This window comes from Nymphalis io, chromosome 16 (assembly GCF_905147045.1).
Source record: "Nymphalis io chromosome 16, ilAglIoxx1.1, whole genome shotgun sequence".
In the NCBI taxonomy this organism is placed as follows: Eukaryota; Metazoa; Arthropoda; class Insecta; order Lepidoptera; family Nymphalidae; genus Nymphalis; species Nymphalis io.
In genome coordinates, this window is record NC_065903.1 from 6,862,178 (window position 1) to 6,984,337 (window position 122,160).

Sequence of the window (122,160 nt, forward strand, 5' to 3'; positions counted from 1 at the left end):
TATAAAGTAATAACGTGATTAAAGTGGTAGTTTGAAAATGATTTTTTTACAGCGAAGAATATAGTAATATATGTAAGTCACCGTAAAATTATAAGGTTCGCTAGTTTATAAACAAAAAACTATGAACGGAGCATTCAATTTACAATGAAAAGCACAATATGGATATATAGCTTAGAATCTTTTGTGTTAGTTTAGTTAAATGTGTTTATAATTTAATTCAGATTGACCCCGTATATTAAAAACAATATGGGACATCATTAATTTACTATACATATATACTTATAAAAATCTCGCTAAATTTATTATAAACTAAAGTTCTAACAATTATCCTGTAAGATATACATACATATATAGCTAAAATATACGCAGTATTTTTGTCTAATTTATAAAATGTATTTGGTACCGATAAAGCAGTTTCGATTAGTAAAACACGTAGTTCACATTCATTCATTGCAACTACAGAAAATATAATTGTGTTTCTCATATTTCTCTTATTAACAATGTAATTTTTTTTCTTTCTGAATTTACGTTGGGTGTGAAACACTTGACGTCAAAGGAGTGAGCCGTAAATGATTGTGAGTCATAAACAGTCATGTCCTTTAACTAAGTCGTTAAGGTTTATTACAATTCGACGATAAAGCCCAATATTGAATATGAACATTTATCTCATCAAACGATAACGGGAAATCGTAAACATGTTTTGAACATCAAGGTATTTTTGTGAAAGATTCACCCATTAGACCGGCTTTCAGTTGTTCAAACATCAACGAAATCTCTTGTGAGGAGACTTAGTGTGAATTATTGAGCAAGTCAGCAAACTTTCTAAAACAGTAGATGGTTTTTGGTTACTCTAATTTAAAGTCCCAAATCAACCTTAGAGTGTAGTAAAACAAAGAGAAAGGAACGGATTTAGCTCTATTTATCCTTTAAATCGAATAGAGCCGGAATTTAAAAAGTACGCACGCAATATTTTAGGTTCTAATAAAGGAGCAAAGACATCTGAACTCTAATTTATAATGAACTCTATAATATATTTAAATTTGTATTTACTCTTTTTTTTAATTAATAATAATGTCCTCCAGACCGATTTCAGCCACGGCGGCCAATCTCAAGAGAGATTAGCCAACTACGCAGGAGATGTTATAGTACACAAGTGAGTGCGCAAACACAGGTGCAGAGTGCACTCTTCCCTCACTCTCATAATCCGATGGGACGGCAATCCGACGAGACCGCAAAAAATTCAGGCGCAGGACCAACGGCTTTACGTGCTTTCCGAGGCACGGGAGTGTACACACTTCCAGACTCCGTGCTACTACTGAGAAATTTCTGACAGAAAAACCCAATAACTTTTTATGTAGTGATCTTGTGTATTCCCAGTTCGAACCAATAGGCCCGAACTGTGAATACACAAGATCACTTAGTGACAAATACAACACCTACACACCTACCTACTAGGGCGGTGGAACCGAGTCCGAAGGTGACGACGTCCTTTAAAGAAAAATCCAACTTTCACAAATCGATAAATGTTAATTAATGCATTTACTCGCCTCTCACCCGTCCAGTATGGTCAGGCTAAGTTAGGTAGGTTAGGTTAGGTGTGTAGGTGTCCAATTACATAGATAATCATGGGTTCTGGCGAGAGCCCCGAGACGGCTCCGTCGTCGATCAGCGGTATACACATTACGTAGTCAAAGTCACGACTTAGACGAAGTAAGTACAAAGGCTAGGTTACTACTACACCGAACTTTTACTATAGTTTTTTTTTTTTTTTTTTTTTTTTTTTTTTTTTTTTTTTTTTTTTTTTTTTTTTTTTTTTTTTTTTTTTTTTTTTTTTTTATATAGAATAGGAAGGCGGACGAGCATATGGGCCACCTGATGGTAAGTGGTCACCAACGCTCTTAGACATTGGCATTGTAAGAAATGTCAACCATCGCTTACATATCCAATGCGCCACCAACCTTGGGAACTAAGATTTTATGTCCCTTGTGCCTGTAATTACACTGGCTCACTCACCCTTCAAACCGGAACACAACAATACCAAGTACTGCTGTTTTGCGGTAGAATATCTGATGAGTGGGTGGTACCTACCCAGACGAGCTTGCACAAAGCCCTACCACCAGTAAAGTGTTATCATTAAATTTATATATAATTAAGTTATCATTAAATGTTTGCTTATGAATTATTATTTTTTATCTAATATCTCCCAAATTTTTCTATTAATTTGTACTCATACTAATATTCTGAATTTACTTCGAAAGCGCCCAGATTGACAGCTTTATCATTGACTGACGTTGACATATTGAGATATTCATATATCTCAAAAAACCTTCAACATACACTAAAGCCTGTGACCGGCCAATACTATTAATACAATAATATAGAAGTTTTATATCAATCGAAATTGTATGGTCTTAGTGTAGACGAGGAGTAAAGAATCATACAAAACATAACTCTTTATAATAATAATATGATGTTAAGCGCAACTTTCGGAGGGTGAACTTTATAAGCCCATAGATTGTAGGCCGCTGGTGTACAGGCACATAAAGTGAAAACATTACGGTAACACAAAAAAAGCTAAACTTTTTTAAAAGAAGCTAAGTTAGCCCAGTGGCTAGAGCGCATGCGTCCTAATCGATGATTGTGGATTCGAACCCGGGTAAGCACTACTGAATTTTATGTACTTCATTTGTGTTTATAATTCATTTAGTACTTGAGGACGAATGAAAACATTGTGAGGAAACCTGCATGTGTCTAATTTCACTGAAATTTCACCATTAATGGAATAAGCTCCAAACCTTCTCCACAAAAAAGGAGAGGACGCCTTAGCTAAGCAGTGAGACATTCACAGGCTGTTACAACTTAATTAAGATAGACGCTATGGAAACAAACTCATTTCGTTTTTATGCTTATATAGTTATATAAGCATAAAAACATATATATCAGTATCTAGTTAGATACTGTTATAAAGATACTAAAGATACTATCATATTATCATACGATTGTTTTTTTTATTTTAAAGAACCTTTTTTTGATATTCTTAACAAAAATCCACAAAAATGTAAAAACAAATGACTAAACACTGTTCACCTGAGAATGACATAAATAACGCTCTATAAAAAGAACTAAAATATAAAACTGAACTTTGAGATATTGCTCAAATAAAAAAAAAAATCCTATTTAAAATTGAACAATATACATAAACAAACGAATGGATACCACATCTGTCAATTATGAACCAAATACATTCTGGTTTCCAAGCAATTCATCAAATCGTCAATATCGTTCTGTCTGTGCAAGGACAGGCTTTGCAAACTCGCACTAACAAACATAATCATGATTGAGCATTACTTATTCGAATCTTCATGGCTTATTAATAGAAAAAAAAACGACTAGATAGCATTGAAACACGTTAAGAAATTTAAGAAATTAAATATATTTTTGACTTCCAAATTGATATGACTCTTCATACTTTTTCACTTTATATTATATTTTTAAATAAATATTTAAACTATTCTCGTCGAAACCACAAGCGATATCGCCCATATTGATCTAGCTTATGGTGTAGAAAATAAGTTGAACTGATCCTCTCAGTCCCAAACGGCCGAAACTTGTAATGACTATAGACAATGAGGGGCTTACGGGGTCGAACGTAGTCAATGCGAAGGTTTCGAGTGGCAAAAGGAGATTTGTCATAACAATGCCTCAATCCTCAAGACGTTCAATTTGGAATTCAGTGCTTTATACACTTCCCTATTTGGAATCATCTTAAAAACTTTAAATTTATCTTCGACTTCTATTTATATCGCGTCTGATTAATAATACAATTGAATATCTCTGAGATTATCTCATCGTATTCTGATAAACGACTTTATTCAACGAACCACATATTTGATCCATCAAGGTGAATACAAATTACCGGTCCAGTGCAATTTAAGAAAGTTTTGTAGCGCATATAAAACCTTTAAGAAGAATACCCAATTAAGCACTTTTTCGAGTATTTTATGAGGAACATTAAAGAGATTAGTATTTGCTTATCGCGAAAGCTTCCTACGGACCGTCCCACTAACTGCCGCATAAGCGGACTTATTATAGCAGTTTTTTGTGTGTAGAGTTGAGTGGCTATATAATTCATTATGTTTACTTTTTCGTAATTATAAAAAAAATAGCAGTGAAACATAATCCGTAATCAATAAAAAAATCAAAATATTTAATAAAAACATTGTATATTAAATTTAACGTCGACTTATTTTTTTTTTTCATCTCTTTATGAAGATAATCGAGAGAATTATCAAAAAACAAAGAAAAACGAATATTGAATACGCAACAAAGACATTACAAAACAATACTTTGATATACTTTTAATAGTTAATGATCAGACTTCAGGAACATCCTTTCCTGAATGTCTGTTACTCAACGCAAAGCAATGTAATGATTATCAACTCCTCTCCGGATTTTAGTATGTCGAGTGCGGCCACTAAGCTAACATAGCGTCGCGGAATCACATCGCATTAAATAAATACTATCTGTTACTTTTGTTATTTTTATCAATAATATAACGATAACAAATTGATATAAGGTAAATAATGCAACAAAGTTCAAATTATTCATTCTATTTGTTTATTTGATACGTACAATTGAATGAGTCACTATAAATACTGAATTGTTTTCGAAGAATTTAGTGTTATCATAGTAACTCACTACTTATTAATATTTTATATCTGCCTAGTTTTCGTTTGCAGATTCGGCCGCGTGTTTCAGGTGTCAGGTTTAAAAAATGAAACCTTTCTTGGGGTTCAAACTTGCTGCATAACTTTCATCAAAATCAGTTCGGTGGTTTAGCTGTGAAATATTACATTCGCATTAATAATAAGTATCAAAATTATTCACAGTTGCCAGAGAATAAATGATATTATGAAGGTTCTCCTCGGGACGTATCAATCTGTTTGTCACATAGCCCAATGGTTAGAACGCATAATCAGGCCCGGTCAAGCACCATTGCATTTTCATGTGCTTAATTTGTGTTAAAAATGTATTTCATTCTCGACGGCGAAGAGAACATTGTGAGGAATCTTGCATGTCACATGAAAATCTGCCACTACGTATGTATCCACTAACCCGTGTTAGAGCATCGTGGTGGAATAAACGGAGGGGTCACTTTAAGCCAAAAGTGAGACATTTACAGGCTACTTGACTAATTTTAAAATAATTTAACATTTTATATTTTTTAGACATAAATATTTTTTCTATGCTTTTTTGTATAAACTTTTGTAATTTAACCGTCGGAAAAGTAACTAAGTTTCTTAACGTTTCTTCTCGTTACAATCATCAATCCGGACCGGTGGTAACTTTAGATTTAATTTAGTATTGTAAATTTGAAAGTGCCAGAGTTTTAATAAATTGACAGACAGCTGTCATTTATAATTTAATTGTTTGAACTGTTTTTTACTCCATAACCAAAATTAAATTAGTTCTGGCAGGAGGTACCTTTGAAGGAAGAGTAAGATATGCTAATATAACAGCAAAGCTGTAATTAATTTTGTAAGAGTTTTTCTCTTTAGTGCTATAAATTGTAGTATTTCGAGATTGTGAAGCAATTAATAGAGTTATTTATTAGTTTATAAGAAACATTATTGATAAACTGTATAATGTTTATGACATGAAACACACAAATTATATATAAATAACCCAATAAGTTCCTTGGGACATGTTACCTGGAACAATTCGCCCGCAAAGTGGGCTTGACCTATATTTTAAAGGTATTGATCGAACAACTACAAACAAAGGTCTACATGCAACCCTGAAATGAAGTCATTTATCAATTTATCGAGGACATAAATATAACTATAAAATATACCTGTTGCACTGAATTTTACACGAATCGTTCATCGCCTCGGCTGTTCTACCAATACTATATTATATATGTATATATAACATTTCATGAATTTGCATGTGCTGATAATAAATCTCTTGCTCGGCGGTGAAGATAAAGATTGTTAGGAAATCCATCATCCCCCATTGGAGCAGATGGAATAATCTCCAAACCTTCTTCTCATAAAGAGATTTAGGCCCTATCTGAACTTTAGGACAGTTTTTGATATTTTTCTTTTTGATACCAATCCACTTTCATTTGATTAAGAGAATATTTTCATTGTACTGCATTTTAGTAGGTTTTATATAATGTACACAAACAAATCAAATATACCGTGTACATAAATAGCTGCAAATTAATACTAATTAGGTATTAATTACGTCAACTATTAGTGTTCTAGTATAAATTGTAGTATAATAGCCACGTTAAGCTTGTCTATCAGAGTCATTATAATATAAATTACTAGCAATGTTATTGTTAATTCTACGCAGTAATGGAAAATCCACCACACATTTATTTCCAGTTCAAGTTTCCTCCGCGGCGAAGGAGTTTATAACTTTCTACGTTTCATTCAATGTATTTATGTGTTGAATTATAAGTAATACTGTTTTATTATATTGGAAACTGAGTATTATGTAAGTTAACCAATATTATAATATAAACCTATTTCAATCGAGACGATACGGAATTCGTCTTTTCTTCGTTACCTTCATTGACCACCGCAACACCAAATTTACCGGTACATATATAATGGGTACAATACCTGTGACTTATAACATCTCGGGTTTCCTATAGACGTTTCAATTTAATGACGTTCGTCAACCGCAAATTCGAATAAGAGGAAACGTGTGAATAATATTTATCAAGTATTTATTTCCTGTTTCAAAACTATTCGCAACACTGCCATACAGACTATCGAGAGTGTTTCAGTGTGAATCGTGAAGTGAAGTAAATAAATAGTGCTATTCTATGTAAATGAAATGGAAACTGGGACGGAAATTGACACCACAATTCTCACGGATTTAACTACTCTTACTACAGACACAAGCACTTACAATGTTACGGATGTTCCAGAGAGTATTTACAATACATCTTCAAGCCATACCTCGAGTAAAAATGGAATACGAGATAACTCCGGCGTCTTTGAAACTTTTATAATATTGGAAATTGTGATGACAGCTCTAGAGTTATTATTATCAACTGTCGCAGCTCTAAAAATTTCTCGCTGGAGGACAAACTACAGAAATCAAATGTTAATGCAGCTGAGTGTCGCGCGATTTATTAAAAGACTAATATTATTTATACAATTTATGGAAGCTAAGTCTAAACTCGATTCATCAGTGAAAGTTCAAATAACATTAATAAGTTTTACAATTTATATAGATTTTGTAATTATTGTTCTAGTCTGTTTCTTTATAAAGCATATGTACGATAGCTTAATAACAGTAATAGTGAAAATAAGTAAATATACGTTGTATAGTGTGATATGCTGGTCATGGTTGATCCCCATTCCTATTAGTGTCGTCTGGACAGCCATCATTAGCACGAAAGTGCTGGATGAATGGATGTCCACTTTTTTAATTTGTCTCTTATTTAAATGGCCGCTTATTCTTTTAGGAACATTATTGTATTTAACAGTTTTATACAAAGTCTTAACTGATAAAATAAGAAAATTCGCAAGAATTCTTACTATTGTAACATTTCTGCTTTGTTTGGATGTAAACTTTTACCTTTTTTCTAAGGATGTCATATGGTTGTGGTGTTTCAGATCGTTCTCCACTATTCTTATTAATTATATATTAGGTTTTACATTAAACATCCTTGTACTGTGCCTTTATATTACATTAATCACACTAAGTTTTAAGTTCCAGCGTAAATCAAGTAATTCGTTACCAAATTACAGCACAGCCACTGTGATGAAGTGTCAAGTCAGTAACATTTAAGCTCAAAGCTTTATTTTTATTATTTGTTAATTTTTCACTGAAATCTGTTATTAAAGATTTAAATGAACCGATTGTCTTTATTCGTTAAATTAAAATATTAATGCTATATTATAATATATTAAATTTGTAAAATAGAAATCTTGAAAAATAGGAGGCAAATAAATCCAGTTATGAATATGACAACATATTACATAACATATCCAAAATTATTTCTAACCTTACGAGTAAAATTATATAAAAGATATAATTATGCAGAAATTCTATATTTATTTAATGATCAGACAAAGAAACGATGCGGCGCAAGCCCGGACGAGATCAATTCCACAGAAATCCTATTACCGCGTTTCATGCTGCTTTTGAAATGCACCCCCATTGTTTCTCTTCAGCTTATCTATATTTTTATATCCTTAGAATAAAGCTTTTGTTTCCTTTATGTTTAAAAAAAAAACAAAATAGAACACTTTTAAATAATTTCTAGTTTACTTATATAAAAAGTTTTTATGAATACTTTGCTTTTTGCCACTTTTCTTAACTACGACATCCAAAATGAGGTTAATACTAACGTAGTTCTTATTTAAATACAACAAAACGAATATTAGCAATTTGGACATAATCGAATGTTCATATAGTTTAAATATTAAAAGGAAGGTCAAAATTCCTGTAAAAATGCCTAGTTCACTTTCTTAATTTAATTACAATTTTAAACTGTTCTTAATTATACTTATTTTAATAAAACACATAAAAAACAAAAACGATATAAATCGTGAATTGCTGAATAAACTTTTCGAATTCGAGACTTTTTATTTTACTATGCTATAATATATTAACAAGAAAGAGCTATAAATTGTTCGTGACGGCTACTGAAGTTCACATCATCTATCTTTCTTTAGTGAGGACAATCTAACACTAGGCAGTGCCATTACATTATCCCACACATGAGATATTTTAACTTTAAGCGCTTTAAGTCAAAGTCAGTAAGTGAAAATAATGATGGCGATAGTGTTGAACAGTCACTTTATCCACAATTTTTTTATAAAAATATATAAGGCTATTACACCCAAAGAACTTTATATAAAATTAAAAATAAAATTTTGCAGAATGTTATGAGATATATATATATGAGTATGTTTTTTTTATTTTAATAAATATTTCCTTATGCTGTATATGGAAGCCTAAATAAATGTGATATAATTTCATTAGTTTCATAATAATAATATTTAACCAAGCTGAGACGGTGAATAAATGAAAGTATCTGTCTCATTAGGTTTCTGCTATATGATATGTGGTGACCACTCAAACCAATCGTTATATCTGCAAATGGTTCGCAAATTATATTATGTAAGTTGAGATATATTTATACATTTAGGACAGTTTATTATACTAAGTTTTTATAATAATTATATTATATGCTGTGTGAGATAAAATGATAGGTATATGATACTAATAAATTTTATAAAAATACGCCTTTTTTAATTTTTTAGATATGAGAATTTTCTGCGGATGAGAAGAGCCGTGATAAATATACATATAGTGTTACAATTTAGATATAAATAATAATAAAGACTAGTTAGATGGTCACTTTAAATTACGTTATTTAAATAAATTAGTATCATTCGTAATAAAAGATCTCTCTCGTGAAGAAATTGAATTTGTGATAAATTATTTACTGACGTGAAGTCAGTAGATACCTCCAATAAAGAATTTAGTTTAACAGTATAGTGTATTCGTACTTATTTGAAATGGGGACGACGCCTGGCGGGTGATCAGTCTTGCTTGAGGAGTTATTTCATCCTATTCACCCTACAAATATATAGTTAGACGTATTTGTATTATCTGTGTAAAATAAAAATACAAAGAACTAAAATTTTATCTTGTTTAGATATCTGAGGTTTAATTTATAAAACTACGCTGATGGATGGATATACTAGTAATTATTATTATTATATTATTACTCATCAGATATTCTACCGCAAAACAGCAGTACTTGGTATTGTTGTGTTCCGGTTTGAAGGGTGAGTGAGCCAGTGTAGTTACAGGCACAAGAGACATAAAATCTTAGTTCCCAAGGTTGGTGGCGCATTGGATATGTAAGCGTTGGTTGACATTTATTACAATGCCAATGTCTAAGGGCGTTGGTGACCACTTACCATCAGGTGGTCCATATGCTCGTCCGCCTTCCTATTTTATAAAAAAAAAAAAAATAATCAATTCCTGATAATTCAAAAATTTCGTGTCTGATTCTATTTGCTTGAAGCAAATTTCATATACATTACGAAAGCTTGACAAAATTACCGGTAGTACCGGCAAATTCATTTGTACAAACCCGTCTGGGTAATGATACCTTGTATAGATGTGCCCAAGTATGACTGAATAATGAAACCGTGACTGTGAATGAAGTTCATAAAACAAATTAACAAACAAGCAATACACATATTAACGGTTGACATAAACACATGCGCAAACAAGTCTTACATACAGATTTCTAAAAACTTAGTTGAATCAGACATATTTATATAGTACACAGAATCGAACTCTAGGGACCTTAGTCTAGTCTAGTATAATACAAGATTTTCTTTATTATAATGTTTCATTATTAAAAAAAGACACAGGTAAAAATACAATCAATGCAATCATTTGTAAGTAATGGATTTTATTTAATTCTAAGGTCGATGATTAATGTCTCTTTTAATATAATAAAAACTACTCTTTTAACATTTACGTCACGAATAGGAAAAATAGTTACCGTAGTATATTGACTAATTTGTGCGAAATTTACTAAGAAACAATAAAGCATTAATATTTTTGAAAACCTTTGTAAGGTAAAATGCGATAAATAAAGAGATCGCTTTGTTGTTGCTCCATTAGAATCAATTATCAAGGTAAATACGATCGCATTATTTTCTCGTCACAACCAGATTTCACAATATTATCAACTGTAGCGGTAACTGTAGAACTTTCTCTTAAAGAAATGCTTTTATAAAATGTTTATGATGGCTTTTTATATTGAAAACATAGACTTTTATACTGAGAGTAAGAACACATCTAAGGAAAGGTCACCTCTGCTTGTTGAAGCGGGCTTATATAAAGCATCAGCCATTTCAATTTCAAAATAGCATGTCTCTTGTGCATGGAATAGGTATATATGTATATATGCCGTGTCCCATGGCTAATACATAGAAATAGGGACTCTATTATGGTATTATATCCATTATGGAGTTGCTAATTTGGAACAATTACTTAAGAGTTAAGATATAAATGAAGCCAAGACGTCTGCTACCTTGTTTTGTCATTTATCCTACCTGTTTACAAATATAAAATTATTGATGATTCATTTCCGCCCGAGGCTTCGCCCGCTTGTAAGAAGAGAGGAGTAGGTGTTAGGTTAGTCGTTTTCAATATACGCTATTCTTTTTATGCAAAATTTCATGATGATCGGCTTTGTAGAAAAGACGTGAAAGCTAACAAACAACTCACTTGCGCAGATATACTATTAGTACGTCCTATTTTTGAGAGATATTGGATCTCTGTAATATATTTTTATTTTCACCTGACATATGCAAGTTTGATCATGACGTTCTCTTTAAAAAATCAAGCATATGAAAATTTAGTGACGACTGCTGAAGTTTGAACCCGCATTAAAAATTAAATTAGTTTAAATGTACGCGCTTTAATCCCTGGGTCACCTCGGCTCTGGTGTTGATGTGAAATTTTTCTTTCACCTTTCTTTAAACATCTAGAGTTCAGATTACTAAGACGTAAGCAACGCATCCTCAGCTTCCCTTATTTTACAAATCCGTAATGGCGACGGTAACCACCTTACCGTCATCTCTTTCGCGCGTATTTTTCTACCCTAAAAACAATTTGAGGAAGAAAAAATTTTGTCAATCCTTGAATATTTCTAAAAATACGTCTACTTTTAAAAATATGTCTATGTGGGTGTGGATTTGTTTGTATGTATGGCTTTTCTTAAAGGGTTTTATCATTTCATTTCACATAATATCCTTGAAATCTTTACCAATTTCATTCGACGTGTCATTTCAAAATAAAAATCTTATATTCTAAGTTTTCATTAAATGACATCTCGAAAATATTCATCTCTCATTTTCTAAAAATTACTTAATCCCTTAAACTCAAACTTAGACCATAATTATTTGTTATGTTTCGATCAATAAACAAAGTTTGTAGATCTAAGTGACTCACTTAAACTATCTTCCGTTTACAGGGAATGTTAGTATGAGATATAGTTAATTCAATTATTATAAATAAAATACCAAATTTTGGAGCGAAAGGTTTATGGAACAAAATTAAAACTCAAAACATATTTATAACTAATTAAAATTTAATTTAGGATCACAAAATTAGGTTAAATTTAATTTAATGTTAGATTTCGGCCCACAATACCTCGACAGATTCGTTAACACGGTACGGTCGTTAATTAACCGGCAAAGACATCACAAATCTTTGAGCTTCGATATTAAATGCTTAATTAATAATCTTACAATATTCGCAACTGACTTACAATTTACCTCATCGTAATTATTATTTGATGTACAATAAAATTATTCATTAAAACAATATGATACATGGAGTACGAAAGAAACAGCACGGGTTTTGAAAAGGTAACATTTTTATTTACATTAACCGAAACCGTACTATAGACAATTTTAGGGATGGACGGAAAATGTAGCGCGACGGTGGCGCTCGTGCGCGACTAAGCGCAGCTGCACGCGCACCGCTTTACGCGCTTCTCGCGCTCGTGCGGTGCGTCCACGCTGCGCACCGAACGCGGCTGCATGTCTGCAACAAAGTGTCCCACGTCACTAACACAATCACACTTACATGTCACACTATGCATAGAACCTATTAAATATAATAATAATGTCTTCCGGACCGATTTCGGCCGAGAGATTCAGTTTCTTGAGATTAGCCAACTGCGAAGGACATTATAGTAAACAAGTGTGTGCGCAAACACAGGTGCACTCTCTAATCCGATGCCGATGGGACGGCAATCCGACACGACCGGAAAGAGTTTAGGTACAGGACTAGCGGCTTTATGTGCCTTCCAAGGTACGGGAATGTATAAACTTCCAACTTCCAGACTCCGCTACTACTGAGAATTTTCGAAAGATACCCCAATAACTTTTTATTGGCCCGACCTGGGATTTGAACCGAGGCCCTCCGGGTCTGCGGACATCCTGTGACTAGACCAACGAAGCTTTCTAATAATAAATATACTTACCATTCAGCCAGCGAATATCTTAACCAAACAATTAAGCAAAAATTACAATATAAAATACAAAACGATTATCATTTTTATATAAGTAATTATTACACAAATTGCATGCATCGCTTCTTAATAATACCATTTATATGGAAATAACTAAATAAACTCATTAAGGCTCCATTTATTTACATAGCATAAAATTAACAATGTATCTGAAACATATTTTCCAAAGTAAATACTATGGAAACAATTAATAAAAAAAAACATTTGTAGAGTGGTGATTTTTTATATTATCAATATACTCGGAAATCATGATGTTCAGTCGATTTAAATATAGAAGGGGTCTGCGCGAAAAATGTAATATAAAGCTAACACGTGCGTATATACCGAACCCTTGTCTCTGTGTCTCTGTGTCTTATGTATGCAAAATGTATATGTATAATGAGATAAGCATTAACTATGTGTCTAAATAGTAAACACTGATTGATCGCCCATTGGGCCATCAGCTGCTACTGACCAATGACTATTGAGATAAATTAGTTAATTTAACTTTATTCAGTATTTACGAATGTGATGCGAATTTTACGAATATACGATATATAACGTTGCTTTTCACGAAACGACATCACATGATGTCGCAAGGTTTTGTTTCGTTTTGTCACGACATCGTAACGTGTACATGTAGCAGTAGCAGCTCTTAGCAGTTGAACGACTAAAATCCTGTCAAAGAACCCTTTACAAATATTTTTATGAATATTGGGTGTTTTCTACGCAATAATTCGTCAAAGAGATTGAAAATAAATAAATAACTAAGCCCGCTTGGTAGGATGGAAGCTGTTTCACACATAGGCAGCTTTATAATTCAAAGTAAGGTAAAACGTAAGATAAAATAATTAACATTTGGCACACTTCTAAGGAAAGTTGTTCCAAAATAAAGCATTTTCTAAAAGCTGTACTTAACTCCTACACATATACTTCCATACCTACTAAGTAAAACTATATATAATATAGCATTTTATAACATCTGATGCTTATATTATTAAATATTAACAGAATATTCACTTGCATAATTTATTTTTCAGTATTTCAATTCAATCTTCGATATCTTTTTAACGTAAAAATATTATTTTTTAGGTTAATATTCTACAGACTATGTCTATAACCGTAATGTATAGGTATAATATATCTGACTACGAGAATAAAATAGACTTGGATTAAATTAAAACAATAATCATTAGAGATATAATTACGCAATAACTCTATAAATATGTTTTGAAGAGAAAATTATTACGTAACTCATTTATCACATCTGCTTGTGGTTCTTGGCGCTCTGAGTGCGATCGTTAAATGTGAAGTTTATTTAATTACCATCTATGTCGAAAGCCTGCGACCCTCGTTCAATCAGTCAATTAGATCAACTGATAATATTATAAAATAAAATCTCTTATAAAAACTTCTTGTCTAAATTTAATCGAAACAAAATAAAACACTTTTTTATGACCGTCGCTTAAAGTGTCAAATGTTTTTAACACTTTTTTAATATAAAACGATCGCGTCCTGACTATTTCTTTATTATGTTGAAAATTGTAAACAATGACAAGAATCGACAAGAACAACAAGGACCTACTATTTCTATCGTCAGTTCTTTTCAGGTCTGGGTATTTTCTTTTCCTTTCAGGGTTGCTTTTACTTAACAACACGTGAGTGTTATGCTTCTATATTGAATAAATAGGTACATTTGATTTTGAAATTACAAGTCGCTTTAAATATTGCAATAAAAGCGTATAATTTTCAAATAATAATGGAAGCTTTTATAGAATTTGAAATATTAATATAATAAAAATCGAAGAAACTGTATGTCGATACAAAGAATAAGTAAAATTATTAAGCTGTAATGTAATTTATAGAACATTCCAATTTTTATAAAAGTAGAAAGGCAAACGAGCAAATAAGCCACTTGACGGTAAGTGGCCATTTTGCTCACAGACATTCTCGTTGTAAGAAGCATTAGCTATTCATTACTGACAATTTTTATCAAATTATGTTTAAATTGTATATGACTGCGTACCTTTAGTTTTCATATATATTCAATTATAATACATACAGCACACAAACGTACACACTATTAAACTTATCATAAATGTATATTAACATGTGTTATTAACACTATTGGTTCACACTGATAGGTCACGTGATACATTTATGACAGATCTAACGCTGATACCATAAATACCTTATGTTATTAGAATTACCTTCGGACAGAATTTGGCCACAAAAATCATCTCAAAGAACATCTTTGCAGGAGATACTTAAACTGACATGGCCCCCGACTTAAGGTTATTTAATTAACGGTCACTGTGCTGAATTGACGCAAGGAACCGCGTTAACTGTATAAGGTAGTTAATACACTGACGAGCCAGTTGTGGAGAGTACTCACAGTGCGGACGCTGATCGACAGGCATGTCCTGCGGCAGCAACAGCGTGCGAGGCGCGCGTGGCGCCTGTGCCTGCTGCGCCTGCTCCGCTTGCTCCGCTTCAACCTCCGCTGCAGCGAGGCTGTTCACTATGGTCTTAACCTGAAATTTGGATATATATGATATAGTTACTTTTTACATATAGCAAATGATAGCAGATATCTTATTAAAAAAATGATGAACTATAAAATATGCAAATTGACGACAAAAATCTATTTTAAAATTTTACTAATTAATCACGTTAGAATAAATATCATAAAAACTGTTAAGTATCTACACGTGATAAACTCGCTCATCAGACTGTGAATACAATATAACATAACAAGTTTTATGCCAAGGTCAAAATAGTAGTTTGTATTCGTACCTTCGAGTAAGATATTCTTCTTTTATTTTATATCGAAAATAAAATGCTTCCCAGGAGATAGTAAAACAACTATCTCATCTTAACTGTATCTAAAGATCACGTACGAATGTAATACCTTATGTAAAAAACTGTCACAGATGCCGGCCGAGATATGATATTTTGAAAAAAGGATTATTATATATTTTTTCTAATATACAAATAATAATAAATACCTTAAAACCGTCATCGACTTAATATGCAATATATTTTTCCCCGACATCATTGTTAGGAAAATGTTATTCATAATTACAATATTATTATAAGTAGGTCAGTAATGCTCCTGATTAACGTATATAACTTTAAAAAATGAAGTGTGTCGTATTGATGACTTTTTTCACATTTTGATTTAGAATTTTAAAATATTAAAACATTATTGAATAAAAAGTTTATTAAATGAAGTAAGCGATACTTGCTGAAATAGTAATAAAAAAAGTTTCTTTTCCAGAACTCAATACTAAGGTATTTACTTCTGTTCCAGAAAGTATTTTGTTCCTTATAAAATCACAGTGAATGGGCATCGTCAAAAGATGTAATATTTACTAACTTTTACGTTGGCACTACAGAATTTTTCCACTCCAAATTCCCATTTCGTATTGTACTATCGCAACAAATTACGTTAAATCAACCAAAGTAGTAAATTACCTTAGTCCCTGAATAAATACAAAATCAATACGATTCCAATTTTGCCACATTTTTAAGAATACAAACGATTAAAACAATTTTTTTTATATATATAAATAGGCAAAGACACACAGAAAATGAAAACAGTGAACTATCTTTTTCTCTTGTATTTGTTAACCAATTTCCTTTCTTTTGTTTCATGTCATAACATTTAAAAAATAGATCACGTGATCATTTAATAGTTATGATATCAATTAAAATATTACATTAAGAGACGGAAAGATAAGCAGTATAATATCACTTACGAGTACCTCTTGCATATCGTTGTCGATTTGCTGATCGCGACGCTGGCTGGCGACGGCCTCCTGTGCGGTGCGGTGGATCATGTGTAAGTCTTCCGGAGTCAGGTCCCAGGGCAAATTCATTTGAACCGGACTGCCTTCCATTTGCATCTTTTGTACCTGATCATGAATTAATGATTTTGTTTTTTATTAAAGGTTAAACACATATATTAAAAGATTTACATGGTACTTATTTCCATTCGTATTATTAATATGGAGATCTAAGTTAATACTGGACTAAGTTATTAAATTACTAGTTTTACTTATTTTTAAATGTTCGAACAGCAACACAGAGTATTTTTTGTTGTTTGGCACTGGCAATGGAATCAACTAAAGTAGTGACCTATACATAATAACCTTCTTAACAGTATTTCAACCACGGCTGGTAATCACAAGACATATGTAGCTAAATACACAGGAGATATTCACAAATCACATATTTCTCAAGTGAGTGCTTAAATGTTACCTATTCCCTAAATCTCAAAGTCCGATGGGACAGCAATCCAACACCACTTAAGAGTCAGCCTATTTTGCTCACAGATTTTTAACTGTATTTGTATTTAATTTTTTTTTTTTTTGACTTATAAGAAAGACTAGGGAAAAGACTATACGAATTCTGTTTTTGAATTGCTATTATCGATGACTTATTCAAAATTATTTATTTCTATTGATATTTTCTACACGTAGATTTTTTTACTTAACTTAATAAGATATTCTGCTCAAATTTTATCAAAATAGAATGAAAGCTGACGTCGGTATGTAATGGTTAATGAATCAATACTTACTTCAGGCTCCATCTCCTGTGTGGGAGCGGACTGAGGCACAAACTGGTGAAGAACAGCTTGTTGCTACGAACAAAATTAAATTACACATATTTTTAATAATATATCGTGTATTTCAAGTATTATATGTATGCGATACAAAAATAAATAAATGGAATTTGAAACATGATTATACCCTGTTCAACTCAGATAAATGTCCCCCTTCAGAATGAGAAATATAAAATGTTATTACGAATATTTAAGGTCAACGAGCAAACGTTGGAAGCGATCACCTTAACATATAGGCATCATTTATCATTGATATTATTTAAATTAGACACACGTTGCCAAATAAAAGATGTTAAACCCTATTTATTATCGTAATACATGAATTTAATTGAAAGAAAATGAATTATTTATTCTACTTAAAATTTTGCTCTTGAAATTTAATAGTAACTATTTAAGAATTTTTTTTCGATTATCGTTGTCGTGTAATGTGAAGCGACAACGCAGAGAAAGGTGAGCACAGTTTGAATTTTGTCACCCATAATTGAAAAGTGATTTACGTTGCCGATTATATTTTCTCTTTCAGTCTGCGACAAAAGAGTAAATAAAGATTCATTGAATAACAAAAATAATACAATCACAAGCGTGAACAAATGAAAATTAATAGAAAATAACATTATTTGCTGCATTTATCATTATTATCGCTATTTGATGAAATGAATTGCGACAATATTTAATTACACAATTTAAATAAAAAAATACTTCCAACCTACTTATTTGGACAACAAAACCGCAAAAACGCATTACAACAGACGTACTAAAATAATAATAAAAGAAACGTAAAATATTGACCTCATTCATATGTTAATGAGCACAGTTCTTTAACCTCTAGCGGGGAAACGCTTCAGTGGATCCAGCGCAAGTTATTTTACTTATTTGTATAGACAATATACTTACAGATGTTAGAGCTATACCACTGTTTTATTAGTACAGTATATAAACAATGAACATACAGACACATGTATACGTTACATGTGTGTGTATATCTGTGTATGTGTTTGAATGTTGAAACTATTCATTCTAGAAAAATTGAGTACTTAATTTAACGATATTTTGTTTAAATTTTAGTTCAATTATAAGCACAGTGTGCTATTTTGTCTATTAGAGGAAGATATGTAATAAAGATAAAATAATAGTAATTACAGACTAATGCAACGACGTAACGGACTACCAATTTTTTACTTAGTAAAGTTTTTTGACTCCGGGCCAAAGCTATTATTGACAGTCGAATTAAATTCTTACGGTACTCCCAAATCCTGTTTTAAGAGCTAAGTGCTAGAGAGAACATTTAAGTTTTTCTTTTAAAATATTAAACGAGTTCAACCCAAATATGTACTTTTAAGTAAGTTTTAATTTTATGATTTGGTATTGAATATACGAATATTTACAATATTATTCCATCAATTACGGGTAAGATCGTATAGGCCTCGGTGGCAAGCCTATGAAGTAAATAGTAGTTTTTTTTCAATGTATTCTTACTCTGTGTTAAACACACAATAACATAGTTTCAAACACCCATATATATATTACCATTCAAGTTACACCGAATCAAAATTAGCGTTAATCCATGTAATACAAATTACGAGTAATTATTTTATTACATTAATCGTATCAATGAAGGAAAAGACACATACAATGGAAGAATTCTGACATATGTATATTATCAATGAAATAGTTCTGAATTTTTCTATTTAATGAATTCTTTCAGTAAGGACGTCACTCGGCTGTAACTGGACAGTTATTTTACTATTTTTAATGTAGATAGTGAAACCTCAAAACTCTAAACTATTATATTATTTACTAATTTGCATTTCTGTCTGTAAATATTACGTAGCCGCTGCATACTCTTAACTGCTGTATTCCGATACATACTTATTGCAACTCAATGAAGTTTGATAAAATTTTGCATCATTGATCCTATCCAAATTGATCTCATATGAATACACGTGAAAAGTGTATCAAGTACCTCATTCTGGCCCTGGTGTTGTGGCGGTGGGGGAGGTTGGAAAGGTCCCATATTTTCAGGCGCTGGCGGCATGTTGTGTGGGGCAGGGATGGCGATTACTCGCATTTGACGTGGAGCACTCATCTCTTCTTGTTCACGCTATTTTTTTTAACATATTAAATTGATTTAATGTATTCGTTCAAAACATGACAATGAATTAAAATATATTGTCTGGGTTTAAAAATTATGCTAACTTCCTGATATTCGAAGTGTAACAATGAGGAGTTTTTTATAATTATACTGTTGGATTTATATATGAGGGTTAAGTCAATAGATCAAATAAGACAATTTTTTCTAGGCAAGCGCGCTCCATCTTAGACTGTATCTCGCTTTCCATCAGGTGTGATAACAGTCAAGCTCTAGCCTATACATTTAAAAAAAAAAGACTTATAAACAGATACGTAGCCAAAGCTTTGAATATATCAGGATCAATACCGCAACAAAGGTGAAAATTTCGAATTGCTTTTTTTTTAAATACCTCGTTCTGATCTTGAGGTGGTGGTGGAGGTGCGAAGGGTCCCATGTTTTCCGGACGCGGGGGAATATTGTGCGGAGCGGGAATGGCGAACACACGCTGAACATGGATGCGCATCTCTCTAGGGTTCGCCTGTTCCTCGGATGATTCCCAAGGCATCTAAAAGATAAAAACAAACTTTATAGACACAGCAGAAGAAGATTAGTCATGACTAGAAGTTAGCAATTATCACTGCGGTATCAAACGATATCAATATAATTTTTTTTATAACACCTTGCCAACAGTTATTGGAAAACCTAAGTATTTCTACTTATTATACATTACTAACTAAGTTACCGTTGCATTAACAAAACGAAATTCTATTGTTGTTACTCACAATTAATTACACAGCATTTACAACAACAAACAAACTGGTTTTATTTACGATAAATAACGATTGAGTGTGACAAAAATCCTTCAATTAAGCTTCTGCGGTCATTGACATTTTTATTTACATTTAAGATTGAATTAATATTTCAGAAAAAATACGCTGTAAATGATATGAAATTAATAATATTAGTACAATATACTTTTGACCTTCTGCTAACTTAACATTATGTAATATTTATAATAATGTAATATGAAGTTGAAGGTCAATATCTAAATGTTACCTTGCGAAAAAATATAGCTTTATTACTTGGGCCTTACTAACTCCTAACAAAAGCTTTTCGCTGAGATGGAAGAGAAAAAATGAATAAGAATAAATACCGTTAATTTGGAATTGATATATACGAGTGTATTAAAAACAAGATTCCATACAATCAAATTCGACAGCAACAAACAAACATAATTTACCTCTGACATAACAGAATAACATAAGAATGATTTTTTATATAAAAACATTAAATGAAAGGACAAAGAACCTCAGAGGGCAAGTGATTTTATTATGAATAATGCAATCAATGTTGCGCATACACAGAGCGTCACATTACTTACGAGATGAAAAACAAGCTGAAATCAATGACCCCACATCTCCGCGAGGGCACACCGTAACAAAGGCTTGATGAATGTTCATAAAAAATTTAAAAGGAACTCCAAATATTAGAAGAAATACGAAAGTAATTTTGCGTGTTTGTTTTTTATCTTCTCGACTAAATTAAAATACAGATGCAAAAAAGGAGATAAAGAAAAAAAGGATCTAAAAAGTATTTATTAATTTGTCTTTGATTAAATGCCTTCGAAATCTAATTACTATTTTATAACCCAAAGTACTCGTCTCGACGTGGCACAGGAACGATTCAGTTTTAACACCGAGTTATACAAGTATAAACTATCGACCAATTCAAACGCCATGAAAGATCTCAGACATAACCGCACGGCTTGATTGACAAATATCATAATAACGTTAGATTCACACAAAATTTTCATCGATTATATGCCTAAACTATTCTATTGGTAAAAACTGAATAAAAACACTTTCTTAAGGATTTATAATATTGGAAGGGATAGGGTTACAGTAAACATATAAAGGTATAGAGATATGCCTTATATACCGTAACACCGTAACCGTAACAGCCTGTGAATGTCCCACTGCTGGGCTAAAGGCCTCCTCTCCTCGTTTTGAGGAGAAGGTATTGGAGCTTATTCCACCACGCTGCTCCAATTTTTTTTTTTTTTTTTATAGAATAGGAAGGCGGACGAGCATATGGGCCACCTGATGGTAAGTGGTCACCAACGCTCTTAGACATTGGCATTGTAAGAAATGTCAACCATCGCTTACATATCCAATGCGCCACCAACCTTGGGAACTAAGATTTTATGTCCCTTGTGCCTGTAATTACACTGGCTCACTCACCCTTCAAACCGGAACACAACAATATCAAGTATTGCTGTTTTGCGGTAGAATATCTGATGAGTGGGTGGTACCTACCCAGACGAGCTTGCACAAAGCCCTACCACCAGTGCGGGTTGGTGGAATACACATGTGGCAGATTTCAGTGAAATTAGACACATGCAGGTTTCCTCACGATGTTTTCCTTCACCGTATAGCACGAGATGAATTATAATCACAAATTAAGCACATGAAAATTCAGTGGTGCTTGCCCGGGTTTGAACCCATTATCATCGGTTAAGATTCACGCGTTCGTACCACTGGGCCATCTCAGCTCTTGCCTTATATATATATATAAGACGTTATTGTTTAGCGCTGTTTCTGTGCCTTGATACACAGACCTTCCGAATTCTATTATAACGTACCTTAACTCTTATATATATACTCTCTATCTGATGCAATTTTTCATGCATCTTTAATAATCTAGAGATTTGTTAATACCTATTTTATTGGTACCTAAGTTTACCAAAATGTTCATAATTAATATATAATATAACAATATTAACTTAAATAAAAAAATTGTTAATGTAATCTGTTGTCCTATATCCATCTTAAGCTACATAAGCGGATGCATTGCTACGATATGAAATCAAAACTTCGCAAACTTCTTTGATATTGCGCCTCTTATACATATACTTGTATGGAACAAAGCGAATATCATTTCAAGTTTTTGAGTTTTATAGTTGTTTTAAGTAGTGCAGGCTATTTAAAAGTCAGTCAGGACATTACCTTTTATATATGTATATATTTATTAATGGATTTAGGATTATAAGTCCTTTAGATTTATTTAAAACATTTTGATGTTTTGTAATTCTGAATAAAAGTTGGAGCTGTTGTGACTTTGCTTTGTTGGCTGTCTGTCTGTGTGAAGGTCCTTTAACGTCCGTATGTCGTCGTATGTACGTCTCGATGAATGATGTTCAAATATTTAATGAAACCTTTCGCTGCAAGGTATGACTTGGTATTTTTTTTTTCGAGAATACACGATTCGTTCAAAAATCAATAGGTGATCCAATACATTAATATATTAGGTGTACAAATAAGTTCCCGCCGTTTGACAAAAAATGGTTCTACCCGTAAATTTTGGTTGAAATTTTCAAATGTAAATCGTCTTATCGTAAGATTGGACATTCAGCAACACGGTAATTTCATAGTTTTAGCGAATTTGTGTCAGCATTATATACTATTCTTCACGTGAAAATGTCTAGTTTTGAGCCAAATAAGCGTCTTTTTCAGGAATTTTTGATTTACTTCTTTAATTTGAAGAAATCTGCAGCAGAAGCGCATCTTTTGCTTGTAGAAGTAAATGTTAAGTCTGCTTTAAGTATAAGAAGAAGTTGTTGTAAGTGCTTCCAAAAGTTTAAGGACGGTAAGTTTGAGGTCGAAGACAAAGAAGGCAGCAAGTGAACGAAGATAAGGAATTGGAGGCATTATTGGAAGAAAATCGCAAGAAGAACTTGCAGTCACATTAGGAGTGACTCAATAAGCAATTTCAAATCGCTTAAAATCTTTTGGAATAATCCAAAAGCAAGGGAATTGGGTTCCATATGAACTGAAGCTGTTAAGCCTTATCCTGCTTACCAGGCATAAACACAAAGGTTTTTTGCATAGTATAGACACTGATGATGAAAAATAGATCCACTATGATACCCTAAAGATAAGGAAATCCTGGATATCATGAGGAAACGCTGCAAAGTCGACAGTCAAGCCGAATATTCATAGAAAAACTTTTGTTGTGTATTTGGAAGGACCACATTGGTGTCGTGTATTATGAGTTGTTCAAACCGAACAAAATCATCAGGTTCTTTGCTAAACACAATTGACAAGATTGAGCCGAGCCCTGAAGAAAAAACGGCCGCTGTATCAGCAAAAACACGAGAATTTGATTCCGCTATATGACAACACTCGGCCACATGTTACAGAACCGGTGAAAATCTACTTGGAAACCCTTAAATAAGAATTTCTTCTTCACCCGCCATATTCACCAGTCATTGCCACTTCCGAGTAACACTTGTTCTGATCGATGGCGCATGGCTTATCTGAGTAGCACTACACATCATATGAAGATACCAAAAAATCGATCGATTCGTGGAAAGCCTAGAAAGATAAAGCGTTCTTTCGATGCGGTATCCTTACTATATCTACATACTTATATAAGCTAACACATACTTAGATACTTTGAATAAGCTATGAGGTTCCGTTTTTCACGAGAAAAGCCCAATTTTTGATAAAAAACGGCAGAAACTTTTTTGTACACCTATATATATACAAATTTTAATTTTCATTTTTAACAAAACATGAATATATACTATGTCTAGTTTAGTAAAAAACTAATCAAATACCTATATATTTTTGCAGTCATGCAATCTTCTATAATTTATTTAAAAGCAACAATAGAGACTAATATACAACTAACAATACTTTACAAAAATAAGCTAAATTTAGACATCAAACTGTACTTATAACATATGCGATGTAAATACGTCTGTCTGGTCTGCTTTAACGGCTAAATCAACGAACCGATTTTGATGAAATTTGGTATGAAGTAAACTTGAACCTTAAGAAAAGACATAAGCTACTTTTCTACACCTAACACCCGGAAACACACTCCCACGGACCCCAATTCAGGTGAAGTCACGGGCAAAAACTAGTTTACTATAAATCATACGCATCGCCGGTTTTTCAATATAATTTTATTTAAGGATTGATGTAACGAATATATGTGTTCGTCTTGATACGATCTAATTTTAAAATATTAGCATATTATAACCTGAATTATTAATTTACTACTACAAGTACTTCTAATTATATTCATAGTATTCTATTAACATTCGAAACGTGATTAATATGGAACGAAACAAAAACACGGAAGAGGCGTCTTATGTCTCTTCATATTGTCCGCATACACGTATGTCCTTCGATGTATGTACGTTATTACGCATTGTAACATTCTAGCTAAGCACTAATTTCTCAGTAACTGTCTTTGTTATAGTCTTATTTAAATAAAAGCAATATTACCACAATTTCATATCTATACTTCATATACATATTAATCTTCATAGTCCACTTCCTATTGTGATGTATTAGGAAGTATAATATGAAGATCCTCGAGTTGGATTTATACTCACTTCTACAAAGGGCTTATACTGAGTGTCAAGCAAAAGTGGCTCAAACCAGATTTCTCTTTTTTTTATAAACACATATTTTTAACAAACATCTAACTTGTACAGAAAAACAAATTAATTATTATTATTTATTTTAGAATATCTTTAGTTAAAGTAGAAAGTGATTTGTTTGATTTGTTTGTTTGTTAAAATATAAGAATAAAATACGTATAATATTCTCATTACATTCATCATACTATTATTATTATAACTGCTTATTACACAAACAGACAATAATTATAGTTGACATCTGAATTCATCATTGAAAAATAGTGACCATTATAGTCATATTTATTATTACATTACCAATTATAACGATTAATATATCAAATCATGACATAATATATGAAAGATTATAAGTAAATGCATTAAGTTTTCTTGGAAACAAAGAATTTGTTATTCGAATCAATGAATGTACCTAATTAAGAGGAATCGAAACTAGTATTTAAAAATAAAACAAAGTAACAAAATGATAAATTGTAATTGTAGAGTTTGTTTTTATTATAACACACAGCCGACAACGTGTGGTATACACGGGGCTTAACAAGATATTAACGATCATTTAATCTCATGATCAGAACCGGTTTCCACTACAATTTCGTGTACGTACTTAATTAAAATAAATGATACGAGAACTTCGGTTAACAATTTCATAATATAATACTTACGATTTCTAAGGACTTATTATGTAGAACAAAAATCATTCATTTAATAGTATATTCATATGTAATTTTTTTTTTCTTTTATTTAATTTAGATTCGTGTATTGTTTTTTTTTCTTTATCGATGTTACATGATAAAGTTATTATTGTACTTGTCAATGTTTTATTACAAGTAATTATCAAAAGTTATTAAGTTTATTACTGTTAAAAAATAAATTGATTTTTACAAGTATGGTTTGTGCGACAATAACGAAGATATCGATAAAAAAAATATTATATAGATATTTCCTTTTATCAAAATCTCCGTTGTTAAGCATGCAATATTCGTCTTTCATATCATGATAGTACTGTATAAAATAAAATTAAGATCGATTCGATATGCAATAACATGCTTCATATAGAGATTTCAAGAAACAGTTTCAATTAAAAATTATATATTTTTCATAAGCCGCGTTCCTTTGAAGCAAACGCTACAATGTACGGAATCACTATCGATCTTTGCAATCGCTTAAAGCCACTAATAAATAATACGTATTTTAATACTTCATATGGCATTTCATTATCTGATTGATAGCAACTTCTGGAGAACACTGTAGTTATTACAACATAATTAACTCTTAACAATTCAAGCCCATGGTCGGTTTACTAATTTTATAAATCGTTTCTCATGGTTTCAGTTGTCTCGCAATCAGGGTTACATTTAATTTGTAATTGTAAATGTGTTTGTAAGTTAACCTCTAGTTATTATACAGCGCACATATTATACACGTCTTACCGCACTAATAGTCAAATGACTATTTTATAAATAAACCTAAAATTACTACAACACTACATACAATTAAAAATATAGTAACATAACAATGTTAATGTTGTATATAACGATATTGTTATCAGTTCATAGCGATATTAAAAGTATTTAATTAATAATTTAGTCGCTACAAAGTTGTTACCTTGGCTTAAGCTAAGTAACATGTACTTCCGTTGGTTTCCACACATTTCCTATAAGTGCATATGAAACTCAATTAGTGTAATTTTCACGAAATATATATTATATATATTATAAATAAAATACTTTTCATTTGTTGATCATAATTCAGAATTAGACTCGCTTTATAATAACCAATAAACAAACATCTCTATAAAACATAATGTTATCTCATCAGCATATTATTCCCATTATCATAAACTTATATATGTACATATTGATTTAAAAAGTTGCTGGTATATCCACTTTCTTTAACATTTTTCTAAACATGTCTTGTTGTTTATTAAGAAATCTCATAAATTTATACCGAAAAGGAAAGTAATAAAACAAAAGGTGGTTTGTTTTTTACATAAACACAATCGGTAAAATTTTCATTTAATGGTATGTGTTCATGATTTTAAGCAAGATTTATTTTGGAAGGTCAGATCTTGACAGCTCCATCGGCTTCCTGTATTCTGGTTTTCTATGTACATTTTGAAGATGACCTCGTATTTTCAGTTCCGTATGACACGGATTGGCTTCAGCCGTCTGTCTATTCGTTATAGAATTACGTGGTATAAATATTAATGGCGTTTATATTACGAGAGCCGTATCGTCATAACCATTAGGTTATATGTATTTAGAAACAAAGAAGTTCAACCGTATAGAATAGTTCCCAACAAGCTAATGTTTATTAGTAGATGACTATATCCTTGAAAAAGTCGTGTTGTATTCCGTAAAGGCGTAATTTAAGATGGTCATATATACATGCAACAAATTAAACCAAAGCATTCAGCAATAAATGACTACTTCATGTGATAACCTGCAGACAATAGGAAATCGTTCTATAGGTACTTAAGGTAATGATAATTTAATGTCTTATTTTTATATTAGACTTTAGTAATGATTGATTCAAGCAAAAGTATATTATATCCTATTCTATGAAATAGTCTATACCACTAAACTAAATTTTTCGTATCCCGTTTAGCTATTTGTTCATATTCTGACAACGTCCAAAGCTTTACATATATTATTTATTTCTCTTAATTATAAACAATTTCAATTTCTTAATTGTTAATAAAAAGTATACGATTACTCAGGGTTACCCCCAGAATAAATAATTAATAAAACGAATGCAAATCATATATTATAGGAGTTATTAAACTTTTTTAAGTTGATTTAAAAAAATATTATAACATACGTGGGTAGGTACCACCCACTCATCAGATATTTTACCGCAAAACAGCAGTACTTGGTATTGTTGTGCTCCGGTTTAAAGGGTGAGTGAGCCAGTGCCACAAAAGACATAACATCTTAGTTCAAGGTTGGTGGCGCATTAGCAATGTAAGCGATGGCTTACATTTCTTACAATGCCAATGTCTATGGACGTTAGTGACCACTTACCATCAGGTGGTCCATATGCTCGTCACCTTACTATTCTATAAAAACAACACAGTATGACATAAGCATTTTTCCAGATGACTGAAATATTTTTGGTTGTTCTGATTTTGACAAATATGCCTAACATTTTTTGTACCAAGTATATTGAGATATCGAGAAAACAACAAAGATTTAATTGTGTGCAATAAATACTTTTCAAAATGTGATTCAATAAAAATATAAAGTTAAACAATAACCATTTTTACAAGAAAAATGTATAAAACAAAGTGCCTTAACAACTACAAAGTTGTAACAACTAACAGACTGTAGAATAAAAACGAATGTAGTCGCTATTTAAGACTTCGCCGACAACTTGTTTACATTTTAAAACATAAAAATATTATAAAATAATGCCTGTGGTCTAAGTCAGAAAGTTCTAACATAAACTATTATTATTTATTGTTAACTTTAATGAATTTAAATGAGTTTAAAGCCAAATAAACAACTTTGACACCAATTACAATTGACGCGATATCATTGGTCGAGATCTTGAATAATCTTTGAGATTTACTATGGATTCGCAACTGGACGCGGAAGGCGGAGGACAGGGAGCTTTGGCGCACCTTAAGAGAGGCCTATGTTCAGCAGTGGACAATGATTGGCTGTTGATATGCTATGATATTGATATATGGATTCGCAAAAAAATGGCGTTTTCAATGTCGCGAAGATATAATTGGAACTTCGAATCTTAAATTAATGTGGTTAAATAACTAGTTAAGTGGTGTATTATGAATAAAGGTAAATTAATCAAGAACTGTTTATAGTGCCTAATACAGCAGCACAATTAGAAAATTGCATGCAATGTAAATCTACGGTTTATTTAACTTTACTCCGATTGGTATAGGGTATACATTTACTTACAAATTAAATTATATATATTTTTTTATATGTGATATTACGCCAATATAATTTATATTTAATAGATCAAGTTATAATTTGATACAAAAAGTGGCAATGACAAGTACTTAATATTTTAGTTGTGATACTTTGTTTGTTTAATTTTTTATAATTCCCTTATAACAAACTTCTAACAACAAATAATTATTATTAAAAACCAGCCAAGCTAAACGCAGATGTAAAATACGATTTCATAATTACTTAATGTTAATGCGAAATATATTATTACATTATAAGTAATATATATTAAACTGGAGTGAATCGAATATTCTCACATTAATAAATTCATCTTTTTGACAAACAATTTATAAAATAAATAAAAACGATATATCGTAAATAATGCTATACGGCGACGGTAGCCTGAAAGTTATAATTTTTTAATCGATAGCAAAGTGTTCAAGCCTGCCATTAGTAGAATTGTTAACCTTATTATTTATTCCTAATGTGCAAATGCATTTGAAAGAGTACATAAACACCAATAATTATCATAACTCATGACTGCTAATGTTTCAACTTCACATTAGAAGCGGAGTGATATAATCTACGCCAACCGCACCCGGGTGATGGTCGCCTTGTATGTGTAGCATGCATTAAGTAGAACAAGGTTCATGAGCGTTCATAACCTGATACATCACTGCATTTTTTAAAGATGGTTCTAAATATTATTACTTCGAGGTAAATTTACACTGCGCTACTTAGTTATCCGTGGCCTCGCCACGCGCGTTCCATGTTGCATCTCCGATCAATTACCCTACCAAGTTCAAGAACGTCTCGTTTACAAAGAATACAAAAAAATATCTACTCAAATTAGGAACGGCGATCGCTCGCATACTTATATAAAATGTGTTGTGGGCGCGCGCGGCTCAAACACTCGACACACACCGCAACATGTACGCGTATCTCGCGCTCGCTGTTGTGCTAGCAGCGTCCACGTTTGCTGTTCCTACACCGAATCCACGCGATCGTTTGGGCTACGAGAGAGAAATAGACACCAGATACAACCAAGTTCCAAAGCTCCTAGACTATGTACTCAATGAGGAATATTTAAATGCACAGAAGAACAAAGCTAAGCTCGTAACTAAACTAAGACCGGAGGAAGCCGTGGTAGCTGACAATGTTATTTTAGAATCGAACGTAGTAAAGATCATAAAGCCTGTCAGGAAATTAGAAAGCGGTGAGCTCGTGAGACAGAGACGAGGATATAATCTCGAAAACGTGATAGTGCCCGCTAGATACCCTTATCTCCCTGTGGTGCGTTATAACCGTTTCCGCCGATGGGGCTAGTGGCCGCGAGCCGCCGCCGGGCCACTAAATGTCAAGGCTACGTGAAGCTAATCAACAGCGGAACGGGTCGTACCTCGAGCGCATCTCTAGCGCATAAGCATGGCTAGGCGCTTGGACTTTATGGATAATTATATGAAGTGGCTGTGATCGAATGCGCAAGTTATACCGTTAGTGTGACAGCATTTTACAGGCTACGATTGATACACAAGACTATTGTTAGCATAATGTAGTTAAATTTTATATTACCTTAAGATGTGGATTATAGAAATATACATTATTTTTAAATTTACTTTGTTATTTATTAAATTTATCAAATATACAAAATAATCACGGATTTCGTCAATAGTAATTGAATTCTAAAAATAATATATTAGGCTTCAGTGAAGTACGTATTTTAGGTATCCACTGATAACTTCATAGTGTGATTTAGCAAAATACCTTCAATTAATCTTTTAATGTTGTTGGCATGGCCATATTCTTGTTTGATTGTAGCTCTAATTCGTTTCTAAAAGAGGCAATTTTAGGATTATGTTGTACCCTCTTGTGAACTATTCTAACGTATAATCACTCGTTTCTCGAGCTTCATTCTCTCTCGAGGGTTCTTAAATTACAAACGTCGAAAACGAAATCTTTTCATATTGAAATTTTCCGTGGTGTAATTATTTTTAGGAACGCATTATAAATAAAATAAACATTTATTGATTAATTATATTCAACACAACTGAATACATTGCGTGCATCGATTGCTGCTTACTTATTATATCTTGTAATTAAGTAAATTTACGTTAAAATGGGAACAATGAATAGTGTCAAGATATAATACTGATTATTATTGCTTATTTTTGCTTTGTTCTAGAATATCATTTGATATTCTAATGTTTCGAAATTTATAGTATCAAAAAATCAAGCTTTGAGGAATAATAACAAACGCGAACAAAACTCGTTTACACTCGATTGAACAATAATAAGTGTATGAAATGTTATACGTACAAACAAATTTATTACATGTTATGCATGGAAATAGATAGAAACTACACATATTATTGATATTAAAATAACTTGTTCGTAATTGTTTTTATATATTTTCTAAAGATGATGTCATCGATTAAGTGTACGATTACCTTGCTCATTTGACAAATCAAAAATAAAAAACCTGAATTAAGAAAGCTCTCGGGTATATCGCTTGCTTATTTAAAAGTTGCACATTTGTCGTTACACAAATATTTATAAACAGACAATCTCTGCCAATTCCATTTGTTTACTAACAATTCGTCTACTATTTTGATTGAGTTTAGTAGTTTCTGTCGGCATGTTTTTATTCCCAGTAAATTTCAGTCTATTAAAAATACAAGATGAAATTAATAATTTGAATTTAATAAATCAGTTATATAATATTCTGTAACTACGTAATTTCAATTTATTCGTAAATACATATATCAAGTCGATATTTAGACCGGAACATTATTATGCACAATAATAATTATTAATAAATCGCAGTGTACTTAAAACTATATGTTACTTAGTGTTTGAAGTTATTTGGTTGTGGTCTAATATATATAATAAGCAAAAAAAGCTTTTGCATAAGTTGTATGCAACTGTAAGCTTTTATTTTTTCTAAATATTAGATTTTATGAAAACAACGACTCAAAATATTCTTTAACGAATCACGTACTAATTAACAATTTCATAATGAACATTACACATAAATTTCGACATGTTTTTTATTTAATCATGAACTTGCAAAAAAAACTAATATCGCTACGGTTATAAATACCTACCAACAAAAACCAATTGTATTTTTTATTAGATCGATTGTGTTGGTGCCAGAGTTTTTTCAATCACAGCCGTGGTTAAGTGTGTAGCTAAATTATAATTAGCGTGTATCATATTATGTATATATTATATTATACATATAAACAACAGAATTTTAATTTGATTTTTATTACGAAAATACTTTAGTATGTATAGTAAGAATTACTATACATACTAAATATGATAAAATCATATCAATAAACACGTTTGTCTAAATGTCACGATTTACTTATAGATTTTCACAAATAAGCTTTACCAATAAACTGATTCAATATTATTCACGTACTAATTTGTAAGGTTCACTTACCCAGCAAATACAAGTCCAGGCGTGTTAAATTAATTTATAACTTTAAATAATTGTAACAACACAATTCGAGTACCACATCGCCTGTTCAAATTAATAAACGCTAATATTATAATATAATCTAATAAAATTTAATTGAAACAATATCGTTAACAAACACATGGGCCATTAAACATTTTATAAGCGTTTATAATATTGAGGCAATTTTATGGAGTTTTACTATAATAAAAAGAGTAACTATTGAGTTTTTTGCCGGTTCTTTTCATCTCATCCACAGTCTAAACCATGACAATTCAAAAGCCTCATATGAGCTTAATTTAATAAAGAATATTTGCTTTATTAAAATATATGTACTATTTATTTATAGTAATAATTTTATTAATAAGGTAGAAATCTCTAAAATTATTTGCTGTAATCAGTTTAATTTGTGTATAAGTAGACAAGTAAAATGTTTTATCATTACTGAGAACAGACAGCGCTATCCGCGTACCGTAGAACTAGTAAATGGGGCGTTTACCCTCTGCCCTTCAACTTAAATTAGACTCGGGTAACAAGACCTTAGCCTTCGATGAAAACGACAGCGATATTTTAAACATCTCATTTAAAAATATTCTAGCGTTTCATACAATATATACGAGTATTATATATGTAATTTAGCGCACCCTAACATTATGACAGTTGTGATTTAATCATAAGAAATATGAACACTTATTTAGTACATACAAATTAACTCATATAAATCTTCACACATGACAGGCACATTCAAATATGTATATTATATCTGTATAGTATTCAGATTCAAAGGAATAAAGTAGCAAAATTTATGACGGCCAGCGTTACTCCGAGAATATTGTCTCTTTAATATACCTAATGCAATATTTTCCCTCAGGGAAAGGGCTCGTTAACTGAATTAAGCAATCAACTTTAATGAAAACATGACAAATTCATTTATTTATATATTAATATTTATATGATTCTTTTTATGTACGGGAAGTCATTATGAATATTTTTTACGACTTAATTCACACGGCATACATATAACGTGATTCAAAATGCTTGATTACTTTAAAACAGCAGTAAAAATAGATTATTAACAATATATAATCAAAAAAGTTGTTTACTAGTTTTTTTTGTGTTAACAACTGTTATTGTTTGAAATAATAAATTGATGTAAACATGTTGAGTTTTAATTAAGAATTATAATCACTTGATGTATTTTTAAATAAGTTCTTATAAAATGTAATTATTGTTCGATGAAAAAAAAACATCTTTCAACATTACCCACTATGAAATCAATTAATCTTTGAAACTATAATTGAAGAAAGTTGTATTCCAATAGACACTTCACAAACTTAAGATCAAATACAAAGACTAGAAACTTCAAGGTAACTTCATCTTTCACGAAGCCTTAGTTGTTATCTTTATACCTTCAATTTAATCAGTAGAAACGAATCAATATCATTACCTATTGGTATATTTAGGTATATTTGAAATATTGGTGACTTCGGTTACGAGGACTTGAGACCTAGAAAATAGGTTTTTTTTTTGGTATTATTTTTTTAATTATTTGTTATTAATAATATATACATACATTATATCTATATATTTATACAATGTACATATTACGCTTCATGGTTCATTAACGATAACAAAAAAGAGATATATTAAAAATATTATATATTTTAAGCCTTTGCTGCAACTATATTCACATGTAACACACCCAAGACACCAATAACATACACAGTATTGGGAACATGTAAATCTTAACTAAAGATTGTGGATTTCAGCCCTGATAATCGTAATAATCATCGCTGATAACCTGATATAAAAATCTACCAAACCGCATTATGGAATATGAAGCGGAATGGAATTATCTCAAAACCTTCTTCGCCTTAAAAGGAGTCCCCAGGAGTAAAAACCCCTCCATAGCTTTACAGTGCAACATTATCGAGCTGCTTACATAGACTGTACTTATTAAAATACAATACTTATACTATATATATAGATATCTTTCTTTTCTTTCTTTTTCTAAATGCATATGTGGATGGACTAAGGCCAAGACAATGTTTTTCTACTCTGAAACATTTGTTGGTATACGTGATGTAGGATAAAATAATTGAATTTAAGACATCTGTAGCCGATTCATCTTAAAAGATTACGTCTTGCTATCAGAGTTCAGGCTAAAGAATGATCCAATGAATTAACGTTTCCCTAGAGCTGGGAGACTGGTATAAAAGGTCACGTCTACTTCCACTACGGTTCATTGCTCGTAAGACAAATAATTTAAAAAAAATTAAAAGAAAATGTAGTTTTATTTAAATAATATTGTAATTAAAGATTTTGTCATGGATTCAGAACAATTAACAATAATAAATATAATTTTTTAGAGTGTGATTGTTCTGTTCTGACGTCAGGGTTAAGATACTTTAACGGGCCATTACTAAGATATGTAAAAGAAGGTTCATAATAAAGTTATTATTATACGTATATAAAAGTTAGGTATATTTTCACATGAATAAATTATTCATCTTTTGTGATCAGAACAAAGGAAATAAGTGTCACAAACAGTTACTTTAGGAATGAGATGAGCATTTCTGTTGGCCCACTGACACTCACTCATTGTTCCGTACACACTCATTATTTTGTACCGTTAAGCAACAAGTAATGTTAGACATTTAGTCAATGATAATAATCAGCTATCCAGGGCAGACTCGACAATCTGTTCAAACATATTCTTACTTGTATTGAATTTGAGTAGTCAGATCAATAACGGTAACTTTATGACACAGCTTTATTTGAACAATGAAACATATCAGCAGTTAAGCAAAATATTGAAAAAACAGTACTAAAAAATTTAGTAACTAGAAATAGCCTTAAAGGTCAATTTATAATCAAATTTTACTCAAACAAAATCGCAGTTTTTCAGACAACAGTATATGCTATTGTTTTTGTTTGATTAGTGACTTCACAAATGGTAAAGTAAAATACCATAATTTTTATTGTTCTAAGTAAAATTATTTCACAAAATTAATAATTAAAAATCCTTTGATATATACAATACAAAAATGCGCAACATAGGAAACAATAAAAACCAACACTAATTTGTTTTACACGAATACTAAAAGTTTTACGTAATGGGTATAACCACGCAACTAATAATAGTTTTTTTACAATCAAAGAGCAAATATTTATATACCTAAATCAATCAATCAAATATATAGATAGCGACAATTATTTACACAGGTTTTATTTAAAATTATTGTATATATATATATATATTATTTTAAATCAAGCAAAGCAAAAGCTATTATTTTCTGTTTTTTTTTTAATCAAATCTAATCGAGAAAACAACGCAAATTGTTACCTTATCAAAAGCTAAACTATGTCATACATAAACAATAATTAGCCTTTAAGGTATATTATTTAAATTGATACTTGTTAACACAAGTCTTCATAGTTTTGACTTTATAACATTTATGAATAAATTCTATAAAACTTAATGCGATTACAACAAATATAATAGCCAAAGTTCTATTTATATAATGTCCATGTCATTGTTCTCACGTGTTACTTTGATTACTAATGAATGCTTATATGGCAAATGTCAATTTTTTTTTATTTTTCGTTTTATTAATTGAAACAATCTATTCTTTTTATATAAATATTCATATCCTTATATGCGATAAAATTATCGATTATTGACTTATTTTAAATACGTATTTCTCAGTATTTCCAAAAAAAGGAATTAATTGAAATCAAGACATTAAATATTTTCTTTTTAATGTATTCTACATTAACGTAGGTTGCGTCGCAGGAAATCATGATATAATGAAATTAATTAAACAAGCAATCCTTTTATAATAATTTAACAGCTTTATTTTAAAATCTCCAATTAATATTTAATAATGCTTACTTATTTCTTTCTATTTAAGTAAATAATTATAATATAAATTTACTTTTGAAATATTCGAGAAACTTCGAGAACTATCCGCTTTTTTAATTGTATTGTTTTATTTAATTATAATTCATATTTTATCGGATTATGTGTATATAACCCAAGCACCACCACATACAATAAAATAATAACAATAACAATAGCTATTATTACTTAAACATCGATTATACATACATTACCTACATATGGGGTATTTTTTTGTGTTCCATTCCTTGAGAATACAGAATACATGCAACTTGTCCCAAAAACAGAATCAATAACTCCACATCTACATGCGAAGTTCGATGAAAAAAGTCGTACGCTCCAGTGCTTTATTATTATATTAAGCACATAAAAATAAACTAAATCGAATACGAAAAAAAATAAAGCAATACTCGTTGAATTGTTAAGTTTTAAAGTAAAATAAATAATTTGAAAATTTTGATCAAATACTTTAAAAATATAACTTAAAACTGAACTATCGTGAGATTGGATGAACGGAGTTTTTATATTAAGTCCTTGAACTATTATATAACACATCCACTTCAAATAACAAAAACTACGGCCTGAGTTATACTCGTATACAACAATAACATATACACAGCGACAATAGGAAATTATAAAGTAAATAGCCTGCCCAAAAAAAGTTTCAACCACTGAGGCACCTTGGCTCAATATAAATTATAATATATATTTTTTCAATTGGGTATTGTGAAACAAAGCTCTTTCACAGTGATATTGAATTTGACCATGCTGTTTCGCTTTTAAATTTAAACAACCGAATTTATTTAACAATGCAACACATATATATATAATTTTTTTAACTACAATAAACAAATAATGAATGAATGAATAATTTACGATGAAGTTAAGGAGTTAAGGAACAAAAATCTGTTAAACAGATTTTTGCTACAACTTCGACGCTCTTATTTTTTTGCATATATTAAACAAAGGTCTTAACCAAGGATTTTAAGTTCTAATTAAAACTTAGGTGATTCACTTCAAGAAAAACAATATTTCAAAGCTTTTTAGTAATCGTATACTAAATTGTAAGCTGATCTTTTAAAAAATATTATTTTTCACCATTGAAAGAAGCATTAAAATTTTTCGCTGATAATCTTTAAAAATATTCCAAGTACGTTCGTGTCCATTATTACGGAGTAAGGGCCCTGATGGTTGCTTTAAAAAAAGTAGGTGATCGTTGGCCAAAACCGGAAAGTTATTGCATAAGCCCATGTGCATTCAAGCTGCGAAACCAGTAAAGGTGCAATGACCCATCGGGACTGATTTTTGTTAAGTATTTCATGTTACGAAACGAGTAATTATTATTTATTTACCAGTGTTAGATATATCGCACGTTATCCTTTCTAGATAAATACGAAGGCCAATACAATTCACTTAGCTTAGAACTCGGGTTAACATATGATTTCTAGCTAGGTTCAACATTATTAGCCTCGGCCCCACAATTGAAGGGGATTTTCTAATAAGAAAAATAATTCGTCTTCACTCCAATTCCTGCAGAGTGCTTTAATGGCCCTCTTGGTCCTCGTAATTTTAAATTAGAATAATATCTCGCTTTCATCATAGCATTTTTATCAAAAAAAAAATATTCCTTATCAAGGAAATTACTTTCTAATTGACTGATATTTGCCTGTGCGCGTTTTTCTCTAAATGTCTAAAAATACAAAAATACATAATAATTAAACTTGAAGTCATAAAAACCTCATTCCGAAATAAATGAACGCATGCAATTACAAACTCTTAGGGTTTCCCTGTATTTGTTTCGGTTTTCGTAACCTTTGTATAGCGACAATGAAGCATTTTAATTTCTCCCTATATGTAATTATAATTTAATTTGTTCCAAAACTTGGACAAAATTCTTCCAACTGCAGTGGTGCGAGCCAACTATGAATTACGTAAGTAAATTGTCTAGTAACAATAAACTCGTACTACTCGTAAGTATAACAACGGCTAGCCTCTTTAATCGCTGTCCAAAAGTAACAAGTAGCAATAAATAAGCATAAATCTTTACAAAATACAATGGCGCAGGTCAAACCGCAAATTCAAAAATACTGACTGTATCCTTCAGTCACGTGGAAGTTGTACGTGACGGATGAAATTTACAAATAACATGCACATAATATACACAAAGCCGCACCGGAGCATCGTGCCCGGTTTAGGTCTCTGCTCAGCAGTTACTTTATTTTATCTATCTGTATATACCGTTAGAAAATGGTCGCACTTAACTTGACATGATTTTAGCTCACTATACCTTATCCTTGGAAATGAAACGGTTCCCAGAGACTCGATAATGTAAAGATTATTATATTTCAAGCTACTTTTGCAAGGTACGCATTTAGTTATTGTACCCTTAAACTTTCATGATGTATATTTATGAAAACACTATATTGGGGTTTTAACCGCGATCATATATTTTCTATTCTTTTGTCCGAAGTTTAGATCATTACAACTATTATGATTAAGAGCTTACTCTAGGCGGAGACAGTCTGATTATAATGTTAAAATAAATTTTGTAATGTATTTACATACATAAGTATAATTACAAAGTAAAATTATGTACCAAAATATTATTAAATTTATAAATGTTGATATGAATAATGTTTACCTTATACACATACATATTATTTTTTACTCTTGTCGTCATAAATGTGTTTTGAACCGACATGACTAATGACTAGATCAAGATCACGTGGATCATAACCGAAGGTCACATTCAAAATACGAACAACAGAAATTAGTTACTAATGTGCTGAAATCACGGATCACGAAAATTAGGCTCCAAAATCTTATCCTAAATAGGATAGGATGCTTTTCCAGAGATATTTACTGGTGGCTGTCACCGCTGTACTGTTAAGGTCAGATTTCCTTGAATAGCGGCGCCGTCTTTTAGCTATATAGCGTCGAGTGCCTACGCAGAAACCTTGTCTATGGAAACATGATTTGCTTTTGCAGATTTTGTTTTTCAACACCGTAACATTAAATAGCCTTGCCGCTTTTGTTTGACGATACGATATGTAAGTCAGACAACTTTTTATGTTCGTTGTAGCTTCCTCTACATCATACATACACCGCGATCCTAGGAAACCAGCAACCGCACGAGATTTAATTAAGCGTTGCGTAAAAAGCGCTCGCAATGAATAGAATAGAGCGTATAGAGCGTGGACCGATAAAAAAATCCGGCCGTAACAAAGCGCAGCTTTATACAGTAAGTCATTAGGTTTTTTCAAAACGACACTAGTAACGCATTGTAACATTCAAAAGTGTTCGTGCGAACGGTGATAACACTATTATTTTTTAAATATTTTGCTAGTTTCTCTTTTCGAATCTATAAAAATACAAATTATGAAGAAATATCATGGTTATTTAACACGAGAAATTAAGGTATACTTCTCACTAACTACATTTTTATATAAATCTCGTATACAACAATGTTGTTCATTTGTTTAAAATAAAAGGAACAAAATAGCATGAAAGAATAATTTACAAATTTTAGTATAAAGTTAACCAGTAAAATACAACATTTTAACGCAGATTCGTTAGCTTCTAATTTCCCTTCTTTTCAAGAAGCTGAAATAATTGCCAAAAGCTACCCAAAAGTAAATTCTTTTGCGCAACTCTTAAGACTCCCCATTATTGAAATCAGGGCTCTAGAAAACATTTTTCACTTCAAACAAATTATATTACACACGACTGGAAGTTTAAAACACAAAAACACATTAATATTACAGAATAATATATTTATTTATTATTCTATTGTAGTCCAATTTTAAAACTGTACTTAGTATATACCACGATACTGTTGTGCTTAAAATAAACTTAATAATAATGTTTATAAAAAGGTAATTTATGACGAAGTCTTGCGCATTTTAAGATGTAGGTCATTGTAATTTTACTTTTCGTACTCAAATAATTTTACTGTCTAATTATTCTAACCTTGGTTTTTAATAAAATACAAGTTACTTTATTGGCGTAAATATCTTAAGAAATGTAACGATTAAAATCAGAATGAAATGTTGTTTAATGTAATTAAGACGTTTAATAGTAACATAAATATTATTATTAAAAAAAAATTGTAATAACTATTAATTTTGTAATTTAAATAAAACAAAAGTATCGCATGGCCCCATATGGATGTATTAATATTATATTTATTTAAAGAAAAAAAAAAGATTTTTTTATTAATTAAGTACAATAAGGCTTCAAATTCTCCCTAGAAATAAATTATTTGAAATGCACTAATTATGGATTTATTTACTTAAAAAGAGGTGAATAGAAGAATGATTTAAGATTTTGAGGGGTTAGAAATAAATTTTTTTTTTTTAATTTATATATATGTATAAATATTTTCGAAAGGTAGATGAGCAAATGGGGGGTTAATGGTAAGTGGTCGCCTTCGCCTTTACACATATATTGTTGTATGTAATTTTATAAATGTATTATTGAAATGAAAACTTAGATAGATAGACTCGTGGCTTTGCGTCACCAACATGCTAATGTTAATATAATGAAATCGTTGAATGTACAAATTTAAATATCGTCGGAATTAATGAGGATAATAATGATTGAATTTTATGTAAATACTTACAGTATATACAAATAAAAAGTGTATTTAAACAACTACTACTGTTACTGTCATTTATTTAAATTAAACTGTATTAATATTTTATACCGAGATTGCGACATACTGTTTATTTTGATGATTTATACTTTGAACTTTAGCCCACCTTTTGTGCAATGCGTGTTGCACAAATGTTGTGTTGTACAATTAAATATTTAATAATAGTATCACTAACCCAGTAATGTAAAGCTGGTATCATGTGTATGTTCAAAAATATTTATTCATAAAACTCATAGAACTACTATTAAACTCTATCTTATATTTAATACATCAATATTTTGTTTTACATTTAACTTTTTCTATCACAAGTTGTATTTCCAATTTGAAAGTTGGATTAATTCAATTAATTACAAATCGTAAGCTGAGATTGTTTTGAGAGGAAGTGAAACAAGAAACGAAGTAAAAACAAATAAATGGAACAGGGATTAATTGTATACGTTAAATCGAACAGTGCCTGCACGTTGCTAAAAAATAGCAGTAAATGTTTGTAAAATACGTTATCCTACTTTATTATTATTACTTATTATTATTATTTATATTATCCTACTTTTAAAATTGTTATCTCATTATAAAATATATATGTTTATATTTTGTTTTAGCTTAAAAAAAATTTATAATTAAATAATAGGACATTTTTACGAGTAAAGTAAACAGACTGTAAATGACCCATAGCTGGGCTAAGGCCTCCTCTCTTTTTAAAGAGGAGGTATAGAGCTTATTCCACTACACTGCTCCAATGCGACTTGGTCGATACAAATGTATAGGTAGGTAGGTTCTAATCTGACAAATTCTAGTTGTTTTTTGCTTTATGAAAATTCAGTAGTACTTGCCTAGGTTACAACCCGCAATCTTCAGATAGGTTAAGATGTTTTAATCCAGTAGTTAAGTTGCCTCCACAACTGGGTTTTTTAATGTCAATAATATGGTTCGTATAATTTAAACGTACTTAAAAGCTAACTGGGTTGATGATCATCCTTAGTCGTATTTAGTTTTAAATGATGAGTAATGCATTAGGCATTTTTTATTACTGAATATCGAGGGTAAGAATTTTCGAAAAGTTAAAATATAAAATGAAATAATAATATCAGAAATTAATAAATAAATCTTTGACTGGTATGCATATCCTTTTTGAATAATAAATGCAAAAGGTCGAATCAATTTTATATTATTAATTGGCACTGAGAATTAAAAGTGCATATTACGTATCGTATTCTAACACATACTTTCTGTTTATCTATTCATCTTTTTGCCTTATTATTTCTAACGATTACACGTAGCATAATAGAAAAAGTACGAGTTTAATAGCAAAAAATATTTAAGGTAAATAATGCGTTGTATTTATAAAATTATGAATGTACATAAAACATGCATATAATAATATTAAAAAATACTTATCTTCATCATCATTATCATGATCAAAATAACCAGTATCATTCTCATTATTATTCGCTTTAAATTTGACAAAGTGTGTTTTTTTGACCTCTTTTAATAATGCTCGGAAACCTATACAACTAACGGAGGTCACTAAGTGTTCGCAGAACTGATAAGTGATGAATAAGAAAATAATCTTCAAATCGATACCATGACACACAATTAAGAGGCCAAGAGATATGACAGTATGGTACGGAGAGATATGATATGATAGGTAGAAATATGACGTCAATACGATAGCAAGAAACTGCTGGATTTAGAAGATATAACACCGGTCAGCGTCCTAATTATGGGAGTTGTATGTGAAGTAGACGTCAACTGCTGAAATAGATATTGATTGTAAGACTGATCTTTGATCTTTAGAAACACCCCTTAGTTAACTTGCACATGTTATCATCTATATTTCACAGTCTAGTGATCTTTATTTCAGTCCTTAATATTATAATATCTTACAATTTTTATATTAAGCAATGCATGAATTAATATTTATGCATTGCTTAATATAAAAATCTAACTAAAACTTTAGGTATTATCATATCTTTATTCATTTTTTACGACATAAACTCAACGTCATGCTAATAATTATCTTCAGATGTCTTAAAGGACGAACAAAGGATCAAAACAAAAAATACTTAATATATTGCAATCACGAACCAAGTGCTATGCGGTTTGCCTTTATTCGTATATGCCTACTAATATATATCTAAGAATTATTTCGGTATTTCTTTTAAAAAGCATCGTATGATGCCTTATATTTTCCATTGCATAGCGTATAGTTTGTACGCTGACAAAATAAAGGAGGATGCCAGGATTTGTATGAATTCTGGTCCCACTCTCCAATAGCAACGTATAATACATCGTTAGATAGGTAGTTTTAAGCTGAACAAAAGTTACTATAGCACTAAAATCCAAATCTTAGTCCTTTGAGAGTTATGCATTACTAAGCACATCAGTTTAACAATAGCCAAAAATAATATTTTTTCCCCATAACAATGCATTTTGTGAATTAATACTAGCAGTAACTAACTATCTACCGTTATCATCAGAGTTATACGGAACTTTTTTAGATATAAAACACAATGATAAGTTAGTTTTAGTTGCTTTTATTTATTTAATAACGTTTTTATTCATAAAAAATCACACATTTTTATTCATAATTTGCGTCTATTATAACCTCATTTAAAAAAAATAAGGCTGATCCTACAAATCCCTCATGTACCTTCCCGGCCTCCCTTCCCTCCCTCCCGGCGAACCTTAGGTAGTAAAAGATTAACATAATATGTATTACACGTCGTTTAAACTGATACCTAAAAATGTCCAAAAGATAGACGGGGCAAGTAGAAAAACTTTTAATGGAGTCCAAAAAAATCAGTGAATAATAAAAAAAATGAAGGACAGGGCGTAGTCACATACGTGTTACCAGGTAAAGACTAATACGGATTACCTGCGCGAAAAAAGTACTATTTGGCTATTACTTAAACTGCCATGTTTAATAAAGGATAGCTTCGAACGGACTAAGATTTAAAACCAACCATGAGGGTGGAACCAAAATTTGCATCCTTTTTTGTGTTATTTATTCAAATTTATTGAAATGCTTAGCAGCATAAACTAGTCTTTTACTTTTTCCACATCAAATCAAATAATTCTTTATTCAAGTGAGCACTTTTGAATCGCCACGGTACAGTTAAATATAAAATATTATGTACAATCCGCATGCGGCGTGGGGGAATAAGGTCTAAACGTGCTTCACAAAAGGTCTCTGGCCTTTGCCCAGCGGTGAGACATTTACAGACTCTTATTTTACTTTAAATAAAATAAATATAAAATATTTCCTATAATTCCTATATATCATTTATTATTAAAATATTTATAAATATATTAAATAGTTGCAGTTACTCAGTAAATATTGTATCGTATGAATAGCAAAATTGCAAACACTAATTTTATCTAGCTAATTGAAAATAGGACGTATATTTTAATGCAAATATTCAAATACATACAACTCAAATGCCAATATTATGTGTTATTATTTATTTGGACTCGTAATCGTGGTACAAATTTGACGGCCACTACCACGACCACTTTCGGGGTCAGATATCCGGAAACAAACGCAACACAACCATAAAGGATAAATCTTTATTTGAAATTACTCTTTACCACATATTATATAAATTCGTTATTAGTAATATATATATATTCCCAAGAATTTATTCATATAATTATGAAATTAATATAATTTGTTAATATTGTTGCAATAATAAGTTTTATAATATATTATAAGTCAAGGCTTATCCAACCAATAGAGATATAGACCAAGTTATTGTCAAGACAATAACTATATATATCTACCAGGTTATTCGATTGTGCTGTTAAGAATTTCTCAGAAGCACGGAATTTAATATTACACCCCCCTTAACATTGTATCCCAGTGCCGTTGGTCCTGGGCCTGATCTCTCTCCGATCACATCGAATCGCTGTCCCATCGGGTTTAGAGTATAATGGTTTAAAGATTGAACCTGAGTTCGAGTTTCTCAGGAAAACTTTATTTATATTACAATTGTAACATGTGGCTTGCGGACTCACCGGTAGCGGGAAGGGCGCGGGTCGGTGCGGCGCGGCGAAGGGCCTACGCTCGGGGGCGCGCTCGGGGGCGCGCTCGGGGGTGCGCTCGGGCGCCGGGCGCAATGGCAGGCGCACTGGGCCCGACAGCGGGAACGCGAACACTTGCGATTGCGGGTCGGGGAACATTGGCATTGCTCTGCAACAGAATGTTCCGTTAATGTCGAATGATTTTATTATATCCATCCCTTTTGTGTGGCCGGTAGAAGAAAATCTCTGTAAAGCGCAACTCATACATTATCACACAACACCACATATACACTTCTTCTTTTGACTATTCAATTTACTAAGATTAAATAAACTCTGTACACTTATCTTATACAAAGCTTAATACTGTGCAATTCGCAATATACCCATAGATAAAGAAATAGTATTACAAAAATACATAGTGACGACCAATTGTTCAATAAGATTGGTTTCACGCTTAATTGTAAACGAAATAGAATAATATAAGGAAGCCATTTTCTTTCATTATCTTTCATCATCATCATCTCAGATAGATAGATGTAAATATGTTAAGGTCATAGAGATTACTTTACATTAGTTAGAATTTTTCACTGGTTTGCGGAAAACATTTTCAAAGTGAATAATTATGTCTTATAGACTATACAGTATAGATTTATTTAAAAAAAACATAAATTATAACAACACGTATTTAATTGAATTCTAAGAATTGAAACATAACTTAAGTTAACAAAGTAAAACATCGGTATTAACTTAAGTAACTTTTAAACAATCTATTTTACAATGTATTTTATTTATCATATTACACTTCGATTTTATAATTACTATGTCTGTTATCTGAAAGTTTTCTTCGTCAACATTAAATATTTAAGTTACTATAATAATTCAACTAGCAACGATAGTAAATTTGTTTTATTTATTTTTTGTTATAAAGCTTTAGAGTTTCTGATTAGAAACTATTTAATGAAGAACGACATTATTTTAATAATCCAATTAATATTTTTATTTATATATAATCATATCTATAAGCGCGCATTTTTTATGAAGGTAATTATTATGTTAGTTATCTAATTCGCGAAGTATTTACAACACAAGTAATTAAATATAAGTTATCTGATAATTAAACTTTAGTGATTGTCACTTAACATTTTATATTTTTATTTTCTCTTCTTCTTTTTATAGCAGAAAACCATGGATTATTTACTTGGGTATTGTTTAATAAAATTAGAAGTATTTAATTAAACGATACTTATTCTCAATCTCTTATTTTTTGCATTGTAAAGTAGATTTCGCAATATTTCCGAGATGAGCCGAATGCAAAAACAGTGGTATAATAAATTTAACGTACATGTCTGTGTTCTTGGCAATGATTAATGAAAATTTGTTCAGCTATTTGAAGATCTTCAGCCCCTTGAGCTACTAATTGAAGGGTGGTGAACAATTTCTTCGCGTCAAACCGATTCAAAATTTAATATCCTGTGACTTCAACGATGTAACAATAACATTAGCATACCCTGACCTAATGCTCCAAAATCTTCTGGAATCAGCAAGTTTTGTTTTGATAGGCAGATTTTTAAAATTTTACGAGGTTTTTTTGCACATATAATTTTTTTTTGAATTTAAATTTCGTTTTTTTGATTTTCGATTTTTTGCCTAATTCAGCAGTAAATGGTAGTAAAAAGTTTCTTAATTAAAATATCAACTTATCGATTGTTATGATAACAAGATTGTTTAATAATTATCTCTACAAAAACAAGCATACAAATGTTTTATCAACGAGTATTGTCATATTGAATTAATGTATAAATAATATAATAAATAAGATTTTGTAAATATTCGACGGAATATTACAAACACAATAATGAAATATTTACATTTACTAAAATTCTTTAAACATAATTACGCAATATTATGCATCAACATTTTTTGTTTGTAAATGTTTTTTCGCTATAACGAATATACTATATTTGGGTTTACCAAACGCCATTGGATATTTAAACGCATCGAATAGCGTGAATTATTTTTTGGAAAATGGAATTTAGTTAAATATTTATATTAAAATGCTCGCGAGCGAATCAGTGTTTTGAAAACATTTTTTAATTTAAGAGCGAAGTCGGTCGATTTGTAAATTGTCACAGTCTAACCAACAGCGAGGATTGTTGAATCGAAATTGTTAATCTTGTAATCGCCGATAAATTTATTTAAATACTTATGGTAACTTTTCACCAAATATTAGTATGTGAATAAATTTAAAAGTTTTTATTTTGACTAACAAATACTCAAATTATTTATTAGAAAAATTTACCATTTCATTGAATATGCTAACATCATGTACTAACAAACGTATCGTGTGATTTTTGTTTATATTCGTAGTATAATACAATATATACTAAAAAGTTAAAGTACTCTTTCTATCATAAAACATATTTAAAAATATAACATTATATAAATAATTTCCTTTTTTTCTGGTAAAAAAAAACATAATACAGAATAGTTCTTAACTAAAATAAAATTAAAAGACAAAAAGGCGAGAATTTTCGTAAATTTTCATTCCAAATATATAAACTAATTTAAAATAGAAAATCTAAAAGTTTCTCGCCCTTTCTTCTCATGGATATATATTTTAAATAGATATATTGATAGATATAGATTTTGATGTGTTGTATTGAACTGACTGCAAAATCGTAACATCGAACGTGTGTGTAGGAATATAGACTAAAATTCAGTTACCGTTCGTCTCCGCCGTGGCAGATGATGGCGACGCGCTCGGCGGGTGCGGCGCGCGGAGCAAAGGCACCGAGGATGTTGAAAGGGAACTTGTTCTCCAACGGCTCCTCATGGCGCCGCTCCACCACGCAGTTCATGCGACCTCTGCAAGCAATGTACACGCCGATTCATATCTTACTGACCAACTAACCAAAATATTATGTTATCATGATCAACGATGGTCATTGGATAAGGATGACTGTACCATATGGATGACCGTTAAAACATTTAAATTCAAAACTATTGATGTCCTCCACCAGTTATCGGTTTCAGTCACGGCAGCCAGAGAAAGAATTATAAGAACAGAAGAGACTAGCCAACTGCGTAGGGCATATTATAAGTGTGTGCTGAGTGCACAACAAAGGTATGTATTCCATCACTCTCATATTTCGATGGGACGGCAATCGACAAAACAGGAAAGAATTAAGGCACAGGACCCACTTTTTTACCTTCTTTCCAAAGCACGGGAGAGTATTCACTTCCAATTTTCAAATTCTGGGCGGTTACTAAGAATGGTTACTAAGAATCTTCCATAAACCAATAACATTTTGGACTGACCTGAGGTTTGAACCCAGGGCTTCCGGATCTGTGGCTTTATATCTAGCCATTCGCCAACAAGCCATTAAAACAAATAATAGACAGGGCTTATTTCATTTTAATATATAGATAATAACAACAACAGTACAATATGGAAACCTCTCCGCCTGCGGTGTATAAACACAGTACTAAAAGACAAATTATAGCTTCGCTGTGTTCGACTACAATTAGAAATATATTCAAATAACACGGGGACGTATTCTAGTACGTAAAGAGAAAATTTAAACAATAAAAATATTTCGATCCTGAACACCTCAAAACATGGAAATCATCAAAATAGATACATATCTAACTTCATCTAAAACGAATAATAAAAAAATTCTCAAGCCAATATTTATTTTCCGCTATATCTTCTAATCTTATAAGAAGCAAGAATGCGTTAAAAGTATTATAATACAAATACTTTTATTTCTGTATAAATTTACAAAACGTACTGAGCGGACCAACCTATTTTTTTATTCAATGTCTCAAATCTGTTTTCTATTATTGTTGATTATTTCTAAAACCTTGACAACTACACGATCACAATTGCCACACAATAGCTGATCTATAGTTGTTCTTGTCAGACTAACGCGCCTATTGACAATTATTTCGATATTAACATTAAATATTCTTCAAAAAATATAATATCATATATCATATAAATAATTTCAAATTTTTTTAATGTCATTGTCAAACTCTATTATATATTCAATATTAAATGTACAAGTTGTGTGTTGTCACCGCTAAAACAGTCAATAGAATCTAATAAAAAAAGGTAAATTATTAAGTATGAAATTTTATTACACACACAAACACATTTGTAATTAACATATAACTTTAAGTTATCGGGTAAATGTAAGAAGGCAGTAAATGTGATGTCCTTGGTTAATTTTAGATAACAGTACTCACTTTTGATTATTTGCTAAGAAAGCGCCAGCGAGTTCGTCGAGGTCGAACTGTATGGGGAGCTTGAACATGGGCCTGATGAGGTCGTCATCGTCTTCCTCGCCGGAACTGTCTGACTCAGAACTCTCGTCGCTACCAGAGTTCACCGTATCAACCTTAACATCGTCGATTTTCTATAAACAATTAGATAATGCATGTTTTAAAACTATAGTTAGACATTAAAATCCAATTAATTTTACCAAAAACTTAAAAATAACATAACATTTAAGATATAAAATAACATTTTAGAAAGATATGAAACAATTTATGCATAAAAAGAGGTTTTTTTTACTAAATTTTTGTATACATAGTAATGTTTCTTTTAGGAAATCTTTATTTCTTTAATTCATTACTTATGTAGCAATATAATAATAATAATTTATATATATATATATATATATATATATATATTATATGATATAAACTTAAATAAACATCATTCTTGTTAAACAGAGAATCTATGAATAACATCTAAAATAATCGCCGATAAAAATGTAGTCAAATAGAAAATATTGCAACATTATATACATTTGAATTTCAATATTATATTTCATAATAATATATTCAAGATGCATCGATGCATACGGTCTACAATAACGAAACTCACACCGGAATAGTCACTATTCTCAGAGTAGAGAAATCAAATAGGCTTCATGGAAGCGACTCGATTGTGAAAGGTATTATTATTAAGGTTATAGAGAGAATATTCCAGTAACAACTGAAGTAAACATGCAACCAATAGAGCAAAAGGTGAATCGTATGTACTATAAATAACATCAAATTTCTCACTTTGCAACCATTCGTGTAGAATATAATCGCACGACACAATGAACAGCAATTTAGAGATAATGCGGGCCACCGCACTCTCTAAATAATAATAGACTAAATTGCTATCGTGCTCGAAATCGTTTATTGTGATATTTTTATTCTAGAAATTATTAAATTTGTATTTAAATAACTTCAATTATACTTGTAACGCGGAATACAAAATACAATTTCTAGTTTTACTTTTTAAATGATCGTATAATTTGGAGTGTCATACACATTTTTTTGGATTAATAATAATAATATCCTGGGACATTATTTACATACGGCCCTCTGATCCCAAACTAAGCAGAGTTTGTACTATGGAAACCGACAACTAATATACTACATATATTACATTTCTTTTGTAAATACATACTTATATAGATAATTACAACCAGACTCAAACAGACATGTTCATGCACACAAATGTCTGTCCTGGGTGGGAATCGAACCCACAAACTTCGGCGTGAAAGGCAAGTATCTACCAACCATGCCAACCGGTTTTGCAACTACGGTTACTTCTGTTGAATGTTCTAAATAGATAATACTAGCATTGTAAGAAGTGTGTAGCCTGTAAACAAACTGGCTCACTCTTTCTCCTAATCATTACACACAGCCATACTGTGTACATATGATTGCTTAATGCGATAGAATCATTGGTGGTAGCTATCTATCCAGCTGGGCTTGCACAAATACCCACTACCAATAAGCACCTTTAATAATAAAAGTAGAGGGAGTATGCATTTTCTTCTTTATCTCTACTAATTTTAAATCAAATCAAAAAAGTTTTTATTCAAAATGAATAAAAACTTAAGTCAACGCTCACGAAAACAATGGACCGCACGTGTGTAACCTTGATTAATTACTTAAAAGCTGCAGTCCTTAACAAACAACACCTTCAAATATATTTTTAATTTTTAAGGATGAAAATATAATTTATAATTAATTTAATGTTAAATTCATTTAATTTTTAATTCATCATCATTCATTCGTGTACACGTGAAGAAAACACTAATACAAAAAATACGATCAAAAATGTTTTAATTTTTGTAGGCGCTTCGTGAAAACTAAACTAATTAAAGTAAATATTAAGTATTATAAATTAATGAATAGTTTACTAGACATATACAAAAATGATGTTGTTAATTTTTTCACTCCTCACAGTACTTACATTTCTTTCGTGGCATGTATGACAATCCGTTTGTTTTTGTTATTTGAGAGAATGCAATTATGAAATTTATACATTTTATTTTTTTAAAACATTGCTTTCTATCTTTGAAAGAGGAGAAACAAAAATAAAAATATAACTTTGTAAAAATCTCGTATGAAACAAATATCTCGTTCTGTACTGTTTGCCGGCCACAATACTCTCGGACATCCTGCCCGAGACAATGCGCCTGCGCACCATTGTTACATTATGCGTTTGTAAATATTACTGGCAATCGAAAAGATAGCTCATCATTTAATCAAATAGCTGAAATCCTTATGCAAATATCTACTATTTGTAAATGAACTACTGCCACTTAAAAATATACACAATAATTAATGTTAGGATCAACTATACTATCGATATTTAATCAAATTAATCGACGTTTGATATAATGTAATAATTTAAGCCGTATGACTTAAAGTCGATACTTTTACTACGTCACATAATAAATATTCTTCTTCTTTATCGTGACACTCTTGTCAGAGCGGTCGTGGTCGCCATGAAGTATTATAAATTATTAGGCGCAGATGTTATTCGCCTCACGAGCCTGCGCCATATGTCCCTGTCAGTGGTAAGCCTCGTGCATTCATGCAAAGGACCGCCAACAGTTGTTTTTATTTGGTCAGTCCATCGCATGGGCGTCCTTCCACGTGGTCTGATGCCATCCACCTTGCCTTGAATAACAAGGCGCTCAATGGAGTCATTTCCTTGCCGGGAGAACGACAATACCATCTAGTCGATTCCAAACGCCAACCTCGCCTGCCCGTGGTGCCCGAGCTGTGGCGGTATAACCACTAAGACCTGGCTGGGTAACCAGACAGAAGAGGCTTCAACAGCCTGGGGATACAAATAATCTCCAAAAGGTTTGGTGCAGAAGGCAAGGGGAAACCACTGCAACTATCCTTCCCAAGAAAGTCAACATGAAACTACGAACAGAGAGAATAAATATACACTGAATAAATTATTGAATCAATATTTTGATTGTAATTAGGTATATTAAATCAATATTCAATAGGGTTACATTATAGTGAAGAATAATAATTCGAGTCGGTATATTTAAATATGGGTATTTAAATTCCATAATAATAAAAAGATAATACGACGCAGTATATGTATTTTAATTAAATACTTTTTTAATAATAATTTCAAAGCAAGTAATCATATTAAAGTTAAAATTAAAAAAAAACCGGATAATCCACAGCGGTAAAACATCAAGGATTGAATTTCCCGTAGATAATTTTGGGCGGAACTTTTGATTTACGATATTTGAAATTTCGATAAAGTAATTTCCTATGACAGAAATTAATTTTGTGATAATGTTAAGTTATCGCATTGATCATCGTTGTAAAAAATACACAAATTTATAAAACTAGCAAAATAAGGATTACGTTAATATAAACGTTAAGAATTACGTTAATATAAAAAAAAATAGATTAATTACAAGTATTGTTATAAACATCTCATGATTATATAAAAATGAATGCTTATTTTCTTCGAGTTGTATGCATTCGCACTATATTTAATTCGATTCGAATTGAAGCTTTATATAGTTATTGGTTGTTACGTGAAAGTTTCCGGCATAGAACCATCAACATACAATAGGTGACGTGGAAATTGTATCGCATAATTGCTTTACATACCGGGTATTAGCTACTATATAATACATATATTACTATCAACTTAACTAAATCTAAAATAACATGAAATAGTTAAAGAGACATAAAATTTTCTTACTTATTGTAAATGTAAACGACGTGGTAGTTAATTCCTATATCCGCTTTCACGATCAGTGCAATGGTCGAAGCTCAAAGCGAGTGAAAGCGGTCTCGTGACGTCATCACTTGCATAGCCACGCTCCATCGCATGCATTTGTACATTTAACTCATGAATCGAAATTATTGTTAACGAATTTACATAATGTATTACGTAATGACCGCGTCATTTGTATTCTGTCTCAATTAAACATTTGAACACTACCGGCAAGCTCGTTAAGGTAATGAAAACATGAAAAAGGAGAACGTAGTTCAAATGTCGCAACCGGACGACTCTATATATCCATTCAGCCGTGATTTGAGAGCTAAAATGCACTAATGACACTTTCACGTGTGTGCATAATGACTTTGTCTAAGCAATAACGTTTTATCATTAAACGTTGATTGTGAAAATTTAATAGAAATATTTGTTTAAGTTTAATATTAAAGATATTATTACTATACGTGTATAGTGTGTTTGAAAGAGATAAGAATTACAAGAAGTGACTTCTGACTGACTAATTAGCGATTAAATATGAATATGAATAGAGAGAGATGTATGGAAGAGACACTTTACCACTTCAAATGAATTCGAAGTCAATTCATATTATTCGAAAATATAAAAAATATATTATCCGCAATATTATGATAAAAAATAATTAAAATACACTTTCTACATATTTTTAGAAGATTTTGTAAATGTAAATTGCACATATATATTATGAATGAATAATGATTACATACTTAATATTAAGAAAATAAAAGTCTTAAATTATAAATTTATATAGTTTAGTCCAGTTAAGCGGACCCTGGCGTTACTAGGCCGGGAAAAAGCTAGGCAGAAGTAGAAGTCTAGTCCAATGTATGAAGTTTTGTTTTTAAATCCACGAACCACAATTATCAACTAAATTTGTATGAAACACGTCGCAGCGATATTTTATCCTTTTTTATTACTTACTACTAAAAAAGTTAAAGATACACATATCATAAATACATATCCCATCTTCTGATATCCTCAACAAACTAGGATTAATAATAAATTACAAGTTTCACCATAAAAAAACAACATTTATATTATTTGATGTTTTACCTGGAGTTTATCTTCATCTATTTTAGATTCGGCATGGTTGAGAGGATCCTCTTTCAATAAGCTATCGGGAGAGGCAACAACCGGCTTTTGTGGCACAGGCATCGATGACATCTCTGGTACTCCTGGTGGTGCCGCGTGGAGGGCATGGGCGTTAGCAATCGGCAATGGTTCGTCCTAGAAACAAAATGATAACTACCTGTTTTATTTATTATTTGTATATAGACCTACAGTAAACAAAAATGTAGTATATATGTAACTGAATGCGACAAAGTGATTTTCTAATAATTCACGGCTGAATTTTTTTTAGATGTGTCAAATTTACGAAAACCCGCAATTGAAAATTTTTATGAATTTATCTCTAAATAATTCCAAAACAAAAAAACTATATATATATATATGTTATCACCATTTAAATCTATTAAAACTCAAACATATAATAGCATATAATACAAGTAAAACGCAAATCACAGATTATATCAAAAAAATAATTAAACATTAGTCAATTATCTTCGGGCTAGAGAGATAAATAGTAGGCAAACGGCGGAAGTACTTGATTGCTTGTTATTTGCTAGATTATCTAGAAATTATCATAACTACATACATGGATACATGATTTTTATTCATATTACCTCTTTGAAATATCAATAACACTCTTTAGAAGAAAAAAAATGGCAGAGTCATGAATACATTAAAATTACGATGATTTTCAGTTTTATCATTTTTTTGCTGCATTTGTTCATTGTGAGTATTTCAAGCAACATTTACTTATTAAAATTGTACAGAAATGTTTGCACACAAAAGCATATTACATTAAGAACAACACGCAAAAAGTAGTCGACGTTCCACAGCACCGCTCACTTTCAGAAAAGCCATCCAGTACTCATCGCAAAATGGCGGCTATGTACAAAGTACCCGGCCTCTTACGTAAGAACGTTTTAAATATTTCCTTCTAGTATACAAATGCTTTATTAGGCTATTCCGCAATTGTGATATCTTAATATTTTTATACGGACAATTCGAAATCAAAAATAAAAACCATATATATCTTCTACTTCTATAAACAGACATAACCTCACAAACGAATATATTGGAGCTCTTTGTTCAGGCAATTATAGAGTTCTCACTAGGTAATGTATTTAATATTGCGGATTCTGTGCCCGTATAAAACCGTGCATAGAAAAAGTGCAAGGTTAGTTGTTGCAAGCCAACGTATTCAATAGCTGTATAGATACAGTTGACTGTTAATTAATATGTATGCAATTAAATGGCAATTTAAATAAAACTTAGCTTATACAAAAGTAAATCACAGTTACAAAACTACTCATACAACATTTTTGTCGTAAAAATCCCACTAAATGTTGTTTTTCAAATTTAAATTTCAAATTTTTAATTGATTTTGAATTGTTATACTTTCATAAGATTATGACGATTATAATCTTTCGATGATGAATTCAAGGAAGTATAGCGTTTAACAAAACTATAATTTTATGACCAGTAGACGTGACATGTTAATCACAACGGACATCTGTGATTTACACGTGATCAAGTTCACTTTTAAGGACTCTTGTCAACGTTGATTTCACGATTTTATCAAATAAATAAGGAAAAAATATGATAAAATTCAACCTGTAATGTAGAATTTTGTTATATTTCGACGAATTGTATTATGTATAACATATTTTTTATTCTTTTTTTAAATGAATTTGTGAAATTCTCTCTACCTTAATCGAGATGAAAAATTCCTAAGTCGGGCGTGTCATCATAACCATTTGTATTCAAAATACAGTAATGAGATACAATAATAAAAATATTGCTAAATACATAAACCATGATCAATTTTAATGCGAAGAACATTTACACAATAAAAGAATAGTATTTTTTTTCTGCAAATATTTTATTTTTGGTCTGTAATAAATATAATTAGTTATCAATTGACTAAAAGGCCCAGTGGCTAGACCATGTGAATCATAACCGGGTTAAAAATTGCGATTCAAAGCCAGGCAAGCACCACTAAATTTTGATGTTCTTAATTTGTGTTTATAATTCATCGCAAGGAAACCTGCATATGTCGGATAATAATCTTCCAACTACGTCTCCACTAAGCCGCATTGAATTAGCATGGTGGAATATATTTCAAAATTAGAGGAGGCTTTAGTCCAGCAGTGGGATATTAAAAGCTATTGCTACATATTATTGCTACTTTTTTAATTTTTAATTTTGATTTAAGATTAAGCAAATCAGATGTTTTAGAAAAATACTCTTCCTTATTAAATACATACGAGTATAACATTATATAATTTGGTCACCACCACCCATAGACATTAACACTTGAAAAAATATTAAACATCTCTACATAGTCAATGCTTCACCAACTAAGGTTGAAACACGACAATACTACGTATTGTTGTTTAGTAGTATTATATGTGACAACTGAAGACATGAATGGATGAACATTATATGTAGCATTTAAATAAATGTTTATTTTATATCACAATTGAAAATGGTATGATCCCTATATATTGCTTCTAACGATTGTAAAAAATGTGCTTATTTAGTTACATAAAACTTACATTAATTACACGAACCGTCGGAATATGGTGTTATTTTCCTATTTTTAATTATTAATCCCATTTTTTGTCATTTTTATTAAACTTCTCATAAATAATATAAAATATTGTACGCACACAACACAGTATTTGTATACACACAACAATTTTTTTAAACATTCATATAAAAAGTAATTAAACATTGATGCTCATTTCTATAAAATTACAAATTTGTACTTATAACCATCATTAACTGATGTCTTGAGTTGTAAAGATCTATATACATATTTTTAGTATCGTATCTTCCAGAACAATATTTAACTAGAACATTCTTCGTATAGTGTCAATTACTGTTCTTAGAATATTCTACATCAACGGAAGTGACGACAGAAATAAGTCTTTATGTAATCACTAATGCTATTGTGTCATTGTGGAGACGCTTCTGAGTTTTATTTACTTTATCATTACATTATATACTAAATATGAACTAAGATTTTTTGTGCAAAATATATTGTTTTTTGACGGAAGATGACGTCTTGATTATGAAATAATCTGGGAAAACAAATATTACGTTAAAATAAATAAAAAAAAACGATTTAAAGTATTGTCAGTTAATAACGAGCAGCCAAGCGCGCAATGTTCGCGACCGCAACCGATAGAAAACGACGATTACGTCGCCTACAATTGTCGCATTGTACCGACGCCCACAACACTTTTACTGCTTTACGAAATACTTTAAACGTTAACAGTTATTGCCTACGTTGCGTGGTAACGAGGAAGTTGCAACGAATGATAGAATAATAAAATTAATTGTAAATTTCACAATTAAAACTTATATATCACAATTCACACTTCTATGAACAGATAGGTCAATTAAATAGCTCTAATAATGTAATGTTTGTAACACAATATCTATATTACTTCGTGTTATATATTATATGTTTTTAAATATTCTTTAAAGTTTTAGTATTTTAAATAATTATAACATTCAAAATATATGAGTGCGAACGAAATGCAAGTAAAAAACTAAAATCGACAAAATTCTAGAAACTTAAGACCTCAACATGATAATAGAGACGCAAAGGAAATAACTGATGCTGGATTGGATTACTCGAAGGAAATAAATCTCTTGAACGTAATTCGATGCTCGTCCCTTAGTCTTTAGAAGTTATTAAATGAATAAAAAACGTACGCATAATAATTTCTGTTTGATGTATGTAGTTTTAAATTTAAAAAAAATCTATAATTTCATACAGTTGTCATGACGACCAAATAACATTGTATTTGATTATTACTATTCATCTATGAATTGAAGTACGTATACTTTTGTTTGTTGTTTCTTAGCTTCACACAAAGAAACCTCAAGTTTCAAGTAGGGAAATAGTAATAATCATTACTATATACCATTTATATACAGGCATAGAATTCTCGTTGTTCCCTACAATCCAGATAATAAATACTATTTGAGTTTATATTTTAATTTTCTGAAATAACAAATGAAATATCTCATATGATTTTAGAGCCTTGAAGCCTAAAATGTAGTAATTTCAATACAATTTGTGGCACATTATTATTTAAAATTTTGAATTGTATTTTGAAACAAAATAACAATAGTACAGGGACGTGAGAATATTTTGCGTTATTATAAAGCGTGTTTTTTTAGAGATATGTTAATTGTATTTGGTTAGTACTTTAGATAGCTCTTGCTATATAAGCTTTGATAGAGATTTATTAGCTATTTATTTTACTATATAAAAAAAAATGCAAGGCCTCGAAGATATCAAATAACTTAACGAGAGAGACTGTTAGATTTTTCGACCCTTTGTAGGTACTCTAAGTTTAGAGTTATAATTTTAAACATCAAGGAAGAAAATATTTATACAACAGTAGCATTAAAACGTTGTAATAACTATTAACGCATACCAATAAAATAAATAATATAAAAGTAGTTTAAATTATTCGCTTGATTAAAAAATATAAATACTTAAAGCCCTTCACTTCACGTTTTAATTCAATTAGTTTTTGACGCATGATATAATTTAATAAAGTTATTAGCGAAGTCAAAAGACTTATATAATAAAATTAAAAATAATTTATGAAAACACGACTCCGTAACAAAAAAAAACTATAGATATATTCAAATAAAAGTGTTTAATTTACCGCAAAGTAACTTATTAGAAAGTTTAATTTTGCGTGAAAACAAAGTAATTATTTTTTAATTCAGACGTAAATATGTATTATTGCAATCATAATCATAAATTAAACATAAAAGAGGAAAGTGTTATACAACACACAAAATGTTGATGCCTTAAAAAATTACACCTTAATATTTATACGAGGCACTTAAATGGACCATTTTTTGTAAATTATATTTACATAATATACAATAAGTGTACATCGCAAGAAATTCCGTACCTGTGAAACATAGAAATTGTATTTCTTTTTCAATCCCCATATAAAATAATTGGTACACATTTTACTACATCCAGTCGTGAGTGACTCTACATCTATATCTGATAATCTGATTTTGGCCACGGTGACCGATTAAAAGCATTTGCATAAGACATAATATACTACACAAATGTCTGTGTAAATGTAAACGGATGCATTCTCATAGTGAGACAGCAATCTGACACAACCTGGAAGAGATCAGGCGCAGTAGTAACGGCTTAATTATTTCCGAGACATGAGAGTATACAATATCCACAATATAACTTATTTTTTATTAGACGTATTCGAACCAACGATCAACGAGGCAGTTAGGATAACTTTCTTCTTATATAAATCTTTACTTAGATTATTTATACTTAATGAAAGATATCTACAGTCGCGCCTCTATTTATGTATATTTATCATATCATATAAACACATATGTACATTTTAAAATATCAAAAATTAGAAAAAAATGTTTCAACTAAGCCCTAAAAAATTCATTGTATATTGCATGATGACTTCCAGAGATACTCGGATTTATATAATACACAAATATTGAAGGTATTCTTTCTCATATTACATAATTTCTTATTACTTTCTAAGTACGTCAACAGAACGGCTATGAAGTGAGTGTTATATTCGAAACCGTGATTTTCTATGACGTGGAGATGCACCCGCGACCTGGGGTCATTGACCGTATTGCAACTTTCGCTAGAGACAATATTGCCAACTACAAACAATGTTCATGTATTGTATGAGTAGGTAAATTATAAATTACATGTTTAATAATGTATATTTAAACGTTTTTGATAAATACATTCACTTTTTTATTAATACATAAAAGAGGTTTTTATTCTACGATATTTTTTTTCGTGTATTTGTCAGATCAAGTTTAAGGAATTTTATAAGATTTGAATCATAAAATTCATTTCAAATTGTTTGGCAATAAATAATATAATAAAGCAATTTTCATATTTTATTTTTGTGTATTTAAACAATCAATTAAATGTGATCTTCATCACAATTGACTGCAGTTTACACTTTTAAAATGACAACGCAATCAATGACATACTATCGAAACATTATCGTGAAGGTTAAAAGCCTTATTATAAAATAATAAATACACACCATTTGAATATTCACTTGTAGTATTAGTATTAAAGAAACATAACTTTTATAAAACTAGTGACCCTATAAATGTCAAACGTGGCATCGAACCATCCGAAATGAATGCTTCATTAAAGGTCAGCAAGTTGCACAAGATACTACTCGTCCTAACCATAAATTGCAGAATATTTCTTCTTGTCTCAGATCATCGTAATATATTTTAATACTATCGTATTATTATTATACACTAATTTTCTATTGACAGAAAATTATTTAATTTTTCTATAATAAACCGTTTAAAAATAATTACTTGAACTAGTCATGAACATCATTATATAGATCAAACTGAGCTTGTGAACAGGTGCGTTACCTCTTAATATACGTCACAATATAGTTCTGTTTTGTTATGAAATAGACCTTTTAATTTCTCAACCATACTTTTTGCCTCGGATCATTAAGACAGCTCTGTTAGAACCGCAGCTTTGCGTAACGTGAAGATTCAAGGTGATCCGGTGCGGCGGCGTCGCGTCGTGGCACAGCGGACTTTGCAACACAACCATAAGCAAACATACGCTATATAAGTACACAACTAAGCGAATCACAATTACGTCATCAAAATATTGTGATCCATCACAAATAAACAATGGAATCGCGAAAAATATGTTTTTTTTTCTCTCTTATCAAGAAAACAAATTAAAGGCTATTAAATATTACTTCATATGTGTTCAGATAATTCCAACCATATTACACTATGCTATTTTTAAATATCATAAAGATTAAATTTATCTATTCGTAGATTGTCATTTAATAACAATGGCAAAACATATTCCCACGGTTCTCTTGTGTCTTGAATGTAAAAGAATCGACAAAGCTAAGCCCACGGGTCAACAAACTAAAATAATAAAATATACCAAATGTTTTGAACCAAAGTAAAGTTGTGTAAAAGCACCTTGAAGTTATCTGCGCAATATTAAATTAATTTACATAGCTAAAGCAAAATTAAGTTTAACAAAAAATATATTGAAATCCTTACAAAGTACCTAGATACATTTAAACAATCTTAGAATAAAAGTTTCGTATTCTACACAATCTGAAAATACAATAAATCAGGGTAAGAGTAATGAAAGGGCGTTATTGACCAAGACCGAATCCGTCATCCACCAGAAAATTGCAACTGAATTTAAAGTGACGCTTCGACTATGCTAGTCACGAACAACACTCGTGAGCAAAATAAGTCGCCGCCGTCACCGGGAAGAAAATACGACGTCTAACGTGAAATTCTGACGACAAAAACTTTCCAGGACCGAGAGAGAAAACATTAATTTTTATATTTCTTAAGGTCTAGTAAATTATATACAAACGTATACTTATTTTATTTTAGTCATGCATACATTTGTGATTTGTTTTTTAAAAATAATTTTAATCTATTAGATATAGTTTCTCATATACAGAATCAATCAGGAAAAACCTGTATATTTAATTTGAGAAAGAGAATTAAGAAAGTTTAATAAAATATATCAAATAGGTGATAGATATTTTTATATATACGATGGCCTTTCACTCACATAGGCCAACCAATTAGTATCTAGTTATAAAATATTTAATTTATTTCACTAACATGCTCACATTTAAAACTTCTAGAAATATTGGTATCATATAATGTTCAGGTATTAAATCTTCCCATACTAAATAAAAACACTTTCATTTGAAATTTGTTAATCAAACATAAGAAACACGCGAAGATGAATGTTATAACCGTACAATATTCCAATGTTTAAATTATGACACATTCAAGTACATAATCGTGTTTATTTTGAGCACGAGAAAGACATTCAAGGTTTATGATATCTCAATCGTACAGGTTACTTTCTTTCCATTTCTCCACAGCATTATTGCAACGACTAATGTTTGTAATTACATAATGATCGACCTTTCCCAGTCATTATCTACAAACCATTTATGAACTAATAGTAAAATACTTTTTTTGAATAAAACCTCTATATCGACGACTATTAACTTCACTATTTTTACATGTTCGTTGAAAGAAAATATCAACACTGAAATAACTCCATATATTTGTCACGAATGGTAATTGAACTCTCTTATTTTGAAGTAAGAATGAGTGCGCTACATTCTCCAAAGGTACAAAGACGGAGAACATTTTCTCTTAGCTGCATTAAACTTTAACCTGTACTAAATTCTCTCGAGCTAGTTCAAAAGTTATTGCTTAAAGATAAACTTTGTCTTTATGCGCTTGTTAACCAACTGTACTAAGTTTTCAATCAACATTGAGGCTCCTAGTGGTACGAATATGTTCGAGTTGGGATATTCAGCTACATTTATTAAAATCATTTTTTATGTTCATATTTGTGTAATATATTTGTATATTCTTAGAATCGATATATTTTAAAATATATATTAAATTTATATTAATAAACAACTTAACTTCGTTAAAATAATCCTAATTCGTTGGTCACATTGTAATAGTAAAAATATTTATAACTGATGTCAGAAACTATGTCAGAAGGGCAACCCATACCATTTGGTGTTTACTGTCGTGTGTTAAGTGTAAAGTACCTTGTTGTGTAATATTTAAGAAAAAATATATTTAACCTTATTTAATTTTCATTCGACCACTTTATAATCAACCCAAGAACTTCAAGACTATTTATCTTCCCCCCTTTTTTATCTACTTTAATTTTCTGGAATTTAAAATGTACTTACAGGCATCAGAGCGTCGTTTCCATATGATCTTCCCTCTAAAGCGAGCTCCTTGTCAAGCATGGCATCCAATTGCTCCAGTTGGTGACATGAAGCGCGCGCTGATACCCAGCTGGATGCCAGGATGAAAGAACCGAGGATGAAAGACGCGGCGACCACAGTCAAAGCAGCGATACGAGCTATTTGCACTGATGACGACACCCTCTGACGATAGGCCTGTGAATATGTATAAAATCATAATGTGTCCATTTGTTACACTCACAAAAGAAAAAAAACATATAAGATATAGCATATATTTGTTTTTCTACTAATATCATCTTCCACAAATACGAATATCGCGAATAGTACAGTACAGTAACAGCCTGTGAATGTCTCACTGTAGGGTTAAGGCCTCCTCTCCCTTTTTGAGAAAAAGGTATGGAGCTTATTCCACCACGCTGGTCCAATGCGGTTTGATGGAATACACATGTGGCAGAATTTCAGTGAAATTTGACAAATGCAGGTTTCCTCACGATGTTTTTTTTCCATCGTATAGCACGAGATGAATTATAATCACAAATTAAACACATGAAAATTCAGTGGTGCTTGCCCAGGTTTGAACCCACGATCATCGGTTAAGATTCACACATTCTTACCATGGGTCATCTCGTCTTCGGCCAATGTCGCGAATAATACGTACTAAAATATTTAAATTTTTTAAACTAGTAGTGACAGTAAGAACTATAAGTTGAAAATTAAATAAATGGATTTCAGCCACTATTGCAAGAAAAATATTCGTATATAAATTTAAGGGCGCAGTCATTTTATTTAGATTTCGCAAATTAAAATATTAGAAATACAGAAGTATATATACTTTATAAAATACCATGTAAGTTAACTGTCTTAAACAATACTTCACTGTATTGAATTAACGTATTATATTGACACAACTAAATAAATATGTAATTTACTGAAAGTTAATGTTTGCCCTATGCTGTTGAGTGAATATGTTCTTTTTATACGTTAAAAAAAACTATCCTATTTAGCATATGTATTATAAATAACAAAAGTTTATCAAAATAAATGTTTACTTCAAAAACTAAAACATTTTTTAATAAAGTTTAACTCGAAATTCATTTAAATACGAGTAGACGTAAATTTTAACATTTAAACGCTTTAAAATTTGAACATCAACTATTTCCAGAATTTAAATACAAGCTGTAAAATTACATAAATTTAGAACGCTTTTCAACAACATTACTGAGCAGTTTTCACAAAAACTGGACTAACGAGTTCTATGATATAATTGTTTAAAGGTTTTTTCATAAATAATTATATTAGGGACAAAACAACTACATATTCATTTGTTATATTTCATACTACAGCTATATGAAAATATTTCAAGGCATTTCCATCAACAAATAACACCGAAAATTAGGTTCCCATATTTTTTCCGTACAATACTACTAACAGTTCAAAAATATATACCAAATAAAACGTCGCGAACATTTGCTGTCTGATATGATTTTTTGCATTCCTTATTGACATTCATTGGAAAAAAATAATAAAATGTTATCTTTGTAATCGACTTAGCCTCAAATATCTTATTCTCAAAGAACCGAATATTTCTAAAGTATTAAAGAATCAGTTATTGAAATTAAATTTGGTATAGCACAAGTATGAGTTAACATATAAAAAAAATTGATATTATATTTTTACATTTGAATATTATAAATATTGCATTTTAAAATTATATATAAATAAAGACGAAACTGCAACTGCAGTCTATATGAATGTACCCTCAGAGAAAGCGCTTCCACTGCGCTGGAAAACTGTCCGTCTTCCGAGAGCAGAACGATGTCAATTTTTAATCTTCGTAATTCGTTTTGCAAACAATTGTCACTGCTAAGCTGAATCGAATTTAATTTTTACAATAGATTAAACTTTCTGTATCATTAACTGTGAGGAAGAGTAAATAAAATCATTATGTAACAATGAATAGGCAAATATCTTAAGACACTGTAACGAAAATGTTAAATAACGGGGACACGCATATTTTCGCAAATAATTCGTTGATTAACTTTTAATTTGATTTATATAATGAGTAAAACATTAAATCATTTGCCTTATTAAATGGTGTTTGACTATGAACTAATTTAAAAAAGCACTCGATTTAAGTCTTGATATAGTCTAAAGTATTTAACATAAGGTGGACGTCTAGATATTAAAATATATACGATTTTAAACTTTAAGTTTATCACGTTTAGGTTTTTATTTAAATGCAATTCTTATGTAGAACTCTACGAGACCTTCGGCTTTATTTAACGCTTCATTCTTTCGTTCATTCGTTCAAAGAGATCTTTTTGAACAAAACAAAGCCTATTTTCATTTAACCTAACTAAATTACAAAAGAATAAGCGGTGTGTTAATGAAGACACGGAAAGAAAAAGGAAATCGATGTCAACTCCTTTCACGGCCAAGCGATGGATCTCCAATACCTACATTACTGTACAGTTTCTTTAAAGCTATATATATGCTAAGAAGTAGTAAAAAATAAGTTATTATTATTAATTTACAAAGAAAATAATCTGACCCATAAAAGCTGACTTCATTTATTTCAAGTAGAAATTGTTTTTATAACAAGTATGCAAGCTATATGTATATAGCTATATAGCTATATATATATAATAGGTAGGTAATATTCAATTATTTTTAATATAAACATTTTTGTAAACTTGCATACATGATTGCTATATTATTGGTCTCGTCGTAAAGACTTCAACGGGTTCTTTAATGATATTTATTAAAGACAATTTAATTTAATTTAATATTAAAAAATGCCCATATATTATCAACATATTTTCTATTTAATCTCCAAAAATACTAGTAGCGGTAAACCTGCAATGCAATTATAATTTCGAAAATTACATTCTTCATATCAAAAAATAAATATTTGTTATTGTTCGCTTGATTCTATTTATAATTATATAAATATTCGAAGTTAATTTACGAATTCGAGAATGTAAACAAAGATTTTATATAGAGTTGTTAAAAGTACAAGGATGTGACGCAAGCATCATTGTGTCCAATGCGACTTGGTCAACTACGCCAGTAACGATTTCATTATTCTACGCTACTTTTTATTCCAAGTAGGTATTATAGGGTTTTTCCGATCTGCTTAACATAACATTTTAATATTAATCTCGAACGTCGAATTGTCGTGAATTTATGTTTATGAAACATTACATTTATAATAGTTTAAAGTACGCCTCATATTATATCTTAAAAGTATTCTTTTTGTGCTATATACGTTGAAGTATATTAATTTTAATTGAATTTAATTATGAGACATAAAAGTAGTCCCAAAAAAGTTTAATATTTCATTTTTATTGTCTATTATTACTTCACACACACAAACAAATAGAACAACTTGTCTTGATGCATTCAGTTTAAAAACAAATTATATAATTAAATTTTCAAATACAATGAAACGAAATCAAAATATGTATATGAAGAAAAAAATGTTTATAAATTCAATTGGCCTATGTTGTCGCGTGACCCACTGTAATTATATAATATTTATTATAATGATGAGTAAGAACAATAGAACAATGAATCTCCCACATTTATGGGCACATATTTCATCACAGTTCTCAGAAAGGAGCAAATCTTATCTTGTTCAGTGTTGATTCGAAAAACATTAACGTTTTCCTAACAACCTAAGAACGACGTTTCATGGTTTAAATTGGTTTGTTATATTTTAAGAAACACAAAACAACACTTTGAGTGATTAGTCCAATCTTCAAATTAATTTTACTGTACTGTAACAGCCTGTGAATGTTCCACTGCTGGGCTAAAGGCCTCCTCTCCTCTTTTTGAGGAGAAGGTTTGGAGCTTATTCCACCACGCTGCTCCAATGCGGGTGGGTGGAATACACATGTGACAGAATTTCAGTGAAATTAGACACATGCAGGTTTCCTCACGATGTTTTCCTTCACCGTAAAGCACGAGATGAATTATAATCGCAAATTAAGCACATGAAAATTCAGTGGTGCTTGCCCGGGTTTGAACCCACGATCATCGGTTAGGATTCCCGCGTTCTTACCACTGGGCCATCTCGGCTAGTTATCAAAATTTTACAATAACATAAAAATTTAAATCACGATTATTTTTAAAAGTAACAATACGTCTCGTTTGTCTTAATATGAATACCTCATCATATGAAATTGTTGTACATATTTATATTTATTTCTTTAAAAAAAAGAATGAACCTTATGTCATTCAAAAGATTCTGTACAATATATAAGCACGACTTGTAACAAATACCGAATAGACGAATATCGATTACACACGATACATATACTTTTAGATATTTAAATAAGAATAAAATTTAAACATAAAATTTAAAATATATGAAGAAAGCGTGATACTCATGTTGTAGGGGTTTCATTAGTATTCATCGATGATTGAATAAGATTATGAAAAGAACCGGTAACGTTAGAACCTCACTCACGTACTAGCGGTTCATCGCATGCCAACTATATATCTATATATTTATGTGCTACCATACCAGGGACACAAATTCGCAATCAAATTAACATATCATCATAACTTCTATATTTAAAAAAGTTGAAATTAAACAGATTAAAGATAGTTTTACATTTATATTACATTTCTGATTTTGTTTGTTCAACTTGTAAATGCTTAAACTATTAGTATTATTTTCTATCGTCTTCAAAGTACTAAGCATATATACATTAAATGTTATTAAAATACATACGTAATGCATACATGTATACATAAGACACCTATGTATAGACGTAAATGATAAACTAATGTTCTCCAATGGACGATTTCACGTCAACGGCTAACAACCGCTGCCTGAGAGAAAGGCGCTTTCCCATCGTTTTACAATATACAGTATATGATTTTTTATATATTCGAATGACTCACTAATCTTATTTCGAAGATTTCATTATCTACGAGCCTTACTTCAAAATTAATATTAACAACAAAAGAACATTTTTTTAACTAATTGAAGCTATTAAAAAACTAAAAAAAGCTTATTAACAAAAGAAATCTCTTAACTTTATAATCGTTTTTAAATATATACAAATTATGTAGATGATAAAAAGTGTCAAAAAATATAATATTGTCGTCACGAATAACGGTATAACTTACCGGTGGCGGCTCTGAAGCACTATAAACTTCAGATGGCGGATATTCCGGTTTCATGGTTATGGTAGCCATAGAATCTGGCTGATGCTCCTTCTCCATCACGATATTGTATTCTTTATAAAAAAATATCTTATTTGGTGGGCGCGCGCGATGTTTGACGTTCTAAACAAGAGTGCGCCAAGTGAATGGCTGTCGGCTCGTTCGGCGTAGGCGCACCGGCTGTGGTGGGGTCACCGGTGCGAGATGGTGATTGTATTGTTAAAGTTGTTGGAATGACGAATGCTCGGTTACTTCTCCATACGCATAAACTACAAGCTATACGAAATATTATCATGGCATCTTAAAGTATCATACAGAGAATTTAGCAATATTCCATTTAAACTTCAAAATATTTAAGTTTAACTTATTGAGCCTACATTTATAACTTATAAGTGTTTAGTTGAAGAACACCAAACGTTGTAAAGTTATCAAATAAAATTAGTTACTTTTTCTATTTAACTTTTTGTGATAAGTTGCGTCCCAAATTATTATATTCCAAGTTATTATAACCAAATTATATTTAATATAAAAGTATATCTACATAGATTTATACTAAAAGTGGGTACACTCTTCTAAACACCGATTACAGAAACATAGATTCCCAACCCTAGTGGTTATTTTTTTTGTCTTATTTATGTACACGATATAAAGTAACCTATTCATTTAAAACACTACAATTGACAATCGGCAAAGATGTCGAGTAATATAAAAACAATAAGAGAACACTTTGTTTACCACTCTTACTCTTTATATACGATATTTTAATTTGAACTTACAATCTATTCAATAAAAAAAACTTTAAAATCGGTTCATCAGCAAAGAACATATACAAAAATAAGGACGAACCCATAATCTAACATTACGATTATAATAAATGAGACGAATCTTTTACCAAAATCAACTAATAATAAAAAATATCTGTTTGTACTGTTTATAAATATAGATTTATTTGAATACTACAAGAAGACACGCTTTCTATTAGCGTCAAACAAACCAATATCTATACATATAATAAATCTGTAACTGATCGCTGTCTGTACATGAAAAATATATGAGCAAAACTATTACCGGTGTCTTTATCAACGCAATAGAACCCAAATCAATGATTGTTAGAATTTTTATCTGTTTGTCTGCACGCTAATCTTAGAAGCGGCTTAACGGTTTTGAGTGCGGTTTCACTAATATATTGTGTATTGTTGATAGCTGACTTTACTAAAATTTAGTGTTTGTTTATTTCAATCGATTCATAAATAATAAAGCTATGTCAATTTAAAGAATCACGTCGAACATTTATTCGATAAAATTGCTATAAAATAAATGTTCTTCCAATGTAAATTGAACTCAAGATCTCATTAAATCAGATAATATTAAATAGGGTTCAGCTTTTACTGTTATATGTCGGTTAACTCGCCCATGCGTAGATATATGTCTATCTTTTAAGGTTGACTATAACCCTTTATATGTGGTAATCAAATTTGTTCTAAAATAAGGCATTATTGAAAAGTCGTTTTAAAAAGGATTAATTTTTATGAAAGACAGCAAGATAAGACCATAAATTTAGTACTTTTTATAGTTTTGATATATTATTACAACGGGTAGTTGCGAAGGTTGTATAAAAATACTCATACTTATTTTCGGTTTATAAATAATTTTTTGAAGCCGAGATGGCCTAGTGGTTAGAACGCGTGCATCTTCAAACCCGTTCAAACCTGGGCAAGCACCACTGAATTTTCATGTGCTTAATTTGTGTTTATAATTCATCTCGTGCTTGACGGTGAAGGAAAACATCGTGAGGAAACCTGCATGTGTCTAATTTCATTGAAATTATACCACATGTGTATTCTACCAACCCGCATTGGAGCAGCGTGGTGGAATAAGCTCCAAACTGTCTCCTCAAAAGTGAGAGGAGACCTTAGCCCAGCAGTGGGACATTAACAGGCTGTTACTAACTACTAAATAATTTTATAAGTAAAAGGTTATAAGTTAGATAGGTATTTCGTTTCGTTTTTTTTTTTTTATAGAATAGGAAGGTGGACGAGCATATGGGCCACCTGATGGTAAGTGGTCACCAAACGCCCTTAGACATTGGCATTGTAAGAAATGTCAACCATCGCATATAGCCAATGCGCCACCAACCTTGGGAACTAAGATGTTATGTCCCTTGTGCCTGTAATTACACTGGCTCACTCACCCTTCAAACCGGAACACAACAATATCAAGTATTGCTGTTTTGCGGTAGAATATCTGATGAGTGGGTGGTACCTACCCAGACGGGCTTGCACAAAGCCCTACCACCAGTAGCATTATTATTTAAATCTTTTAAGGTTGACTATAACCCTTTATATGTGGTAATCAAATTTGTTCTAAAATAAGGCATTATTGAAAAGTTATGCGTTGCCGCATATATATTTTTTTCATGGTTTTGTTAAATTTATACTTAATCGGTTAGTTTGACAAGTGAAGTAAAGCCATAAATATATACAAATAAAAATTAAAAATAGTACAAATCGTGACCGCGTGGAATAGTGGCAAGAATGCTAGCAGCAATTATCCCTTTGAATCGCAATTCCGATTCTCTGGGCGAAAAATGAACCAGTTGGTCGGTTAGTTTATAATAAGTACTTTTAAAAAAAAGATTTACGTTTTAATGGGAATGATCCAGGAGCGGCAAAAAACGAATAAATACTAATTATCCACGAAAATAAAACTAAATATGTTTTATATAGTGAAATATTATACGCGGGTGAAACCGCGGGCACTGCTAGTAGACAATATAAACCGTTAGGTAGAAACATTTACGAATACACAACAAACAATTTTCGATTCAGCCTTGAAGGGATAATTGTGATGTTGAAGTAGTCACACCTCAATGGAAATCCATGACATGCAAGAAAGAAAATTACGTACTCAATGCATGCTGGTGCTCATATTATTGATGCATCACCATACAAATTACATTCTTGCGCGGCTATTACAGAATTTTCTTCCTTGTTTTATTAAATACGTAAAGACGTCATGTTTGTAGAAATACCTACATAGAATAAGTATGCATTAAAAGTACAAATAAAATCAACTTAATACCTGTATTTTTTGGAATAAGTGGTTTTACTTTCAAAATATAGTGTATTTATACACGTACTATAAAAACTGTTTTATAAACTGACTTTCATGAAGCTTTTTAGATCTTGATTATTTTGCTAATTATCTCGCAACGATAATCGGAATCTGAAAATGTGCAACCAATTTAACGTAAGCTCACATTTAAAGTATTAAACTTATGGAGCTGCGGATAAAAAGTATTGTACAATTAAAACATAAATATTGAAATAAATTAGCCTTTCTTATCACGTTTATGATATAACAAGAGCACATGTCCATAATATGGTTTAATTTTATTGTTTAATACTTAAATTATTACAAATAAATGATTTCGAAATTTTTGAAAACAGAAATTTTATAACATAATTATTAATAATAACGAATTCTACTAAATATAATTAAAAAAGGTTACATAAAAAATAAATAATATACCTAATATAAGCATCTTTTAAGACTCTGTAGGTACCTACTTGGATGACCATGCTTCGCTTGTCTGGTATAATTAGGTAAATAGTAATGATTTTTGCGGAAAAAAATATATAATCATTTTTTCCTAAATAATTTTATTATTTTTTATTTTTTATAGAATGGAAAGGCGGACGAACATATGGGCCACCTGATGGTAAGTGGTCACCGACGCCCTTAGACATTGGCATTGTAAGAAATGTCAACCATCGCTTACATAGCCAAGGCGTCACCAACCTTGGGAACTAAAATTTTATGTCCCTCGTGCCTGTAATTACACTGGCTCACTCACCCTTCAAACCGGAACACAACAATATCAAGTACTGCTGTTTTGCGGTAGAATATTTGATGAGTGGGTAGTACCTACTCAAACAAGCTTGCACAAAGCCCTACCACCAGTATGCACAATATTATTCTTATATAGATAAACTTAAAAAGCCTTATATACAAACAAAATTTGAACCCAATTGTTAAAGCCCGAGATACTCAGATGAAATTTATGTATATACTTTATACATATACTAGAATTGCTCATTTAATGTTATAAGATTTACATATTTTTTTTCTAAATATTGTAGTTAGTACACGAAGACGCGCCCCATGATTACTGCTTAAATTGCACACTACTGTAGTTATCGTGGGACGTGAATTGAACTATCTATACTCGCACTTTGCGCCTTATTTCGTCATGAATATATGACGTCTATGAATTAAGTTAAAGTTGTAACATGGATAAATCGAGCAATTACATTACAATTTAAAGAAATATTAGGCGCGAGCAATTTTGAACATTTATTAAACTTTTAATTCTTTAAATTTGCACTATTCGGCATGGGCTTTCACAGTACGAGAAGAGTATAATCCACCATGCTGGCCCTGTACAGGTAGAAGAAGAAGGTGATAGAAGTTTGCTAACCCAAATTTCGCACTTCTTCGAGGACATCTAATAAATTAAATGAGTATTATATAGTTACAATTAAAATTACAATGGTGCCTACTATTGTAAGAAAATGATAATAAATAAACTTTAAAATGCTCCCCCTCAATGGTGGATTCTGAAGAATTTTTGTCTCAAGCTGAATTTCACGCTAGCGAAGTCGCGGGTTTTGCTAATCAATACACATGAGAACGTCATTGTAACTTAGCTTTAGTAGCGATGTCAAGAAATTATGTTGTGCCTACAAGAGACGGCAGAAGTTTTGCTACCAAATTTAATTATACAATCGATTCTACACATTCTAAGCTAGTAGTAGTAAAGGATGATGCCAGGATTTGTATGAACTCTGGTCCCATCTCCAATAGCGACGTGTAATACAGCGTTGGATAGATATTTTTAAGCTGAACAAAAATTACTACAGCGCTAAGTTCCAGATCTTAGCCCGTTGAGAGTTATGCATTACAAAACACATTAATTTAACAATAGTCAAAAATAGTATTAAAACTAGTATATTTACTTGGTGGTAGGGCTTTGTGAAAGCTCATCTGAGTAGGTACCACCCACTCATCAGTAATTCTACCGCAAAACAGCAGTACTTATACTTGGTATAAGTGTTCCTTTTGAATAGTGAGTGAATCAGTGTAATTGTAAGCACAACTATTCAACTATATATAACTATATTGTATGTAATATACATACATCGCCAATGTCAAATTATAAAAAAATAATATAGATATTTATAAATTAAAAAGCATTATTTTGCTACTCCTTAAACAGACATGTTTAATAAAGCATATCTCTGAATCGACTAAGATTTAAAACTTGGAGCTATAGTAACTTTTGTTCAGCTCAAAAACATCCAACGATGTATTATACGTCGCTTGTGGAGGTGGGACCAAAATTTGCATCCTCCTTTGATACGTTTTTCTTATACTACCTAATTAACACGAAGGTGAGAACATTGTTATTGAATTGATATTTTTTTGTTTAGATCTTCTTGCAATTAATCGCTATTGAAAAATTTTCTTTATACAAAATTCCGATATTTCTATACTATCCATTTGTTATTCACTTTTTGACTGCCATGACGGCCATTTTAAAAACCTTTTATTATGCCATTATTGTCATATTTCATTATATATTTTAGGAAACTTGTACGACATCTCATTATTCCAAATAAGATCCACTTAAGATGGGCTTCTTAGATAGAAGCATATTATCTGGATATTATTAGCATTTAAATTCTGATAAAATATATGAAAAAACGAATGTATTAAAATTAACAAATCACTTAACATTTTAGTACATACGATGAAAAGTACCGATAAGATATTATGTATCTGTCATTATGAATTTTTACTGAAAAATGACAATTACGATTGTCAATGTCAATCTCACAATCGTCAAAACTTCGAAAGTTAGGTTATTATAAAACCTGCTTCTAAAAGTATTATTTTTACTGAAAAAGCATTTAAAATAAAACAATATTAAAAGTGAACATCATGGCAAATTCAGGAAAAGGCACTTTTCAACCGGTATGTTGTACCTATTAATTTGTGTATTATATTAAATTGTATATTTTATTATTGTTGTATTTCTTACAGGACTCCGATGTTCATATTTCTTATGAGGATCAGCAAAAGATAAATAAGTTTGCCCGTCTTAATGCCAAAGTCGATGATATAAAAGATGAGCTAAAAGTTAAACAAAATGACATGAAAAATCTAGAGGAAGCCGTTGAAGAATTAAGTCTTGTTGATGACTCTGAAAAAATTCCTTACCTTGTTGGAGAAGTATTTATATGTCAAAGCTTAGAAAATACATTGGTTAGTATTCTAAATTATTCATTTTATTGAAGCATGTTCGATTTATATTCTTATTACTTATGATGAGTCAAATACTGTCTTGTTGATAATTATTTGAAATTCATCAACAGTCACTTCTTTTCAATAAGACTACCCTATGATAAAAATGTAGTTAAATTAGCTTCATAATTCAAACTAATTTCAGAAATCTTTAGATGAAAATAAAAGGAGGAAGCAAAATGAAATCAATGAGTTGGAAGCTAAATGTGAGGAACTAAAGTCACTGATGAGTGAACTGAAAGCTCATTTGTATGGCAAGTTTGGGAGTCATATTAATTTGGAAAATGAAGAAGACTAGTGTAGGCTTTTTAAATTTAAAACATAAACCTAACATTATTTAATAAAGATTAATTGGTAAATTTCTTGACATTTATTATAACATTACCTTAGAGTATTTTATTTTTGGCTTAACTAAAAATTGTGTTATGAAGAATGTCTGTTTAATTTAAAATGTACTTGCTTCTTGATGCTTTAATTAAATATTATATTATCATATTTTCATGTATCCTCAAATCTTAACCTCCTCTTAAAAAAAAAAAATTATTATGTACATGCAGCATATATCGCATGATTTGAATTTTATAAGATTTACTCCCATGTACAACAGTTTTATCAATTTTCTCATATTTAATAAATAAATATAACCCCCAATTAACAATACTAAATTGAAATACATTCAAACTCTTTCAATACATTGGACGCACTTTTTTTTGTAATACCTATGATTAAAAAAAAACAAGTTTTTGTAGAATTATATTAGGAACTTATTTATTAGACAAATATTAATTTTCACAATTTTAAACACATTTACTACCTTCAAACCTCAATTCAAGACACTGTTAACAAGAAGACAATTTTTAATATTTTTGATTGCATAAATATTTTTTGGAAACACTTTCCCTACAAATACATCACCGTCATCTTAAAAAAAAACCTAAAAGAGGCCATTATAAATTTGTATAAACAATATTTTTAGAGCATAACTTGGCAAGTCAATTATTTAATTTACGTATTGACACCCCCATGTAATACCCAGTAATACTATATACCCCCATGTAATACCCAGTAATACTATATACCCCATGTAATACCCAGTAATACTATATACCCCCATGTAATACTATGATTGAATGGCAATAAAATCTGAAGTTAAAATAAATGAATTTATTTTATTATTTCCCTAAAGTAAAATACAGTTTCGTTCAAAGGTAATTGTGAATACCGGATTATTGCATATTGAGACGAAAGATAATAATATAATGTCCTCCAGACCGATTTCGGACACGGCGGCTTATCTCAAAAAAGGATAGCCAACTGCGAAGGACATATTATAGTGTACAAGTGTGTTCGCAAACACAAGTGAACTCTCTATTCCCTAAAAATTATAATCCAATGGGACGGCAATCCGACACGACCGGAAGGTGTTCAAGTGCAGGACGGCTTTACTAGCTATCCAAAGCATGGGTGTGTACTCACTTACAACTTCCTTCAACGAGGCAGACAAATATATTGTAATCATTAAAACATAAATCTTACAAGCTGTACATTATAATTATGTGTCTTAAAAATAGAAAGACAAACTAGCTTATGATAATCAAAACAATGTCATATTTTATTCGATACATATGTTAAAATGATCTAATTTATAAATACATTTTATACATTTAGACTAAATTACGCCATTTTTAAGACGTGTTATACACAGACAGTAGATTACAGTCTTAACTATATAGAATAACAACAATAGCAAAACTCATTGTTTTTCGTTAAAATTATTATCACTAACAGTGATAATAGTTTTAACGAAATAAAAAATTAAAACATTTAGAGCTGATATATGAAAAGATAAATAAATTACAACTTTTTTTAAAAAGTTTAAAAAAAATTACAAATATCTCAAACACAGAAACATTGTCTGAAATGAAACCATGACTGGTTTGTTATCATGAATTGACCTGATGATGATTGTAGTTTTGTCCCAATTGGAAGCTTATACATATACGAACAAGTAAATTATACATTAATAAACATCTATGGACTTATATAACGTATCAATTTAAAACATACTACTATGATTGAATCATTGTTTAGACATTCGAAATTTATTTAATTTGTAATTAAATGAACCTTATATATATATACATAAGAAAAATATAGTTGTTTATGTATTAATTAATTCTACAAAATCGTGTTTTAATAATCGTTGGTGTAATATTGATCATGTATCGTTTGAATTACTTGACCAATTGGGATACAAAACGAATGAATCTTTTTTTTACAGTTTTGTGGACATTGTTTCAAATGCTATTATTATATATCTATGCTAGGATCCGATCCGCTAAGGTCAAGTTATTAACAAATTTCATATTTATTGGACCAAAAGGACTCACATTCATAACATAAATGTGTTGAGAATATAATTGTTTATTTACTTTGTTGTATCAAGGCAATAATTAAAAAGTATATTATTAAATATTATCATAGAAAATGTTTTAAGATTATCTATACATTTATATTTGAGCAAAAAAATAAGACATTCTCATATTATAAAGTATTTTGTGTGGTATATTTATAAAAAAATCTCATGCTATCATTGAATTTTTAATTCAATATTTAAAATAATAACCTATAATTATGGATATAAAACACCTCACAAAATATAATACATTGGGTATTGTTTAGAACAAAATTAAAACTATATTATAGATAAAAAATACAATGATAAATATTAACTAAGTACATCTTTAATATGACACAACCAAAACACAATCATTGCTTTGGATTCTAAGACTATAAGTCTATGTGCCAATGCAATTTAATTTAATAATACATTTTGGTAATTCATCACTATTATTGACTAAAACCAGTTCAATATCACATGAGATAAAATTGTACTAACTGTAATCCTAATTAAAATGTGGCAAATATTTATAATTATAATATTATAAAAATTGTAACAACTGCAGCAATTTAACATTTCAATTGAGAGAACAATGTGCAATAGTAATTTTTAATTACATAAAAAAAATTATGTCGATAAATAACTGTCAATTTTATAATAAATATTAATACTATGAAAAAGATTACTTTATCACATACATGTAAGATTAAAATTTTACATTTTAAATGTCTCAAACAAATAAAAATAGGCCCTGCCTATTAGCTAACATGTACACATTAATAAAACATGAAAAGCTTATATATAACCAATATACACATGCTAAACAATAAGATATTGCACTTGTATTTAAATATTTTAATTTAGCCATTTTGGTTATACGCCTCTTTGTAAATTCGTGTGGGAGTTAGAAAGGGAATTTGCTTGTAAGCTCTCATCTTCATCTGTTTCGTGATCGTTAGATATCCTGATAGCTTGGTACCATTGATTTGTAAGGTCCGTCATTTGACTCTTGCAATCTTTCAGTTCCTGAAATTGTAAAATACCCGGCAATTAATATACACACTACTCATAAAACAGATAATCACCTAGCCTAGGCTTTTAAATATTATTCATGTTCATTAATCAATTGGAAAAACATTTATCCCAAAAAAATATACTTTGTATTTTAACTATCTATTCTTTAATTTCCTTCCATTTCACTATATAGGCCACACACATAGACAATAGGCACTGCTGGTCATAGGTCTCTCCAAAGGTGCGCCGTGTGCTGAATGTCCCAGTCCTCTGCCTCCTGCATTGTTGTGTCCCTTGACCATCCTTAGGACGTCGCTTTGCAGGTTTTACTCAAGAACTCTCCTGTTCCGACCATTGAGTCTTCAACATACATGACCACCACTTCTCTTTGCTTATTTTGATAAATATGTCAGCAACTATGATTTTACCCTTCAAGGATACCCTAGCATTATATGCATAAGCGAGCCGACTCTATGCCGGTTTCGTGCGATCGATGGCACTCTATGGGGCACCCGTTTGGTCTCATAGACTATCGGGCGTCCGCCGCTGCAGGACTAAGATCCAAAATTCGCAGCGGAGAGTGGCCACTCGAAAAGTGCGAGAATATCGCACGATATCCTAAGAGGCGGCAAACATCCTAGCGCGCTTTCCGCCCTTGGATATTCTTACGGATATGGATGCGAGGGTCTATCACCAGACCCGCATCCTCCTTCAGAATAGTGGAAACGCACCCACTCCGAGTGCGCTCGAAGCGTTAAAGCGGCGGGAACACTGCAGAGCTCTTGCGACGTGGCGCAACCGTCTCTGCGAAGAACGGTACGCGTGCAAAACGCGTCGTTGGAGCGATCTTGCCAGCCTTCGAAGCCTGGATGAGACGAAAGCGACAAGTCACCATCCGACATACGCAGGTAATGACCGATCACGGTTGTTTTGGAGATAACCTGTGTAAGATTGAAAGCGAATCGTCGGCGATCTGCCACCACTGCGGGGCGGACCGGAATACCGCTCAGCATACGCTAGAGGCGTGCCCCGCGTAGAATACGGAGAGGGAGATCCTGGTCCGCGAAGTCGGTCAAGACCTGTCCCTGCGAGCAATCGTGTCGGCGATGCTCCGCAGGGAATCGGCTTGGAGGGCCGTAGCCTCCTTCTGTGAGACCGTCATAGTCCAGAAGGAGACGGCAGACCAGGAACGGGAAAGGGCCGATCCTGCTCGGCAGAGACGACGTCGGCGTCGTCTCGACCCTCCCATAGCCCCTACGCCCGGGGCTTAAAAGATAAGGCGTAACCCTGGGACCGTGGATGCGTAAGGTGGGGGCCTCGTGTGTCTTATTTCAGACGGCCCTGAGGAGGACGGCAGCCGGGATGGCCTCGCGCTGCCGTACGCAATAGCGAGGAGTGCAGGGGGGGGGCGGGATTACCTTTGCCCCCTGAGGAGAGCTCCGCCAAGCCACAAGCGGAGCAAAGCACGGGAGAGGCCGCGGATGCATTATATCAACACGATCCCGCAGCCTCTCTGATCCGTGCCGAGGACGGCCATCGCAGTGGTTTTAGTGGGTAATAATCGCACATAACCCAGTTCCCCCCAATGGGAGCTGGGTACCTTTCTGAAGGTTTCCAATGCGTGAAAAAAAGTATGGTTAAGCGAGTTGTTGAACCTTCATAAGATTACTACTTCCCTGATCCATTTTTTAAACTGATTATTTTAGTTTTCAGATTATTAAATACTCACCAGGTCAATGTAAGTTTGGACATATTAGATATAGTACAATTTTAAGTTAGGGGTTTTAACAACTCTGTATGTATTATATACAAAACAAACTTCACATAATATGTTAAGTTGTGAAGTCAAGTGCAAGTGGCAAAGACAAAACACAACGCTCTGCGAAGCCAACGTTTATCACTTTCTTAAGCTAAAAATATTAATATTATAACTAAATATATACTTTACCTGATGCGTGAATCTCCTCGTAAAGAATGGTGTTAAGTATTTCATATCCAACCTTACAAAGCCTTTAAGCCTTGTTGCATGAGAGTAATTAACCTAAAAAAATTAAAAAATATGGTAATAAATGAATATCCTTAATATTATATTTGCAGACTATTTAAATCATTAACATTTTAATATATGAATAAAATTTATATAGATACCTCAAGTTCTTCTTCGGTAATTTCAGACAAATGCTCCGAGTCAATAGTTTGTCCCCACTCCTTTGTTTTCGACAAGCTTACTTCCTTCTGTTTGCGCAATGACCTCGAACGCTTTACTTTCTTGTTGGCCTAAAGACAAAATCAAAACAATGCAATACAACAAACTACATCCTAATTATATCGGTTTCGCATATTTAAATAGACTGAAACGAAGCAGTGGAGAAATAAGTTCTCAATAATACAAAATAAAGTATAACTGATACTAAATCTTACCTAAGCAATGTGTGTTTTTTAAATGCTCTAGGTAATTTTATGAATGTTACATCCGTTTTATTATAAAAATGTATACAGATATTATATATTATATTGTTCATAAGGCGTATAAATCACTTACTCGTAGAAATTTCAATAATGGCATAGTCGAACCTCCAAAGAATAAAGTAGTAAACAAAACGATTATAAGAGTCGTTGTTATAATGACATGACGTGTTTCATCAGAGAAATCCAGATGAAGCGATAACGCGTAAGATATGGCGCCTCGTAATCCTGAAATGGAAATAATATGAATATTAAGTAAAGTATTTCATATTTACTTATTCAGTTTCTCATTGGTTATATTTGAAATTAGTTGATAATTAAAGTTAATTTGTAAAAAAAATCGTACAATCTGCTCGAGGTATCTGAATATAAAAAGGACTGAATATAAGTGTGATCACGCATTTACAAAACTAGTGGGTTTCACAAAAAAATACAATTCTTTTTTTGCTGTATTAAGGCAATTTTATAATTGTATTTCTAGTGAATATAGTTTTATATGTAGATTGCAATAAATACATCGCAATTTATAATTCAGAAAAAACATATCGTACTTACTACCTTCTAGAATACCGTTTCAGGGTCCCACACACACATATCCTAATACCCACATACTCTACATACAAAAGTAAAGAACAATTTCCAGTGACCTCAACCCCGCGAATATTCATTTTATTGCATTAAAAGATTTATAATATAATATTTTAATTGTACCTACCACTAAACCACATTATAAACATCATTTTCTTGGTTATTTTGTGCTCTCTAAACTTGTTGCATAGTAAGGCGAGAGGGAAAATATTTGCAGCTCTTCCAAGTATATAATAAACAATAAGCCGAGATGGCCCAGTGGTAAGAACATGTGAATCTTAACCGATGATCGTGGGTTCAAACCCGGGCAAGCACCACTGAATTTTCATGTGCTTAATTTGTGATTATAATTCATCTCGTGCTTTACGGTGAAGGAAAACATCGTGAGGAAACCTGCATGTGTCTAATTTCACTGAAATTCCGCCACATGTGTATTCCACCAACCCGCATTGGAGCAGCGTGGTGGAATAAGCTCCAAACCTTCTCCTCAAAAAGAGGAGAGGAGGCCTTTAGCCCAGCAGTGGGACATTCACAGGCTGTTACATCATTACATCTTCCAAGTAAACATAGCACAATGCTCCAAACTACTAATGCAGGCTCAACACGATGTCTGAAACTATAAAATATAAAATTAAGTTATTATCAGTTCTAGAAAAAAAGAAATTACAGTATAGGTAGGCGGACGAGCATATGGGCCACCTAATAGTAAGTGGTCACCAACACCCATAGACACTGGCATTGTTACCATTGCTTACATCGCCAATGCGCCACCAACCTTGGGAACTAAGATTTTTTTGTCCCTTGCTCCTGTAATTACACTGGCTTACTTACCCTTCAAACCGGAACACAACAATACCAAGTACTGCTGTTTTGATGTAGAATAGCTGATGAGTGGGTGGTACCTACCCAGACAAGCTTGCACAAAGCCCTACCACCAGTGAATAAGATCTGTATTGTTTTAGTAAATGCAGAAATAGTTATATTGTATTTTAAAGTTAAGCAAGTCCATGTTGGTCACATACCTGTGAAGGTATGATAAATTTAAAAGCTATTTTATATTATTGGAAAGAAATTCACAGTTACAGCCTAAAGTGACGAAGTTAGCAGTGATATGCTTACATGTCTCGAATAGAACATAAGCCCATTGGGACCTGCACCTGATCTCTTACCAGCCAAGTCAGATTAATATCCTATTTGACTATGAGAGTGACCTGTGTTTGCACACATACATGTAAATTATAATACCTAATATGCAGCAGGCTTACTCTTTTAGAGTACATTATCATTATTTTAATAGAAAATGTTTACCTGAATATAGCTAATCCCAAATATGCAAAGACACAGGTTTCAGCAATAAATGCTAGAGTCCTCATAGTTTGTTGCATAGTAACTTGAGTTACAGTTGAAAGATTAAAATGAGTATAGTGTGACATTACTATTCCACAAAACAATATTGCCATTATTCCTGCAATGAAAATAATATGATCAGAATAAAAAAAAAGTTTCTACTAGGTAATTCATAGAACAATATTAGGCATTGAATGTATAATAGAGAAATCAGGTTTTGAGAAAATTATTTCGAATTAAATGCAAAAAAATAATGATGCAAAAAAACAGTTACCATACAATATAATATGTATGCATAATAAGGTACTATATTTTCAAACTGAAATCTATAAAACCATGTCAGTAATTATTACAATATAAGGGTAATAGACTTGAATAAAATTGAGGATTGAAAATTCTGAAATTTTTGCTACATTAGTAATGATTATTATTATTTGCTTTATTTTTGTATAATTTTGTATATTGGTTTTACTGAAATACTATACATTATTACTATATTTATATGTGCCAATTAAATACAATACTAAAAAAAAGTAACTTACCTGACAAATGAATACCTTCAGCCAATACATATGGGGCATAAGTAAACACTAACATCATACCAAATTCAAGAGATGGATTTTTACGAAGATCTACATGTTTTAAAAGAAGTGCACTTATAAGTGCAAACAGTACTCCAATACCAGCTGAGGCAAAGAACATTAACCAAAACCGGTTAATTGCTGATAGAATAGCTTCAGTTGTAGACATCATAGGATCATTTGAATCTAAAACGGCCGTTGTAAGGACAATAGCCACTGCATCATTCAATATACTCTCTCCAAACACTAACATGTTCAATACTGGATCAACATCCAGGGCATGAAATATGGCTACAGTAGCTACAGGGTCTACAGCAGAAATAAGAGAACCAAACGCAAATGATTCAACAAAACTCAACTTATAAACTACTTGAGCCAAACCCAACAAGTAAATACCAGCTCCAATCACAAATGCAGATATAGCAGTTCCAACAATAGCAAACAATAAGATTGAACCTATATTTTGGAAGAAATTTCCTTTATGTAGATTGTAGCCGGATTCAAAAATGATGGGGGGTAGCAAAACAAGAAAAAATGCAGTTGGTGAAAAAGCTTCTTCCTTCCTCCAATTAGCAATATTTTTTATAGACATTAGGTTAATAATCATACCAATCAATGCACCTAGAAATACTATAACGACACTTTCAGGCAGATACGAAAAACCTGTTTGCAACATCAGATGAATTAAAAGTATGCCAAGAGCTAATATGCAAAGTACAAAGAATATAGCCATTGAGCTGTTATGTTCATCTTCAGCTGAACTTTTTCCAGGTAATGGTGCTGCATCAGAGGGATTCACATCAGACGCATTAGGAGTAGCAGATGATGAAATATTTACAGGTACTACGGCCAATATGGAAGAATTTGAAGGTCCTACATCATAAACAATGTTAGAAGCTTCAGTAGAACTCGTCGTTGAAGTTGTCGAATTAGTTATATGGTCCGTCAGATTAGACTCGCTAGAACTTGCGGTGTTTTGTACAGTATCTCTTTTCGACCTTGGAACGTTCCAGTCAATTATTTCGTCACTCATAATTTTATTTTTTACATTCGCTGGCAATGACTCCATGTATTCATTTTCACCCAGAACTTCACGAGGAACACCCAGTAAACCAATCCAAACATATAGAAAAAAATTTAATATAATCATTTTGTACAATATTGTTTACGCGATCGAACTAGTTATTTTTGAAGTTGCACTCTTTAAATAAATATTTCCTGTTTTATACTTGTACCCTAAATATTTTCATACTTTACAAGATTACACTTATAGCTTCGATCATGTGTAGTCTTTATAGCATACTAATTAATAATTCTTATTTAAATTATCGGCCCAATGGCTTCCGGTTTTTGTGAGATATACGAGTTACGGCGAGAAATCACAACTTGTGCACTTGTCAAGATCAGCTGACACTTTGTCCATACGTCACACTTCTCGCTGACACTGACAGGCTAAAAACGAAAATGAAAAAGATAACAAATAATGTTATCCATGCACTTCAAAAAAGTATTGTGTGTCATTAAGAAAATAAATGATTCAGGATCTATGTAAATAATAAAATGTTTACGCAATATAGTTCATAGTTGAGTTTTAATACATGTTGATGATAACAAGGTCGACTAGGGTCGATGTGCTATAAAATTATAATTTTATCATTTCAATTAAAGCGACAGTAATTTCATAACAAGAAACAGTCTTATTTTTTTCGGTACTAACAAATTTGCATTCTGCACCATTACTCTTATGACATTTGTTATTTACATGTTGAACAACATCAAAGTATTAAATAAATAAAGTAACTTAAAAAAAGAAGATTCCTTTTTTGGGAGGATATTCCTCAAGGTAAACCGATAAAAGCCGAGATGGCCCTGTGGTAAGAACGCGTGAATCTTAACCGATGATCGTGGGTTTAAACCCGGGCAAGCACCACTGAATTTTCATGTGCTTAATTTGTGATTATAATTCATCTCGTGCTTTACGGTGAAGCAAAAACATCGTGAGGAAACCTGCATGTGTCTAATTTCACTGAAATTCTGCCACATGTGAATTCTACCAACCCGCATTGGAGCAGCGTGGTGGAATAAGCTCCAAACCGTCTCCTCAAAAAGAGGAGAGGAGGCCTTTAGCCCTTAGCCTTTAGCCTTTTTGCCTTTAGCCAGTGGGACTCTCACAGGCTGTTACGGTAAACCGATATTCAATTCATAAATATGTTAAATAATATGATAAAATTATTAACACATTTTAAAAATGTGATGAAAAATCGGATAAACATTAATTTAAATATAATTAGAAGGCTCACTAATAAAAAAACCGATTGATTAAGACTAAAACTATTAAAGATTTACCATTACGATTTATCAACAAGTCAATCAATAAATTCAAATATAAATAAATATATGATAATATTAATGTACTAATTAAATCTAGACAAATTTCCATAGACAATACATAAAGTTATAATAATAATATCCTGGGACATTTTTCGCACACGGCCCTCTGATCCCAAATTAGATTGTACACAGCTTGTGCTATGGAAACCAGTCAACTAATATAATACATATACTACTTTTCTTATGGCATAATTTCAGTAAAATTAGACTCATGCAGGTTTCACGATGTTTACTTACGCCACCGAGCAAGAGATGAATTATAAAAAAAAATTAATTAAATGAAAATCATCAAGCAAGCGTGGCAGCAGCTGCAATAAGTACTTTACACACCCATCCTTATAAAGCGGTCGATACCAAAAAGCCTCACACAAATGTGTAAACAGGGCTCTTTTAGTGTACACAAGTACAGATCAAACGTGCAGTGGAGGCAATTCAAGCCAGTCGGCGTGGTTGGTAGATACTTGCTGTTCATGCCGAAGGTTGTGGATTCGATTCCCACCCAAGACAGACATTTGTGTGCATGAACATGTCCATTTGGAGGTCTGGGTGTAATTATCTATATGAGTATGTATTTACAAAAGAAAAATAGTGTATGTAGTATATCAGTTGTCTGGTTTCCATAGTACAAGCTCTGCTTAGTTTGGGATCAGACGGACGTGTGTGAATTATGTCCCAGGATATTATTATTATTATTATTGGTACAGCTTGAATTAACTATTTAGGTACAGGGACTGATGAAACAAGCTAAACGCGTGAAATATACTTTATTTGAGAGCTAGCTTTAAATACACAAATGTTTGGTAAATGAGAATTCATCACTGGTTAAAATAAAATATTTAATTCATTACCTACAAGTTAAAGACGATGCAATTTTAATAAAATTTTAGTTTCATTTACAAATAAAATATATATCTATAAGTAGATGATTTTTTTAAATATATTTATTTATTAGCAGGCAAAGTTTTCTCTACAAATGCTTTCATATCCTTAAGTTCTGATTCTGATGAGCTGTGCGTCAAACCCTGGTAAGTCATGAATTCAATGTTCTTCATAAATGTTTTCAAGAACGAAGCTGTCATTTGTCCCCATTTGAAGGGAACAACTGGATCAGAGTCACCATGCGCTTGGAAAATCTGAAATTTTGAAATAAATCCTTCAGATTTTATTCAGGTTAAGCAGATTTATGAGAGTCAAATGTAACAGACGAAACCATTAAACTTAGCAGATTGATTAGTACGTGTAGGATTTTGTAATGCTAACATTTTTAGCAAAAATAATTACTTTTATTGCGAGATAATTTAAAGCGTATTAAATTAAACGATATTTTTAGTGAAATAATAAAACATTGTTCTTATATCATCGAACAAGTCAATATTGGGAATGCAATGTTTGTCTGCCCTTTTGTCCGTGTATTATGTAAATGTAGGTCTATTGATTAAAATTACATTCAGTACGAATAAACACAATAGCCTTTTCAAATATAGAATTGTGATTCAATTTATATTATACATGTTAACTTTGTAGCGAATATATAAAGTTAATGTATACATGGCCATTTCTTAAATGCGTTATGTTATCTATAGGACAGCAATTGGCCGACGTATCTACATCTTAATTTTCAAACATCAACAGATTATAAATCACATTAAAAAAACAGCAATAAATATATATGTTTATCTTAGCTCAAGGAAAAAATTCACTCATTTGATCAAAACAGCCCAAAATACGTTAGCCTTTTTAAAATAATTATAAGCCAAATCACAACGAGTTGGACGATTTAATCATTCGTTCAATAACCTAAAAAAAAGGCGGCAAAAAATATTTTATAGCTAAAACACCGAATCTTTGACCACGTTTATGATATAAACGTGTCTCAAAGCTTTGAGTTATTAAAAAAAAAACACATATAATACTGGCAGATGCATTATTATGATAGAGTCAGCCAATGTTACGGGTTATTGAGAACTACTACAATATTGGTGGTTAGAATGGAGTTAGAAAATATATTATCATGTAAGGATCTACTATGCTTACATGACATAAACAACTATTAATATAAGTATATTGCGTTGAAAATTCTCATTTGTCCATATTATCGCGATATTGCGTTAAAAGAAAAAGGTTAAATAACAATATAATTTATGTGTAGATTTAGCAATAATAAATTAACTCAATGCAATGTCAAAACCGAATAAAATATGTTAAAACTTTGCACGTACCTACACTTATTGTATAAAAAGACAATAATAGTTTTGTATTTCCATTTAAGGAATCCATTAATAAATTTATATAATAATGAATTAATAAAAAAGCCGAGATGGCCCAGTGGTAAGAACGCGTGAATCTTAACCGATGATCGTGGGTTCAAACCCGGGCAAGCACCACTGAATTTTCATGTGCTTAATTTGTGATTATAATTCATCTCGTGCTTTACGGTGAAGGAAAACATCGTGAGGAAACCTGCATGTGTCTAATTTCACTGAAATTCTGCCACATGTGTATTCCACCAACCCGCATTGGAGCAGCGTGGTGGAATAAGCAAACCTTCTCCTCAAAATGAGGAGAGGAGGCCTTTAGCCCAGCAGTGGGACATTCACAGGATGTTTCGGAATCCATTAATGGAATAAAATGCTTGTTCCAGAAGTTATTCCACGATATGATAAAACTTTAAAACGCAAAACCAACATGATCTACTTTGTATTTTATTTATTATTTTAACCAGTTAAGCTTGTGCAAACGAAAATGCCGTAATTTAATAGTTGTTGTATTCCGTAAGACTTTTTAATTTAATTTTTGTTGCATTATTCACAGTAATTTAGAGAATATAAGTAGCTTATTTTATTACATACTTATTGTTGTTTTTCTACTTCTTTAGAATTGGAGGCAAATGCTATCATTTGCGTAAAATAAGTTCTTAGTAAGTATCTACAACGCGAAGTAACTATGCATAATTTTAAGCCAATCAAGTGTATAATTTCAGAGACCTCGTTATGAGTTAGTCAGTGAGTGATATTTTGCTTATATATATAGATTATTGAACCCAGAAATATATATGCCCTTTCTGTTCTGATAAGTTTTACCGCAATTCGCTCGCCGTTTTTCGTGATAATTAGGAAGATGAGCTTAATTTTTTTATCTCAAAAATCATGTTTAAAATAAAAAATACTAGCGAATTTTTTACACTATATCTGTAAAAAATATTTTTTTTACAATTTTTTAATGTTACGAAAGTTCTTAAATTATTTTTTGGTGCGACCGATCGACGCATGACGTCACATTGCTCACCTTCGCTCGCCCGTCCATACAATTTCGCCAGTATATTTGCGTTATTTTAGATTTTATTCATATTTCAACTAATATAAAAAAAATATTGTATAGATCTTTTGCGCACTATTTCAACAAATAGAACCTAGGAAAAATAATTTTCCATATACTTATATTATCAACAAAAACAAGTAGGTATTGGTCGTGAAAAGCATTTTAATGTGAGTATATTTAACTGTGGTATTTATAAGTTTAATGATCAATTCATTAATTTTAACAGGCTAGTTATGATATTCGTTTAATATAAACATAATTCAGAATGTTTATAATAAATGCCTTAATTCGTTGAAATTTGATAATGTTGTCATAAAATTTATATCCATGAAAAATGTATTTCAACGTAAATTTTTAAAATCTTGAAAATGATTTGTGAAAAACATCGTAACACCAATGGTATAAGTTGATGGCTGTGATTCATTGAAATTGATTTGGATTATATTACTTTGAAAGTCAAATACTAATAATATATTACGTACTAGCTGTTGCCCACGGCTTCGCTCGAGCTTAAGTATAAATAATGGATAAATGATTGGAAGCCTGTGATTTTAAATTAAGAAGCATGAAATGTGTCATTCTGGTTAGAAAAAAGATTATTAAGGGTTTTTGAAGTGAAAACTTCTTAAGGCGCTATGCGCTGGTTTATCGTAGGGAATAGACTCATGTCTTGGCGTCACCGACATGTTATTGTTAATATCACGAAATCGTTGAAAGTACAAATAATTTATGTTTTTGCAATTTATGTCAATACCAACAGTATTTTAACTATTATTATTTATTTAAATTAGGCTGTGTTAATATTTTGTAGCGAGTTTGCGACATACGGTGTATTTTGATGAATAATCAGGTATATAATAAAATGGCATATAATTATTACTTGGAGTGCCAATATGGAACTTGGACAAAAATAACAGTTTTAAGTTTTCACATCTATCGGCATCTATGACTGCCTGTTTTTATTTTTATTTTAGATTGATGATTCATCTTTTATTGAACTTACTGTAAATCCCTGTAGTTTCAATTAATTATATATTTTATAATGACGTAACGTCTTCCGAGCTATGAGTCTGTTGCTTATATAACCCGGCATCTATCCACGCCGTTAGATATGGTTAATACTATAAATGAGCAAGCGTGCCATTATTTTTTTTTATTCTATCAAACTCAGATTAAACAAAACTATTCAACTCACTGAAAACTTTATTTATAATAAATAATCGAAGTACCTCTTTATAAACGGTGGTAGAGCTATGTGCCCCCCTTCAAACTTTTAACCCCTATTTTACCCTCTTAGGGAGTAGATTTTCAAAAACGCTGAATTACATATTTATTCATTCCTAACAAGAAGCTTGTATATGAAATTTAATCACTTTGAAAATGAAGGGTTTCCATACAATCGATCATCCTTATTTTATCCCTTAGGGGTGGAATTTCCAGAAATCCTTCCTAAGTGGTTATTTACATGGATCAACTGCCAAAAATTCAAGTTTCTTACCCCTGAGGTTTAGACTCTGCGTTGATGATCAGTCAGGACAAGTCATTATATGTGTATAGATAACAACAAAAATACGTTTGTTTTTATAACTTTTCATAGACTAAACCGATTTTTATGAAATAAAGACTAAAGGGAACCTTGAAATCCTTCTTATATAATTCAGTTATTTCAATTTGTAGTTTTTAGAGAAATGATTATTTTAACTTTAGTAAATTGCAAATAGACGTATTAACTTTAAAAGAAGTTATTTTGAAATCACAGACACTTCAATTTAATTTACATATATACAGTATAGATGATACAAATTAAATAAAATAATTCTTCATTCAAATAGGCTTATAAGGGCACTTTTTAATCGGCATGTTATAGTATTGAATTAAATGTAAAGCTACAACCGGTAGTTTTCTTCTAGTTTACTTGACGCACCGATGGGCTAAAGAAAATGCCAGGCTCGGACTGAAAAACACACTTAATAAGTGTGATGTGACACTGCCTTAAGCTATCACGATCTTGCAATATTTTATTACTTTTCGTTCGTACAAATTTCTCTTAGTTAAGCAACATCGGTTTATACTGAAAGGCGGTGGCTGCTTCAAAGACGCGGCAGGGCGGGCGTCGGCACGTAACGTGTGAAGTCGAAAGAACGAGATGTGCTTCCACTAGTAAAAGTAAAAAGTCGTCATCTAAATTTTCAGCCATTTTTGTTAACACATGCGAATTAAGTAGCAGCAAAACATTGCGGTGCACTGTACACGGCACCGTGCTGCGGCACGACGCCGCATGAGCGCCGATCCCAGCAGCGGTGCTATGCCGTTACAAGGTGCACTTGGGTCCACGCCCTAGCTAACTACGTAATATAACGTAAAATACAATGAATACCGGCATATTGACATTCGATAAGGATTCGAATTTCGACTTTACAAGTTGTATTTACCGTTGTGAGAATGATCACTAAATAATTAATTGAAGGTTAAATACAATCATATCGAAAAAAATCAGGCGATTTTAATAATAGTAGATGTAGTGAAGATAAGATTACGCAAAAGTCCATAATATCAAAATTTACAACAAATATAGGTAATTGAATCGTGTTTTTACAACAATAATATTCGATAATAAAGGAAAACTATTAGGAAACCTGCGTCGCCAGGAAATTGGAAACACTCTGAGATATGTGTGTATATCGCCAAGTGCCAACCCGCTATAGAGCGGTGTTGAGAAATAAGGTCGAAGCTCTTCGCCTTGGCCTTTGCTTGGGAGTGGGGCAATTAGTTGCTTCTACACAGTTTTGAGTTATTTTTAATAAAAGCAAAATAACCTGAAATGTATTTAAATAAATATTATAAGTATGCCATTGACGTAAAACAATCGACACGAATATTCATAATATTTTGTTATATTATGTACATAAATTTCATTTGTAAAAACGACACTTTTTATGACATTCAGTAGCATCGTCAGAAGAGAAAATAGAAAGCATTGATCAATCATGATAGACATAAAAACATACTATAAAACAGATAGATAAAAACTTAATTGCACTCATAAATAAAAATTAGTTCTTTTTTTCTATATTTTCTGGATTCACATAAATACTAATCCGATCGGTATTGGAGAGAAAGTTGTTAGCGATAGCGCATTTCAGACGAATACCGGCTAAGCTATAAAAGGTTGTATCCACTATGTTTTGACCACCAAAATTCACACCGCACCTAATTCAATTTATGTTCCCGTACCGGCGTAAGGATCTTCATAAAACGTTTATTATAATACATAAACCAATAAGGTTTATGTTCGTTAGACCGTATGAAAATCTGTTTAGTAGTTTTTGACTTTATCGCGGCCAGACAAACAGACCGTCTTGAGACATTAGCGAAGAGACTGATTTAAAATTTTTAATTTCGGAAACATAGGAATAATTATTTCTTTAAATTTTTCTCCTAAATCGCAAGATCGTAAATTATTAAAATAAGTAATATACTTAAATAAGTTTTACAACATTTTATATGTCATTAAAAAGTTATATTAGACATATAATTTTGAGCTTATGTATGGTTAATGTAGTTAACATTAATTCGATGCGCAAAGTGTTATAAGAGACAAAATTTGTATCGTACGTTTTTTGATGATAAAAATATCAGGAAATTACGTTTGAATTTAGTTCAAATTTAATTTAAATCCTTCAAATATTTTTGCACATTTTGATTTAAGAGGTAACTGGTACGATAATCAACCACATAGTTCAATAATTATTAATTTAATATTATTACAAATAAAACTGCACTAATGTAAATTTGATTTGTTTATATACGATATAAGTAGCAATGTAGCTCACGTAAAAGCACACACTTTCAATAAACACGCGGTATCTAATCTTTACTTGGCGATATTTTTCACATTTTACCAAAGAAGATGACATTTAAAAATTATATATATTTTCAATGAGTCTAGCGAGTCCGGTTTCTTGTATCGCACTGGAAAGCAATCAGCTTCCCTAATACCCTGCTTACTACTTTATCATGAGGGCGCGGCGCTTTTTTTATTAGTCTTAGATTAAAAACAGTGTATTTGGTAAATAGTAAGGCTTTAATTACACCAATGCTAAGTCAAGTAAGTAGCTAATCTTATTACAAAAAGGAGATTTTTGTTAGTTCCTTTGTTGTCGTATTCACGAAAAACTTTAAATGCGATTAACATCTATAACTATTTTATGTTATGACATACCTACAGCTTAACGAGTGACCGAAATATTATAATATACTATCAACCTGTCCGGCCTCGCATTGATAGATAATAAAAAATATATTTGGTTTAGGATTTGCAAAAGTATGTCGAGTAAAGTCCGTTTTTAGTGAGCATCTATGTGGCGATAGCAGCAATTATAGTAAATTTCAAGTCAATCTATAATTCCGAAGATCTCTTGAGGCGTCAGTCAGTACGTGGTATTTCGCTAAAATATATATATACTAGTTTCCACCCATGTTTGATGCTTTTCTGTACCCCTGACAACGTGTGAGCAAAATTTCATGATAATCGGTTGAGTACACAAAAAAAACTAACTTGCGTGTGCATTTATAATATTATTAGTAAGGATATAGTCACTGTTAGGTATAAAAAAATATCCTACAGCTTTCCATCATCCATTAAAACTTGATTCATATCAAATTTCATAGAAATTGGTTTAATGGTATGAAAACAACTATGAAAACATAACAGGCAGGCAACTATGAAAACATAACAGGCAGGCAGAGTTACTTTCACATCTACACAAATAAATAAAATTGAAGTATCTGTCTGTGATTTCAAAATAGCTGCCTCTTTTAAAATTAATATGGCTATTATCAACTTACTAAAGACAAAGCAATCATTTCTTTAATTTTTGTGTCTTTCTTTTTGTCAGGGCTAATTTTGAAATGGCTAAATAATTACAAATTAAAATAACTGAATTATAATAAGAAGTATTTCAAGGTTCCTTTTAGTCTTTATTTCGTAAAAATCTGTTTAGTCTATCAAAAGTTATAAAAACAAACGTATTTTTGTTGTTATCTATACACATATAATGACTTGTCCTGACTGATCATCAATGCAGTCTAAGCCTCAGGGGTTAGAAACTTGAATATTTGGCAGTTGATTCATGTAAATACCCACTAATGTAGGATTTTTGGAAATTCCACCCCTAAGATTTAAAATAAAGAATGAATGGTTGTATAGAAAAATGTAAATCCATTTCACTGCACCCTTTAAATATAAAAGAATAATATGACATCAATTAGGAACAGATTAATAGTTATAGTTTTAAAAATTTTTTAATTTACGAGATTAACTACTTACAGGTAAATCTCTTGGAGCTTTCACAACTTCAGGAAAATAGGCATGTCTCGGTAACCAACAGGATAGCGACATAACACCGGCTAGAGAATCAGGATATGTCAGTGCTGCATGTAGAGCCAAAGCCCCTCCTTGAGAAAATCCACCTAGTAAAATTCGACTGGCAGGAATACCAGCCTAAGACAGGGTTGCTATTAAAGAGTTTGATTGGAATATATTATGTGAATAGATGAGTCATTTCACCAGTTATTAAATTAATGTTTAGATCAAATAAACCTTATTATAAGTGTATTTCAAATAAAGACTTACTCTAACTTCATCAGCAATCAATCCATGCACAAGGTCCGATGCTCTTAATATGCCTTCCTCGTCTTCGGCAGCTGTAGCATCTAATGTTTTCAAATCAAACCAAGAGGGCATACGAAATCCCCCATTTAATGTCACTGGCATCGTAGAAGCGGTCGGACAAATCACCTTAACGTGAGGTCCCCTGATAGCAGCAATCGTACTTGCCCAGCCATGGCTGTAAATTAGACAGATACTATAGAATAGATCTTAAATGTGATAACACTAAAAACTAAGTACAAACACTCACCCCGTGTCTCCGAGTCCATGTAAAAATATAAGCTGAAATAATATAGTACTATATTATTTAATAAAAATAAATATTGTAAATTTTATTAATTTGCTCACCGATGCTGTCTGTTTTGCTGTAGCAGCAATTATTACAGGATTTGGTTCCATGGTCAGTACGTGAAAATCAATAAATAGTACTGTACTGTTCGCCACAACCAACTTAACCAACTTGACAGAACTAAAGATTATAGAATGAACGATTTGAACGAATGGAGACAGACTGACAGAACCAGAAGATTGCCACCTTCACAATCTTATATATATATTAACATACTGAAAAATCCCAAAAAAGGATTACACGCAATGACATTATATATGTAAATAGGAGCAGATATCTTACTAGACTGCACAAATTAAGGACGGAAATACGTCCTAAATTGGGATTTATTGGGAGGGGCAACAGTATGTAAGTTTATTTTAAAATTTGATTAAATAATTTTAAATATTTGAAAAACTACACGCGACATAACACCCTTGTTGAATATTATCCTGGTGTCCTGGAGTACAATCTTTAGGCATTTTATAGATGTACAATTTTATTAATCTTTGCTCTCTGAAACTACATCTACTCTACTGTAACACAAAATTCAAAAACATTGTGTCTATGGTTTAATTCATAAACTGTAAATGATGTAAGTGCTGGCAACTCTTTACTGTATAATTAAAACAACGAGCTGGAAGTATAATAATATAATATAGCATTGTTTAGTGTTTTGTAATTTGTTATTTGGTCCAAGTTTTAGAAGGTCATATAAATCAAAAATATACTTGCTATATAGATGACCTAGAATACAGTAAGTAATTGTATAATTATTTCTCAGTAAAAAGGAGCTAACATCGAAGTCCTACATTTTGACAAGTCATTGTTTGGTATTTTGTAACACAACAATCGAGATACTTGTTTTGAATCAAGCTTACATATTTATTTACACCACCTTTATCGCCTAAGCTGTGAGATTGAAACGGACATAATAAGAAATCCGATTGTGATTAGGCCTTAATATAATAATTTAAAAACCATGCTTTGTGCTATATTTAGGCAAACCACAGACTACATTAATTCTTCTTTAAATAACTAATGCTCATGTAAATCATTATCTATTAACAATAAAAACGTTTAGGAAACTTCCCATACGAAGTGTTCAACATTTTTGAATGCTTGCATGCTTTTGAGAAATTAACTGTTGGTAAATGTTTTATTTACAGAATTAATGATATACAATGGCTACTGACGACATATCATTAAGAGTGGGGATGGGAAGATTGGAAATAGAGCCAAGTAAACCAATAAAGAATATCAAAGAAGAAAATCCTTTCTTAAATCCTATGCAGAGGAAGATTTCATCCAAATCATTTAATCAAACATCAAAATGTACATGTGTTTGTCAAAGGAAAAAAAATGTCTCAATATGTAAAAAAAAGCATAAACTATTAAAAGAACCTGTTCTGAGATTATCTCAATCATATAATATACACAATAAAATAAAAAATGAGTGCCAATATTTGTTCAACAATGAAGTCATACCTATTCAGGTACCAAAAAAATGTATTTCTGATAATGTAAACTTACATACATTGGTTGACAATTGCAATCAACTAAGTATATCCTCTGACAAAAGCCACCCAGTCCTGAGGGTTAATAATCGGAATGATTGTGCCAAATGGTGGAAATGTGAATCTTATAGTAATAGACAATCGAGAGAATTGAATTCGGAAAGAAGTTCAACAGGATCCTGCTCGCAGGAGGCATTGAATCCACCGTGTGATGTCACAATTGATGAACTAGCTAGCTACTTTGAAACACTAGTTCACATACCAAAAAAGATGTCATCAATGGCAGAAATGATGTATATTTAATTGGAAGTATGAATAAGTGAAAATAATTCTGTGGTCCATTTTTTGCTCTAATGTATTTTTGGGCTTGTAATGAATATTAATAACCATTCACTGTTAGGATATATTTTTATTATTTGACCAAAAATAAGTGTATTCATTTTTATATGTTATAATGATTAAGTATCTGTCAACATAAAATATCTGTGTATGTTGTGCGATAAATAAACTTTTTAGCAAATTAAAAATTATTGAATGTTCATGATAAGCTTGGGTGTACAATTTGGTTTGTCTTGATCTGTGTGTGATCTAGTTTCATGAGTAGTCTCAAGATTCTATATTTACATATAAATTAGTAGGTTTAAAGTATCCTTGTTGATCAATGGCTAAAGTGCAACTAAATTTACAGTTACATATCTTTTAGCCACTCTCTCATAGATTATCCTATTTCTTTGATGACCCACAATAACCATCAGTTTTTGGCTTTGATTGATGTTGTTGCCCATAATTCACTAATTATTCAAAGGGGGTTTCATTTTATTAGATTATGTACAATGATAATTTTAACAAAGCTTAAAGGTCACTTTGTGAGGTTTTTTATTGAGAAAATTATATAATTTTATGTTTCTTATCAAAATCAACCTTTGAAATTTTGATGTACATACAAAATTTCTTAAAATTTACAGTGTGTGCAAGAACAAATAGATGAATAATTAATAATTTTATATAGTCTAGTAAGAGTCTAGCCCTGTTACTATGCTTATTACATGTGTAGAAATCAAAAATTTTTAATAATTTATACAATAATGAGTCAATATATGAGTAATACAATGTTATTATTATGGATATAAAATGCCTAGTTATGTCATGTCATTCAGTCTCAAACATAATAATATATCAAATATACAATACATTACAATAAAAGCCATATAGATTCTAAAAAAATATATTTGCAAGTAATAAATTGTAACAAATGTTTCCCACGGAGAAACTTAGCTCCTTTTCATTTTTTAAATTAAAATTACATTTTGTATCATGTGTCATAATCAACAATCAGGGCTGATTAATTGAGTTTTAAGAGAGTAAATCTATAATGTCATTGTATTTAAGAAAAACATACATGTAAATGTTCAAAATTTCAAATTATTGTCAATGTTAAAATGAAAGTTAATAAAATGTAAAACAACAATAATTTTTATAATAAAGAAATTAACAAAGAAGTATTATATTTTTGCAAAATTCATTAACTATTTGATTTTTTTTAGTTATTAATATGCTTCATGTTTATTTAAAATAACAAAGATTTGTAAAAATGGAATATACAACATCTAGTAAAAGGATCTGAATGCAATGAATAAGGCAAACTCATATTGCTTAAATACACAACAATTCTTAAAACAAATTTTGTTTGTAATAAAATGCTCAGTTTTCATATTGGTCAGGTATTTAAATATGATATTTAACACGTTGCCTGTCCGTGCATTATATATAATGCATTTTGGCTACTGCTGTGACGCCCATGCTTTATCGATAATGCACGAGCCTATTCTTTTTGAATGGGGTTTTGTAGACTGGACGTGAGAGCTACGTCTATAATATTTTGCAGACGTATGAGCAGTGTATTGGGAATAATAAAACACCAATGTCCCGCCAATTTTTTTTTATTGGTTGGTAGCATGAACTGGTTTATTGAAAAGCATTATTATTTGAATAAAGTCCACTGGCAATTAGTGAGATTCGTTATAACATTGTAAGCAAAATGGTTTTTTACATGGAATGCACTCAGTTGTAACTTGTGAAGTCTTCTTCCTTGCATCAGTAGCTGTGAATCCCGATTCTTTCAGCTTTTTGTAGCAACTGGCACAACGTTTTTGCCAAATTTTCCATTAGCTTTCTTGGGTATTTTCGTTAACTTGTGACTTGTAGGACGCAAAGAACTCGCAGAACTGGAACTTGAACAGTTCTCAGTTTCAACCTTAAGTAATTTCTTTATAATGATTTGATGACCATCCAGAACCTTCAATTTTGACTGTGGATGTAACTCGTTATAAATCAGAATGGCATTCACTACACTTATAGAAACAAGATCCGCAGCAATTTTCTTATACCAAACAGAGGTTTTCCTCGCCGGCGAATTGTAACTTGCTAGTTGATCAGTCAAGTCTATGCCTTTCTTCCCTTCATTGTAGGTCAGCACCATAGTAGGCTTCAAAACTCTTCGAAAACCAGTTGACATTTGCATTTCGTGGTTGTGACACGTCGACAACATAAGCACATCCCGTTTATCATGCCATTTTAGGATGGTCGCAAAGTTGTTCTGCTGCACAGAAATTTGACCTTTTTCTAAACGTTGCTGAACCACTTCTTGGGGCAGTTCTCGACGGTTTTTGCGTATTGTTCCACACAAATCAGTACCTTGTTCTTTTAGGTACCTTGCCAAAGGTATGCTAGTGTAGTAATTGTCCGTTATCATGATTCTTCCTTCTTTAAGCAAATCTGTGCACAAACTAACAACAACTGACCCCGGTTTATCTAATCCAGTTATTTGGTCGTCTTGACCAGAATAAACGCGGTAACTCCAGGTATAACCACTATCAGTACATAATTTATAAATTTTTATGCCGTACTTATGAGATTTCTGTGGGTTGTAAGTTCATAAAAATGTATTAATTTAAATTCGTAACGTCCGTGCATTTTATGTAATCCATAATGTTCTTGCTACTACGTCTGTGCATTATTTGTAATGCACGGTATTCTAGCTGTCACGTCCGTGCATTAAAAATAATGCAATGCTGAAATTCAGTAAATTCGAAAGTTTTATTGATAATAATTTGTAAATTCTTTGTAAGTACATAAAGTACATAAAATGAAACAGTTTGGCCGAAAACAAAAATTGGACGTCACGACAACCGTGCCCAAAGTACTCTGGACAGGCAACGTGTTAAGCTAAAATGTTTTATGATTGAAGTGCATTTAAAAAAAGTATACTGTTTAATTTAAGAAAATAAAAAATCACGTCTTTTTTCAAAATATAGTATGAAAATTTGTTAGACAATTAAATATGTAAACAAATATTAGTTTTATTTCATAAAAACAGTAATTACGATATATGAATATTTAAACAGTTTTATTCTGTTTTTTCGCATTATGAAAGACGGTGATTTCTTACTACCCAAAAGTTCGTATTTTCTGGGCGTATAGGTACTAATAAGTCTTCCTTCTGATAATGAGTAATTAAAAACGGATTCGGTATTTTAAAAGCACGCTGACAATCAGATTGAACTACCCAATTACATAATTTGAAGAAATATTTACTGGTTTAGGTTTGATTTTTTTATATAAGAAGAGCAATCGGGCAGGAGACTCGCCTGATGGAAAATGTGAAAACTACTACCGCCTGTGGACATCATCAATACCATAGGCCTTGCGGGTGCTTTGCCTGCCTTTAAGGAATGAGTACGCTCTTTTCTTGAAGGTTGCTATGTCGAAAAAGTCGCCGGCGAAAGCTGGTTCCACATAGAGTGCGAGGCAGGAAATACCTTAAAAATCGCGCTGTTGTGGATTTCCAGTAAGTTCCTTTTTTTAAATCATTTTGTGGGCTGGTGATGAGTGAATGTAACACACAAAGCCTCTCCCGTGATTGCTGTAAAGCATTCGTAACACTGGGTATCAAAAGCCAAAGTGAATGCGTGAAAAATTCTAAAAAGAGTTTTCCTTAAAATGACAAATACATTAATCTAAGAAAGAATTATAATATTAATCTACAAGAAAAAAAAGGAAAACTGTTTTAATATCTTTTTTTATATTTGCTGGCAAGGCAAATGACTCTACTCCACCTGGTAGTAGAGTCCAAACGCGACGACGCCTAGCGTACAGTCGGGAAGAATGTTCTGCGCTTGCCGCCCCCACCTTGCCGGCCCGCAAGATGCCTCGTTTGAAGGAACCCGGGTTGTAAGAGGAGGGGGAACACGTGCGCTGGTAATTTGAGCATTTTTTGGAAGTGCGACAAAGAAAGGAGTTGCCAAATTTCTTTGTGCGCGATGGAATTTATGTCACAGTTAGGCGGTGACATCGAGAGCCAGCACGCGTAGTAATGGAAGGGGGAAGCAGGAATTAAAATAATTTATCAGAGCACTCGCCGTGATACAGTCGATAGAAAGCGCTCAGTGCTGCTATCTCTCAACGCAATTGTAACGGCTCGAGGGGTATACAATTTCGTACAATATTCGTACATTTCGCAACTTATTTTAATATATAAGTAAAAAGTCTTTAAAAGCAGCGTGGTGGAATAAGCTCCAAACCTTCTCCTCAAAAGAGAGAGGAGGCCTTAGCCAAGCAGTGGGACATTAACAGGCTGTTACTGTACTGTAAAAAGTCTTTATTGTATAAAATAGTTTGAATTTCTGAAAATAGCAAAATGCAAAGTAAAATCGATCATTGTTATTACTTAGCATCCCATCTTTGAACATTCGATATAATATAGTTATTAAGAAAGATCGTGCCATTACAACGTAGTACCCATTATTACCGCCAGAAGTATATGATATTTTTGAATTTTATAAAAATGTCTTCTTCATTCACTAATTATATTAAAAAATATGTTCAAGAAATAATGTTTTTTGAGGAACATATCGGAAAACCTTGATAAAGGATTACTAACTTTGTAATACAATGTTTTTTGGTGTTAATAAATATCAGAAATGTAATGTGTCTATTTATGATATGTTATTCTATGGACCACTTTCCACAAATTTACGATTTTTAAGATCAGTATATATACTATAAATATTATTACTAATAACAAGCTTTTTAAATACTTAAGTAAAAATATGTTTTGGTTTCAGTTTTTCACTCCTGGTATTTTTTCTATTGTTGTAGTTGATATTTCACCATGATCCCAATCTGATGGTTCATTTCCTAATTCATCGTGACTTTGTATTGGAGTCAAAATATTAGAATGTTTGCTGTTTTTAAATATCAGCTGAAATTAAAGTAAAATGTATTTTTACATAATGAGCAAATACAACCTATAGAAATTATAAAAATTTTTTATCAAAGTAGTGACTGTTTGTAATTGCAATTAAAATTATTTACATCCTTTAAAAGCGATTCTTTTATTGATACAAATGGAGTATGTTTTATTTGACTTAATTTATATAAATATCATAAATTAATATAAATAAATAATAATTTATAATAGGTGGTAAACCAATCTGATCACTAGCTATTATAACTAATTAAATGCTTAACTGCCTAAATGTAAAGCCGCAGACCTGAAAGTCCTGGGTTCAAATCCAAGGTCGGGCCAATAAAAAGTCATTGGGTTTTTCTGTCGAAAATTGTCAGCAGCAGCCGGAGTCTGGAAGTTGGTACACTTCCGTGCCTCGGACAGCACGTAAAGCCCTTGGTCCTGCGCCTGAACTCTTTTCGGTCGTGACGGATTGCCGTCCCATCGGATTTTTAAAGTTAGGGAATAGATAGTGACATATCATGATCACTAACATACATAAGAATACAATTTTCTCTTTTGGGTAATTTCACTAGTCTTTTTTTAATGTAAATAAGTGCTCTATCGATTATAGACTTAAATAGTGCGTATGCGCAAATTTTTGCTCTGAAACTCGATACGAAGGGTCACAAAAGCTCTCTTAGAAGTCAGGGGTAACTATGAGTGTGATCTCAAATTTAGTAAAATATTGTCGTCTTTTAAATCGATGATCATTTATTTTGTAATACATAAATAATTATTCGTTTAGTATGTTTTAAAACCTGTTGTATCGAGTGAGGACGCGGGTTACAAATAATGGATAATTGAAGCGAAAACATGTCTCGTAACACGCGTAAACGTGACGTACCTAAAGGCAGTATTGCTTATTACGTTATTATATTTTTCTGATTTTTGATATTAAAAAAAATTGTCTGATATAAAGTAAGCTTTTTATCGCATTCCAGGGATGCAAATGACGCAGTGATGATGAATGATGATAATGAATTATTATACAAACTTATTAGACAATATGAATATAGGGCATGATAATATGAAATACATATGTCTCTGTGGTAATATGCATATAGTATTTAGCATATGGGTTAGTATAAAACATGTAAAAAATATTTGAGAATTATTCAGAAGTAAGAGAAAAACATATTGTTATGCAGCTTTATTTATTGAACTTGTTTTTATATAAGCTTTAGAGCACCAAAAAATACATACATTTGCACAAGCATGTTAATATATTCAAGTATAAAATATTATTTTATAATGAAAGGGCATTTTACCTATAATATTATGCAGTTTATTCTTTTTCAAAATAAATAATTAATGTTCATAGGTTTTGAAATTAGTTACAATATAATATTATTTACCTATGAAGTAAATTTACTTAAGAGAAATTAAGTAGGTATATTACTTGTTTTAATGTTCTTTTGGAATTATTTCATTTGCCAGCACAGTCACTAACCAACTGAGCTCATTAAAATAAAATTATTTTAGAAGTTTTTGATGCTCACAGAAGTATACAGGTATTGTTTTTTTTTTATACTTATTTCTTTTTCAGATTTGTTGTATTATCTCAGAGAATATACTGCGAATATAACTTTAAAAGTTATGTAAATATTATAATAAACTATAAATTAAAGCTATTTATGGCTTTGTAACACATAAATAATAAAACAAGAATGAAAGGATTTCTACAACTATTATCAATTTTTTGAATTGATTTATGTCATAAGAAAAAAAGTTAAAAATATTGATAAAAATATTAATTCACTACTCAATACTACAACATATATACAATTATTATTACACATACAACTATCTTTCTTTATTCTACTCTGTTAATGCTTTTTCTTGTAATATTGTATTGTAATATATTTACTTGGTTTGATTTTAAGGAAACCCTTACATTACCTTATAAATTTGGGGGTTTTCGTATATCCACACCCACAATATTGAAACGACAATAATTGTTATACTAAAAAGTAAATAATTTGTAGAATACGTATATGCATCAACGAATATTCCACACCAATTCAGGCTAATTTTCTGCATTTTAATTTAAATCGTGTTCATTACTTTTAGCTCGATTTACCCACGCAACTATTGTAAATTTATAAGAAAAATATGTAGGTAATATCACTCAAATCATTTTGAATCAGAAATCAAGTTGTTTCATGTCAATGTCATAAATCATGACAAAATAAAATAATTGGCATTTTGAATAGCACAATAATTAAGTACCTACACAATGTTTTTAAAAAATGAATGTGGGTAATACAAATATTAAGATAAAAACTTAGGACCAGTAACGAATAAAACAAATGAATATATCCTTATTTTTCATGTCATAATAATTATATTTGGCATGGCATTTTAGTTCACATTTATACAATAATAGGAAGTAGCGTAAGTATCCTAAGGCAAGACAGTGCGGGTGTGGCAGTGCCCACCGATGATGACCTATTTATTTATTACACAAGATTATTATTTACACTAGCAATACCATATAATAACGAAATATTGTTGGCAGTCATAGAATTGTAGCAATGTTTTATATTCATTACTATAATATTTTGCACTAGTGGATGACTGACTCGTCGATGGGAGCAGAAAGCAAGCCTTATACACGTTCTATGTATCTTTTGCATGCGTACCAACTTTTAGCCATATCTCTACCAATCAATGCAATGGGGTCTTTACGGGCGCTTAGCTACGCCACTGAGAAGACGTGCTTCAAACCAAAAAAATAAGAAACACCAAATGCTTTTCATAAAATATAAATTTATATATATAACTTTTTTCTTTTGCCGATCATAAATATATCCTATTTAGATTAGGGTCTGTTGCTTCTAACTAAATATAATTTCAGTAACAGTTTTCTCAGTGGTGTTATAGTGTTTTAACTTTTCTAATATTAATTTATAATGCTTTCTTTATCATTTTTTTTAAATCAACTTACATGAAGTTTGTTTTTCTCAGGTTTTCAAAAGAACCTTTATAGGTTAAGAACCGTAACTCAAGTGATAATTATCACAAAATTAGTAAGATGTAATTAAAAATATATATTCTTTTTTTTGTACTAAAATAATCTTTAAAAGGTTATTATAATGTAAGAAAAAATGGTATGAAAAAATTATGATTATATCATGTTAACTTTTCAGGAGCCATATTTTCAGGTGAACAAACAAATAAATCTATCGGAAGTCGACTTTATGATTGCGGATTTTTTCACAAAGCACGCGAAATATAGTAGTGATATAGAGCTGCACTTTTCTCGGGTTTGACTTCGATTTCCATTTCCGGAACCACACACCTAGTATGTTGACTGCGGATTGGAGACGTGTCTTGGTGACGGCGGGGCTACGGGACGTCGTATATATAGCGGTATCATCCGCGAATAGGGCTAGTTCGGTTGCTCTTGTTCTCGGGATATCCAAGCGCGTTGCGCCAGACTTTATCGAATGATAATGGGCTTATTTTAGGCATTCGCCTTTGCTACATCTAGAAATATAGCACCCGTACTTTTACATAGTCGATTGATCCGTTAAGCGGTGCACTTGATAGACACTCGAGTGCCCGGGTCGGAATCCGAACTGCTCGTCTCTAATTAGGTTATTTGCCTTAACAAAGACTTTGAGTCGTACTAGAATGATACGTTCGTATAATTTAGCCATCGAGTTAAGGAGGCTTATAGGGCGATAGCTAGACGGTAAGTTATATGGCTTACCGGTTTTGTGAATGCCTATCACTATGGCCTCCTTCCATTGTTCCGGGAAGGTGCATCCGGCCATTAGGACGTTGAATATGGTTACTAGTAGACATATTATATGACGGGGTAGGTACTTAATTACCTAGTTTGATATTCTGTATATTTTTATCTTCTCTTAATGCAGTTTAAGCTGTGAACTGCGTTAAGTCTCTTCTCTTACTCTTCATGTAGATACTAGTGCTTTCCGCTTTCGATAGAAGATAATATCGATATTGAATATAATATACATTTTTTACATTTTAATTTTACATACACAGTTCGGGACGCGATAGTTACAATACAGAGCCATAGCATATCATTGTACATTTGCTTGTGATGAAAGTAAAATTAACAATCTCGAATGTGAAGGATGCGGAGAGCAAAGAAGGATGCAAACATATTATGGCATTGCTCTCATAGCCAGTGGCGGCCTTAGGGGGTGGCGAACAGGGCAATCGCCCGGGGCCTCGCTCTTGCAGGGGCCTCGCGCAACAACCCAAACAAGTTTTTAAAAATATAGATTTTTTAACTATATTTTTTTTATTTAAAACTTTTGATTTTGATCCTTTATTACTTATTAAGGTTATAACATAACGGTAAATTAAAATAAAGAATAATTAATTTATTCATTCAAAACATAATTGAAAAATTCATTATGTAGAACTTGAATATCGCGAATCGGGACATAATGATCTGCTCCTCATTCGCTTGAGGAATCCCCGTTTCATTTCGTTCGTCAACTCTTGTCACCTTGGAATTATTTTGCTTGCAGTATAAGTTACAAAGGCAGTTCAAAAAGGAAAAGAGCTATCAAAAGAAAGCTGGTAAAAGAAAATCTACGTGGAGTGGACAAAACATTTATTGACTGACAGTGACTCTAATCCTGATCCAGTAGAAAACATTCCTTCCCCATCATCATGGGTGCATTAAGTAAAAACAGCGAGGATGATGATGAATTAACTACATCATTGTCTCTCAGGTCACCGGAGCCGCCGTCAACTCTATCCAGTCAAGAACACGAATCTGAGTCCGAGTCTATGTCTACATCCATGACTGCTGGAATGGAAAATCTGAATCTTCAAAATGGCCCCGGTTTATGGTCCATAACAATTACTGATGTAGACCGAATTGAGATTGTATTAAAAGGTCCAATCCAGGTTAAATTTGATTGATTTATTTCCCGTAAATGATGATGGACGGCGATTCAGCGAATATCATTATAATAAGATATTAGTTAACAATGAAAAGCTTGACATGGGCTGGATGATTTATTCACAAACAAAGGGATGCCATTTACTGCTTTCCGTGTCGAATAATCGGGCTAGAAAATACAAAGATTGGATCAAGTGAAGAAGTGTGTGATTGGAAACATTTGGGTGATTACCTAAAGTCTCACGAATCTAGTCGACAGCACAAAGATTGTATGCTGAAATGGATTCATTTAGAGAATGGTTTAAAAAGCTGTTCCACGATTGACTTCTTGTCTAAGTCACAAATCGAACAAGACAGGCAACGTTGGAGAGATATTTTAGAACGATTGCTTGCAATTGTAAATTTTTTAGCATCTCACAATTTGGCCTTCAGGGGTCATAGACAAGCGTTAACTTTATAGATTTAATAAAGTTTATAGCCCGATTTAATCCCGTGCTGAGACTTCACATAAAATAAGTAAAAGATAAGACAATTAATGACCACTGACCACCATGACATCGGAAAAAGTATTCAAAATGAGCTCATACAATTAATGGCAAGTCGCGTGAAGACTCAAATTGTTGAAAAAATAATAAATATTACTCGATTATTCTTGATTGTACTCGCGACGTTTCTCGTATTGAGCAACTTTCAATTATTATAAGATTTTTTAATAAAAATACAGCTGAAATTGAAAAATATTTTATTGTTGTTCGCCGGCTCAAGTCAGAGGTGGGCTATTTTAAATGCTCATGTTAAATCGTTGGGATTGCAGGTTAGCATCGTTGCATGCCGTTAAATACCAACTAAGCGATATATATGATGCTATAAATGATTTAGCAGAAAAAACAACAGATTTACAATTGGTCAGTGAATGCCATTCTATAGAAAAGGAAATAACTACCTACGAATTTGTAGTTGAGAATTTGCAATTGTCATATGGTATGACATTCTTACAAAGATAAATGTTCAAAGAAGTCACAAGACGACGTAAAATAAGGCATTTTGATTATGAAGGGGAAAATGAAGCTCATGAATTGAATACGGAAGAAAATTTTAAAATAAACTATTTTTATGTCATTGTCGACAATGTGCGCGCAAGCTGCCATCCTAGGTTCGAAGCTCTTAAACATCATGAAAGCATATTTGGTTTCATGTATAATATAAAAAGATTAAAGGAAATTAGTGATAGTGAACTTTTTAAGCAATGCAGCGACTTGCAAATATCTATGACAGTAGGAGAATCGTGTGATATAGATAAACATGAATTGTACGAAGAACTGAATATGTTCATCCGTGTGTATGAAGGAAACGACGACATTATCTCGGTTCTGAAATGCATAATAGAAAAAAATATTACTGAAGTTTACCCCACTATCGAAATAGTCCTAAGAATTATTGCTACCACACCTGTTACAGTAGCGTCTGCTGAAGGGAGTTTTTGAGGCTTAAAATTATTAAAACATATTTGAGCAATTTGAGGAAACGATGACACAAGATCGGCTTTCAGCCCTTGCTATTCTTTCAATCGAAAATAATGTAGCTCATTCGTTAGATTATTGTGCTTTAATTAAAGATTTTAGTCTTAGGAAAAGCCGCAAATATCAATTTTAAAATAGACCATATCTGTATTTGTTAATTTTGTAATGTAAATTCAATATAAAATATTTTAAAACTCAAATTATATTTATTTGTATTTTAGCATTTCTCCTCAAACATGACAAATACCTAAATCAAACAACCAGACCTACTTTTGCATCACATACTTTTCACGAAAGGCAAAGGGCCTCGCGAAGACCTGCCGCCCGGAGCCTCGCAATGGGTAAGGCCGCCTCTGCTCATAGCGAAGTGAGGAGCCTACTTGTAATTAATAAATAAACTGTTACTGCAAGAAACCATTTTTATGTAAAAGGTAGGCAAACAGGCAAGAGTTTGCCGTAGTTGAGTTCAAGTCCAAATCTAAGTATCACTAGGTAAACTAGAAGATCAACGGTGGTAGTTTTACATTTAATTCAATACTGTAACAAGACGATTCAAAAGTGTGTTTAAAGCCTATTTGAATAAAAAAATATTTGATTTAACTTTCAAAGAAACATAATGTGGTCCAATTCAAATCAACTTATATCATTGGTGATACGGCGTTCGCAAATCATCTTCAAGATTACCAATTTACGTTAAAATACATTTTACATGGATATAAATTTTATGACAACACTATCATATATATAATTAATAGGCATTGGTACTGTATAATAAATTTGTAAGAGTTTATTTTAATACTAACCGAAATATAAAATCAAGAATAACGCGAAAATACTGGCGAAATTGTAAGGGCGGGCGAACGACGTAGTCGTATCAATATGATGCGTCGATCGGTCGATCCAGAAAATAATTTAAGAACTCGTAACTTTAAAAAATTGTAAAAAAATCATTTTTACAGATACCGTAAAAATATTTACTAGTATTTTTTACATTTTAAATATGATTTTTTGAGATCATAAAAAAATTAAGCTCACCTTTTTAATTGGAAGTCAGTCGTCCGAATCTCATGAAGATATCTAAAATTATCATCGATCACTTCATATTTATTTTACAATTTTAAACTCGACCTTGTATATACTTATATTTATTATTTAGTCAAATAGTATTGATACAAAATTCCGATGTTTGTTTGTTTTGGGGTAATTTACTGTTATTATTGTATAATTTAATGTTATTTACTTGCATCTTTACTATACGTGTGCTTATCAATGTTTACAATTTTTTGGCCACATTCCATCATCATAATATAACCAATGTTTTTTTTTACTTCGATTGAGAAAAAAAAATTAAATATAACTGTTCTTTTTGCACTGGCGATATATGGCATGTTTGTACTTGATCTTCGTCTGCCTTCATAAATTAAATTAAAAAATATATATATTGCTTTTGTAAAGTTTTTTAAGTAAGATATTATATACGACTGTCCAACACAGACTAAGCAAAGAGCAAATTATATTATATTAAATAATTTCGTTTATAAAAATGCACGAACCAGTTTTAATGAAAGTAGCCGGAAGCTACTTATTACAGAGCGATTCGTACGCTGTGTATTCAAAGTAGTTTTACCTCGGTGAAAAGAGCTGTATTATACTAGAGATATTCAGTAAAATAAATTTATTTATTTGATTCCACCCCGAAATAGTCAGTATTACCTATTGTTATTAAACTCATCTTTTACTCCTATATGAAAAAAAAAATAGATTCGTAGCATTTTCTTTAAAAACATAATGGTTTCTCAAGATAATTTTACTCTCATACTTTATTAACCTCAGGGATTCCTTAAACTTATTATACATTAACTGTTACCGATGTTGGTAAAATAAAACTGTACGAGCTAAAAAAATATTATCAGTGCTTCTTTTAAAACTTTTTTTTAAGTAAAAATCTTGTCGTATTTGTGTACACTATTCGTTTAAGACCCAAGCCAAATTTTAAAACTCTTTGACGTTAATAGCTTACGAAATTTGATTCAATTTTATTAGCGTAATCAATATTCGTATCAATTTCTAAAATTCATATGTCAAGACGTCAAAGTGATTTTGTACAAACAACATATTCTTAATTATTTTTCGGTGTGTATATTTGGACCAGGTTTGCAGCATTTGACGCATTTTCTAGCTCAAGAGTGAATAGATTTTAAAAATTTGAGTTTTCATTAAATTTGTTAATCGTGGATATAAATAAATTAATATAGACGCTACAGTTTTATGGCTAGCATTTTTTAATTTCACTTCAACTTTTTTACTAATAAAAGTATTTAAAAAAGAAATGTTTAGTAGTGAAATCACGTAATTGTATTCATATCCTTATATTACTTATTTAGAATATTTACTCGCAGATAATTATCGCGTTTTTATCGTAATAGTTTTTAGATTTTTAACACCGAATATTACACGTTATCCATATATATAAGAGGATAGAATTAAGTATTTTAAACATATTCAAGTCTTTTACCTGCATTTTGTGTCTTTTCTACGTAATTATTCAACAAGTATTAGTAAAAGAGAGATAGTATTTGAATTCAATTTAAATAGAATACGTACAAGAGCAAATAATGTAAAAAACCGAGACTTACATTTTGCTCTTGATTTCACATACATATATTAAATTTATAAAAAAATATATTTAGGGATATCCTTTTAGACAAAAAGACGCGAATATGTTTTTAATATATTTTTGTTTACACTTCATTTAATTTCTATCAGAAAGAACTTAATTGAATGTAATTATTGTTCATACCAGTTACTCTACGTTATATTTATGCAACAACTGTTTAGTATTTTATGTTATAAATATTTATTTAATATAGGTAAGTATGTACAAGAAATTAACATATTTTAATGATTTTCCTTATTTATTTTTAATTACAAGAATTAAATTGCAAAAAATGACATGTGAACATTTTGTCTTAACTAATCACTTTAATTGTATCCTTAATATTGTCTTTTACGAAGCTGTATAATATTGAAGAATATAATACGTTTTTTATTCAAAAATGATATTCGCTTACAGTAAATAGTGTATAGAAAAGTATATAACATTAAACGAAAAAAAAAACAACAATAATTTCATCTTTCATAATTATCATACAGCCATAATCATTACTTTACCACTACATAGTTATGATACCAATTTTTATAATCACAGTGAAAGATCTATAGGTATCAAAAACTGTTATAATATAATAATAATATTATTCTATAGTGCATTTTGTTTTAGAAACCACTATATGAACAGTGAGAATATTTTATGTTTAACATGATTGACTATATCACCCCATATATTGTCCAGCAAACTTAAGCTGCAGAGGGGTGTTAGAAATAATATTCACAATCCACAGCTCACATTGCGCACCATTATAAAAATAAATTATAGATGATCCTAACCTAAGTATTCAGCTTATCTTGGCATATGTTCTCTGCAAATCTGAAATAAATAATATATCTTAATATTATAACATTATAATTTTTTTAAATTACAAAATAAACAACAAATAAGATTCTAACAATTGTATCAAATATATGACAGATGCACTGGTTTCATAAGCAAAGATCTACTTACTGCAGTTGAGCAGGAAAGTGGGGCAAAATTTGTTTGCGGGTTCGGGTTACTAGCAAAAGCATTCATCTGCATTTGCGTTGGTGGAGGATGCGTGGCAAGAGGGGATACTGGCGGCGCCATGCCGCTCACACCCCCTCCACCTGCATTATTTGGACTTCCCGTTGTTGATAACCTTGAAAATGCTGCAAGAGCATCGGGGAAGTTTGGTGGTGTTGCAGGAGTATTACATGGTGTCATTAATTGCTGAAATATTAAAAAAATACTATTAAAATTAATAAATAATAATTAAGAATTATAATTTATTATTATGAAATATAAAATTATATTTTTTTATAAACTGTATAATAATTGTTGTTTTTATAATTGCATCCTTGTAATTTTTTTAAAGTTTTATATTGAATATACATTTTGTATTTCATTATAACAATATTTATACCTTTCATATAACTACTAATATGTAAATGTATAAAATGACAGGACGAGAACCAATACCTGATGGTAATGTGGTGCCGCTATGCCATTTGCTCCAGATGGGATGGCAACCTCTTGAAAAAATATTGACAGTGCTGTCTGCAATGTAATGTTTTAAAAATTATATATACAATCAATTGCACTGTTGAATAAATTAATTCTATGTGCACAGAATTTATATACAAGGAAAATAGAAATGAAAAACTTTAATTATATTCAATAATAATAACAATAAAGTAAAAAATAAATAGAGAATATCAGGCACAATTTTCTTCTTACTTTTAAAAGAAAGTTTTTCTATAAAATACATTATTAGTTCTTCTACATTTTCCACCGAGCATGTAATATTTAAGTATATAATATAATCTTATATCACAATATTGTTAAGTTTTTAGTTGTTTAATCAAAGTTATGCAATGTGTAATTAAATTCTGCATTATTAATTAAACATTTATTGTGTTTGTTATAATTATTATTATTGTTTATAACTTAACCTTACATCTTATTTTGATAAAAACAGAGTACATTAAAAAACATTCATATATGAATTACCCTAATCTTTATTGGGTTGCTTGGTTAATATGTGAAATTATTTTGTGATGTCAAAGTTGACGTCTTTCACCTAATTCATAATTGGGTTTATCTTAAATTAACATACTAAAAGTAAATACAATTTTAGTAAATAAAATTTTAGTAAAAGTAAATAAAATTGTATTTACTTTTAGTGTGTTAATTTAAGATAAACCCAATTATGAATTAGGTGAAAGACGTCAATTTTGACATCACAAAATAATTTTACATATTAACCAAGCAACCCAACAAAGATTAGGGTAATTCATATATGAACGTTTTTTAATGTACTCTGTTTGATAATGGTAACAAAAACAACTGTTAGAATAGTGAAATCACAATATAGTGTCCCACAGTTGGGCAAAGGCTAATTCACATATAAGTATTTGAATTCTCACTTTGCAGTGAGGTAGATAACATAAAGGTTAATGATTACAAATTTACACAATGCTGTACACAACTTTCTTAAGAAATATGAATAAATACAACCCCTGCTTGGCTTTATGTGTCATTATTGTTATTGTTAATTTATTTACAAACTAGCTTATTTTGTCATTACTATCAATGTGTACGCGTTCTAGATACGGTCAAGGTAAATGATCGTACAATTGTCCCACTAAAGCAAATCCCTATTTCAGTATGATTTGTATACGCAAAGGGTAGGATTTAACTATTTTCAAGATAAGATTTTGTGTTTTGTTACAAGATATGAAGTAGTAGCAGCCATTTCATGATTTAATTGTTTGTTTACATGTATTTCACAAATTTACCTCAAATTGCCAATGTGCAGCTTGGAGTAACTGTTTAGCTTGTTCTCGTGCACAACCAGCCGCAAGTACAAATTGATTAATCATAACTTGTTCACGTAAAGAATCCATTTTATATTGTTCTGATAAAGTATAAGTTCACCAAATCAGCAAGAAAAGTAGTTGTAGCAAAGCAAATGAATGTTTATTCACGTTATGAATACGAACGTAATATTATTGTGGCGCTAGTGGGATACAAGTACAATGAGAGCAAGCGAGAAAACACGAGTTTACATAATACTCTTCGTCATTATTTTTAGTATTAGTATGGCGGACCGCGGATGTCCTTGTTGCTTTTTTATTTAGTGATATAGCAGCATCCAGGATTCAGCCTACAATATTATTTAATGTTTATGTTAAGTATATAACATAAAGCTTAACCAGAAACGTCAAATAACGCTAGTCAATCTTAAAGAAGCAGGTTGAAAATTTCAGATAATATTTGTCACGTGTCTATTTTAATACTGATAAAAGAGCATTAGGCAGATTTCTGTCAAGTTTAAATTGTTGTCAAAATTTATGTAGATGAGGTATATTTGAATTGTAAAAAAGTCATTTCATTCACAAAAAAATATAATTAATTAATGTTATATAACAATCAATATAAGCCATAATAATTAAACTCAAATAAATATCTTTATTAGTAATCGCTTAATATAACGATTAACTATTACTTCATCTCTAATTATTGCTGACGTTGACATTAATTTTAAGACAACGGCTCTTATATTAAAACTCAAAAGAATATCATATATAAAAAGATATAAATTTTCATTTCTCCTTTGATATTTTTAAGGCGAATTTAACAGATTATCTTTGAATTGGTAAAAATATTTTACGAAATTTATGCAATGTTGTCTTAAAATACGCTCTAATAGACTGGTATTTAGAGCAATACAATAAAAAAGAAATCGAAATGACATTTGTTGCATAGGGCTGTATGTCAATGAATAATCGTTGATTAATTTATTGATATCGATATTAACAATATTTAAGCTAGTCCATATTTTTTTAATGTTTTTTTAAATATCAATAGACAGATAATATTTGAAGTTAAATTGCATACGAATTTTTATTTATCGCTGTATTTTTCGTAAATACTATTTGTTATTCCAGAATTTCAATGTTTCGTTGTTGGTGAGGTATCGATTATCAACATCACTACTATTATTAAAAGTTTGAAGTTTAAGAGAATTGCAAACAGCAATGTGGTTTTATAAAGTATTTTAAGTTGTTAATTTAATTTTGTTAATAACTTGTGTATTGCTGTACGTGTAAATGATTGATTATACTATTATGAATATCCACAATATTTCCGGTGAACCAGCCAACAAAAAACGTAAAACGAAAAATGGATGTAAGTTTAAAAAAATTGAATAGTGATCTCTTTGATCTAAATATATTAAATGACAGTTGTATTTAATATATTTAGTTATTTTAATTTATTATTAACATTTACGTGAATGTCTACAGGTCAAATTGAAACGGCAGATGATGAGAAAAATATGTCTTCAACCTCTGCTCAAAAGTGTGTCAAAATTAGAAAGAGGCATGTTCCTAGTTTTCGTTTGAAAGCTACTGGAGAAACTGCAGCATTAAAAGTACCTGCTGATAGTCGAATACCATTGCTGCTTACAGACATACAACATTTACTTTTACATTCGTTATTAGGAAACCTTAATTTAACCCAGTCACCTCGTTGGTACGTGTTAGACAAATGTGGTCATATAAGTAAAACAACTTGTCTCATAATTGAAGGAATTTCTATAAAGCATTGGGAGAAATATAACGATGTTATGCTCAAAACTAGGAAAATATTTGATAATAGTATTGTAGAAATTCTAACACCATCAATTTACAGTGGATCTTTAGTTAAAGAACTTGCATTGGTACCTTTATCTGAAACAGAGAAGGAAAGCATTATACAGCAATATGGCAGTATGAACTTAGCTCTGGAAGTAAGAAAAGATTTAATGATTATGATGAAAGCTGTTTTTCCTATTGGAGATGGAACACCTGAAGATATTGAAATCACTAATCTTGATGAAAAATTCCCGAGAACTCAACTTATACTATCGGCTTGGCAATTAATTGAAGAAAATTATCCAGTTCCTTTAAAAGGGAAGTTAAAAAATGCATATGTAGATTATGTTATGTCAAAAAATGAATATAAGCCTGTTACAGCAAAATCTCCTATGTTTGGTATAGACTGTGAAATGTGCCTAACTGATGCTGGCTCTGAGCTTACTCGTGTGTCTGTGGTTAATGAGAAACATGAGACTGTTTATGAATCATTAGTAAAACCTTATAATAATATCACTGATTACTTGACTAGGTATTCTGGTATTACAAAATCATTATTACAAAATGTTAGTAAAAGACTAGAAGATGTTCAAAAAGAATTAAGAGAGTTATTACCTCCTGATGCTATTTTAGTGGGACAGTCTTTAAATACAGATTTACATGCCTTGAAAATGATGCATCCTTATATAATAGATACCAGTTTAATTTATAATTTCACAGGAGAAAGATACCGAAAACCAAAACTCAAAACTCTTGCTAGAGAATTTCTTCAAGAAGACATACAAATAGGTAATACAGGTCATTGTTCTGTGGAAGATTCCCTAGCTTCTTTAAAATTGGTTCAGCTTAAGCTAAGCAAAAGCATAGAGTTTGGAGATGCAGTACACACTAATAGGCAGAAATATAAAGAAAATGCAATCAAAATGGCAACACAACCACACTATGCTTTATCAATTTTTAATCATATTATTGAACAAAAGAAAACATCTTTGGTTGTTGGTTGTGATAATATTACCGGTGATTATCATACATTTTTAACTCAAGCCAAAGAAAGTCTTTGTACACAGCTTAAAAAAAACAAATCGAAAAAGGTAAAACTGAATACTGTTGATGAAATAGAAGATGTTATATCAACAATAGCAGATGCAGATGATTATAATTTAGTAATGGGTCATTTAAAACTTGGTGACGAAGCTTGTGATGACATAAAAAATGTACATAAAGTAGATGAATGGGTAACAAGTGTTTGGAATAGTCTCATAGAATCTGCTTTGTTTGTGGTTGTGTTTGGTGGTACAACTAATGAAAATGGTATTGCTATGATAAAAGTAAAGGGTACTTCAAACAGAAGTAATAAATAAATGAACATCGTGAAATGTTTTTTATTTCTTTGGTTATATATAGATTTTATTAACTTATAAAGTAAGTTGCAATTTTTATGTATTTAAGGTGTTATTTAACACACCTTATCTGCAGGCTGCAAATCCTCATATAAAGTAGGAAGGTTCAGTCGGGACACAAATTATTAGTTTCTGGTTTAAACATGCTTTTCAAAGTATGGGCAAAATTGGGGTAAAAGCATTTAAAAATTTAAAAAAAAAAACAAATCTAGTCCAATGTTTTAATTTACCTAAATTAGTGACCTCCAGGTATTGACCTGGTACCTAAATCTAGCCCTAGCTATTTTGATATTTTTCATGAACATTAAAAACTAGGTACTTTTAGATATTGTTATATTTAAAAAGTAGTATTTAAAATTATTAGTAAAAAGTATTATTCTCTTCCAAAATTTTCTTAACCAATACATTTATAGAATTAATAATATTGTATGCTAATGTGCTAAGTGCGTTTTAATAAAAAACAAAATATATTTATCTCGAATTTGTAACGTGCATAATACAAAAAACAAGCATAAACTTATTACTTAACTCTGTTACCTGAAGAAAATGGGTTAGAAACTTTTTAGTGCACTCCATGAAAAATGTCTTTAAATGCTCTAACAACAGTATGCAACAAAAAGTTAGTTAAATAACGATTTAATTTTACATTATATATTTATGCAAACTTATCCTAATAATTTTATCTTTCGATGGATATTAACGATCCAAATTAACGTAAAATGAGGCGTAGGTAGATACTAAGTTTCTAAAAAACAACAAATATTAAACAATTAGAACAATTTTCAAATACTGTCTTGAATTAATCTTGAGGTAAATGAAAAAATAATTTTACCATTTACCTTCGTAAATTATTCATTATTTTGACCAATATTAAAAATATGGATACTATAAGCTTTTTTTTTAAATTTCTTTATGCGCGATGGAATTGATGTCACAGTTAGGCGGTGACATCGAGAGCCAGCACGCGTAGACTTATGAATAAGGAGGAAGCAGGAATTAGAGAGAATTATTCCTCAGAGCACTCGCCGTGATACAGTCGATAGAAAGCGCTCAGCGCTGCTATTTCTCGACGCAATTGTAAAGGCTCGAGGGTGTTTGTGACCTTTAGACGTAAAGTAATAATACCAATAATACGGACCGCACATCGCTGCAACCGATCCAAGGCCTCCAGTAGGTACTTAGTGGAGCCATCCTAAAGGTACTCCACGCAAGACCGTACCTGTGGTTTTGTAACAGGCACAGTTGTTGGGGCGTGAAAAAACGCCGCACCTTGTTCAGAACTCCGAGTTTCCGTGAAGCTGTTTTTATAACAGCCTCGATGTAATCCCTTAGACTAAGGTCGCAGCGAACATCAATCCCCAGCATGGCGATTTTGCTTTGTATCACCAGCCGAGTACCACAGAGGGAGGGGAAGAGGGGAAAATATTTTTTTTTTTTTATATTCGCCGGGAGGGCAAATGACTCTACTCCACCTGATGGTAAGTGGTAGTAGAGTCCAAACGCGACGACGGCCAGTACAGACGGGAAAAACGTTCTGCACTAGCCGCCTTCGCCTTGCCGGCCCGCAAGATGCCTCTTCACGCCTCGTTTGAAGGAACCCGGGTTGTAAGAGGAGGGGAACACGTGAGCTGGTAAGGAATTCCATTTTTTGGAAGTGCGACAAAGAAAGGAGTTGCCAAATTTCTTTGTTCGCGATGGAATTGATGTCACAGTTAGGCGGTGACATCGAGAACCAGCTCGCGTGGACTTAAGAAGGAAGGGGGAAGCAGGAATTAGAGAGAATAATTCCTCAGAGCACTCGCCGTGATACAGTCGATAGAAAGCGCTCAGTGCTGCTATCTCACGACGCAATTGTAAAGGTTCAAGGGTGTTTGTGACCTTTACGTCGCCAATAATGCGTACGGCACGTCGCTGCAACCGGTCCAAGGCCTCAAGTAGGTACTTAGCGGAGCCATCCCAAAGGTGCGAGCAATATTCCACGCAAGACCGTACCTGTGTTTTGTACAGCAGGCACAGTTGTTGTGGCGTGAAAAAGCGCCGCACCTTGTTCAGAACTCCGAGTTTCCGTGAAGCTGTTTTTATAACAGCTTCGATGTAATCCCTTGGACTAAGGTCGCAGCGAACGTCAATCCCCAGCATGGCGATTTTGCTTTGCTTCACCAGCGGAGTACAACAGAGGGAACGGAGGGAAGAGGGGAAAATGTTGAATAGTGACTTTTTCGCTGTGAGAGCGCATACCTGTGTTTTCTTGGGATTAAACTCAACAAGATTATCAGAGCCCCATTTGGCGATGAGTTCGAACGTCCTATCGAGTTCAATGACAAGATCCTTCCACCCCTCCTCAATTTCCGCTCGCTCAGCACTGGGTATGCATATGCGTCCGTGGTATCCACCATGCACTGTACTATCGTCTGCATAGCAATGTATGTTCCCAAGAGAGAGCATATCATTGATATGCAAAAGAAAGAGCGTGGGAGATAGCACAGATCCCTGGAGGACCCCTGCATTCAGTACATAGAATTGTGAACATCAACCATAAACTAAAACACGAAGGCTACGCTTGTGTGGGAAGCTGGCAATCCAGGTGCAAAGTTGAGCAGGCAGATCATATGCCGACAGCTTGGAGAGAAGACTTCTGTGCCAGACCCTGTCGAAAGCCTTGGAGATATCGAGGCTGACAGCCAACGATTCCCCATGCTTGTCGATAGCTTCACCCCAGAGGTGTGTTACGTACGCAAAGATCGCCTGTAGACCGATTTGGTCGAAATCCGTACTGACGATCATTAATTAGACAGTGATCTTCTAGGTAATGGATCAGTTGGTTGTTTAGAATCCGTTCCATCACCTTACAAAGTACTGAAGTGATAGATATAGGCGATAGTTTGCCGGGTCAGACCGATCCCCTTTTTTGGGAACCGCTTGCACATTAGCTCTTCTCCAAGCCTCCGGCACACATCCCGAAGAGAGAGAAAGTTGGAACAGGCGCGTTAACACAGGAGACAGCTCCGCCGCGCACTTCTTCAGCACTATGGCTGGTATTCCATCGGGACCGCTAGCTTTCCGTACATCAAGTGATTGCAGCTCTTGGAATTTTTATTGTAGTTTGCTTTCAGTGTGTCAATGTTAGATGCCCCGCTAACGCAGCCGTTGATCCACTCGCGATATGCCGCCTGCTTAGATGATACAGCATCGGCACATTCACGAATGAACCAACGGTTACGCTTACCCCTGCTGACGAGATCTGAGCTAGGAATGTTGTTTCTATTCCCAACATGATCTCGTCAGCAACTGCAGTGGCGCTAGCTGTCGGGTCATTCCCACTGAAGCAACGTTCCTTCCAAGGGACCGACGCATAGTAATCGCGCATACCGTCCCAATCTGCCGACTTATAGTGCCAAACCCGACGTTTGCATACCGCTGGTGGCGGCAGCCTGGTTTGTGGCACTCTGATAGATATAAGGCTGTGATCCGAAGAATCAAGTGGACCTTGAACCAAAACCTGATACTCCACCGGGTGAGAAGTCAGCAGAAGGTCCAGTAGAGAAGGTGCTTGCCCATCAATTTCTGGGATCCTGGTGGGCTGATCAACCAGTTGGGTCAAGTCATGTGTGAGAGCAAAAGCATGAGCAGTCCTTCTAGCATTAAAATCCCACAAAAACACCAATTCCGCGTTAGGAAACTGCTCTTGTGCAGCATCTGCCACCCGACTAAGATGGTCAAATAATCGGGTTGTCTCCAAGTCACCATTGTGGGATCTGTAGAGGCAAACGTAGACTCGACTCTGACGAACCAGGTCCACACGTACCACCAACATGGAGAAGGAGGGGTCCTCCAAGCAGCACAGTCGGTGACAGCAAACATCTTTCAAGCATGTAGCCGGGGTAGCTGGTATCAGCAGGACGGAGTATTTGTGTCTCCGTGAGAAACAACATTGCTGGCCGTGCTGTCTCGAGATGGTGGTGGACAGCGTTGAGGTTAGCATGGAGTCCACGGATGTTAGAGAACTCGACCTCAAACAGCGTGGGTATGGTGAGGGTGTGCACCGCTGTACGACCGTTATTTCTGTTTTATTGCGCTAACATTTGGGAAAAAAATGGAAAAGAGAAGTGAAGCGAGCGATGTATTGCCACGATAGGGATGGGCAAATTGTGGACGCGTGTTTCCCCAAGTGGTTGCCAAAAGAGAAAATACACTGACCCGCCGGACAGAAGCGCCCCCGAACCTCCCCGGAAGTGGCCGCCGGGACCCCACCTTCCGGTCACCAACCGGCACGACAGTCGACCCTGAGATTATGCGTGGTCTGGTGGGGCAGCCTCGCGAGCTGGTTAGGCACGCTCGGGCCCCTGTACTATGCCGCGGGCGGCCAGCGGAACAGCCGTTTCTTCGGGTCTTCCTGTCCGGCAGGTCAATACAGTTTCCCACAGCATTGGTTCAACAGCCGTCTCTACTGGATCGCGGCTCGCTCGGGCACTGGCTGTACGCTGGCTGACCTCTAAACGCGGCTCCAAGCCACTTTACGAGTTTTTCATGCGTACGGTGGTAACAAGCCAAGCGGATGTTTAACATCCTATTCGGCCCTGAAAGTGCCGTGTTCAACACTGAACCACTTCTGATCTGTTGACATCTGTCGAGCCTTATATAAGGATATTATATAAGGACTTGTCATTTGAATTAATTGAACAACCGTGTTATAAGACCGGAACTTGATTAAAAATATTATCTCCCACATATAAACCATTCCGTACATCGTCAATGCGCCACCAACTTTGGGACGAAGATGTTATGTCCCTTGTACCTTGTACTTGAAACCGGAACGCAACAATACTAAGTAGGTAGGTATACCTATTGCTGCGTAGCGATAGAATTTGATGGTACTTACCAAGACGTGCTTGCACAGAGCCCTACAGCCTAGTTTACTTACTTTCAAGGTGCACGACTTTTCCCGACTTGTAGACTAATCTGATCGAATTTAGCTAATTTATACATATTATGTGTACAAAAAGCCTATGTCAATCTGAATTTACTTTTCGCCTTATACCTATGCACTATGCAGTATAATTAAATAAATAAAAGAAGATCTTTACTACCTACTAAAATATTACAAAATAATATAAAATTTATTTTTCTGCATAAAAGGTAATACAATAACAATTTAAATTAAACGTGTTATTAAATTAAAAGAAATGGAGTTTTATTCTTGAAAAAATGAAAACCTAATATCCAATAAAATGTAATAACTAAAACAAGAAATGTTGTGCCGTGGCGCGAACAGCAACGGCGGCAGTGTGCCGGCCGATCGTAGCATTTTTTAATTTTAAAAACAAAATTTAGAAACTGTGATATCTTCTAAATTATTTACTCGAATGGTAAAGTGTAGAATACAATTTTAATTTATATTAATTACGACTAACTTAATTATCTGGATAACAAATAATAATGAACATTTTACAAAATATTTACAAATTATATTTATTCCACGTTCCACC

At 31.6% G+C, this 122,160-nt stretch overlaps 8 protein-coding genes across 9 annotated transcripts; 4 read left to right on the plus strand and 4 right to left on the minus strand.

Annotated features, from left to right (window-relative positions):
* Window positions 1–12,131: 12,131 nt before the first annotated feature.
* LOC126774547 (WAS/WASL-interacting protein family member 3) lies at window positions 12,132–68,533 on the minus strand. 2 transcript variants are annotated; one of them, XM_050496117.1, is made up of 12 exons: window positions 68,281–68,533; window positions 63,124–63,336; window positions 54,314–54,487; window positions 49,420–49,589; window positions 47,896–48,036; window positions 45,166–45,340; window positions 20,186–20,341; window positions 19,669–19,806; window positions 17,661–17,723; window positions 16,846–16,995; window positions 15,474–15,612; window positions 12,132–12,609 (listed from the first exon to the last, which is right to left on the minus strand). In XM_050496117.1, the coding sequence occupies exons 1-12, from the start codon at window positions 68,374–68,376 to the stop codon at window positions 12,524–12,526; spliced, it is 1,701 nt and encodes a 566-aa protein (XP_050352074.1). In that variant the 5' UTR covers window positions 68,377–68,533; the 3' UTR covers window positions 12,132–12,523. The 2 variants fall into 2 exon arrangements, with proteins under 2 accessions (XP_050352074.1, XP_050352073.1); XM_050496116.1 differs by having other exon boundaries at window positions 16,840–16,995.
* Window positions 30,023–30,719, plus strand: LOC126774588 (uncharacterized). Its single transcript, XM_050496161.1, has one exon. The coding sequence runs from the start codon at window positions 30,067–30,069 to the stop codon at window positions 30,460–30,462; it is 396 nt and encodes a 131-aa protein (XP_050352118.1). The 5' UTR covers window positions 30,023–30,066; the 3' UTR covers window positions 30,463–30,719.
* A 5,668-nt stretch (window positions 68,534–74,201) lies between the features above and the next one.
* LOC126774587 (probable prefoldin subunit 4) lies at window positions 74,202–75,041 on the plus strand. The gene is made up of 3 exons (XM_050496160.1): window positions 74,202–74,352; window positions 74,422–74,643; window positions 74,828–75,041. The coding sequence occupies exons 1-3, from the start codon at window positions 74,320–74,322 to the stop codon at window positions 74,978–74,980; spliced, it is 408 nt and encodes a 135-aa protein (XP_050352117.1). The 5' UTR covers window positions 74,202–74,319; the 3' UTR covers window positions 74,981–75,041.
* Window positions 75,042–75,560: 519 nt separating this feature from the next.
* On the minus strand, window positions 75,561–94,959 carry LOC126774526 (sodium/hydrogen exchanger 8-like). Its single transcript, XM_050496090.1, has 13 exons — window positions 94,808–94,959; window positions 94,710–94,741; window positions 94,424–94,637; window positions 94,118–94,291; window positions 86,417–86,603; window positions 83,041–84,246; window positions 82,460–82,616; window positions 81,703–81,767; window positions 81,279–81,368; window positions 80,640–80,791; window positions 80,246–80,374; window positions 80,046–80,138; window positions 75,561–78,109 (listed from the first exon to the last, which is right to left on the minus strand). The coding sequence occupies exons 1-13, from the start codon at window positions 94,856–94,858 to the stop codon at window positions 77,957–77,959; spliced, it is 2,703 nt and encodes a 900-aa protein (XP_050352047.1). The 5' UTR covers window positions 94,859–94,959; the 3' UTR covers window positions 75,561–77,956.
* Window positions 94,960–95,386: 427 nt separating this feature from the next.
* On the plus strand, window positions 95,387–99,655 carry LOC126774579 (uncharacterized). Its single transcript, XM_050496153.1, has 2 exons — window positions 95,387–95,544; window positions 95,957–99,655. Exon 2 carries the CDS (start codon window positions 95,972–95,974, stop codon window positions 96,605–96,607), a length of 636 nt encoding a protein of 211 aa, XP_050352110.1. The 5' UTR covers window positions 95,387–95,544; window positions 95,957–95,971; the 3' UTR covers window positions 96,608–99,655.
* On the minus strand, window positions 98,424–99,056 carry LOC126774527 (piggyBac transposable element-derived protein 4-like). The gene has a single exon (XM_050496092.1). The coding sequence runs from the start codon at window positions 99,054–99,056 to the stop codon at window positions 98,424–98,426; it is 633 nt and encodes a 210-aa protein (XP_050352049.1).
* An 11,210-nt stretch (window positions 99,656–110,865) lies between the features above and the next one.
* On the minus strand, window positions 110,866–113,885 carry LOC126774146 (UBA-like domain-containing protein 1). Its single transcript, XM_050495493.1, has 4 exons — window positions 113,436–113,885; window positions 112,117–112,194; window positions 111,625–111,867; window positions 110,866–111,489 (listed from the first exon to the last, which is right to left on the minus strand). Exons 1-4 carry the CDS (start codon window positions 113,541–113,543, stop codon window positions 111,463–111,465), a joined length of 456 nt encoding a protein of 151 aa, XP_050351450.1. The 5' UTR covers window positions 113,544–113,885; the 3' UTR covers window positions 110,866–111,462.
* Window positions 113,886–114,648: 763 nt separating this feature from the next.
* Window positions 114,649–116,650, plus strand: LOC126774509 (RNA exonuclease 5). The gene is made up of 2 exons (XM_050496071.1): window positions 114,649–114,828; window positions 114,945–116,650. The coding sequence occupies exons 1-2, from the start codon at window positions 114,750–114,752 to the stop codon at window positions 116,633–116,635; spliced, it is 1,770 nt and encodes a 589-aa protein (XP_050352028.1). The 5' UTR covers window positions 114,649–114,749; the 3' UTR covers window positions 116,636–116,650.
* The last annotated feature ends 5,510 nt before the right edge of the window (window positions 116,651–122,160 follow it).

Bases quoted from the DNA above. Each gene is read 5' to 3' on its own strand.
- LOC126774588 (XM_050496161.1), top strand. From the start codon at position 30,067: ATGTACGCGTATCTCGCGCTCGCTGTTGTGCTAGCAGCGTCCACGTTT.
- LOC126774547 (XM_050496116.1), bottom strand. From the start codon at position 68,376: ATGGAGAAGGAGCATCAGCCAGATTCTATGGCTACCATAACCATGAAA. The intron at 48,037-49,419 runs GTGAGTACTGTT...CATTGCTTGCAG, and splicing joins TTCTTAGCAAATAATCAAAA to AGGTCGCATGAACTGCGTGG. The intron at 15,613-16,839 runs GTAAGTGATATT...TCCAAATTTCAG, and splicing joins ACGATATGCAAGAGGTACTC to GTTAAGACCATAGTGAACAG.
- LOC126774587 (XM_050496160.1), top strand. From the start codon at position 74,320: ATGGCAAATTCAGGAAAAGGCACTTTTCAACCG. The intron at 74,353-74,421 runs GTATGTTGTACC...TATTTCTTACAG, and splicing joins GAAAAGGCACTTTTCAACCG to GACTCCGATGTTCATATTTC. The intron at 74,644-74,827 runs GTTAGTATTCTA...AACTAATTTCAG, and splicing joins AAAGCTTAGAAAATACATTG to AAATCTTTAGATGAAAATAA.
- LOC126774526 (XM_050496090.1), bottom strand. From the start codon at position 94,858: ATGGAACCAAATCCTGTAATAATTGCTGCTACAGCAAAACAGACAGCA. The intron at 94,292-94,423 runs GTAAGTCTTTAT...ACCCTGTCTTAG, and splicing joins TGATTGCTGATGAAGTTAGA to GCTGGTATTCCTGCCAGTCG. The intron at 80,792-81,278 runs GTAGGTACAATT...TTTCCATTTCAG, and splicing joins GTTTATAATGTGGTTTAGTG to GATTACGAGGCGCCATATCT.
- LOC126774579 (XM_050496153.1), top strand. From the start codon at position 95,972: ATGGCTACTGACGACATATCATTAAGAGTGGGGATGGGAAGATTGGAA.
- LOC126774527 (XM_050496092.1), bottom strand. From the start codon at position 99,056: ATGATAACGGACAATTACTACACTAGCATACCTTTGGCAAGGTACCTA.
- LOC126774146 (XM_050495493.1), bottom strand. From the start codon at position 113,543: ATGGATTCTTTACGTGAACAAGTTATGATTAATCAATTTGTACTTGCG. The intron at 112,195-113,435 runs GTAAATTTGTGA...ATTACATTGCAG, and splicing joins CTGCACATTGGCAATTTGAG to ACAGCACTGTCAATATTTTT. The intron at 111,490-111,624 runs GTAAGTAGATCT...TATTTATTTCAG, and splicing joins CACTTTCCTGCTCAACTGCA to ATTTGCAGAGAACATATGCC.
- LOC126774509 (XM_050496071.1), top strand. From the start codon at position 114,750: ATGATTGATTATACTATTATGAATATCCACAATATTTCCGGTGAACCA. The intron at 114,829-114,944 runs GTAAGTTTAAAA...GAATGTCTACAG, and splicing joins ACGTAAAACGAAAAATGGAT to GTCAAATTGAAACGGCAGAT.